Below are 144,179 nucleotides of genomic sequence, written 5' to 3'. Positions count from 1 at the left end.
CCACATGCCAAATTTGGTTCTATTTGCTTGATTAGTTCTCGAGTTTGAGGAAATTTGTATTTCATTTGTATAGGAGCCCCCCCTCCTAAAGTGGGGAGAGGTTCTTATTCATCATAGAAAAAATTCTTGCCTCCAAAAACACCTACATGCCAAATTTGGTTCCATTTGCTGGATTAGCTCTCGAGTTATAAGGAAATTTGTATTTCGTTTGTATAGGAGCCCCCCCACTTAAAGTGGGGAGGGGTCCCAATTCATCATAGAAAAAAATTTTGTCTCCAAAAACACACACATGCCAAATTTGGTTCCATTTGCTTGATTAGTTCTCGAGTTATGAGGAAATTGGTATTTCATTTGTACAGGAGCCCCCCCTCTTAAAGTGAGGAAGGGTCCTAATTCAACATAGAAAATTTTCTTGCCCTCGAAAACTTTCACATGCCAAATTTGGTTGCATTTGCTTGATTAGTTCTCGAGTTATGAGGAAATTTGTATGGAAACCCCCCCTCTTAAAGGGGAGAGGAGTTATAATTCCTCTTATAAAGAGGGGAGGGGTCTCAAATTACCCTAGAATAAATTCTTGTCACCGAAAACACCCACATGCCAAATTTGGTTCTATTTGCTTGATTAGTTCTCGAGTTATGCAGAAATTTGTGTTTCATTTGTATGGGAGCCCTCCCTCTTAGTGGGGGGAGGGGTCTCTAACCATCACTAAAACCTTTCCTGGCCCCAAAAACCTCTACATGCATATTTTCACGCCGATTGGTTCAGTAGTTTTTGATTCTATAAGGAACACAGGACAGACAGACAGACAGACAGACAGACAGACAGACAGACAGACAGACAGACAGACAGACAGACAGACAGACAGACAGACAGACAGACAGACAGACAGACAGACAGACAGACAGACAGACAGACAGACAGACAGACAGACAGACAGACAGACAGACAGACAGACAGACAGACAGACAGACAGACAGACAGACAGACAGACAGACAGACAGACAGACAGACAGACAGACAGACAGACAGACAGACAGACAGACAGACAGACAGACAGACAGACAGACAGACAGACAGACAGACAGACAGACAGACAGACAGACAGACAGACAGACAGACAGACAGACAGACAGACAGACAGACAGACAGACAGACAGACAGACAGACAGACAGACAGACAGACAGACAGACAGACAGACAGACAGACAGACAGACAGACAGACAGACAGACAGACAGACAGACAGACAGACAGACAGACAGACAGACAGACAGACAGACAGACAGACAGACAGACAGACAGACAGACAGACAGACAGACAGACAGACAGACAGACAGACAGACAGACAGACAGACAGACAGACAGACAGACAGACAGACAGACAGACAGACAGACAGACAGACAGACAGACAGACAGACAGACAGACAGACAGACAGACAGACAGACAGACAGACAGACAGACAGACAGACAGACAGACAGACAGACAGACAGACAGACAGACAGACAGACAGACAGACAGACAGACAGACAGACAGACAGACAGACAGACAGACAGACAGACAGACAGACAGACAGACAGACAGACAGACAGACAGACAGACAGACAGACAGACAGACAGACAGACAGACAGACAGACAGACAGACAGACAGACAGACAGACAGACAGACAGACAGACAGACAGACAGACAGACAGACAGACAGACAGACAGACAGACAGACAGACAGACAGACAGACAGACAGACAGACAGACAGACAGACAGACAGACAGACAGACAGACAGACAGACAGACAGACAGACAGACAGACAGACAGACAGACAGACAGACAGACAGACAGACAGACAGACAGACAGACAGACAGACAGACAGACAGACAGACAGACAGACAGACAGACAGACAGACAGACAGACAGACAGACAGACAGACAGACAGACAGACAGACAGACAGACAGACAGACAGACAGACAGACAGACAGACAGACAGACAGACAGACAGACAGACAGACAGACAGACAGACAGACAGACAGACAGACAGACAGACAGACAGACAGACAGACAGACAGACAGACAGACAGACAGACAGACAGACAGACAGACAGACAGACAGACAGACAGACAGACAGACAGACAGACAGACAGACAGACAGACAGACAGACAGACAGACAGACAGACAGACAGACAGACAGACAGACAGACAGACAGACAGACAGACAGACAGACAGACAGACAGACAGACAGACAGACAGACAGACAGACAGACAGACAGACAGACAGACAGACAGACAGACAGACAGACAGACAGACAGACAGACAGACAGACAGACAGACAGACAGACAGACAGACAGACAGACAGACAGACAGACAGACAGACAGACAGACAGACAGACAGACAGACAGACAGACAGACAGACAGACAGACAGACAGACAGACAGACAGACAGACAGACAGACAGACAGACAGACAGACAGACAGACAGACAGACAGACAGACAGACAGACAGACAGACAGACAGACAGACAGACAGACAGACAGACAGACAGACAGACAGACAGACAGACAGACAGACAGACAGACAGACAGACAGACAGACAGACAGACAGACAGACAGACAGACAGACAGACAGACAGACAGACAGACAGACAGACAGACAGACAGACAGACAGACAGACAGACAGACAGACAGACAGACAGACAGACAGACAGACAGACAGACAGACAGACAGACAGACAGACAGACAGACAGACAGACAGACAGACAGACAGACAGACAGACAGACAGACAGACAGACAGACAGACAGACAGACAGACAGACAGACAGACAGACAGACAGACAGACAGACAGACAGACAGACAGACAGACAGACAGACAGACAGACAGACAGACAGACAGACAGACAGACAGACAGACAGACAGACAGACAGACAGACAGACAGACAGACAGACAGACAGACAGACAGACAGACAGACAGACAGACAGACAGACAGACAGACAGACAGACAGACAGACAGACAGACAGACAGACAGACAGACAGACAGACAGACAGACAGACAGACAGACAGACAGACAGACAGACAGACAGACAGACAGACAGACAGACAGACAGACAGACAGACAGACAGACAGACAGACAGACAGACAGACAGACAGACAGACAGACAGACAGACAGACAGACAGACAGACAGACAGACAGACAGACAGACAGACAGACAGACAGACAGACAGACAGACAGACAGACAGACAGACAGACAGACAGACAGACAGACAGACAGACAGACAGACAGACAGACAGACAGACAGACAGACAGACAGACAGACAGACAGACAGACAGACAGACAGACAGACAGACAGACAGACAGACAGACAGACAGACAGACAGACAGACAGACAGACAGACAGACAGACAGACAGACAGACAGACAGACAGACAGACAGACAGACAGACAGACAGACAGACAGACAGACAGACAGACAGACAGACAGACAGACAGACAGACAGACAGACAGACAGACAGACAGACAGACAGACAGACAGACAGACAGACAGACAGACAGACAGACAGACAGACAGACAGACAGACAGACAGACAGACAGACAGACAGACAGACAGACAGACAGACAGACAGACAGACAGACAGACAGACAGACAGACAGACAGACAGACAGACAGACAGACAGACAGACAGACAGACAGACAGACAGACAGACAGACAGACAGACAGACAGACAGACAGACAGACAGACAGACAGACAGACAGACAGACAGACAGACAGACAGACAGACAGACAGACAGACAGACAGACAGACAGACAGACAGACAGACAGACAGACAGACAGACAGACAGACAGACAGACAGACAGACAGACAGACAGACAGACAGACAGACAGACAGACAGACAGACAGACAGACAGACAGACAGACAGACAGACAGACAGACAGACAGACAGACAGACAGACAGACAGACAGACAGACAGACAGACAGACAGACAGACAGACAGACAGACAGACAGACAGACAGACAGACAGACAGACAGACAGACAGACAGACAGACAGACAGACAGACAGACAGACAGACAGACAGACAGACAGACAGACAGACAGACAGACAGACAGACAGACAGACAGACAGACAGACAGACAGACAGACAGACAGACAGACAGACAGACAGACAGACAGACAGACAGACAGACAGACAGACAGACAGACAGACAGACAGACAGACAGACAGACAGACAGACAGACAGACAGACAGACAGACAGACAGACAGACAGACAGACAGACAGACAGACAGACAGACAGACAGACAGACAGACAGACAGACAGACAGACAGACAGACAGACAGACAGACAGACAGACAGACAGACAGACAGACAGACAGACAGACAGACAGACAGACAGACAGACAGACAGACAGACAGACAGACAGACAGACAGACAGACAGACAGACAGACAGACAGACAGACAGACAGACAGACAGACAGACAGACAGACAGACAGACAGACAGACAGACAGACAGACAGACAGACAGACAGACAGACAGACAGACAGACAGACAGACAGACAGACAGACAGACAGACAGACAGACAGACAGACAGACAGACAGACAGACAGACAGACAGACAGACAGACAGACAGACAGACAGACAGACAGACAGACAGACAGACAGACAGACAGACAGACAGACAGACAGACAGACAGACAGACAGACAGACAGACAGACAGACAGACAGACAGACAGACAGACAGACAGACAGACAGACAGACAGACAGACAGACAGACAGACAGACAGACAGACAGACAGACAGACAGACAGACAGACAGACAGACAGACAGACAGACAGACAGACAGACAGACAGACAGACAGACAGACAGACAGACAGACAGACAGACAGACAGACAGACAGACAGACAGACAGACAGACAGACAGACAGACAGACAGACAGACAGACAGACAGACAGACAGACAGACAGACAGACAGACAGACAGACAGACAGACAGACAGACAGACAGACAGACAGACAGACAGACAGACAGACAGACAGACAGACAGACAGACAGACAGACAGACAGACAGACAGACAGACAGACAGACAGACAGACAGACAGACAGACAGACAGACAGACAGACAGACAGACAGACAGACAGACAGACAGACAGACAGACAGACAGACAGACAGACAGACAGACAGACAGACAGACAGACAGACAGACAGACAGACAGACAGACAGACAGACAGACAGACAGACAGACAGACAGACAGACAGACAGACAGACAGACAGACAGACAGACAGACAGACAGACAGACAGACAGACAGACAGACAGACAGACAGACAGACAGACAGACAGACAGACAGACAGACAGACAGACAGACAGACAGACAGACAGACAGACAGACAGACAGACAGACAGACAGACAGACAGACAGACAGACAGACAGACAGACAGACAGACAGACAGACAGACAGACAGACAGACAGACAGACAGACAGACAGACAGACAGACAGACAGACAGACAGACAGACAGACAGACAGACAGACAGACAGACAGACAGACAGACAGACAGACAGACAGACAGACAGACAGACAGACAGACAGACAGACAGACAGACAGACAGACAGACAGACAGACAGACAGACAGACAGACAGACAGACAGACAGACAGACAGACAGACAGACAGACAGACAGACAGACAGACAGACAGACAGACAGACAGACAGACAGACAGACAGACAGACAGACAGACAGACAGACAGACAGACAGACAGACAGACAGACAGACAGACAGACAGACAGACAGACAGACAGACAGACAGACAGACAGACAGACAGACAGACAGACAGACAGACAGACAGACAGACAGACAGACAGACAGACAGACAGACAGACAGACAGACAGACAGACAGACAGACAGACAGACAGACAGACAGACAGACAGACAGACAGACAGACAGACAGACAGACAGACAGACAGACAGACAGACAGACAGACAGACAGACAGACAGACAGACAGACAGACAGACAGACAGACAGACAGACAGACAGACAGACAGACAGACAGACAGACAGACAGACAGACAGACAGACAGACAGACAGACAGACAGACAGACAGACAGACAGACAGACAGACAGACAGACAGACAGACAGACAGACAGACAGACAGACAGACAGACAGACAGACAGACAGACAGACAGACAGACAGACAGACAGACAGACAGACAGACAGACAGACAGACAGACAGACAGACAGACAGACAGACAGACAGACAGACAGACAGACAGACAGACAGACAGACAGACAGACAGACAGACAGACAGACAGACAGACAGACAGACAGACAGACAGACAGACAGACAGACAGACAGACAGACAGACAGACAGACAGACAGACAGACAGACAGACAGACAGACAGACAGACAGACAGACAGACAGACAGACAGACAGACAGACAGACAGACAGACAGACAGACAGACAGACAGACAGACAGACAGACAGACAGACAGACAGACAGACAGACAGACAGACAGACAGACAGACAGACAGACAGACAGACAGACAGACAGACAGACAGACAGACAGACAGACAGACAGACAGACAGACAGACAGACAGACAGACAGACAGACAGACAGACAGACAGACAGACAGACAGACAGACAGACAGACAGACAGACAGACAGACAGACAGACAGACAGACAGACAGACAGACAGACAGACAGACAGACAGACAGACAGACAGACAGACAGACAGACAGACAGACAGACAGACAGACAGACAGACAGACAGACAGACAGACAGACAGACAGACAGACAGACAGACAGACAGACAGACAGACAGACAGACAGACAGACAGACAGACAGACAGACAGACAGACAGACAGACAGACAGACAGACAGACAGACAGACAGACAGACAGACAGACAGACAGACAGACAGACAGACAGACAGACAGACAGACAGACAGACAGACAGACAGACAGACAGACAGACAGACAGACAGACAGACAGACAGACAGACAGACAGACAGACAGACAGACAGACAGACAGACAGACAGACAGACAGACAGACAGACAGACAGACAGACAGACAGACAGACAGACAGACAGACAGACAGACAGACAGACAGACAGACAGACAGACAGACAGACAGACAGACAGACAGACAGACAGACAGACAGACAGACAGACAGACAGACAGACAGACAGACAGACAGACAGACAGACAGACAGACAGACAGACAGACAGACAGACAGACAGACAGACAGACAGACAGACAGACAGACAGACAGACAGACAGACAGACAGACAGACAGACAGACAGACAGACAGACAGACAGACAGACAGACAGACAGACAGACAGACAGACAGACAGACAGACAGACAGACAGACAGACAGACAGACAGACAGACAGACAGACAGACAGACAGACAGACAGACAGACAGACAGACAGACAGACAGACAGACAGACAGACAGACAGACAGACAGACAGACAGACAGACAGACAGACAGACAGACAGACAGACAGACAGACAGACAGACAGACAGACAGACAGACAGACAGACAGACAGACAGACAGACAGACAGACAGACAGACAGACAGACAGACAGACAGACAGACAGACAGACAGACAGACAGACAGACAGACAGACAGACAGACAGACAGACAGACAGACAGACAGACAGACAGACAGACAGACAGACAGACAGACAGACAGACAGACAGACAGACAGACAGACAGACAGACAGACAGACAGACAGACAGACAGACAGACAGACAGACAGACAGACAGACAGACAGACAGACAGACAGACAGACAGACAGACAGACAGACAGACAGACAGACAGACAGACAGACAGACAGACAGACAGACAGACAGACAGACAGACAGACAGACAGACAGACAGACAGACAGACAGACAGACAGACAGACAGACAGACAGACAGACAGACAGACAGACAGACAGACAGACAGACAGACAGACAGACAGACAGACAGACAGACAGACAGACAGACAGACAGACAGACAGACAGACAGACAGACAGACAGACAGACAGACAGACAGACAGACAGACAGACAGACAGACAGACAGACAGACAGACAGACAGACAGACAGACAGACAGACAGACAGACAGACAGACAGACAGACAGACAGACAGACAGACAGACAGACAGACAGACAGACAGACAGACAGACAGACAGACAGACAGACAGACAGACAGACAGACAGACAGACAGACAGACAGACAGACAGACAGACAGACAGACAGACAGACAGACAGACAGACAGACAGACAGACAGACAGACAGACAGACAGACAGACAGACAGACAGACAGACAGACAGACAGACAGACAGACAGACAGACAGACAGACAGACAGACAGACAGACAGACAGACAGACAGACAGACAGACAGACAGACAGACAGACAGACAGACAGACAGACAGACAGACAGACAGACAGACAGACAGACAGACAGACAGACAGACAGACAGACAGACAGACAGACAGACAGACAGACAGACAGACAGACAGACAGACAGACAGACAGACAGACAGACAGACAGACAGACAGACAGACAGACAGACAGACAGACAGACAGACAGACAGACAGACAGACAGACAGACAGACAGACAGACAGACAGACAGACAGACAGACAGACAGACAGACAGACAGACAGACAGACAGACAGACAGACAGACAGACAGACAGACAGACAGACAGACAGACAGACAGACAGACAGACAGACAGACAGACAGACAGACAGACAGACAGACAGACAGACAGACAGACAGACAGACAGACAGACAGACAGACAGACAGACAGACAGACAGACAGACAGACAGACAGACAGACAGACAGACAGACAGACAGACAGACAGACAGACAGACAGACAGACAGACAGACAGACAGACAGACAGACAGACAGACAGACAGACAGACAGACAGACAGACAGACAGACAGACAGACAGACAGACAGACAGACAGACAGACAGACAGACAGACAGACAGACAGACAGACAGACAGACAGACAGACAGACAGACAGACAGACAGACAGACAGACAGACAGACAGACAGACAGACAGACAGACAGACAGACAGACAGACAGACAGACAGACAGACAGACAGACAGACAGACAGACAGACAGACAGACAGACAGACAGACAGACAGACAGACAGACAGACAGACAGACAGACAGACAGACAGACAGACAGACAGACAGACAGACAGACAGACAGACAGACAGACAGACAGACAGACAGACAGACAGACAGACAGACAGACAGACAGACAGACAGACAGACAGACAGACAGACAGACAGACAGACAGACAGACAGACAGACAGACAGACAGACAGACAGACAGACAGACAGACAGACAGACAGACAGACAGACAGACAGACAGACAGACAGACAGACAGACAGACAGACAGACAGACAGACAGACAGACAGACAGACAGACAGACAGACAGACAGACAGACAGACAGACAGACAGACAGACAGACAGACAGACAGACAGACAGACAGACAGACAGACAGACAGACAGACAGACAGACAGACAGACAGACAGACAGACAGACAGACAGACAGACAGACAGACAGACAGACAGACAGACAGACAGACAGACAGACAGACAGACAGACAGACAGACAGACAGACAGACAGACAGACAGACAGACAGACAGACAGACAGACAGACAGACAGACAGACAGACAGACAGACAGACAGACAGACAGACAGACAGACAGACAGACAGACAGACAGACAGACAGACAGACAGACAGACAGACAGACAGACAGACAGACAGACAGACAGACAGACAGACAGACAGACAGACAGACAGACAGACAGACAGACAGACAGACAGACAGACAGACAGACAGACAGACAGACAGACAGACAGACAGACAGACAGACAGACAGACAGACAGACAGACAGACAGACAGACAGACAGACAGACAGACAGACAGACAGACAGACAGACAGACAGACAGACAGACAGACAGACAGACAGACAGACAGACAGACAGACAGACAGACAGACAGACAGACAGACAGACAGACAGACAGACAGACAGACAGACAGACAGACAGACAGACAGACAGACAGACAGACAGACAGACAGACAGACAGACAGACAGACAGACAGACAGACAGACAGACAGACAGACAGACAGACAGACAGACAGACAGACAGACAGACAGACAGACAGACAGACAGACAGACAGACAGACAGACAGACAGACAGACAGACAGACAGACAGACAGACAGACAGACAGACAGACAGACAGACAGACAGACAGACAGACAGACAGACAGACAGACAGACAGACAGACAGACAGACAGACAGACAGACAGACAGACAGACAGACAGACAGACAGACAGACAGACAGACAGACAGACAGACAGACAGACAGACAGACAGACAGACAGACAGACAGACAGACAGACAGACAGACAGACAGACAGACAGACAGACAGACAGACAGACAGACAGACAGACAGACAGACAGACAGACAGACAGACAGACAGACAGACAGACAGACAGACAGACAGACAGACAGACAGACAGACAGACAGACAGACAGACAGACAGACAGACAGACAGACAGACAGACAGACAGACAGACAGACAGACAGACAGACAGACAGACAGACAGACAGACAGACAGACAGACAGACAGACAGACAGACAGACAGACAGACAGACAGACAGACAGACAGACAGACAGACAGACAGACAGACAGACAGACAGACAGACAGACAGACAGACAGACAGACAGACAGACAGACAGACAGACAGACAGACAGACAGACAGACAGACAGACAGACAGACAGACAGACAGACAGACAGACAGACAGACAGACAGACAGACAGACAGACAGACAGACAGACAGACAGACAGACAGACAGACAGACAGACAGACAGACAGACAGACAGACAGACAGACAGACAGACAGACAGACAGACAGACAGACAGACAGACAGACAGACAGACAGACAGACAGACAGACAGACAGACAGACAGACAGACAGACAGACAGACAGACAGACAGACAGACAGACAGACAGACAGACAGACAGACAGACAGACAGACAGACAGACAGACAGACAGACAGACAGACAGACAGACAGACAGACAGACAGACAGACAGACAGACAGACAGACAGACAGACAGACAGACAGACAGACAGACAGACAGACAGACAGACAGACAGACAGACAGACAGACAGACAGACAGACAGACAGACAGACAGACAGACAGACAGACAGACAGACAGACAGACAGACAGACAGACAGACAGACAGACAGACAGACAGACAGACAGACAGACAGACAGACAGACAGACAGACAGACAGACAGACAGACAGACAGACAGACAGACAGACAGACAGACAGACAGACAGACAGACAGACAGACAGACAGACAGACAGACAGACAGACAGACAGACAGACAGACAGACAGACAGACAGACAGACAGACAGACAGACAGACAGACAGACAGACAGACAGACAGACAGACAGACAGACAGACAGACAGACAGACAGACAGACAGACAGACAGACAGACAGACAGACAGACAGACAGACAGACAGACAGACAGACAGACAGACAGACAGACAGACAGACAGACAGACAGACAGACAGACAGACAGACAGACAGACAGACAGACAGACAGACAGACAGACAGACAGACAGACAGACAGACAGACAGACAGACAGACAGACAGACAGACAGACAGACAGACAGACAGACAGACAGACAGACAGACAGACAGACAGACAGACAGACAGACAGACAGACAGACAGACAGACAGACAGACAGACAGACAGACAGACAGACAGACAGACAGACAGACAGACAGACAGACAGACAGACAGACAGACAGACAGACAGACAGACAGACAGACAGACAGACAGACAGACAGACAGACAGACAGACAGACAGACAGACAGACAGACAGACAGACAGACAGACAGACAGACAGACAGACAGACAGACAGACAGACAGACAGACAGACAGACAGACAGACAGACAGACAGACAGACAGACAGACAGACAGACAGACAGACAGACAGACAGACAGACAGACAGACAGACAGACAGACAGACAGACAGACAGACAGACAGACAGACAGACAGACAGACAGACAGACAGACAGACAGACAGACAGACAGACAGACAGACAGACAGACAGACAGACAGACAGACAGACAGACAGACAGACAGACAGACAGACAGACAGACAGACAGACAGACAGACAGACAGACAGACAGACAGACAGACAGACAGACAGACAGACAGACAGACAGACAGACAGACAGACAGACAGACAGACAGACAGACAGACAGACAGACAGACAGACAGACAGACAGACAGACAGACAGACAGACAGACAGACAGACAGACAGACAGACAGACAGACAGACAGACAGACAGACAGACAGACAGACAGACAGACAGACAGACAGACAGACAGACAGACAGACAGACAGACAGACAGACAGACAGACAGACAGACAGACAGACAGACAGACAGACAGACAGACAGACAGACAGACAGACAGACAGACAGACAGACAGACAGACAGACAGACAGACAGACAGACAGACAGACAGACAGACAGACAGACAGACAGACAGACAGACAGACAGACAGACAGACAGACAGACAGACAGACAGACAGACAGACAGACAGACAGACAGACAGACAGACAGACAGACAGACAGACAGACAGACAGACAGACAGACAGACAGACAGACAGACAGACAGACAGACAGACAGACAGACAGACAGACAGACAGACAGACAGACAGACAGACAGACAGACAGACAGACAGAAATCCTTCTTTATAGGTATAGATATTCGCTGTGTTCAGATTGGCAAGAAGAATGCAGTATATACATTTTTATTAGCACAATCCCGCTTTTGGGCCGAAAAGCTGCTTCCGAAATTGGGCTTTCCGACGAAAAGTCAATGACTGCTAGTTTCCCGTGAATACGCATGCCTACCGTTTCAGTAGAAGTGTATTGAAAAGATGTGCTGTTGATAAAATAGGATTGAATTGGTAAAATCCCTTCAACGCGGGAACCGTGGGTAATGAAAACAATCTTTAATTTCAGTAAGGTAGCAGGAAAGTAATAGTTTGTGTTCTTGATTTTGTTAAATTGTTTTCAAATGCACAATCTTTTGAGAATTGAACGTATGCAATGTTACTACTTTGATAAATGTTACATACAACGCATGTAGCATGTATATATGTTGCGTATAGCATGTATACATGAAGAATCGAATGATTACAAGCATGAATACATGTCACTATCACTACAAAGAGACTTACGTAGTCCTGCGTCACCTATATATGCGGTCGTGTCTTATACACAACCCCTCTGATTTTTATATATTTTTTATGCAGCGCCTCCAAGCGGGCGATAGCTTGTCAAAAACGCCTATACGTTGTGTGTCTCAGAAAAAGGTACATAAAGCTTGAAAATCTTGTTTTTACAGGGGCGGTGTTTCACTCCGTCGAAGTGGTTCCACGTGAGTTCCACGCCGCTCTGGAATGCTATTTTTTGGGCATATTTTTTTGATTTTTGAAAGCTTTTTATGAATTATTCGAAAGAAAAGCTTCAGGGAAAGGTTCCTCAAATGCGTTTTTGTTGTATGAGCATTGTGAAATGCGAAATCTCCAATTTTAATCGTTGGTTCTTAAAAGAATTAGCAATAAATTCACACCAGCAGCATAACTACAGTTCACCATCTGTAGTATTGTCAATTGCAAGGAAAACTGTACCATCCAAATGCGATATCGCTCACAAAAGTGCTATTTTGCATTAAATCGTTTCGGTATCTTCGGCGCACTTTTTCCTTATCTTCCAAGCAATAAGTGCGCCGAAGAGACCGAAACGATTTAAGCTAAAATAGCACTTTTATGAGCGATTGCGCACTTATTGATTAGACAATTTTCCTTGCAATTGACAATAAAATGATCAAGAAATTATATATCTAGATTCTATGAAGATAATTTGAAGATAGAATTAACAAAAGGGCGAATGTCGCAAGCGTAAACAAACCGAGTGAGGGTTGACTTTCCTATGCTGGTCCAGCAAAAAATAACTCACCCGTTTTGTTTACATTTGCGATGTTCGCCCTCTTGTTAATTCTATCTAGATTTATTCCAAATGTCTGTAATTCACAGAATAATTTGTGCATGTGGCAACACTGATATATACGCAACTACCTTGTTGCTAGATTATTTCTTTCAGTTGGCGACTCTCTAATTGTGACTACCTGCTACCAAAAACTGGGTCATTCTCTGTGACTAACAACGCAATTTTAATTTTTTTCCGCGTATCTCTATCCACCTTTTCACGTGGTTAATGGCGGCTAGTGGGTACAACTTTCGGAAAACAGATGCATAGCTTTGGCGACTTTATTCACGTCAGGTTGATATTTCCAGCCTTGTTGTAGAACTTTCAAGCGTACGCGAGCGGAGTTCCCAAAATCAAATAAACATTGTCGAAAAGTGTACCCAGTAGCCGCCATTACCCACGTGAAAAGGTGGATAGAGATACGCGGAAGCGGCTATCTTGGGAGCCAGCGCTACGAAAAAAATGATCGGAGCCGGATTCGATCAGAATTCTCGCTTCGATCAGAATACAACGTATGGACATAACAGGACCAATAATTTTTGTTCGTAGTATTTGTAAATAATTAAATATGTATAACTATCTCGTATAGAGATTGATGATAGTTATCGTATACGATAGTTTGCCTCGCATATGAAAAGATTTGTTGTTGCTGCTGTTGGTATTTCATGGTGATGTTGCAAGGCTTTGCCAACTGAGGGCAAACAACCCATCGACACAACCGTAAATTAGCAAGCTCTATAAAGTGCTCTTTATTAAAAATAAATTCATTAAAGCCAAAAAGATGAATACGGTCAACATTTTCACCTCCTTTAAATTACTTATTACAATATAAGTCTTACAAATACAAATAGAGAAGATTTAACATCGGAATTGGTAAAAATTTACAGACGAACAAACATTCAGAAGTAGTACTCTATTGCAGCTTATTTTTTGCCAGCTCGGCCCTTTCGTTCTACGTCACTGTCGTAAGCTTGTTTTGATGCTGTTGATGTAATTGTACTACTTGGAAGACGAGCAGTCGATGAGGAACCCGCACCTCCAGCTTTCAACATTCTATACCGATTGATGACGCTGGCAGCAGTGGTATGTGCTATGCAAAAGAAAATAGTGGTACGGTCAAAACAATATAATTTTTCTATGATCCTAAATACTCACTTCGGCTTGTTGTCCGCATCAGTGGCCTCGGACTTTTTCCTACACGTTTAGGACTAATCTTACGATTTTCTTTGTTCAGCGTTAAAGTGACCTTAGAAATGACGTTCCCTTTTGTTGATGCTCTGCGGAGTACTGTAGGGAAAAATATTCACATTAATTTGAGAAATATGAAGCATTAACACAACACACCTTTGTTCAGAACTTTTGGGTCCAATTTGCTTTCAACCAGTACGTTTGAGAACAGAGAGCTTGCGGTATGTGTGGGTGAATCGATGCGGAACGTACTGTTTACATTTTCACTATTTTCATCGGGGCCGTCAGAGTAATCACTGGCATCATTTGATGAGGTTGATGAACTGGAAAAATTTGGTCGTTTTTTCGCACTAGATGGCTTTGATGGACCACTCAAGACTAGTTTTGGGACTTTAAATTGCGTAACGGTAGTTGTTTTCTGCGCTTTTGTGGGTGTTTTTCGTGTAACGGTTGTCTTTACGCTTAAGCTTTGCGTTTTGAAATTCAAGGGGCGAAGAGGTCTAGGCTTTTTAAATTCAACCAAGTTAGCCTCATTTTTTAGGTTTTTGGCGTCCTTTTCAGCATCCTCGGTTTTTAACCGTTTCACTCCCAGGTCTCGTTCTAAATCATCACCTTTACAATCTCCATTGTCTCCTTTTTCGGCATAATCGCAGAGATCTGTTATATCATCCATGCTCGTATCGTTCACGTTAGCTTCTTTGATCAGATCATCGTTGTCGTTATCATCAGGGAATTTAACACCTCGTTGACAGTGATTCAAGCGCATCAATTTTTTCATTTTTTCCAGAGTAGCGTTGTCCAAGCGGTCCATGTTCCTCAGCAATAAATAATTTTGTTGTATAATATCTGCACTAAGGCGAGAAATTTTTTCCCACTGCTGATTTTCATCGACATAGATCTGATGGATTTTCACAACGTGGATCATTTTAAGGTGCGATTTGTCTACTGCTAGTTCTTGTTCTTTTGCCTTAAAGTAAGAATTGAGAGTGCTGGCTTGCTCAGAGGATTCCACTTCCGCGCGAAGTGTTTTGAGACTTTTGTACGCATCTTTATAACGTTTAGTCCATCGATCCAGTTCCACCTTCTGTTGTGCAATTTGTTTATTAAAGCTATCAATCGAAGCTTCTAGTCGTGTGATGTCCTGATGAAAGGAAATAAACACTTCAGAAAAGTGGCTGCTTTTGAAAATCATCAATAAATGCACAGCATTGATTTAAGTATTACTTAGGTATAAAATGGGGGGTAACTAACAAAAAGCGTCTATCATAGGTCTGGACGTCCCAAGCTCCTAACTAACACCTCCACGTGTTCGTACCTGGTAATACAGCAATTTAAAATTTAGTAGCCGAGCGTATAATCACACAATATATCGCCAGTACGAAATTGGACTTCCGAAAAAAACGGCAAACGATTTTTCTTCTCTACCGTACATTAAACCTAACCAGATAATGCATTTGCGTCTAAGAAATTATGGCACAATTCTGAATTTAGTTTTCAAATAGTCGCTCAAGTCATGCAAAAGGATTGTTTATGCGATCTGTTTAAAACTCTAGCCAGAATTTACTGATTTGAGTAAAAAACGAATAAATTTGAGGGCATATAGTCATAGAAACTGGCCGAAAACACACCAGAATGATACATAGACTTCTGCGACAGAAGAAAAAAAAAGAATAAATTTGAGGTTTATTCTTTTTGGGTATTCATACTCTTGAGTCATCTTTACTCCGTTTACTCATTAACGCTTCGAAATCTTTTGGCAATTTCTGGTTTAGCGTGTAGAACACTCTGAAGTAAGATTATGTAATATGTCACGTCATGTCAAACCGGTGTTATTTTTTATTGATGTTGACATATTAATAGGAGAGCATCGCAAATTTCTCGATAAAATGATCCGGAACAAACTGTACGTGCTTAGCAATATAATTTGTTCAAGATCCTCTTTTGCCGCAGAGGTTACACAATCAAAAATATGTATAAGTGCTCGAAAAAACCTGCCAGTATCATTTCAGTATAATCAGGTCCGAAATTATGCAAAAAGCAAAGACAAGAAAAAAGAGAAAAAGGGCCCTACTGCAAAAGTTCATATAAACGAAGAACAGTTAGCAGAAGTGATCAATGTGAATGCTTTGCGTACTCTTATGGACAAAACCGTATCTAGTATGAAAGAAGAGTACATAAAAAATCTATCGCTTCGTTCAGCAACTGGAGCTATCGAAACTTTGAAAGTAAGTTTCGAAGGAAAAGATTATCAATTGCAGGAGCTTGGCCAAGTTATACGCAAGAATCCTAAAACAGTGGTGCTAAATCTGGTATCATTTCCACAAACTATACCAGCGGTATTGCAAGCGCTACAGAAAAGTGGCATGAATTTAAACCCCCAACAAGATGGAACTACACTGTACATCCCCGTACCGAAAGTGACTCGGGAACATCGGGAGAACCTTGCAAAGAATGCTAAAACATTGTTTATCAAGTGTCGTGATGCGATAAAAGATGCACAGAATCAAAATATTAAAAAGGTTAAAAAGCAGACTGATATATCCGAGGATCTAAACTATCAGATTCAAACTCAAATAACAACGATAGCTAACGAATACATTAAAGAAGCAGAAAGAATGATGGAAGTGAAACAAATGGAACTGTTAGGAGATAAGTCATAATTGCAAATTCTAATCTTGTTATAAAGTAAATAAAAATCTTGCAACATTTACCTCATTAAGGTGTTTTCCATCCAGCGTGAATATTTTCTTTATGTTTTCCGCTTGTTCTTTCAGTTTGGCGCGTAGATTCAGCAGTTTTTCCTTACTCTGCAGATTGAAGCAATGTTCCTGTGTTTTCTTAACGATTGAGAAACAATTGTCGATTCGGGAACGCCATGTGTTTAGTAGTATCTCGTCGAACTGTACAACGTTAACGGGCACTGGAGCTGCTGCTGCCGCTTTTTGATCTTCCAATTCTTTGAGCTTAGCCTTCAATCGTTCTATCTCTGCCGCTTGTTCATTTACCTTTTTAATTAGGAACTCTTTAGGTACGTTGGATGGCACTATGTTTTGTTTCAGAGTTGTTCGAATCTTTTTGGCTCTCGAGGCGTACTTTAAAGTATTGTACGTATCTTCATAGGTCAGTGACGATGGGGACACATTCGCGATCATTAAAGTTTGGCAGTTTCCTCCAAGGCTGTCTTTAAGAATGCGAGTCAAATTTGAATCTCTATAAGGAATATGTTTCAAACCATCGGCCAATTTATTTATGCAATTGCCCAAAGCCAGTAAACTTTTGTTGATATTGGCACCTTCTTTGAACCTTATGCCAATTCCTTTTGTACTAGCAGCACGCTCGCTTCCAGCTAAATCGATCATTGATAATTTTACGGTTTTCTTTTGTCCTGTGGTTTTATCTACCATTCGAATGTGCACTTGAAAGATAGCATGGCTGCGGCTGCTCTCCGCATTGGCATCGGTTGGGTGTTGCGTTCGGTTTAGGTTTCCTAAAGCTAGCAGTTCAAGAAGTTCTTCCGCATTGTGTATTTGTTTTAACACTAAACCACTCACCACGACTCCATTGCTATCTTCGCGTAGTTTAAGCGGACCTGATTTTGTTAGCAAATTCATGACCAGTTCATTGTACACCTCTAAATAGGAGATTCCTATGTCAAACTTCCGTGAACTGCTTAAAATCTCTATCTGCCGAAATAAGTCTTTCATAGTAAGGAATGTTATACCGGGACAGTCTTCCGCACCAAGCATTGTAAATGTCTTTCCCGCTCCAGTTGCACCATACACAAACACTGAACAGTTGTAACCATTCATGACAGACTGCACCAGCGGTTTGGTGCAATGCTGAAAGATGTCCTCGTTGGTGGCTTCGGCATCGAAAACTTCATCGTATTCCATAGCTAGCTTCTTTTTTAATCTTTTTGTTATATCCCTGTGAGTTTGTTTCGTTCCATGGAAGAAGAATTCGTCCTCATCTTCATCCGGATCGAACATTAAAGTTGTGCGGTCCAAAACCTTGAATGGAGTAAAAGAGTTTAATGTAGAGGAAAGAATAATTCTTATAATTGTGTATTGCGGAAATGTACCTAGTACGATGCAACAACTGAAGCAAAAGCTTTTTTGGTACAAACAAGATAATCACTAGGTACCGATTCTTTAAGTATATCACAAAATAAAACGGAAAAAAACGAGCGAAACCCCTTTTTTGATATGCTACATGTTTTGAAGACGGCTGCTCTAACGGTTTATTTATCAGTCACTCACCTTAATAATATTTCGCTGATTTTGCTCCAGCTCTCTTTTGTTAAAGGGTCGTACACGAACCGCAACACGAATGTTTGTACTGCTATCCATTATTTCTTAGTTTTCCGGAAATTTTCGCTCTTTGACGAGTTTTCTTCAAACACAGCTTCCTTCGTTTTCGTTGTTTAGGTACTAGAACCAGCCGTTGGTAAGCACAGAAATAACACCGCCTATTTAGACTATTTAGAGCCCTATATCTAACTAATCCAATTCAACTAAGTTGTGTTTAAACCTTTAAGCCCTTTGCCTTTAAACTGTTCAAAAACTTGAAATCTTTTGGGACAAGTGGATAAATCGTGATTGTTCTCGTTCGGCAGTTGCACTTTTTTGACCGTTTCAAGCAATAAGCCGTTTGTTGTTTTTGTCAATGTCCTTGACCGATGCGCGCAGTGTCTGGTATAAAATTACGGAAGAGCGAAAGAGAAAGGAAAATACTAAAATGGCGCACACGTTCGGTTTGAAAGTTTCGTTCAGTTTTGATTTGTACTTCTTTATCGACAGTCGCTGTACGTTTCGCAGAGATGCCAGATCGTTTCTTTTTATTCGTTTTACAGTTTTTGATGGTCTTTTTATAGAGCGAATTTGTTTATTCTATCCGGGTTGGAACTGGATGAGTTTTATCTGCCATCAGACAGGAGCAAATGAACACAAAAAAATCATCCGGTTCCAACCCGGATTGAGTAAACAAATTCGCTAATAGTTTTCGTGGAAATGAACATAAACGTGAACGTAACGTGAACCCTAATTTGAAATGAAGTAATTTACAGCTTCGTCACAGCCCAAGTAACAATCTTGTTGTATAATGGCTTATTAAACTATTGTACAGCTGATTTCCGTGGTACAAGTGCTTGATAAGCTGTTATACAACAAAAATGTTACTTGGGAGACGAGAATGACATCAGCTGGGACTCGTTTTTGTAGGAGCGAGAGGGGAGCGAAGAGTGAAGGAGAGGATCCGGGAGTTTGGAATTTGATGTTGTTGATATTATTCCTACTGCAAACAGCTTCAGCGAGGGCCACAGCTAATGCCAAAAAATCTTTATATATGTGCGAGGTGGAATACTTCACGGCAAAAAGATTGCTGACATTTACCGCACGCCCGCTTCGCCGCTTATACGTATACGCGGTTTGTTTGCATCTGCAATTTTTTTTTCGAAGCGAAAATTTTTTCTTTATGCACGCGTGGCCGTAATGCAAACGTCAGCAAGTTCATTAATTGTCCAGGAAACAGGTTCTTATGTATTATTTTATTTTCTCGGTTAGAAACACTTTGTATGTTTATCTATTCTGAAAATAAAAATTATTGTTAGGTTTTACGTGGTTTTACTATTTTTCATATTTTATTGTTACAATAATTTTTATCTTCGTGTTATGGTTAAATTGTTTTTTTCGGATAAAAGTGCGAAAACCCCTGTCTGTTTACTGAGATTTTTTAAAGGAACTTTCTAACCTGAGGTGCGACGCGAATACTGGCGCGGTAACCATAGCATGGCGGTAGAGGAAATGCTTCGTCAAACACGAGCGGCTGTTCACCAAGGAGGTGCGGCTCAAACAGCGTCTGTTCTCCATGTTAGGGGCGGCTGATTATTATACTCGTCCTTATGCCAGCAGGGACTCTAAACAGTGCTGTGCACGATGGTCCTCCGGCGAGACAGGGGGTTAGGGGCAGGCCCAACAAGCCGCCCTGGAAAACTAAAAGTTACCAACAACGAAGAAGAAAATAGGGATCGGAACAATCGGCGTCGACCCACGCGACGAAATAAGGACTACGATTGGAAACTCGGGACATGGAATTGCAAATCGCTCGGCTTCCCGGGTTGCGATAGGATAATATATGATGAATTACATCCCCGAAACTTCGAAGTCGTAGCACTGCAGGAACTTTGCTGGACAGGACAGAAGGTATGGAAAAGCGGGCATCGAGCGGCTACTTTCTACCAGAGCTGTGGCACCACCAACGAGCTGGGAACCGGCTTTATAGTACTGGGAAAGATGCGCCAGCGTGTGATTGGTTGGCAACCGATCAACGCAAGGATGTGCAAGTTGAGGATTAAGGGCCGTTTCTTCAATTACAGTATCATCAATGTGCATTGCCCACACGAAGGGAGACCCGATGACGAGAAGGAGGCGTTCTACGCGCAGCTGGAGCAGGTGTATGATGGCTGTCCGCGACGGGACATGAAAATCGTCATCGGTGACATGAACGCGCAGGTAGGACGGGAAGCTATATATAGACCGGTAATCGGGCCAAACAGCCTGCATGCCGCAACGAACGACAACGGCCAACGATGCGTAAATTTTGCAGCTTCCCGCGGAATGGTAGTCCGAAGTACCTTCTTCCCCCGCAAAGATATCCACAAGGCCACCTGGAGATCACCAGACCAACGAATAGAAAACCAAATTGACCATATTCTAATCGACGGTAAATTCTTCTCTGATGTTATAAACGTTCGCACCTACCGCAGTGCGAATATAGATTCGGATCATTTCCTAGTTGCAGTTTGCATGCGCTCAAAACTCTCGACGGTGCATAACACGCGTCGAAGTCGTACGCCGCGACCCAACATCGAGCAGCTACGAGTCACCGGAGTTGCCCAGGAATACGCGCGGCAGCTGGAAGCAGCGCTACCAACGGAAGAGCAACTTGGCGCAGCAACTCTTGAAGATGGTTGGAAAGGCATTAAGACCGCCATCGGTAGCACTGCACTAGCGGCACTAGGTACAATGAATCCGAACCGAAGAAACGATTGGTTCGACGGCGAATGCGAGCAATTAGTGCAGGAGAAGAATGCAGCACGTGCGAGGATGCTGCAATACCGTACGAGGGCGAATGTGGATCGATATAAACAAGCACGGAACAGGCAAAACTCGGTCTTCCGGAGGAAAAAGCGCCAACAGGAAGATCGGGATCGCGAGGCGATGGAAGAACTGTACCGTGCTAACGATAAACGGAGGTTCTACGAGAAGTTAAACCGCTCGCGCAAAGGCCATGTGCCGCAGGCCGATATGTGTCGAGACTCAGACGGTAATCTTCTCACGAACGAACGTGAGGTGATCGAGAGGTGGAAGCAGTATTATGACGAGCACCTTAACAGCGATGTAGCTGAACATGGAGGTGACGATATGGCAATAGATCTTGGAGCACGTGCAGAAGACGACAGAATACCAGCCCCTGACCTCCAGGAGGTAGCAGAAGAGATCGGTCGGCTGAAGAACAATAAAGCGGCTGGGGCTGATCAGCTACCCGGCGAGCTGCTGAAATACGGTGGTGACGCACTGGCTAGAGCGCTGCACTGGGTCATTGTCAAGATTTGGGAGGATGAGCTACTACCGGAGGAGTGGACGGAAGGCATCGTGTGTCCGATCTACAAAAAGGGCGACAAGTTGGATTGTTGCAATTACCGCGCAATCACACTGTTGAACGCCGCCTACAAGGTACTCTCCCAACTTTTATGTCGTCGACTATCACCATTTGCAAAGGAGTTCGTGGGGCAATATCAAGCGGGATTCATGGGTGCCCGTGCCACCACGGACCAGATTTTCGCGCTTCGGCAAGTGTTGCAGAAATGTCGCGAATACAACGTGCCCACGCATCATTTATTCATCGACTTCAAATCGGCGTACGACACGATCGATCGAGATCAGCTATGGCAGATTATGCACTACTACGGATTTCCGGATAAACTAACGCGATTGGTCAAGGCGACGATGGATCGAGTAATGTGTGTTGTTCGAGTATCAGGGGCAGTCTCGAGTCCCTTTGGATCTCGAAGAGGGTTACGGCAAGGTGATGGGCTTTCATGTTTGCTGTTTAACATCGCTTTGGAGGGTGTGATAAGAAGAGCGGGTATAGACACGAGTGGCACGATATTCACGAAGTCCGTCCAGCTTCTTGGTTTCGCTGACGACGTTGACATCATTACACGTACCTTTGAGAGGATGGCGGAAACGTACATCGGACTGAAAGCTGAAGCCAAACGGATAGGACTTGTCATTAATGTATCGAAAACAAAATACATGAAAGGAAGAGGTTCTAAAGAAGTGAATGCTGACCTCCCTCCCCGGATTCATTTAGACGGTGATGAAATCGAGGTGGTAGAAGAGTTCGTGTATCTGGGCTCACTGGTTACCGCAGACAACGACACCAGCAGAGAAATACAAAGACGCATTATGGCAGGAAATCGTGCCTACTTTGGACTCCGTAGGACGCTGCGATCGAACAAAATTCGCCACCGCACGAAGTTAACAATCTACAAGACGCTGATTAGACCGGTAGTCCTTTACGGCCATGAGACATGGACTATGCTCATGGAGGACCAACGCGCCCTTAGTGTTTTCGAACGGAAGGTGTTGCGCACCATCTACGGCGGAGTGCAGATGGAAGACGGAACGTGGAGGAGGCGAATGAACCATGAATTGCATCAGCTGCTTAGGGAACCACCCATCGCTGCCACCGCAAAAATCGGTCGCCTGCGATGGGCTGGGCATGTCGTGAGGATGTCGGACGACTGCCCGGTTAAAAAAGTTCTCAATAACGATCCGACTGGAACGAGACGGCGGGGCGCGCAGCGAGCAAGATGGATCGATCAAGTGGAAGGCGACCTGCGGACCCTACGTAGACTACGTGGCTGGCGAATTGCGGCCATGGACCGAGTAGAATGGAGACGACTTCTTCGTACAGCAGAGGAAACCACGGCCTGGAGCTGATTAAGTAAGTAGTTCTAACCTGAAAGATGAATTATAAAAATATACCATCTTTATTTTTGCCTCTCCGCCCGTTTCGTTGGATTTTTTTCCAATTTATTCTTATGAATTTATGAATATTATTTATTTATTTAATTCTAAACATTATTATTCAACGGACTTCAGACTATAAAAAAAAAAATATATATGGCAGCATTGTCATGTACGAAGTGTGCTTGATCTGCTTGATGTAGAGTGACTATATACAGAGTGGCGACAAGTCATCCCAAATGTATATATGCACACTTAACAAAAAGCACAGAATTCGGTAAAATTTTACCGAATTCTAAACAGCTGAACGTTCGGTAAAAATTTCGATGGTGCCAATCGACGTTTACAGATCATTAGTAATGTTTGGTGTAATAAAAAATTTTACCGAACGTTCAGCTGTTTACACTCTTAAATGATTCTACCTGTAAATTGGTCGGATTTAGTTAAAGCTAGGTTGAAACTACTCAAAATGCCCTTAAAGTGTACAAACTCAGATTTTGAGGTTTTTTAACCAAAAAATTGGTAGTAGGAACTTACAAGTGCGTTATTTGTCATAGAGAATAATTCAATTATCGGTAGCAAGTAGCCAAAATTGGTTGAAATTTTTACCCAAAGTTTGAGTTTGTACACTTTAAGGGCATTTTGAGTAGTTTCAACCTAGCTTTAACTAAATCTGACCTATTTACAGGTAGAATCATTTAAGAGTGTAGATTTCGGTAAATTTTACCGAATCGTTTAAGTGTGTGCAATGCGGTTTATCCACCCCATCGACATCTCTATAACGAGCTGCAGTGAATGTCAGCGACAGGATGTCCTGGGCTCAAAATTTGACAGCGGGCCCAAATCAGACTGCTGGCAGTTGAGTGAAACGCAGTGCTGACATGCTATCTCATTTTCGCACACACGAGATGTTAACGGCGAAAACATGGTTGCCTGCCGATGGCGTGGGTTTATCCTAGGTTTTTCTTTCTCTTTCCTGCATACGCGTTGGTTAGGTTGTCTGCTCGATTGGAATGACACTGACAGATAATTATCATTCCAATTTTGACATTGTCGCCACTCTGTATATAGTCACTCTAGCTTGATGGTTGATAATAATGAAGATAGAATTAACAAAAGGGCAAATGTCGCATGCGTAAACAAACCGAGTGAGAGTTGATTTTCCTATGCTGGTCCAGCAAAAAATAACTCTCACTCGTTTGGTTTACATTTGCGACATTCGCCCTTTTGTTAATTCTATCTAGTAAATACTTGATTTGACGGATTTGACGTATTCAATATTCATTACTAAGACCTTACCATGTTACTAGAACAATAAATAATATTATTTGATTATTTTTAGTATTGTAAATCAGTTACGAAAGATAAAATGGCTCTGATTACTAAAATTGCTGGCAGAAATTCAATTCACTTTTCGATTCGAGTGATAGGAAGCCGATTTCAAAGTACTCGGCATGAGCACGATACCGAAAATCACAACGATGATGAACGTAAGTCTGGCTAAGTTGAAATATTTATGTTCTACCGAAAATGAAATTTTGTAACTTTTGTAGCATTTCCTGTTTTGAACTTTAAACAAGTTAGATCACAACGGGTAGCGCGGCAAAAAACCTTTAGACCGGAAGTTCCTCCCCCTAGGTATGAAATCTAAAAATTGCTCGATTTTGGCTTAACAAAATGTGTTTTGCCTGTGACAGGTCACAACAGATGGCAACCGATCAGGACTGGGGCGCTGTTTGGCCAGGACCAAAGTCTTTTAATCCGTCAGCGGTTCCACTACCGTTGAGGCAGGGCTATGTTGATAAAAAATATAAAATACCGCCAGGTAAGTTCGCCAACGCTGAACTGATGAAGATACCCAACTTTCTACATCTAACGCCCCCGGTAATCAAAAAGCAATGTGAAGCTTTGAAACAATTCTGTACCGCGTGGCCGGTGGGATTGGAAACGGAAGCAAAAATGAAACAACACTTTCCGGTTGATTTCATCTCATCCGATTATTGCCATGCATTACCAACGATTAGGAATCCTTTATCACGTATCGTTACGATTCAGTTGAAATTAGAGACACTTAGGTTGAATCAACACGCAAAAGATAAGATATTAAGGTTAGTTGGGGAACGATACAATCCGGAGAGTGATGTTTTGACCCTAGTTACGGACAGATGTCCGCTGAAGAAACAAAACTACGATTATGCGATGTATCTCCTGACGGCACTGTATCACGAATCGAATGTGGTAGAACCGTGGGAAGAAACTAAATCGGAAGCTGATATGGAATATTACGCTTTCCATCGCAATCGATCAAAGAAAAATTCGGAAAGTATTCTGAATTGGGGAAAGTCAGACGGTGAAACGTTTTCAGAAGCTCCGGCAGAATACGCAAGCTCGGTGGAACAACTTTTCAATGAGGGTGAGAATGAGTACAACATCCAGAAGTATAAGGAGCAAACGTTGATGCTTCTGGGAATTGCCAAATAGTTGTTCACGTCATTTACGCTTTAGTAAATTATAAGAAATAAAAACAATACTAATTTGGTATTGGGTATTGAAATGTTTAATTTCAAGTGAATTGAAAGAACTTCAGTAATTTTAAGCGTCATGGGCAAGATATTTACTTACTTAACGAAAAAAGCGTACTCCGAAGCATTAGTAAAACCAAACTTAATATAACTTTGATTTATTGAAAAATGTCTGATATATTCATTTATTCGTATGTTAATCTCAGCTAATCTAGATGGTATCAGAACTCCTTAGTCTGACTATATAAAAAATCTAGGTATTGGTTGATTCAAACTTCAAACATAGCTGGTTTCTGCATGATTCGAAAAAATATCATTTTCAGCTAGGTAAATAATATAATATAAAATATAAATGTTTATTGAAATATTAACGAATTGTTGGAAAGCCTTAAATACTTAAAATACTTAAAGTTTGTTGAACGCTCCGTCTCCTTTCGACATAAATGCGATGAAACTGTGCAGCGATTCCAGAAATTCTTCATCAATAGAACGAGCATGTTTCGAATTTTTCAATACCGGCTCGTCACGTGCTCTAACAACTGGAAGCTTTAGTTTATCAACAACCCCCAGTACTGCATTGATTAAACTGATGATAAAGGATAATGTTGCTACTAGAATCAACGGGTGTAACAAATGCAGTCCTGCTACGCCCGTGTATGAATGTCCATTGGCTACCGAAACGTGATTACTATCGTGGTCGGTATTGTATCCTCCGTTTGCAAAATAACCACCTGGCCATGATCCACCTGCATTACTTCCATGATCGCCACTGTCGCCGTGATGCCAATCTCCATAGCTGTCGTAAAGATGTCCTGAACGATGATCATCCATGCCGCCACCCAGTAATCCTAATCTACTATCTTGGAAGGGTTTCTTCAGATCGCTTCTTGAACCTTCTTCTAACGGAACCAAATGATCTTTCTCTTCATAAGTAGTAATCGTTTTTCTAGGATTAAAACCGTGGTTTGTTTTGAGTTTTTTATTCTTATCCAAAATATTTTTTATCCAAAACCGATTACTGGAAATGGCTTTCGGAAGGCTGAAGTTCGGCTGAAAACGTGACACACCTACTAACTGATAGTTGTTTCTTGTTGATCCGTCATCGTGTTGTGTCCGAATATCATTACTAAATAGTTCGTCCTGATGATGATCAAACAATGTGGATTCGATCTGATATTCGTTATCAGACAAAATACGGGGTTCCATCGAATCATGTTCACTTTTATTTCGCCGATAATTGGTGGAAAGATTTACTATAACGCTTGGTAGGAATCCTAAAATCAGAAGAAACACTCGGAAATTGTTGAAGACACGAAACATTCTACGTCTGATTGGAACTACAGGTTTGCACTGACTATTGCCTGGTTTGGTACATTATGTGTTATTATATGAAGGATTTGTTTGGGAACAAGTAGCGACGACCGCCAAGTTCAAGGGCTGATGCACATGCCTATCACAAGAGGAACCAACCGAATCAACTGTTCCTTTTTCTTTTGCTTGTCCGTCAAGTGCATTTATTTCAAATTTTAGTTTTCACTTTCATTACTCGATTCTTTGTTCAATTTCTTTTACCTGTAAGAAATATCAAATTCATTGCATTATATCAATTGAAATGAGTTTATTCTTGTCCACTCCTTTGTTGAACTTTTAATAAGTGATGTGTTGTGTAATTGTATGAAAAGAAAGTTATCATGATATAAAATATCGTGATATCTTCATTTCACCAAACACTTACATTTATTTATATTTATTACTGACTGACCCGACAAACTTCGTATTGCCACAACTGAACTGTGTTCTACATAAATCATGAATCTCGGATGATTTTTGTCTTAATATCGAGTTTTGCAAGTTTCTGTGGAATTCAACCTTAGATGATTCTTTTTGGCAGTTACGTAACTATGAAAGCAAGCCAATAAGCATTTAAGTCGCCTTAAATGCTACTTAAAAGATATTTTGGCAAAATATACAGTTACTTTACTGCTAACCTTCTTATAGTGCTGACAATGCTAATTTGCTGCTAATTACCGACACGTAGAATTTGAATAGAATTTTGCATGCCAATTTACAACACTGCATGCTGCATAGTCAAAAAGCTAATATACAACAACGTGCAGTATAAAATGCCAGATATGCTGATTATAGTTACTAGGGTAGATGCTCCAGTAATGGAGGGATTATGTCGGGGGATACTGTTTAAAGACAATTTGAACGCTCAATTTATCAGTTTCCAATTGAACTACATGATAATATGGTGCACCATAATGTTGGCTTTAAATACATACCAAACTTATACTATTCTGCTGGTTTATATATCTAAAATATTGTTTTTCCTGACATTAGTCTGTGCTCCTAAAGTAGTGGTAATGTTCCTATAATAGTGGAAAATTTGCCTATAATAGTGGAATTTTGTTTACCGCCCTTAGTAACGCTTGCAGTGAGCATGGCAGCAGGTGGATAACAGCGTAGGCTTGTTAAAATGTTATGGATTGTTACGAATTTCTTAAGCAATTACACTTTATTGGTCTGTTCAAAGGAATTTGTAATTTTTGCACCAACATCTTTAATTTTAACTGTGTATCTTAGATAAAACTGTTAACAAATATATATTGAACAATATAAAATTGAAATTATCTAGAAATTCGCCAAAATTATGATATATTTCGCGTTTCCACCACTACTGGTACTACCACAACTACTGGAGCATCTACCCTATATATATAGTTCGGCGGATAGAAAATCGGGAGCCAAATAAACGTCAAAAGCGGAGCCAAAAGCTTTTCAAAATCGAAAATGCAGGAGTAATGTTAAAAAACACTTTTTATTTTCATAGAACTAGTCATTTTCAACACCCGCCAGTGATTATTTTTCGTAAAAACCGGCACATTTCACCATAATTTCAAATTTAATCAGGCTTCATTCTCGGTTTTTTGCTCAGTAGATGCTCAATTGACTATAGCGCTTCAACTAAACGGAATTCGAAAAAGTGGTGTAAAGGGCGATTGTAGAGCTTATTATTATCTACATTATTGTTGAAGAAAGTATGGTTTTATCTTTTGTATTTACGGCGCTATGGGGCTGCTACCCCGTTGGTAGCAAAAAGAGCACTCATTTGGCTACCAACGGGGTAGCAATCGCATAGCGCCGTAAATACAAAAGATAAAGCCATACTTTCTTCAACAATAATGTAGATAATAATAAACTCTACAATCGCCCTTTACACTACTTTTTCGAATTCTGTTTAGTTGAAGTGCTACAGTCAATTGAGCATCTACTGAGCAAAAATCCGAGAATGAAGCCTGAATTTAATTTCATAAATCAGGGATGCCAATTCGCCTGGTTTTCTATCCGCCGAACTATATATATAGTAACTATAATGCTGATTTGCTGCTTATGTTAATGCTTATTGGTTAGCTGGGATGGGTAGTTTAATATATAAATTGGCAATTTTTCCGCACAGTAAAGTAGAAAACAACTTCCCTCATTGCTTAGCTAGAAAGCGGATAGCAATATTCGCCGTGATTGTACAACATTTCGCCGAATAACATTTCGAGAAAATCCTTATGCGGAATGTACCATTTCACGGAAAACTTTTTCGTGGAAAGTACCATTTCGCAGGGGATGATCCGCTCCTTACTCGCTGTCGCTCGTTCGGACCCACTTGAAGTAAAGTAATAGAGATCAGTAGACCTAGGAAAACAAAACCTAGCAGAGGTGATTTCTGCGAGGGGGTTGCCCCCCCTCCCCTCCAGTGACCGGCGCTTCCAACGGGGGGTCGCCGGCAACACTCGCGGCCCTTTCGCCCTGAATGATGTAGTGTTACTATAGATAGTTTTTGTGGTCTTGTTATTGACTAATGTTTTATGGAAGAGTCGCGAATTTAAAATTTCTGTTTTATTTGTTTTATTTTTTTATACGACAGACTTCGCAGTCAGCTGTAGGAGTACACGACAATAGCGGGGCTAGTACTACGGTCCTATTGACTCTAACAGTCTCTCCTAGCCGAGATTCGAGCATACGACGACTGACTTATAAGACCAGCGTATCCGCATCTTTGTATGCTTGGTATATTTCATGATTTATGCGCCTAATGCCTTCGTCTAATATGCCGCCAAAAATTGATCGCAGGGTCTTACGCTCAAAAACGCCAAGAGCCCGTTGGTCGCTCTCTTTCAACGTCCACATTTCGTGATCGTACCGGGAGAATTAGCGTCTTATAGAGAGCGAGTTTTGTATGGAGTTGCAGGCTACGGGACCCCAGCTGGCTACGTAATTCGTACACACTTAAATTTTTTTTACCGAACTCTAAGCAGCCGAACGTTCGGTAAAATTCGATGGCGCCAATCGACGTTTACGGATCATTAGTAATGTTTGGCATCATAAAAATTTTTTACCGAACGTTCTGCTGCTCAGAGTTCGGTAAAATTTACGATAATTTACCGAACTCGGTACTTTTTTTTAAGTGTGTATAAGGCCCTGTTGGTGACTGCTTTCGGCCTTTTTACTTCACGGCTCACATCGTTGTCTATCGTACCAAGGTAAACAAATTCGTCGACCACTCCAAAAGTATCGACATGTATCATCATCGCAGTTCCATATACTATACTATCTATATACCAGCCACCATATACTTTGGCAACTACCAGACACCATATACTTTGTTTTGGTAGAATATATGGTAAACCCTATTCTCGTAGATTCCTCTTTAAGATGCGTATACGCTTCTTTCATACGTCTACGGTTAACACCGATGATCGATTTAAACCGCAAACCCTAGGAGCATATGAGATACGAAATGCGTATCTGTGAAGAATAAATATACATAGTAGAATTAAATTGGATAAGTTTTCTTTTTATTTAATTCCAGATTTTGAATTCTACTAAGACGCTCCAAAAACTTCAGTGGAAAACCATGTTCGAGATCCATACCACAGCTCATTTCGTTTAACTAAATCGTACGCCATCTTGAAGTCTACAAACAAATGGTGAGAGGGGTTCGTTCACTTTGACTCAATTTTGATTCATTTGACAGTACCGTCTCAGCCGAGCAAAATTTGACAAAGTTGTGTATGGAACATTTGTAGAACTAGTTAGCATCTTTAATTTTGCTGAATAAAGTTTTCCTGTATCTGTTGTAGTTACGATGCTATAATGCTAGTACGTCATTAGTAACTAAATGAACGTTCATTTAATCACTAATAAGGTACTAGCATTGTAGCACTGTAAATACAAAAGATACAGTAAAACTTTATTCCGCAAAATTGTAGATAACAACTGGTTTTACAAATGTCCCATACATATAATTTTGTCAAATTTTGCTCGGTTGAGACGGTGCTCTCAAATGAATCAAAATTGAGTCAAAGTGAACGAACCAGTCCTAAAAAAGTTCGATGGTTCGCTTCTGAGAGCCAATGAGATATGCACAGGTGAGGAAGAGAACTTCGATGTGTTTCACTAATTTTTCGTTGGTTTTTTGCCAATTAAGGGATGTTTATGGTATAATGAATTTGTTTACTCAACCCAGGTTTTAATGAAATAAATTTTATCTATCAAATAGGAGCAAATGAACACCAAAAACTCATCCAGTTTTAACCCGGACTGAATAAACAAATCCGCTATTACAGAAACATATCTTCATCCTCACCTTGTATGCTCTCATTGAGCAAAGCATTTTGAACTGATTTTAACCACTCGAGAAATAATCATCGAACTGTGAAATTTTAACCAAAAAGTTTAAATTTTCGCGAAATGGTTCACAGCCTAAGTATTTTATGTAATCCCAAAAAAGAAAACAATCAGAAAATGCACAGTTTTCGAAACTGAGTCGAATTGAGTCGTTTGGCTCGCTAAGATTCCATTCGAATGAATGAATTAAGGTCATTAATTTCTTTATGTTCTATATCGTAATACCTAGTCTTATCATTTTGTTAACATATTCCACATTTATGAGGGTTATTTTATTATAATCTTTGTATGTGTAGTTTTTGTTGAATCGGTACTTGATGGTTCCTTTTTACTAAAGTCCTTAAACCTAGAAATCCAACTGAGGAATAAAATGGACATTATCTATATATTGGCTTTTAATTTATGATTTTTTTGTGTGAGGTTACTGTCACTAATTTGCAATAAAAATCAATATACTATCGACAACACTTTGGCTGCGGCGATAAGAATCTAATACTTAGCAGTTAGAAATTCTTTCCATCATGTACAGTATGGTATGGTATGAATAGTAGAATCAATATATATAGAATGCCAGTGTCGCTGTTTTACTACGGGACTCATTGTGGTAAACATGATGCTAACAATCTGTATCAAGTCTGTGAATCGGGAACTTCATTGTCAAAGTTGCTCATTGTTATTTATCTGTGCGCTCGTTGGTGCTGTCATCAGTGCGCTCATCGCTGTGTTTTCATGCCAGTGAAATGTTTTTAAACGTTCTTTTTCTTTTCGTCCGGATGAATTGAATCCCACAACTGCGCCCTTTTGCACCGATTTTTTCAGAAATTTGCAGCAAGCGAAGTTTCCAATCACATTACTTGGCAGCCATATTTGAAATTTTAAGCTGGTTGTCAAAGTTTGACAATGAGATTCCTTTTTGATGAATCTCAGGCACACACACATATGCATATATACTGTAAATACATTATCTGAACAAGTGTGATGTTTACCACGCGCACTGCAGCGACACTGGCATTCTATATATATTGATTATACTGTATGAATGCTTCATTGTTCATTTTAAAAAACATGTTCGCGGAGCTGATTAAAAAATTGAACGTATTTTTGTAACGTTACAAATAAAGAAAAATAAATACGCAAGTTTCGAGGCGTGGTTAATAAAAAAAATAAAAAATGGCATCTGTTCTAAGCAGCTTACTCCTTGGAGGCGCTTTCGTTGCTTTCGGTCGATTTACGTTCCTCCCTGCCATTGGGACTATTGGTCGAACCATCCCTTTTCCCGTTGCTACTGTTAGCCGAAGCCATGTCGAATGATTGGATTTGGGCTTCATGCAGCAGCTGCATAACTTTCAGCGATGTCAGCGAACCAAGTCGTTCAGGCAGCTTTCGCAGAATTTCGCCGACGTATAACCCGAAAGCACCGTGCTCGTCGAGACTGACGGCATGATCCAGATTGTTTTGGTACTTGACTGTTCGGTTAAGATTGAAGTTAGTAACTGACGCTGCTTCGTCCACGTCAAAGTTAAGCCGTTGGCGCTTTGATGGTACGTTGTAGGACACTTCGACATTGGAAGCAGGTATGGGTGACTCGACCGGGGTAGGCTGCGAGAGTCCGGCACGGTAGGCATGTGCTGCTGCCATTGGGTTGGGTCCCAACTGACCGGAATGGTGACTATCTCGACTCCCGTGAAGGTTTGCGCCATGTGACTGCTGGCCGGATGGATGAGGTGACTGTAGGTGATGCAGACCCATATCTTGGCCGGGATGGAACCCTGGCGGTCCTTGGTGTTGTGCGTGAGGATACTGTTGCTGTAGTTTCGCGTGCTGCGCTTGGTAGTGCAGCTGAGCCTGCGAGTTTTGGGCAGCTGCTGCCGCCACTTGCTGCAGGTCCAGGTACGCATGGAGGTCATCCTTGGCGTCTTCGAGCTGACGCTTGCGGAGCACGTTTAATGGATTGGACTCATCGTCTCTGAAAGCAAAGTTGGTGTAGAATATATTTTTAATATACATGCTGTGATATTCGGAATGACATGTCGTTACTGTGCTTATCTATTCTACTCTAGATCATTTGGGTTATGTACGCCAAGTATGTAGGTACGAAGATATTTAAAAAAACTCTACTCTAAAGAGTATACTAGAGTGTAGGAAGAGTAATCGAGAATAAATTTAAACTAAATTTTTTTTTAATCCGAATTAAATAAATATAAGTAGATAGATGTAAAACCTCTTTTCAAACACTTATACTGAAGCTTTAATTTGTATTTACCCTAAGTTGTAAAGTTGAAGTTTGATGACCGAAAGCCGATTCGATTAAAATTGTTCAATCGAATCATTGTCACTACTTTCTCCTGTGAATTTTTTTAGTCTTATTAATTTCTCTTAATTCTTTAAAAATAATAGCACAAATCAGATGCGTTTTAACGTTTCAAAAAAGCGTAACAAATAAAAAATCATTAAATGTCTGACTACAAATATATGAGATACATAGGTTGATGGGCTCATATATCATCACTTTTATCTTTTACTAGAAACAAAATCAAAGCTTTGCAGGTTCAGCTATTTGATAGCATGTGAATAATGCTATTCTGACATTTCTTATACAGATTCAATCATCATATTCATACTAAACATTGTGTATCCAAATTTAATTACTTTGAAAAAATATTTACTGTTAACCCTCTCTGTCCCATGGTAGCACAGGTGCTCCATGACTTCCGATACTAAAATTGGCCGATAAAATTTTTGAGGCATTCAAATATGGATATTTTGATTTCGTAACGTAGTAAAAACATTGTTTTACAAGCTATATAATTGCGTTTGACGAATTGCTAATTAATAGCTTTTTTACATGATCAAAAACTGTAAACCACCGAAACACCCCTGGGACAGAGAGGGTTAAAAAGACCAATCAATTCTCTATATTCTTGTTAAATTTAGTTATTTAATAAACTTTGGTTCATTGCTGCGGAAAACGCATCAAAAACGAAAAAATATTTACTGTTTGATACTTGTTTTGTTAGCGGGTGGTTGTATCGAGTAAGATTCATGCATAAAGTAATTTAATTTTTTCAATCTCCGAGTAAAGCGACAGCATTTTAGTGAACGACGTAAAGAATGTGCTAAGTCCATTCATAAATTAAAAAAATATTAACACTTAGAGGTCTCTGCACTAAAGTCTTTTTTTAACACGGGTTGTTTTTTTCGATTACTCAAGAACGGTGCACCTTAGGTACCATTTACAAACTACGTGACACATGTTGGACCACTTGCAAATGCATTGAATATTTAGAGAATGGCCCCTAGGTTGCCCTGTTTTTAATAATCGAAAAAAAAACAAATCGTGTTAAAAAGTACCTGAGTGTATCAATTTCAGCAGCGGAATATTCTCAAAAATAGACGTTACTTTTTTATCTATTTTTATCAATGTTTTATCACTAAAATTTGAAATTGGTTTAAAACATGTTGTTTCCAACAAATTATCGACTGTGGTCATACCAGTTACTTTGCTGTGATCACATGCTATGCTACGCGTCATCCGGATCCGGAAGGACACTAGGAATCCAAAACCGGCTCCCATAAAGAAACCTTTCAATATCAATAATATATCAAAAATACCAGTGCTCGGGAAAATAGCCATTGAAGATCGCCTCATGTCTCTCGCTAGGTTCCAGGCTCCCGCCAAGTTTCCTTTCTGATCCAACAACGGAACGGATTTCGAAAGAACTTGTCCAGGATCTGGAATCAGCCATTTGACCTCTGAGAAACACGAAATGAAAATAGAAAAGATTTTTGGGAAATTCCCTAATTTGGAAAAAATATACTGAAAGATAAAAAAGTTACGTTCATTTGTGTGAATTTTGCGGTGTTAATCATGTAGACCTTAGAGGGGATAAGAACCTTGAATAACACCTTGAAGAGATTTTCTATTGATCATCATCAAATTAAATTTTATGCTAAATGAAAGCTACGCATAGCTTTTCATACGAGAAATAGCTATTAATACAAGTAATCGTTATATTTGTTTATATTATAAACGGCTATGGTCCTCGAGCCAATTTGCCTTTAAGTGTATGTTACAGAAATAAATTTCCAAAAAACTATATTATTCAGTCATCTTAGCCACGATAACGTTTACTTAAATATTAAGGATAGCATACACACAAAACCGCGTCTTGATATTTTTAGTGATACGACAACTTTCGGAGATCAGTAAGTTATAAATTTCGAAAAGCGCAAAGAGCGCTCGTGGTGCACCACCCGGTGTGAACTGGGAGTGCGCCGTAAATACTTAAGATAGAGCAATACTTAGTTTAGCAATGTTATGGATAATAATTAGCTCTATTAGGTATAAATGCCCCATACATATTTTCGTATTTTGCTTGGTTAAGGTAATCGATGCACTAAATTCAGGACAACCATGATGAGGTCGACTGCACTGAAGTCGCTTTTTACGCGGTTTTTTTTTTGTTAGATTATAGCCACTTTAACAGTTTAGGTCATTCGTGACTTTTGCTGGGTTGGGATTTGAACCCGGGTCCTCGGCGTGAATGCTAACCACTACACCGGGACTAACTCCTTTTACGCGGTTTGTTTTTTACGTGAATTTCGGAATTTACGCGGTTTTTTTATGCGAATTCCGGAATTTGCGCGGTTTTTTACGCGGTTTTCGGAATTTACGCAGATGTGCTCAATTAATCTATTTTTGTGTGTTGAAATTCACAGTTTTTTTACGCGAATTTTGGAACGTATCCTTCGCGTAAAAAGATTTGAGTAAAAATTTTGGAATTTTTTCGCGGCCCTTATGCTCAACATCAAACGAGCTCAGAGAGAAATGAGAGTATGTATGTGTTAGCTCTTTCTCTCCTCTTTTAGTTAATATTTTTTGTTTTGTTTATGCTTGCCCAGTTTTGTTGAAAATGGCGTCGAAACAAGAAGCATTTCGGGAGCGCGTTGTACATTTCTACGAACTGCAACAGAAATCTCGGCAAAAAGTATACGGTACAATATTTAAAAAGCAAATATGTTGCGGCTTCGACTGTTTACCATATCCTCAGATGCCCAACAACTATTCGCAAGCAAGGTAGTGGAACACCAGCCAAAATTATGGACGCAGGACATCGTTCTCTTTGTCGTTTCTTCAACAACAAGCCCTCTGGTTTGGCTATCAATTAAGATGCACCAGACGAATGTTTGAAGAAAATTTTGATCCCATTTCTATAAAAACATCATGCAGATGGACAATACGTGTTTTGGCCGGATTGAGCATCATCGCATTACGCCAAAAAAACACAATCGTTCCTGAATACCCATTCGACCCCTTTTTTACCCAAAAACCACGACCCGAAAAATCTGTCTCAGTGCGCCCGATCGGAGATTCCTTCGGGATTTTGAGTTCTTTGGTGTACAAAAATAACTGGAGAGCCACGAATTGCAAACAGTTGATTGGTAGAATCAAGAGATGCATTCGCAAAGTTGACATGACGGCCGTACAACGCTCCTGTTTCGACGTCAATCGAAAGCTTCGCCGAACAGCCGGTTACGGACCGTTTTCAAATGCACACTAATTTTTTTTCAACAATGGATAATGTATTTCGGTAAATCAGATCTTCTTCATATATCTTTGTCTTTTTTAGACAGCTTGAGAAAAAAATTCCAAAATTTTAGTTGCCACCCGTTATTTTCATTTTCCTTCATTCCTAACATCTATCTGGATATAAATTAATGTATGACTCTAATCTACAAAAAGCTGTATTGCATCATCCCATCGATAGGACATATTTCCCGAATTGGTCGGTTTAAAAGGTAGACTTTCCGTCTTGTAAGAAATATAAGTGTAGATTTGTCGGTTCTTGCATCAGTAATTAACAGAATTTGTAGTTTATTTGTCAGTGAATTAATATTTAGAGTAGACATACTAGTAATAGTGGAAGTAAGCACTAAACTTGCGCTATTCATTTTTTTTTCAATTTCGGGCACACTAAAAAACTTTCATAGGAGAGTACTATATTTTGTCTACAAAAAACACAAACTTCCACCAAAAGCACTCCACAGGAAACCCGGTGAAAAATCAATTGAAAATTGTGTTACTTTTTGATAGGGTATTTTATAACTCATTTAATATGCACTCTATCGACAAATAGTCTTCAGTGGACATTTGAAAGCACTAAAAAATCGTATGCAAAGTTATTGATCATAATCGACCATAAAGTGCTTATTTCAAACAAATACAAATCTGTAAGGTACCCCGGGGCAAGTGGGAATACGGTGAAAGTGGGAACGACGCTCATAACTCTCTCCAACCTAATTTTCTTCAACTGAACCTTTCTAGAAATATAAGACACAAAAAAACCTGACGGGTGTTGTGGTTGTGGGTTCAAATCGGGTTATAATCTCTGATTATAGCTTGGGTCGACCCATGCACCTTCCAGCATTGGACAAAAGGTAGGAGTCACAACGATAACTTGTTAAGCGTAGCTACCTATTACCCCTTCCCCCTTTCCTTTCCACTCTTTCCCCTCCATTCCCAAAAAATTTCATTACTTTCCCCTACCGTCCCTTCATCAATTGTAGAACCATCGTTTCAAAAAAATATTAATATTAATGTCTAACCGCATTTCAAGGTCAATCTTATCTTATCTTATCTTATTAATACCATCACAGCCACAATTAAGGATTCCTGGAAATAATTTTAATTATTTCTATTGATAGAAATATTTCAAATTATTTTCTTGTCTGCATTAACATTTGCATAATATCAGTGATATATTGCAAATGTTTAATCGGCCAGGCCAACTGTGAAGTATTGCCGCAAAGACAATTTACGAAATGAATCTTGTGTGAATGAGTTATTCATACATAGATGCATTTCAAAATCAACAGGGGAAGAAGAAATGGGGACGTCTCGTACCAACCGTTTCTGATTAATTGTAACATTGTTTCGTTGGGAGTATCTTTGCTAATAAAGGTTAATTGATACTCCGGACCCTCGGGGATGAACTTATGGTTTTTAGACCAAAAGCCAGGCCAAGGTTAAAGCGCCTTATTTCGCTCTTTGAAAATAGACTAAACTCACCAACTACCAAAACAAATCAATTTCAGAAAATAGTATGTGTGCAGACAAAATTAGTCACAGTTACTTAAAACTTTTCTATAAGAAATAGTTAAAATAAAATATATTGAAAACGATCTCACCAAGATCAGCTCTCTTTCTCTTCTCATTTATTGCCTTTGATCATCTTCTGCGTTAGAAAATGCTGACTTTTGCTGACTTTTTTACCAATTCGTGAAACGAAACGTCGAAGTTCCAAGAGAAAAGCGCATCCAATTTCCTTTTTCAATTTCGGTTGGGTCATAAAGCAGAATCCGCGACTTCACTTATTTATCGACCAATATTCCCATCAATTAAAATGCTTCTGTAAAAAAGTTCTGTACTGCTGAGTCTTCATCGCGCTATAGCACTTTTTGATTTAAATCCACAAATTCACTAAACTATCACTCGTGACATCAAAAATATGTAATTTTCAAATAGTTTTTAGCCTTTTAAAACAAAAATCAAAAAAGAAAATTTCCGCGAAAAAAATTGACGTCTATCACGCTGGCAGTCACAACCTGCTCCCCTAACCGCATTTCAAGGTCAAAGACTAAAAACACGAGTTTGGTCAATAAGATACAACTCCAACGCATTCCGGGGAAAGTGGGACCTAATATAAATAAAGTGTTTCAGAACAAAACTTCCTCTTAACTTCTTAATACATTTTTTAGATGTACTACCGAACATTTAAAGTTCATATACATAATATTTATATCGGTAAAGCTTTAAAATAAAACCGAAAAGGACTAAGTCAAGAGGATCCAAAAAGAAAGTCCATTAATATGGCTTATGAGGAAGCAAAAAGTTTTGTCGCGTTCTGAATATTCATAAACGATAAACGACTCTGGGAAGGCAGAATAGATATAATTAAGCAAATCTTCAACTAGATGTAAAACAATAAAGCGTTATGGTCGTTATAACGTAAATATTTCTCATGATAGTTTCACTAGTAAGGGTAAGCGGGGCAAGACCGCCCGCCTAAGCAAAACCACCTGCATAAAAAAAAGTTGTAGCTCAATTTCTAATTTATCTGCTTTAAATGAACAATTGATCTATTACCTACATATAAAAAATAAAAACATAAATATCTGTTATGATTTTCTATTTTTTATTGCGATTTGGAAACACGTCCAAAAAATAGAGTATTTTTTCCATGCGGGGTGAAACACGCCCACTAACGGGGTAAAACCGCCATAGCATATAACTTTAACAATATTCAACCGATTTGAATGAAACTGGTGGCATTGGATTCATGAATTTATCTAATTTAAACAAATTGAATCAGTTTGCTATCAAACAATACATAGTTCCCCGAGATTCGCAAGTTCGAAAGAGTGTCCGGCAACCACTCGTATTGGAAGAATATCAGTAATATAGGTACCGACAGTCTTGAAATTGATACCGTGTAGTTTCCTTAGACAACAAGATGGATCGGGTTAGGCATCCTGGAGTCAATCTTTAAGGACTAGAGAGGATCTAAGATAAAATATAACAATATGGGTATTAAAGTTCCAGCAATTGATCCGGTAGGTCATTTTTTGACATTTCAAATTGTTCTGATTGATAAAGCAGATACATATTACTTTTCCATTGCTAAGATAATTTGCTATATTTTCATAAAAAATATGTTTATTTTATGTTATTTGTCCCAAGAGGGAGGAATTATTAAAAAAAGCTATATCCGAGAAAACAAGAAAATGTCTATAGCGCCCGCAGGGAAAATTGGCGATTTAGATTTTTCCAAACAGTCCACCAGCTATAAACTAAGCACATTTATATTGTTTTATGTAAATCTGAGATCCTTTGGTCCAAACTATGCAATTATTTTAAAAATCTCCTTATCGCACTAGCATTATACACGACGGTCTTGCGCCGTTCGTTGTGGGCGGTTTTACCCCCAAATGACCGATTTACACATTTCACTATTTATTTCAACAAAACTGCATGAACAGTTACCTAATTTAGGTACTGTCGGATGAAGACAGGATCAGAGAAGCGATGTGGGTTGGATTTACTGAAAGTTTTAACGTTTTGAATAAAATAAACCCTAAGTTCTGCGGGAACAAAGTTATAAAAAACGAAACGATTATAACGAAAAATCTATTTTTATTTATTTCTCCGATAGTTTATACGATATTGCTGTACAAGGTATTGTAAAATATTGCGTACGCATTCAGTAATATGACTGTCATCAACATTTAACACCAATTTGAGCAAGGCCCTGTAAAACCATGGTGGGCGGTTTTACCCCGGCGGGCGTTGTTACCCCGTTTACCCCTAGCTCTATCGTATTAGGCGTGGTACGAACAAACTGATCATGATCGTATTTTTGAGCTTTTAAAGAATGGTTAAACATAAATTACGCCTCGCAAGCATTGGATACAGCTACATGTTCAACTACATAGCGTTACAACTTACAATACTGCATTACTGCGTCATTGCTCACGAGTTGTGGTTCATATTAATTATAAAGTCGTCCGTTTTGCTTTTATAGTGATCTAATTTTGTCACGGCAGTTTTGGATGAACCATTAGTTGCTTTCTGGTTCCTTTTTTCAATGCCTACACGTTGCTATATAATAACATGCACAATTTTCTGTTATATTAGGCTTTTTAATCAAATTTGAATATAGGTCCCATTTGTTCCGGCAAATGGGGCAAGTGGGACCTATCGTCATGATTTTGAAAAATTCTCCTCAGATTCATTTTATGTAAATCGATAGTTCTAGAATTTTAAAATTATCATAGGTGTAGATTATACAGTCGAATAAACTCTAACTATGCAATTTTTAGGTCCCACTTGCCCCGGGGTACCTTATATTTCGTCAACAGTAAGAGGTAGAGAAAGATATTGCGTTCAACAAAGTTGCTCATTTCAGTGTGTTCAACCTTTGTGAAGACATTTATTTTTTTTGGGCACTAAAAATAAATATTTGTATCACCCTAATAGGGTGATAAACACGTTACTGCTAGGCAGCCATGTTTATGCAGTCAACATTTAACCATTTGCGTAAATGAGACAGCATGACACCACTATACGTTCTGTCCGTTTCACTTTGCAAAGCCATTATGCTGGCAGACGGGTATTATTTTCAAATCTTAGCCAGATTTTTGCATAATACCCACGCCGGCACTAGATGTTGGCTACTGTCAAACACATTGAGTAGGGATAGGGTTGCCAGTCCCTTGGTGATAAACGATCACCTTTGTGATGTAAAAAGATGGGCAATGTTTCATTAATAAACTTCTATAAAGATGATATCCATGAAAAATTGGGCATTTATACGCTATGAAAAATATTTTGATTTTGATTGCTTCGTTCCACTTATTATCAGGGTGAATTTTTATTTTTGCGAGGGCGTCCGGGTACGAAAAGTTGTAAAAGACATTAAAATAAGCAACTTTTTTTTTAAATATAGCAATCCTCTATCTCTTTCTCTTAGCGAGCTACATATAATTTTATCAAAAATAATACACTTTTCAATTGATTATTTCCGAGGTTCCTGTGCAGTGCTGTTGGTGAAAGTTTTTGTTTTTTGTTAATAAAATATAGTACTTTCCTAGCCGCCCAGTTGGCTTCGAGGTACGAAGCTGGTCTAACAAACCAGTCATCGTATGTTCGAATCTCGGCTAGGCGGTGCTGCTAGGTAGAGTCAGTGGGATTGTTGCACTAGCCCCGTAACTGTCCTGTACTCTAACAGCCGGCTGCGAAGTCTGTCGATAAAGAAGGGTAATGTCTAAAGACGGTTTATGCCTAAGGCTTTGCTTTTTAGTGCTTTCCTATGAAAGTTGTTTGGTTTGCCCGAAATTGAAAAAAAATTGGATAGTGCGAATGTTTTTTCTTAAATATATCATAACTCATATAATGTGCATGTAAGCGACAAAAGTCTTTAGAGAAAATGTGTATTTTGATATACTAAATAACTTTGTAGAACGTTAAAAAATCGTCTGCAAAGTTTTTGAGCAGAATTGAGTTTAACGTAGCATCTTTGAACAAATTTATTTATCATTATAAATATTATTTATTTTAAAAACATGATACATGACTTCTGTCTTTTACAGTGTCATTAACGAATAAATAAATCGTACAAAATAACTAGCAAGCTTTTCTTCCTATTTTTCATATAAAATTTCTAAACTTTAGCATCTATAGGTTGAAAAAAACAGTAAGAGATAGATAGTTACCTACTATATTCACCAAAGATGCTTTTAAAAAATGTTACCTTTTGAAACATTTTTTAATTATAAACTTTTAATTTTTCTTGTACATATTGACGGCATTATTTTATTGTCATAAAGTATGTATTTATGCGAAAACTGTTGTTATATCTATTTTTGAAAATGAAATATTTCCAAAGTCGGTCCTTGCCAAAATTGAGATCCCGCTGTATTGGTTTACGAAAATGTAAGCTATTTAAGAAATATATCTAGAAAAAAAATTCTACCTTGGCGAAAAACTTAAAAAAAATTGGAAAACAATGTTTGAATTCTGGAAAACTCCATAATTTATACCTAAAACCTATATTTTTTTCTATTTCACAATAGAATTATTTATTTTTCTTGAGTTATGACAGGAATACTAACGTTTAACGATGGCACTAAACAGGAATAGAAATTTTATTATCCGAATTTTAAATGATGAAAAATAAAAAAAAATGTAAATGGATTTTCAAAAAAGTATGAAGATCTGCGACTAGAGTACAGAGACTATAGGTTACAGAGGGCGACTTGGCACTCAAAAACCGCTAAATTTTGAATCAAAACGGAGAGTTACCTTTATTTATGATGGTACTCTTCGTTTTGATTCAAAATTTGGCGGTTTTTGAGTGCCAAGTCGCCTCTGAATCTAAATGAAAAATTTTTTGAAATGGAGGGGAAAGAGTAGAAAGGTGAGGGGCGGGGGGGGGGGGGGGGTTATTGGTAGCTACGCTTAACAAGTGAGCCTTTCTCCGAAAACCCGCAATGAGAACCGCAGCTAACACGTTGACAGACGAACAGCGTCACACGCAGTACCTTGTAAGTCGCAAGGGCCTGCATAGTGTCGTCGTCCCGCCAGTAAACACAAAGTTAGATCAAATTTGGTCGGTGGTTCTGCAGTAGATGGAGGAAGAGGCACGATCTGTGTCTAAAAAAACCCCAACCCATGTCGCTACCTTAATAAGGGGGGTTGCGCAGAATCCTTTTGTCCAGCGCCTCTATGGCTCAAAGGTACAAGTAACAGCGAGCCACATGCCCTGGCGGGTGTTGTGGGTTCGAATCCGGTTATAATCTCAGATTAGGGGAACTGTGGGTAAAATGAACAGGTAGCCAAATTCCCAGTAAACCGATTAAAATCTGTTCCAGTTCAATAGGTATCTTCTCCTAGAAGTATTTCAAGCTGTTTAGAACAATAGGGTTTATAATTTGAAAAAAATTGAAAAAGTAAAAAATATTTGCTGAAATCTGACGCCGATGGTAATTTCTACTATTAAATAAGCTATTTTGGCGAAACAAATGAAATTTCGACTATTAGTATCATTTAATGTTGTTCTCTTATCACTATCCTACGAATCTGTCGAAAATTCCAAATATTTTTATCAACTGTTTGTTTATAATAAACACTTGAAAACAATTGGTGTTTTGGGGGTAAAATGAACTCTTCACTATGGGGGCAAAATGAACAGTGTGTATAATGATGTTTTATTTATCTACATTTATCTACAGCCACGACCTAATTACAATTCAAGGAATAAAAATGATCGAGTCTCTCGAAAAATGACGGAAAATGACCGATGAAGCGAGTTGAAAGTCAATCATTGTATGAACGTGGCGAAGATACATTATGCTAACTTTGTGAGTCCCATGTTAGTTCCAACAGCCCTACATCTACAATTCCTACAGCTTATGTAGAACAATGATAATGTAAAAAAATGTTTAATTTATCCAAACTGCATGTTAACTCTAGTGTTCTATGACAGTGAGGGCAAACTGCATGTTCATTTTACCCACACGAAAAAAATCAGGCTCGAATGTGACGCTTTCGAAAATAAGGAATTTCTCATGACAAATCGTCCTTTTTCAAACATCTTTATATTTTGCTACGTGGAAAATGAATCCAACTTTCAATTCATGTAGCGCGTTCAGCATTTGATTGGTTCCTCTTCCTGGGGGCGTAAATGGCGAAATTGCTAAGGGTGTTCATTTTACCCCCAGTGGTTCGACCCCCCCCCCTCACCTTTCCACTCTTTCGAAACCCATTTCAAAAAACTTTTCATTACTTTCCCTTACCGTCCCTTCATCAGTTGTAGAACCACATCAATATATATTTGACCGCATTCCAAGGTTAAGACTAAAAACACGAGGTTTGGTCTATGGATAAAATCGTTGCTGATAAATTTTTCGTTAAAGATATCAAATTCGTCTAGATTCAATGATCAAAAAGTAGAGGTAATGTTATATATTTTACTAAATTATTTACGTTATTGATTTACAGCATTCAAATATTCTGAAATCGCATTTTTTCTTTGTATACACTAATAGTTTGAAACAAGGTATGTGTTAAAAGAGAATAATCGTGTAACATTTTGCCATATGAGACTCGAATTGAAATTATTTATTTTCTCTGATATTCGTAAGCGAATGTACAGTTGTAAAGGCCCCACTTAAAATGACAAGTGACTTATAATAAATTATTTTATATCAACATCTCACAGGCATGTTTGAATGAATATGAAAGTACAGTACATTCAAAGAAATACTTACGTATCGGGCTCCACGTCGCCGTTTGGTGCTCTCGGTCTCCGAATCTTGATGTGTTTATTGAGGAACTTGAGCTTATCCAGCAGAGGCCATTCGCTGCAATTAACGCCGTTTTTCATGATTCGGCGTTCAACAGTGAATCTGCAGCGGAAGTAAGTCATGCGTTTTTTGCATTGATCGACGTTCATGTCGCACAGGCGGCCTAGTTCTCGCCAGGCCTTCTCCTTTTTCGACTGGAATTTGTAGTGCGGATGGCTCTTGTCGTACAGCACCGGCATTCGGCGGTAATATTCGCATAGTTTTTCATCTTTCTAAAGATCAGAGAAAATAAAATAAAAAAAAAATGCGGGAAATGTTAATCCTCAGTCGTTCACTGTGAGCGGAATAAATAATGTTTAGCAATTCAAATAACCTCTAAAACATCAATGTAAGAAAAACTCTCTTTCGGTGGTTTAACGAACTCAGCCAAATTGGCTAGAAGCTGCTGCTCCGTAAAGGCAACGGGATATTCCATTGTGTATTGGATGTTTTCTCATAGACGTTTTTAAGTGCCTCAACTAGTGAATGTAATAAACGCAATAATATGTCAATAACACGTCCAAACAGTCGACCACGTTGTGTAGCACACACTACAGTAAAATAAATTATACGTCTTGGATGGTGAACAGTTTATTACTAAAATATGGTACGCAAAAGCTTCAGTTCGTAGGTAGTACCATTCGGTGCGCGCACACATCACACAACAAAGTAAAGAAACGAAAAAGCAAACAAATGGAAATTATTCGTTGGTTGGTTCAATTAAATAAGAGAAGCCAAAAAGAAAAACATTAGCATTTGCGTTTGTAGGTTAGTTTGTTTAAAAGTAATGCTTGCGAGTTGTGCTTGGATCGGCGCGGGCATAAAGACTCTTTTTATAGCAATTTTAAACAATCAACGCGCGCGGTGTCAACAATCCATAATAACCGCATGGCATTGCCGAATAGCAGTTTCGCTGTGCTGTTGGTCTTCGTACAGGCAGCATGGTACCCTTCCCTAACTGTTACAAGCTGCAACATCGATAGCACAAAGTTCACTCAAATTGTGTAATTCTACGAGACTATTTCAATTTCGCTCGTTTCTAATCTTGATCTAACTTCGGAATCGAAAATAAGCGTACTAAATTGTACGCTTTCTTTCGAATCCTATTATAGCTCAAAGAGAGCTGTACAATATAGCGCTACGTGTAAACATATATAACAAACAACTAGGTAGATAGAAATGTGTGCGACTTCTCTATCTATACACTCTTGTACCACGATTTTATTTTTCCGATCGATAATATTATTTCAGTTAGCAACTTCTCCCATATTTGTTCGACACTTTTCTAAGACTAGATGTTGCAGACTGAGAGGTTATACGTCTCGTTTGCCTGAACCCTGCCTGGCCGTACCAATTCCGACCGGCTTGGTCGGTTCGGCGTACGATTCCATCTGTGCGAGCACTCTTCAAGTTACGTCTATTCGTGTAGGTATAATATTATAATAATAAAAGAGTTTCTCTACACTCCTCTATACAGTGTACTTCTACTTGCATGTTTCTCGCTCACACAGTCTTTTGAATTTTATTGTTTGTTTAATCTTTTCCTTCTTCTATTTCTGTTCGTTTGTTATTATACTTTGCTTGTACTTTTACAACCCTCTGATTGCCTGAATGCTACAGTGTGACCTGATAAAGCCACAAATAGCTGACATGTGCACGTATGCGTTTTTAAACACTGTATGGATTATGAGAACTTTGTGTCCCCTTTTATTTTTGGAGAATAGATATTTAAAGCAAAATTTCAATTATTCATGTACATGAATTCAATCTAGAAACATTTCTAGCCGAGTAGGTCTTTTAGCTAACGTGCGGCAGTGTAGTGGCCATTATATGTTTCATTTAATTATTTTTACGATTCATTATTGCACTATAGCTCGCTCGTAATACTGGTGCGCAATATTTCATTTCATTTTAAAATTTGTTATCTTTCCCGCCTTTATGATGGTTGCTTTCTTGTTTCTTGTATAATATAAGGTTTAATGAAGGGGAAGGAGACCGCATCTGAAATCTTCTGGCACCTCTTTTGAAAGCGGGCTGCTGGCGGTTGGTTACGGTGAAATCTACTTCTCCAGTAGAAATCTCTGCACGCTTCTTCCCCGGGGTTGTACGGGTTGCACACTGCGACTGCGCAGAATTTTTATTAATTTATAAATTTATTTCTATTTTATTGCTATTATATTCAACGTTATACATTATACTACAAGACCGTGCTGCACTCGGGTGTTATAATACGTACAGCTCGGCAAAGACTTTCAGCGATTATAATGTAAAAACTCCTTACACTGTGTTGAGGCGGCACAGTAAAAGTAGAAAATGTTTATATATGCGTATTGACTAGGATACTGGCGCAGGTTGGCCGCATGGAAATGCAGAAAGAGAAAACAAGAGTATAAGAGAGGATAGCTTGAACTGAATCGCATTACCGATGCATATATTAATGTATTAGAATCCAACAAGATAAAATAGCTCAGCTAAAGATATACAAATTGTTTTAACAGTGAAAATAAAATAGCAGCTTTACTGCGGCTCGGCTTGGTATGACCGTGCTATTTATAAATAACCATCAACTCGACTGGTTTTCTCCATAGACGTAAAGTAAAAGTAATAAATTCAAAAGTTTTTATTAAGGTCAGAGAATTCGATGGAATTGTTTAGGGACCTCCCGTTTATGTAGCACGACAAATTATGCACACCAAAATAGATTGATCGAAAAAAGTAAGTAAATTAGGTAAAGTAAGTTTTCCAGAGACAGTGGACTTTTCTACAAGGAACGATTTGCAAGTTATTTTGAAAGTTTTTGTCATGCCCCGCTTTGAAATTGGCTTCAAAAATCGGAGGGCAAAAACAATTTGTTAGACATGAGAAATTTTGTAGCCGAAAAATGAGTGTACGAAGAGTTAGGCACGAAACAGAAGTGGAAGATAAAAAATATCAAGTTGAGAAAAACGAAAAAGAAGAAAAAAGAAACTAATGGAAAGGGAGTATTATTTACGCTTGAGAGCGAATGTGGACAACAAAGTTGTTAACTGCAAGAAAAAATAAACGTTAGCTAGAAAATATATTCATATATGAGTTGAAATTATTGCCCTTGTACTTTAATGGTTGAATCAGCAAGATTGTTAAGGCATATCGCAACTTAGGGACGACAAACTGCTAGATTCCATCAATTAATATCGGCATCCGACGCGCGAATCGATTATTTTAATAGATTGCATTGTTTCCGATACGTATATTGATCGATAAAAGCTAACTGCACACAGCAGTCACTCTCTTAGTAGTTGATCACATCTACGACAATTACGTTTCGCTTGGTAATTTTCGCTTGAAATAAAGTATCAGTTCAAACTACTAGTTGTAAATACTGTTCCGCAAATAATCCGAAAGACTTGATCTGCGGCGTCAAAGGTTTATCGAACAAATTACTTAAATTTTCTCTAATTTTTTTTAACTAACTAACTGATTATCCGATCTTATTCGGGGCCCCTTTGCTCCTGTCACTTGAATCTACATCTGTCATTATAACGAAAATTCTCATAATGCAAAAAATAAAAAACCTTTTTTCATTTTAATGTGTCTACTCTCTTTGCCAGTTTTTCTCAAGTTGTCCCCCAGCTACTTGTAAATCTGACTTCTTCCCGGTAATCCCTATAAATCGACAAAAAACCGTTTTGAACTTTCCCTTTGTTAACGGCCACCCTATCCCCCTTTTCAGAAATCCAGCAACTTATACAATTGCTATCGTTTCAATTGCAGATGAAAAGTTTACCCTTTACCCATTTGAACCTTTCTCTCCCCTTGTGAGACCATCTCCCTCTTTTGTCAACCCCCCTGCGCTGATTCTTTTATGCCAAAGTACATGTGTTTGGCAAACGACGTTTAATGAAGAACAGTCCACATGTTCCGGAGTTATGGCGAAACATACATTCATACTCACATTCTTCGTCCCCCTACTTGTCGATTCTTTCCCAGCCAGCTCCCTCTTCTGTCACGTAGCTAACTAGGCTTTGGTTTGCTCTATGGAAATCACTATAATGGAAAATAAACAAAGGTCTTTTTTACCATATATTCTTCTTCGGTGGAACCCCCTCTTTTTTCTCAAAATTATTTGCACAACTGCAATCGGTTTAAATGCAAGAGAAACGCATCCCCTTTTACTTAGCCCCTTGTTAGGGTCCCCCTTTTGGCAACCTCTCAGTGCTGATTTCCTTATGTCAAGTGTGTAAAGTTTGATGAAGTACCATCCAGGTATTTCGGAGTTATGGCCTCCCCCACTGTTATGAACCTCCTCCCCCTTTTGTCAACGCCCTAGGTTCTGAATCCTTTATGTCAAGGAACATATGTGCCAAGTTTGATGAAAAAGCGTCCAGGCGTTTCAGAGTTAAGACCTCTCCCCCTGTTACGAACCCCCCTGTTGTCAACCCCTTCAATTCTGATTCCCTTATGTCAAGGAACATGCTCTCCCCTGTTACATCCCCCCCTTTTGTCAACCGCTTTAGTACTGATTCCCTTATGTCAAGGAACATATATGTCAAGTTTGGTGAAGAACTGTCCAGGCATTTTGGAGTTATGGCCTCCCTCCCTGTTACGAGCCTCCTCCCTCGTCACCTCTCTTACCACCCCCTCCCCCCAGTGCTGATTCCCTTATATTAAGGAATATGTGTGCCAAGTTTGGTGGAGATTGGTCAAGGCGTTCTGTAGTTATGGTGGAACATACAAACATACAAACAAACTCACGCTCACTTTTATACATATACTAGCTGAGGCACGATCTTAGTCGGGCCTTTGTCTCACAGCTACTTGTACATCAGTTATTCTAACCGAAATACTTATAATGCAAAAATATAATGATTGTTCCTCTTTTGGACGTTCCTCCCCATTTGTCAGCTCCCCCTCTTTTGTCTACCCGGTCATTTACACATCTGTTTTCTTTACGGAAATCCCTATAAACTCTATAAAGAAAGAGAAACAAGGACATTTATCCTATTTGCACCTTCCGCTAACAATGGTCACCCCACCCATAGGTAATGAATAGTTTTTTTATTGTACTTTTTAAAAAGGTAGAAGGTGCAACAGTGTTTCTTCCTTGGATACAAAAAACCTGTCATTCCTTTCATCTCACATCAAGACAAAACTTGTTTGTAAACAATGTTTTTAGTTTCACCACCAGGAGCAAGTATGTACAAATTATTGGCCGAGGCCACTCTGGAGCATGCCACATAAAATTGACCACGGGAAAAACATGGTGTTCTCAGATCAACTCCACACTGTTTGAATGATTGCCCCTGTGACTCAAATAGAGTCGGCCAGCAACACTTAGCACTAATGGTCGAACACTTTTTATACGGGTCACTTTGATTCGGCGCATAATTACACTGGACAAATCTATAGCTGCGGGCATTGCAGTTTAATAGTGTTTCGTATTTTGTTTTGACTTTTCTTTCACTCAACTTTCGTATTCTGCTAAGACGCTCAAAAACAAACTTTTGTTATATTATATAGTGTTTATGTGCTTCCACAACAGCGCAGTGTTGCTTTAGATTAAAACAGATTAATTTTGCTTTTTTTGTTATTTGCTTATTGCTAGGAAGTTTCATTTTATTTACAGTTTTACATGAGAAATTGGGTATTATTTGTTTCAAAACGCTATATCTCGAGAACGGAACGGAACACCTCGTGGTTTTGAGTGATTCTTATGTAAAAAAGTCTGAAGAACATGGTGGTGTTGAAATTTTTGAGATCAAATTGTACTCATTGAGAGAAAAATACAAATTTAGTTTTCAAATCGAAAATAAAAGTATTTGGCAGCACTACCGCAAAAAACTAATATTTTTTTCAGATTCCTCAGGTGATTTCCCATGTAAATGTAAAAAAGAGCTTTTTCTAAATTGAATATTTACGAAGATATAAGTAAAAGAAAATAAACGAATTTGACGAAAATGATGCTTTTTCTAATAAAAGGAGGGGTTCCCAAAAATCGAGGGAAAGTCCAATCGGCACCAAACTTGGGATTTTTGCTTCTTGACCCAAAACGAACAATCTGGCCGAGTTTGGTGAAAATCCGAGAAGGTTGATTACAGGTGACTCGGACACTTGACGTGGAATGACCCATAGGGTTTCGTCGTAATTGCCTATTCCCATCCTATCCAACACAAATTATTAAAAAAATTTATGACACACAATGCAAAACTAGTTATTTCCTAATATTTTAGTTTATTGTCTATCATACGCGATCAATCAAAGTGAGCTGAGATCTATTTAAATGCTTTTTATCATTAAAGAAGTTCTACCGTCCAATTTTCCTACGTTTTTTCGTGCGACGAAGAAGAAAATGTCGACTAATCGTTTTAATTTCCGTCATTCATAAATGAAAATAACTCACGCAAGGCACTGTCTTTATTCTACAGCCAGGAAAACTTGCCTGGCCTGTAGAAATTTTGCAGAATAACATTTGTCATGCCGTCCTACACAAATCCATGGGCGTTAGCTTCGTAAACATTGTCGTGATTTTTAGTTCGGACGATGATAAATTTTGATGGACGGATTTTAAAACGGTACGACGAATTTAAGAGTCAGTTAATAAATTTAATAAAGTCAGTTGCGTAATTTCAATAATATGCTTTAATAATTGCTTTTTAGTCTTTTTAGGCTTTTTTAGTTTTATTTCAAAGTTCACGGATCGGAAGGTAAGTGTGTTTTAGTCAAATCAGCACAAGAACTTTTGGAGTATTCATTAAATCCATTCAACAAATGATGAAAATTAGAATGGCTTTACATATTACGACGGGAATTAGAAATAAACCCTACCAAACCTAATTTTCAATATTCTCGACGAAAAACACTATTTTGCCGTGATAATCTAGATAACGGAGATAACCGGAATGTATGACCAAAACGCCTAAATGTACCTCTAACGCTATGTGATTCTACGAGATGGGGATCATTCAATAATGACGTCCATTGCTTATGGGGGGGAGGGGGTGTTAATTTTGTGACTAGTTGTGACAAAGGGGGAGAGGGGGTCTAGGCAAATGTGACATCCGTCGAGAAAAATTGCATTTTCATCAAAAGGCAGCAAAAATATGTTTCATCACTCATCGATTTATTTCGATCTTCGAACTTATTGTTCCAGCTGACGGCGCTTGAAAGTCAGGCACAATTTGTGATTGTTAACTAGATAGACCACGCGTTACATTGAAGGATATATGTAAATCAATTTCAGTTTATTTGCAATCAAAGTTTCTAGCTTTTTACTAAATATTGGAAAGAAAAGTACAATGAACTCTAAAAGCTATCATCACAATGTAGTGAAACCTGCTTCGCCGACGCAGATTGAAGCTTGTTTTGAAGCAGAGCCGTGCTACTTCAATTGAAACCAAAGCTTCATTTCTTCATTGTTTTGTAACAATTTGCAATTGGATGTTGTTCCCTTGAGCCCTTGTTCGCAGTTATTATTTGTTATAAATTGTTATTCTCTATATTTTTTATAATCATACACTAACTCTTAAAAGGTTACGATATTTTTAAACCACTTTTTACTTTCAACACGCTTTTCATTTTTATTTTGAGTTTGTGTGACGTCCAAAGGGGGGGGGGGTTGAGTTTTGTGACATAATCGGACAGAGGGGGGAGGGAGGGTCTAAAAAAGTAGAAATTTGGTGGACGTCATATTTGAATAGTCCCATGCTTCTAAGTTACTGATGCTTGTCTTGACTTCAATCTTCTTAGTCTTGTTAGTCTTCGCCTACATTTATATACTAATTTGCTACTGTCAACTGTGGTGTTGGGATTTTACCCATAACACTGACATCTGTATATCGTTTTATCACGAATATTGTTATGTTTGTAACATCAATTTTATTTTCGGGCCCACAGTAAATCCTGCCACGGATAGTCGTAAGATGCTCGCACCAGCTGTAGTTTTGGTGCGCTTGTATTAGCTTCAGCTTTCTGTAAAACATTTGGGCAGCGCGATGCAATTCTTGACATAAAAACATTATTATCTCGGGTCTGTTTTTCGTTACAGGCATTATAAGGCGCTCCTAGTATCAGCCCAACATTCTTTCGATGGCTGCTACAGCGAAACAGATTAGAAAGCACTGTAGCCACAAAATGCGCAATTTCTGGTATTCACGTAAATTCTGAAAATCGAATAAAAAACACGTGAATTCCGAAATTCGCATAAAAACAACACGTAAAAAGCGACTCCAATGTATTTATATATTCAGTGCATTATTTAATTATTCATCATTGATTTATTGACTTGTTTAACGGTTTTTATTGATTTATTAAAGTCAGTTACCGAAAACTGTCATTGTTTTCCTCCAGAGTCACTAAACTTTCAAACAGTAAACACTACGATATCACTTTCGTTCGGATAACTTCATGAGGGAAATGTGACACAATAATGCGAAGAAATGAAACAATCAACTGAGACTAAAAAGTTAAACCATTTGAAAAAAACGAAATACGGTTTATTTGCAGGAAAATCCAAAAAAACACCAGAAAAGTGCCACTGCAAGGAGCCACTGATAAATCGGTAAAAACTTTTGGAAATTGAATATGAGGTCGGTTTGAGCAATTACGTCAATTTTGGAACCATAAAATGATCGATTGCAGACTAATGAGGCCACTTGAACTGGAATGGAATTAGTAAGACAATGTAAAGAGTGAACACGAAATTATTGCAGCAATTACAACTAGCTATATTTTTTAGGTAAAATAATTAACCAAATTCAGCACAGTTTCTCTTAAAAATGAATTGTTTATGTCCTGTAGATTTCGTAGTTGTGCATTTAGCTTCGACCAAGATGGAAGCGAGTCAAACAGAAACGTGTGAAAAAAATTTGTACGCCCATTTGGAAAATTCGAAGCTATCCAATCGTGCTTTGGAGCAAAAAGTTGAAGAGCTCTAATTCAACCGTTTTAAAAGTGTTTAAATTTTAAACACGTTTTAAATTTCAAGGATCATTTGACGCAAACCAGGAGCTGGAAGGAAACCAGGAGCAGAAGCATGTCGAAATATCTCATTTGACAAGCTATCAGCACGTGAAGTGAAATATTCTTCACAAAAGGTACCAAAATACTGTAATTTACTAGACTGAGTTTCTTCAAACACGTGGAGCAGCGCAATGAAAAACCACTATTTTGGTCGTATTTGACTTCGTGTAACTATTCAAAAGCGTGTTGAATGGGTATGAGGTTGATTCGGTGCATTTTGTGATATGAACAATGATATCAATGATATGAACCCACCGAACTAGCCTGAACTACGTCCGATTGAAACCTATTGCGGCATAATGAAGGCGGTAGAGAAAGATTAGGAAGAAAGTAAAAAATACAGAAGACATGTTAAGGAAGTGGAAAAAAAGGGTAAAAGGTACCAGATACGATTGTACAATCTCCTATAGAGGGCATTAAGCGAAAGTGTCGAGTATTTTACTAAAAAATGTCTAATAACTTATTTAATTTATATAAATTGAACTTAATACATGTATAAAACTGCTTACAAATTTGGTTTCGATCCGATAAATACAAGAGAATTGGTAAATTTACTGTGTTGCAATAATTTTGTATTTGCCGTTTATACACAGCTCTGTGATACCAGATGTAGGGTTGTTTTTACAAAAAAATAAAATTAGTTTACTCATTTTTGATTAATTAATAATCAGGACAAGCCAAACATAAAAATTAAAAATAGCTCGGTTTCTGAGAAAAATAAAAAATCGATGTAAAGACGTAATGTAAATCGAGTACATCATAATAATATGCCTTTCTGTCGATCTATAGAAATATTTCTTTGTTGAAAATCTGTTGTAAACGTGTCTCCTGAGAGGAAAAAAATTAAATATTACTTCTATTCGACATAAAAAAATATGGCAGTAAAGATATGAAGTTAAATCGTAGAAATAGTTGAAAACAAAATATCCTAAGGTATTATAAAAAAACATTTTAGATTTATGGTAAGATATCAACGAGAGGTATGTAACTGAAATGATTTGACTATTTTTCCGGAGGTTTAGATAAACTCCATGCAAGCTACATATCGCATGTACACATGCACATACCTACTTTACATCTAAAACATTATTTCCTGTTAATCGCACACTAAATCAGTAGAATATAATACCAGTGTGTATGATTAATGACTTTTCAGGCCAACTAATCTTCGAATCACTTCAACCAATAACACAAACTATACGCTGATATGAGAGAGACATGATGTAAGTTCTTTTCCTCACATGAGCGAGCAGTGCTTTTACGCTCCGGGCGAGGTGTGGGAACAGCAGGAGAACAGCAAATTAAATGAACGCCATTCATCGCATATTATGCTGCTCGGTAATAATGCTCTGTAAAATGAGATCAATGTTTGAAATGGGGCACTTAAAGGAAACTTTATGATAAGAGGTGTCTTTTTATTTGCAAGTATACATATCTTCTGTTATTCAGTTGTCGTTTATGTATCGCTAGGGTGATTGCACTAGTTATGTTGGTTTGAGCTGCTTATGCTTAGAGGTACATTATATAATGTGAAACAAAAAAATTGCCTGTTTTCAGATTGTAAGATTTCCACAATATTATTTTCTGCTTGACTACGTTTAAAATAGATCACATTTTTATCGAAGCAAAAATAATAATAAAAAAACACATGCAAGTAACATCAGCTATCGCCACCCTAGTTAGTATAGGATAGCCATTCGTGTTTCTATACCTTTAGTATCTGTGTGTGCTTTTAACGTTTATATTATTATTGTTATGAACATATAAAATCAATATTTACCATACGACTGAATTCCATTATTATTCGTGAGTGCGCGTTCCAGTTCTGTTGCTCGCGTTTGACGATCATCAATGCACTTCTTTGGTTAATTTTGTTTCTGCCCCTTACGTTTTTTGCTCACTTTCTTACTCTATCTTTGATAATCTCAGTTTTAACTAATAAGCCTACTGGTTTGGTAAGCAATTAAAAAAACTCTTGAAAGTCAAAAACTGTCTCAGTTCGTACATTTGGTTGTAAAACGGCCAACCATTTTCTCGCTGAAATTTAAAAGTTGAAACTAGAGCGCCAGTCTAATTTAATTATTATACTTCATTGTAAGCACTTCGAACGAACAAATTAACACCACACTGATACAATGTTGGCAGCCGAGTACTTCGAGCACAATAAAGCTTCAATCAATCATTAAAGCGTATTGTATAAGCAATTGCATTTTTTATTCTTTCTGGCAAGAAGCAATAATTTACAGTCTTAATGAACAGCAAGACGTTTATCCCGTGTGCGCAGACGTCGGAATTTTACCGGTTGCGTTTTTTTATCAGTTCTCCAAATTGGCGCTATTTTCCTTCATTCCGTAGAGACAAGGGCGGCTAATACGTATCAGCTTCCGCGGCTGGGCGGCTGAAAGATCCGTCCGCGCTACTAACCACCACGTTGGGCGGCTGCGATTGAGCCCGCGATATCAACAACAAACACCTGCAGCACCGACAGGACACAACTACTATCGCCACCGGCACGGCCTACCTACAAAGAACCACCACAGCAACGTGCTCGACGGGACAGTACATCGAAAACGCGTCCGGATTCAACACTGGCATGATTGGAACTAATCACAATCGTGTATGACATGCAGAGGCACACCACGACGAACTGATGTATAACAACATCATCTGGCCAGCCATCAGCAAAGGCAACAACAACGCGCTGTTGTGAGCGGTTCTCGGGTGAATATCTGTGTGCTTCGTTTGCTTGTGTTTCTCTGTTTTTATTTTTATGTTTCTCGAATTGCATTAGCCAGAGCATAAGACTTCCAACAGTCAGCGATGTTATTTTCGTCATCATGAATAAAATATTTCTTTTTGTGCTATTGATTATAAATAGATTCTTTTCAATGCGTTTATAGAGGCAGTTTAATGTTGACTAAAAGCTGTTTAAAAGCCCATATGGAATTTATACTCTATACACAATATACCTTCATTCATACTATCTGCTATTATTGTACTATTGACTACATTACTTAAAAGTTATTCCGAGGTTCATTTAAACCAATTTCATCAAATTCGTCTTTGAATTTGAACTTTATAGAACCGAAAAATTCAATAGAATTACAGATGTTGAGTTAGATTTAAAAGTCCAATTTTTTCTTGTTTAAAAGATGTTGCTTACAGCATCATGCTGAAAACTTAACTTAAATTAGCTATTCGATAAAGAATTAGCAGTTGGTGTTTTTTATAGGAAGACGAACTGATCTTTACAAACTATTTAATATTGAACCTTAAAGTAACACTGAAATGTTATTTTAATGAGGTACGATAAAACTCCTCGGCGTTATTTGTGTGACATAAAAAAGCAAAGCATAGCTAGGTGCTACATTCCGTTATCGAAACTTGACCTTCTGTTTTTTATACGACAGACTTCACAGCCAGCTGTTAGAGTACAGGACAATTGCAGAGTCAGTTGCTATGGTCCTATTCACTCTAACAGCCTCTCCCAGCCGAGATTCGAACATACGACGACTGGCTTATTAGACCAGCATCATACCTCGAGGCCTACTGGGAGGCTTGTGAGGGATTTGTGTGACATGAATAATGTTGTTCTTCAGTCTTCACTTCTTTGCTGTAAAAATAACTGTAAAATCGTCCAAATAAGTTATGTTATTTTAGTGAAAGGTATATATTAGTAACACCTCTAAAGTTGGATGCATTTCAATAACAAATCAGCAGTGTCTCCCCTTTCCATTGGCCCTGATGTATGACACTGGTCGAACAAGCCTGTTGTCGTATGTTTGAATCTTGACTGTGAGATGAGAGATTATTAGGGTTAAAAGGACCATAGCACTTAGCCCCACAATCGCTCTGACACACTGAAAGTGACTGAAAAAAATCGTTTGTCAAGCAAAGAAAAATCAGAAAGTTCAGTGCTTTGCGTTTTGCTTTCTTAGAATCACATTTATTATCAGAATAAGTTCATTGGTGCACAATATGGTGTTAACGTAACGAAAAGCTCCTCAAATTCATTCCAAAGTGGTGATTCAATTTAGACGTAACCCGAGATATCGAGACACGGGATGAAAATTGCAGCAGCTTACGCAAAATTCCAGTCGTCCCTAGCACCCGCTGTTCTAGCATCCTCGTTAACAGCGCTCATCTAGCGGGTTCGCGGACTGCCTTGAGGTCAACGACCTCTATCGGGTTCTCTGCTGAATATTGTTTTCGTATTGGTCTCTCATCCGGTATCCTTGCTACGTGGCCAGCCCACTGTAGCCTGCCGTGTTTTATTCGCTTCACAAAATCCACACTACTAACTACGTGGTATGATGCTGGTCTAACAAATCAGTCGTCGTATGTTCGAAACTCGGCTGGACGGTACCGCTAGATAGTCAGAAGGATTGTTGCACTAGCCTCGCAATTGTCTTGTATGTTACAGCCGGCTGCGAAGTTTATCGATAAAGAAGGATCAAGTCTTTCAAAGACATTTAAGTTCAAGGCTTTGATATACTTATACCGTTTTTGTTTTTGCTTAGGTCCAACCTAGGTTCGCTCTAGTTGAAGTTGAACTTAGTTTCGCTCTGGGTTGCACTTTTTAGACGACGGGTCGCACTGAGTTTTTTCACAGTTTGAACCATGCAATAAGCAATACACTGACAACCCGAAAACGTTTGTTTATGCTCGCGAAAATGTTTGTTTATTCAGTGGTCGGTTGGAATAAATCCAGGTTAAAAAACAAAAACGCTATTAGTTTTAGCAGCGTCTATGACAAGCCCTATCCTCGTGGCTTCCCCCTTGATGCGTGTACGTCTTTTTCACAGCTCTCCGATTAACACCTCTTTCATAGCTCTACTGTTAACACCGATGATATCAATGTGATCCGCAAACCCTAGGAGCATATGAAATTGCGTGATGATGGTGACCTGCATTTCGAATAGCACCTTCCAATGCAAGGATGAATAGCGATAGCCCGTTACCTTGCTTCAAACCATCCAACGTCACGAACGAGTCCGATGTCTCGCACGTTATTCTGACGCTTGATTTGGATCCATCAAGGTTATCAGGCCTAGTCAGTTTTGTTCGAAAACCGTGTGCAAGCATAATCCGCTACAGCTCATTTCATTTAACTGAATCTCACGCCGACTTGAAGTCCATAAACAAGTTGAATTATCGGAATTGATCGAGGATTTGTCGCAAGGTGAATATTTGGTCCGTCATGAAGCGTCTCTCTAGAAAACCGCACTGGTATTCGCCAATAAAGGCTTCCTGCAAAGGCCTCGGTCTATCAAACAGGACGCGGGAGAAAATTTTGTATGCAGAATTGAGGAGAGTAATGCCCTGATAATTACTGCATTTGAGCCGGTGGCCCTTTGTGAAATAGAGCATATGAGACCTTCCAACCAGTTTGTAGGAAGTTTCTTCTCAGTCCATACCTTTAGTATAACCTGATGGATTGCACAAACAGTCGTTCGATCCAGACTTTCAAAAGTTCGTCTAGGATGCCGTCCTTTCCAGCTGCTTTGCCATTGTACAGCTCTCAAGCTGCTTTTTCAACCTCGTCCAAAGTTCACAGCTTGTTCATTATCCTCAATTACCAGTTTCTGTTGACAACTCCATCTTGTTCAACAGTACATCGAAATGTTGTTTCCAACGCCTGGCTAACTCCGATCTTTCGGTAATCAGGTTCGCTTCCTTGTTATTGGTTCCCTTAACAGGAGTATGCACGGTTAGGTTTTTGATTCCGTTGATCGTTTTCGAAAGAAGCTTCTATTATCGTGCTTCTTGAAGCAATACTCCGCGTCCGCAAGAACGCGGTCCCAGTGCTGGCGTTTCTTACGACAGGGAAATCTCATTTCGGCATCTCTAGCATCTCGGTATCTCTCTCTGCTCTGGCGTGTCGCAGTTGCAGCCAATATCTCTGGTTCTTGTTCGATTCTTCTCGTCAATCATCCGTTAGCATTTTGGGTCAAACCGCTCGCTAGAAGTGGCTGCTGCAGTAGTACCGAATACTTCTCGCTCTGTAGTACTGATGCATCGTGGATGTGCTTCCACTGCTCGTTCAGGCTCTCTTCAACTTTTTCACCGATCCGCTCATCAGTTTTCCGCGAGTACTTGGCAGCAACTCCTTCCGCTGATAACCGCGCGCCAAACTTGCTATCTACGAGATAGTAGTCCGAGTCGACGTCTGGTCTCCGGAAGGACCGCACAGCTGTGATATTAGATAAGTTAGCGACTGATGGGACTCTAAAAGAAAAGTGGGTTTGATTCCGGTTATACTTGACTCCCATTCTAGCCTGGTTCAACCCGCGGATCCCCTAGCATGGCAAAATGTAGCGTACTACGAACCTCGTAATTGCCTCTTCTTGTCCCGTTTTAGGGATTCTTTTTTCTACCACCTTTTCGTCAATTGGAAAAGCTTGCCAGGCAATAAACTGAGACCGTGGATATTTTTATTATTTTGCAACGACGTCTGTTATGTTATACCATCAAATCGATTTTTAATTTATGCTGAGGATCTAAAGTCCTACCATGTACGCTGATTTTTTTAAACTACAGCGACATCTGGATGAATTCAGTGATTGGTGTGCTCGAAATTTTCATTTAAACCAACTATTTTTATTTGTTTGATACGTGAGAATCAATATTTTGCATATTTTTTTGGTGAGGTTACACATACGTATATTTTAAAACAGTAGTAACAGTACATTGTTTGTTTACCGACCAAGTCAAGTTTGGATCAGCTTTTGCTCGCTTAACTCGAATTATTTTAGCGAACGTTTCATTTGATCATAACTGCATCATTCCTATTGCACAACCGGGTTTCAAAGAAAATCGTTAAGTTTCTAATTGTACAACTTGTCTAGCGCACATCTTATATCTTAACACTCGCTTCATTTTAATTGAAATCAAGTCAACCCATGCTGCAGAAATGGCTGGGTCATAAAAATAACTGCATGCGGAGCGCATCCAGAAACGCAACCATTACGGTAGCAACATTGTCGTCTCCAAGCTATTCTCAACATAGATAGTAAACGTGTGGGGGAACATATTCTAGTAAAAATGTAACTCATTCGGATCAGGTTCTATACAACAGTAAATGAAGTTGTATGTATGGTATGTGAATAGCAACTACGTACGAGTGCGATTCGGGTTCATGCAGCATTGTCGTAAAATTGTGGTAACTAGCAGAGGTTTAGTTCAATAATTTGTATTTATGGTTAGTATCACACAGTGGATCAGCATACAAAGTTTTATTATGTTACCGCTGCTTGGGATTATTAACATGCGGTCGGTCGGATGGTTCCCGAGCCCTATCTCTAAAGATGGAATGTTTCATAAAGGGTAAAGAATAAACTAAATTGATAGATGGTGTAGTTCGATGAATAATGTATAATGGCATTCGTTGGTTCTGTTAGGTTTCTGTACGACTATTGTCCTTTCGTATTCTGGGAGTGGTTTCGTACTGAAAAAGTTTTTACGTAATAGCGCTCTAACTTTGTTACAGTAGCTGCTACACAATGTATTGTGAAATCTTGCTTGATTCGTTATTGTATATGATACTTTTTTCTTTCGCTACGTTAGAGACTTTATTGTTCGTGTTGCTACGCTATCAGAGGGCGCTCGGTCGTCGACGGGCAGTAAATATGACTTGAGTGTACGATAAAAATGAAATCAAATTCATAACGACGCACACTTGGAGACATTATTTGTTCACTAAAATAAATTATTTTGATTCGTTTTCGTTTATATTTCCGTTTATGTGCTTCATACACAATGTTTGTGAGGAAATATGACTGCGTTTTATCTCCGCTGCCCGATGGTGCTTATTTGTAACTTGCACGATAACGACTCAGAGCTCAATTATTAATTGTGCAACCGTACTCTACGAAGCACAGCAATATTGAACAGCAGACTTCAAAGAACTGTACAAGTATAGCAGAGTAGCGAATACAAAGAAGAAATGAAACGAAGGGCGGTTGGCTATTAGCAAGTCTATTATTGAAAATATGGAGACAACAACTAACGTACCGATAATTTATTCTATGGCAATTTGGAGAGGTTATACACTTTATATGAAGGCCTATGTGTTTGAATTGTATGCCGATTGTGTAATCAAAATAGAGAGACTCTAATATACATAAATACGACTAAATTTCATTTAAACTGCGACATGTTAGGTGCAAATCTGGTGCTAGGTAAATGAATTGCAGAATTCATATTTTGAGTAGGTAAGGATAAAATAATTAACGGCGAATGACTCTCTAACATTTGATTACACTATCGCAATTAATTTACATTATATCAATCATGCATGTGGATATGAACCCATGATTATTTCAAACTCAATCAACTTAGGCCCCAAAGGAGTGATTGTCATATTCGCAGAATATTATATGTGTATGCTATACATATGGAATATGCTGTACTAGTTTTTTCCATGTCCACAAATACTTGTAGTACAAACTAACTATAAATATCACAACTAAATGTTTGGGAAAATTCGTATTAGATTTTTGATGTTAAGCTTTCAGAACTAGATGCTTTTTATTCCCTGTATTATCGTTATTTTATTGACGTAGGACTACGTCTTTGTTTACTATATTGGGACTGGGTAGCACTTTGTGAAAACGAAAATAAAAGTGTAACGTTTGAATGAAAGATTTCAAATGCTAATAACAACTAAACTACTGAACGAAACTGAACAATCTAAACGTTGTTGGATAGATAAGATGACTAGCAATTTGATGGAGGGGGTAAGAGCGGGGGCTCCCATACAAATGAAATACAAATTTCCTCATAACTCTAGATCTAATCAAGCAAATGGAACCAAATTTAACATTTGGAGTTTTCCGAAGGCAAGAATTTTTTCTATGGTGAATTGAGACCCCTCCCCTCTTTAGGAAGGCTCCCACACAAATAATATACAAATTTCCTCATAATTCGAAGACTAATCAAGCAGAAGGAACCATATTTGGGGGTTTTTGGAGGTAAGAATTTTTTCTATGGTGTACTGAGACCCCTTCCCCTTCTAAGAGGGGGAGGGCGCGGGGGGGGGGTGCTCCCATACAAATGAAATATAAATTTCCTCATAACTCTAGAACTAATCAAGCAAATGGAACCAAATTCGGCATGTGTGGGTTTTAGAAGGCAGGATTTTTTTCTTTGGTGAATTACCCTAGCAACAATTTGGGTTTTATTATACTCCTATGATGGCTTTTATGACCAAAATTGATCATGAAAACCACCCTAAGAGTGTAATAAAACTCCAATTGTTACTTGGGTAGGACCTTTGCCTTCTTTAAGAAGGGGGATCCCATACAAATTTGGCATGTGGGGGTTTTTGGAGGCACGAATTTATTTAATGGTGGTTTAAGACTCCTCACCCCTGTAGTAAGAGGATAAGGACTCTCATACAAATAAAATAAAATTTTTTGCGTATGTGCCATATTTTCTGCTATGTAACAAGCGGTAATCTGATATAGTCCTACGTCACCCTTTCGTATAACCTTTAGGGCTGTATACCTTGCAATGACCGGTATGTTAGCTTAGCATTGTACCTCGAGAGCATCTTGGACGAATGTTTTTGAATCTTTTATTGAACAACAATCTATTGTTGATTAGTTTAAAGTGTTGTGGTATTTTTTTATACGCAGAAGGACCATAAGAGGGTATTCGAGTATGACCAGGGATACTGAGGGCTCGAGATCTTCTCAAGTTGTTTGCATACCTTGTGTTGTGGTCATGGGTTCTGGCCGGCAGAATAATGTTATGATGCATGTTTGAATTTTTCTGAACATCGTAGATAAATAAACAGGATTGCAACTCGCGCAACCCTAGTATTGGTAAGGCGTTATGCATGAAGTTCTTGTATAAGTCGAGCGTTGAGTAAAACTGTGGTAATGCATACGTTATTTTAAGACATCTGTTCTGTAAAACTTGCAGTTTCTTAAGTTTAGATTTGTATTTGCTTGGCCCCAAACAACGACTAGATACTGCAGGTGAGAATGAATGCACCCAAAATAAAATTTAATCAATGAATGCCGCAGAACAAACGGTCTGACTCGATACAATAGCTCACAAAGAGATGATAGTCTTCTGTGAATATGATCTATATGGCTTCCCCAAGAAAGCGTAGGGTCTAAAACCAAGCCGAAATATTTGAAAGTTTGTACTTCGTCAATAGCTATCTGACCAACAGACGGATTTATGTGTGCGGAATTTTTTTTCCTCGGCGAGCGGAACAACGTGTATTTAGTTTTTCCTAAATTCAAAGATAGAAGATTAGAATCGAAAAACTGTATAAGGATTTTCAAATCATCATTTATATCAGAAGTAATAGTGGAAGCATTACTATTTGGATAGAACATTGCTGTGTCATCCACGAATAGTCTTGGTATTCCTTTAAGGGGACATAAACGACTAAAACTTTTAAAAATTTCATTATTTTTTTGTTTCAGATTTTGATTCTGCAGTCTTTTCCGCTTATTTTGATACTAATTTTGTAATGATCCAACCACGGGAAATGGCCTAAAAACGATCATACACATAAGCATTTCAGTGCGGCGTGGAACAACCTCGACGAAATAAAACGCCGCTTCTGAAAAACCACGATTTTCAAACTGTATGTACCTTTTTCTCAGAAACTACACAACGTATTGGAACAAACTTTTTCTTTGTTTTGTTGGTAGTAGCTTGACCAAGATTTTTATAACTTTTGAGCTATGTAAACGAAACACAACAAGAGAAAAAAGAAAAAGAAGACAAAATTTTATTTTTTCAGCCATCTTTTCGTCTTCCACGTTCTCCACGCCGCACTGAAATGCTTATGTGTATGATCGTTTTTCGGCCACTTCCCGTGGTAGGATCATCACAAAATTAGTATCAAAATAAGCGGAAAAGACTGCAGAATCAAAATCTGAAATAAAAAAAATAATGAAATTTTTAAAAGTTTTAGTCGTTTATGTCCCCTTAAGAGACAGGTTTCCGAGGTCGATCATGTAGATGAGGAATAAGAGTGGCCCGATATTACTACCTTGTGAGACACCAATATTAAATGTTTGCAGAGAACTTCGCGAGTCCTCAACGGCTACATATTGTCGTCTATTCTTCGGGTAGCTTCAAATAATGTCATTTGCAAGACCCCGTATCACATAAAATTCTAACTTTTAAAGCGTGATTTAGATATCGTGATCCAATGTATCGAACGTTTTCTTTAGATCGATAAATAGCCCACCAATAATACATTTATTATCAATCTTATCTAACAAAATTTCAACTAGTTCCTCTATGGCTGTCCATATTGAAATTTATATAATATATTAAACTGATTCAAAAAGTTTACTAATCTGTCGACCAGCAGCTTTTCGAAGATTTTACTAAAAACGGAAAGAGTCGAAATTGGTCGAAAATTACTCGGATCTGTGGTATCGCCTGATTTAAACACAGATGTAACCCTCGCAATTTTGAGGCAATCAAGATATATACCTTGCTCTACTATTTTATTAAAGAAATAAGCGAGAATATTAGAAAATTTCGAAGCATTGCTTTTTATTATACTTACTGGAAAATTAACTGCACTGTAGCTTTTTTTCGTGTTCAATTCGTTTATTATCTCGGTTACTTCAATCACATAGTTTGATAGTTTGATTTATCCGATTGACATATGTCCGATTGTCACAGGTTTAGAGCGTCCCATGATTTTATTTAAATTTGTCCTTGCTTTGCATGACAAGTAGTCTAAAGTAAGTTTTTATAACAATCATTTTTACATTTTCTTTTAGCATCATCAGCTCTTTTGGAAACATCTTTTAACATATCTTTCAATTGAGCATTGAGAGAATCATTGTTCAATTTTTTATGGTATTTACGTTTAAGTTTTATCCACTGCCATACGCAATGACTCATCCATGGACAATTTAAGTTCAACGTTGGGAAAAATTTTGTGTCTAATTTCAAGTAAAATTTAATGTTTAAATTTTCAAGTCCAGCTTTAAATGAAATTTCAATTTTTAAATTTTTAATCCGATTTTATATCTAATTCAAGTTCAATTTCAACCTCGATTTTAAAGTCAATTTTAAGTGCGATTTCTAATCCAATTAAAATCCTATTTCATTTACTTCAGTGTTACTCAATTGGCTACTCCTACTCAATAGATTTCAATTGGAGTTTCAAGTACAAATTCAGGCAAATTGAGGCAAGGCTTCAAACCTAAACCGACACGAATTTAAGTCCAAGTCCGACTCTACGATTAAATTTAAATGTGAATTGTGATATACTAATGCCAAGTCGAATTTTATGTCTAATTTCAAATTCAGTTTCAGGTCCGGGGTCAGTCCCGGTGTAGTGGTTAGCATCCCAATTCCGCAGAAGTCACGAATGACCCTGGCTGTTAAAGTGACTATAATCAAAAAAAAAAGTTTCAGGTCCACTGAGGTGACCAGATTGGGGCACGTGTCTCGTATTTTTTTGAAATTTAATGTAAATATCTTCATGGAGTAACCCGGCAGCCCGCAGTTTTTAATCTAATCGGCTGGTATGTTTGCAATAAGTAAATTAATAAGCAAATTGCATAAAACTGAATCCGCGATCCTATGATAAGTTGCTTCCGAAAGGACGGTACTTCACTTTCTGTTTGTGGCTGGGCACGCCAGTGACTATGTTTATGCCTAAATCCAATTGAATTATAGTTCCTTAGTTGCTGAAGAAAACTTCAAATAAAAGTCGGAGAAGCTATCTTTCACTTCATGGATGATTTACAAAAGATCATTCTCTTATTCAACAATTTTTATCCCTTGTTGGGTAATATTTTATGATAGCATTAATTTTTACTCCTGAGTTATGGCCCAAAAACAAATGATTAACGATGGAACACGATCGGTTATTAGTTTTCCGCTCGTAACTCGAGAAAGAAAAATAATACGACATAGGCGATATCAAAAAGACCAGTTATGATAACTAACGGATGTCCACTTCCGTGGGTCAAACGTCGATTCTGGGGTGACATTGCGCATCTCGTTTCGAGTGATTTTCGTTCGTTTCGACCACGTTAAACAAATGGGCGTCTCGAACGAAAATCACTCGAAACGAGATGCGCAATGTCACCCCTGATCACTAGTTCGAAGCATTTAAGATTTGTGCCCGGCGGCGCAATGTATTTAAATCAACACCAACGAGGAAGATATAGTTGAATAGCCAGCGGTTATCAGCGTAAGGAGTTGTTGCACAGTACTTATGGAAAGTTGATAAGCGGAGCGATAAACAGATTGGAGCCAACCTGAACGAGCAGTAGATGTACATCCATCGATACGATCTGTACGATAGTGCAAGAAATATTGGAAACTTTTGCTGTGGGAATGGCCGTCTTTTGACACAGAGACACAGAGAACCAAATAAGAGTCCACAGGTTGAGTATTACCGCGACACGTCAGAGTTCAATCGCTACTACGCTACAGAAATGCTAGAACAGGATTGAGATTAAGGATGATGGACCGGCAGTGAATCCGCTAACTTTAGACTAGATCACGAAAGCGGCGAGAGCTGAACTTGGCATACGAAATTCGCTTCCACATCTTGTTCCGTTGGAAGTTGCAAGAGTCTCCACAACAGACACCTTACGAGAGATTCAACTAGCAGAAAGATGGTCTATTTTATAGACTTCAAGGTAGAGTACGATTCAATCAAACGAACTGACTTTTGATGGTTTGATGATAACTATCAAGACGGTGGATGAAATGTCGGACTCGTTTGTGACGTTTGACTGCTTAGCACTGCTAAAACGCGTTACATTGCGGAATGCAGCGAGTATGGTAGCTCCTTAACTTAACTTACCTTTACGCGTAGTGAACTGCGCACTATCACGGGACTCCTCACCGGACATTATCCCTCTCTTTGCCATTTAAAAAGAATTGGCAAGGTCTTAACTGACATTTGCCGCTTTTGCAACGTAGAAGTAGAAAGTTCAGTGCACTTGCTCTGCTCCTGTGTATCTTCCAGGTACTCCAACCTTGGAAACTCCATCCCAAGTAGGTTTAGGTTTAGGTAGGTGGGTAATTTTTAAGTAGTTGACGAATTTGATTTTCTTGGCTATACTAGTGGCATGTAACAATTGTTACCCGCGAACTAAAGAGGCTGCTAGCTGCTGCAAATAGGGCCTTTTTCGCATTACATAGTCAGGCAAAGCCCAGCACTCTGAAAGTTCGTATAAAACTCGCAAACTACAAGACGCTGTTTTTCCCTGTAACATTCGACGGACACGAAATGTAGACACTGAAGAAAAGCAACTGACGACCTCTTCGTGCCTTTGAGCGCAAATCAGGAGATCATTTCTTGGCGGTAAACTAGAGGATAGAATTAGCGAGAAACCCGATAAACGACCAGTGACGATCATTTTCAGCAGTGAACCCGACAGAGACCGACGACCTCGTGACAAAATGTACGCTGTCGACGAGGATGCTCGAGGAGCGGGAATTCCGAACGTTTGGAGAATGTCAGGGCATGGCCGAGTGAAGTGGAAGTGACTTCTTGATTCGGCATAGGAAGGACCATAGAAGTAAAAAGTGAATTTAATGTTGTTTTCTTGAGGATGTTCATAGCATAAGTAAATTGAGAAACTGTCGTAACCCCGTAACTTACTGTACTCTAATAGCCGGCTGTGAAGTCTGTCGATGAAGAAAGGTCAAGTCTTAGAAAAGACGTTTAAACCCAAGGCTTTGCTTCGATCATAAAAAAAAATATCTAAGAGAATAAATTGGATGGTAAATGGTTGAATAATGCGCTCCAGAACCACCATGAGGTTCGATAGCCTCTTATTCAGCAACTCCTATCTCGGCCTCCACGTGGTACCATCCGGGATACATTCCTTAGTGGTAATCGGACAACCGGTGGAAACTAGGGTCGTATGCGGACAGAGAAGGGGGCACTCATGCGAAGGCTGAAGTGTAAACTCTTCGCCTGCGGGACGGTTCTCTTGACTTCCAGGAACCAAAGCAGAGGGTCCAAAGCCCCTAAAGGAGATGGTTGTAATAGCTGTTATCCATGGCTATTATGTAAAAACTTGAATGGATAAACCCCTAATCCAAGGTGTGACGCGACCCGTGCCGAGGGATGAAAGGTAGAGGGGGTTCTATAAATTCTCTCGCCGCAACGGAGCCTGTGGAGTACCAGGGCGCCCTCCACAGCAATTTGCCCTTGCTGCATCAAGCCGGCCACTGATGCAGTGGACGATTTCTTACCGTGCAAGCTCTCTCTGCCGAAAAACAAAGAAACGAATGAGGTGGAGAGGAGAGTAGGGGAGGAGCAGGTCTTAAACGATGCGCTAGCACTGGTTCAGTCCTGATCCTCGTCTAACCTCAACACGCCGACTCGTTGTGAGTCGACAAACGAAGATGTGGCTCCAAAACTTTCTACTCACGGGTTAAGATTTACTCTGCCTGATCTCTGACTGTGTGCTGGAGGGTGGGCTGAAACAAAAGGAGAGCTAACAGTTATGGCCAGTAGGATGGCTGTACAATCGCTCAAACAATCAAACAATATAACGTCGAGTATCCACCCCTAGGTTACTCAAAAGTTGCTGAGTCTCAATAAGACTAGAGAGATCTCAGCAAGCTTACCGGTCTTGCGACAGGATATTGTCCGAGTAAATATCATCTTCGGAATCTCAGTTTCGTAACCCTCGGAACCCTTGCTCTGCAATCGTGGAGCACAAATAGTAGGCAGACTGCAATATATCAGAAAGGGAAGATCTGGTTGGCGTCGCCGATCAGGGTACTAGGTTCATACACCTAGTCATCCCTGATTGGCACATGTCTCGCTCCAGCTACCAGCCTGTCACTTCCTCAATAAGTGATTAGTAAGCTTGAAGCGTATAGTAAAACAATAAAACGGGGCATTCCACAATAGTTCAAAGTAATGGACGCAGTGGTAAGAGTACCCAACAGAGGAGAAGAAGAGAATAAATATTAAATTTTTAGTAGTGGCCTTTTAACCCAATGCCCTTCTGGCGTACAAAAAAAATTTAGCAGTTTCCGTAGTTATGCAACATACGCGCATTAAATTTTATAGGGCATATTGGAATGGTAGATGGGTAAAATCAACGCGTCATCGAAATTTGGCAATTTGGCAAATATTTTCAGTGTTGAACTCTGGTATTCTTCATAATAGCAGCAATAAATCTATTTGGTCAAGATTACCATAGGCATATCACTATAAAACAAACAGATTTATTGTGACAAGCAGCCACGATAAGATCTATTTTGTATTGGTACACCATCGAGTTGTTACGCCTTTTCGTAAAGTAATTTTATAAGAAATGTGGTAGTCAATTAGTTTTATTGTGGTAATGTAGATAACCACAATAAACTTGCTTTATCAACAGTTTTATAATGGGTTTAAGTAATGATTAACCTATTTCTAGCATATGAAATTTAATACGTGGTTTCAATGAAATGAATTGAAAAATTCAAATTGGTTCTATATTAGAGAAAAAATAACTTGCAGATAGTAACGTTCAAGCAAACAAAGCTTGAAAATTTAGTTTATGATGATGGTTATTTATGCTACGACTTTCTAAGAAAACCATTAAAATTTATCTTTTCAAATAAAAAGGTTTTTGTGACGACGTAATGGAATCTGTTGCAAAGTTGGTCTCGTTAAAAGTTGAAATAACAATTGGTATCACAAAATCTTTTTAGGCGTTTCATGAATATATAAATCTATGATATAATTTCCCTCAGCTCATTCCTTATTCAGTAATATAAACCGACGAAAACATATAAAAATATAAATTGAAATTGCAATTCCCAACATTTTCGCTTTATAACACGCTATATATTGTATGCCAGAATATAAAACGGTAAACGAATTAAAATCCTTTGCTTGGATGAAACTTTACTTTTATTTCCTTCGACAGTGAAGTAACGCCAGCGAACGAGCAGACAAGCTCAGCAATTGACTTGCGGAGTATAAAATCGATACTGGTTCGGACGACTTCTGCATGCGTTTATCCCCGTCCCTCATTGTTTTTTATCTTGACCTGCTTTAACATGCATCTTGCAACCTCGCCTTCCGTCTTTAAGCGTCTAGCAGAAGAGGTGGAAGGTAATGCCACTTTAGAGAAACATCAATCGCCCGGAGAAAGTTGTTTAAAACTAACACTTGCCTGCGTTAAACATAGGTACCTTTTATTTCAGTTTTTAGCCTATAATCCAACAACTTCTGCACTACGATCCAGCACACTGCCCATATTGTACCGGTGCTATGAGCATGAGGAGCTGAGCTGTTGGTCCTTATCAGTGCAAAGTTGAGCTACTGCCCTGTGGTAGTAACGGGCTGTTTTAATTAAAAATCGATAGTGTAAATTAAACGCATCAATTCAGTCTATGTCTCTCCCAGAATGGTTGTTTGCAAAAGTTTAGTGTCCCTTTACAATTATGTACCACCCTAAATAACAGCAAAATAGAATGATTTGAAAGCCAAATACATATAACCATTTGCAGATTTCTGCTGATGTAGAATGTAATAAAATTCCCCGCCCGTGGGCGATATACCTACATAAAATTTTAAATTTATGTTAAATATAATCATAAATTCGTGTTGACGCCATTCAATGGTAAGGTACAGTTTAAGTGAAGGGGGACAGGGCACTCTATACAGTCCACCGTTTTATACACTTGTATAATGTACGAATAGAATTTTATTATTCTCTTTCAACTATATAATGAAATGGATGGAGTAATGACATCGTTAATTTTAATAGACAATGTATGCATATAGCAATCTGCTAGATGGTTGATTCCGTTTCGGTTTTCATTCAGCTTACATTGTTTGATGACTGAAGGGTTACAGTTTCGAAATTTAGGTTTAGATTTTAATTTTGATTAGAATGTACCTATTTAAAAAACAGACTGAAATAAAAAAAGTTTATTTTTAAACAGAATTTAAATTATTAGTTTTAATGCGTTACAAGACACACGACTTGTATTATCAATAATCAAAACAGCTAAGCAATTGGGCATCTCTGATACTTTTGATCACTGAAAGGTAAGGTGACTTTCAATTAAAGGTGTCAACCACCCCATTGACCTATACTATCGCAAAACGACTCGTGGACGAGAACATAAAAATGCAGAAAAGCAAAGATAAAATTTGCTCGTACAGCTCGACTAACACTGCAGCACAGGGATGCCAAAAAAGCAGAAAAATAATCGCCTAAAAAGGTTGATACATACCGGAAGATCTACTGAAATCTACTTTGACCACTTATACATTTTTACTGGTGCCTGGCGACGTGGAGCGCCGCATGTTTGATATAGGACTACGTTAGGCAGGTTTCGATGTACAGCCAACATGGTATAAAAAAATCAGAAGGGTTTAAGTGCTGATGAGTATTAGATTAGATAGATTTTTGCGACGGGACTTGGACTTGGATTTAGACTGAATGTTCCATTCTTACACAAATGTCACTTTAAAATTGTCCTATATCGTTGTTAGCTGTTTTATAATCGCCTATTTGTTATAATTGCCTTAAAGTTGGGGAATCGTGGTGCATGGAGAATTTGCAATTTCTTGCTTACGATTGATGTTTCACTGCTTACGATTGATGCAAAAATCTTGTTAATTCATTAAGAAATAAAAGAGTTATGCTGGACGATGGACGCATAATTGTCCTACGTCACATTTTGTCATTTCCGATGTTTTGATATCTAACGTTATAATTTGATAGGTATTTTTTAAATATTAAACCAAAACATGATGTTTATGCTAGAAAAATCCGAAAAAAATTGATGACGATTTGTCCAAATGGAAAAATGGAAGCATATTTGTCCCTCGGACACCGCATATTTTAGTTATCTTAAAAAGTTATCAAATTGTATCAAGATTGATTTTAGTTTTTCAGTAGAGGAACAAATAATAACAACGAAATCCATCCTCTTCTCCGCAGTAGACCAATCTTGTGTGAGGCCTTGGCCTTTAATGAGGTCAGACATTTAATTAATATTTTTATAACGGTAGTTTTTACAATCGACGAAGAGGACGATAGAAGAAAAGTTATAGTAAGTTATCAGGGGAGGCAAGCCGTGAAGAGAAAAAAGCCGCAAATCAGGTAAAGGTTGGTCATTGGAGCAACGCTTATTAAGAAGTGTACCGTTCCTGCTTATTAATATCTCGAGGAAATTCGGCGGAAATCAAACGGAGGCAAGCGAAAGACCAACAGAGCCACCGGAATGGACTGGCAGAATTCTACAAAAAATATAAGGAACCACAGACAATGGTATTGGTCTGGACAGTTTTTAAGATTTGGGAGTAGACAAAAACTATCGGAGCCCTTTGATAAATAGTCCCGTCTATCAACAAAGGCGATCGGCTCCTTGCAGTAATTACCGCAGCATTATCGCTGAGCAACACCGCCTACAAGATGGTCTCTCAGATTTTGTTACGTTGTCTATCCCCAACAGCAAGGTTTTATGGGGCTCGTGCTAACACGTATCAAATTTTCATACTCTGACAGTTCTGCCAGAGTTTTCCGATTTTTACGAACATTTTCCAGAAAAAATCTAGCAATTTTTTGGGAAACACCTTTTTTTGTTTGGCAAGACATCAAAGTTTGAAAGATCTAGACAAATCTAGAAGGTTGGTAACGCTGGTAGAACAAGGATGGTGCATCGTGTTGTCGTGAAATGGCAAGAATGGTTTTCTAGATAAACTGACGCGGCTGATCAGTAGAACGGATGCTCTCGCGCCAATTTGAAATTATTCAGAGGGTTGCGTCACGGTGATGGACTATCCCGTATGTTATTTGACATCGCAAAAAGTAGCCAACTCTTGGCCTTCGCAGACGGATTACCTACGAATGGAAAAAAAAAACACGAATGGCCAACCTGTACAAATGTTGGTTATATGCTGTCCTTACATGCTGTCGCTTGATTGGACTCAACTAAGCGGTAATCCCTGCCCCCGTAGTGGCCGGCGCTTTCGATGCTGTGTCACCGGCAAACACTCGCGGCCGGCAGCCGTCTTGCCCTGTATCATCTAGGAAACATTTGCTTTTGACACGGTAAATAGGTCTCACACCTTATCCCTTTAAGTTCTAGCCCACACAATTGTGTAGCTGAAAGCTTCTGGTAAAAAGGCTATCTAAAATCGGTCGCTAGACCTAAAAAGGACAAAAGTTGGACAACGTTAGCTGAACAGTTACACTTTATATTCCAATAGTTAAATTCGTTCTACAAAAAGTAGTTTTCCCCTAGTAGTAATTTTCCGGAACATTGCGGAAAACGAGCCGTCCTTAGAGGGTTAAAAGGGTTCTTCAGGGGAAGGATAGTTGTAATCCTGTGCCCCCATTCGGCACTACATGGCCAATGGACGTTTAGGGATTTATGTTCTATACTTGATATGGAGTAAGACGGAAACTTCCGAAAAAGTTGTGCCTTGATAATGCAAGAGTCCTGCAATTGCAGAGCACATGCGATAAACTTTCAGGTTCAGAGTTTTTATTGAGTAATATTAATGTCATAGAATTGCTGAGCCGTCGGAATAGAAGAAATCACGCACACCAACAATCTTACGGAGGTATAAAAGGCGGCACGAAGACGCAAACGAGGTCTGTTCTTGTCTATACAAATCGGTCCGTGGAGTGAGGTCTAGTGGCAGCGTTAGTCGATTAGTCAGTGTCGATCCGCGTTTTAACAATTCCAAACTAGTGGGATCTTCTGATCCGAAGCACGATCCGTCAGAACACTACACGAACGTTATTTCCTGGCCGGATCAGTCGATTGGGGTAAAGTGTAGTGAAAGTGTAAACGTTAAGAAAGCCCAGTCCAAAAAAACTGTACAGTGTACCGCGAGTGCGACAAAATGTCGGTGGCAACCATTTTGGACGCTAACTTTGAACAATAGTGGGGACTGGTGCTTTAATAATCGCCCCGACACCTAAAACGTTAAATCCCTTTCGACTGTGCAAAGTCGCTCGTGAAGTTATGTGCACGATTCCACTCCCGGACCCGAAACGCAAGGCCATACGTTACACGGCCGAGTTGCCATCCTCGATACGGCTTGCAAGTGCCGTCAGTGCCTGTGCCCGCTATCAGTGCCAGTGCCCGTCGTCAGACCCGTTTAGTCATCAGTTCCTGCCGTTGAAGTTCCTATGTCGACCACCGTTCGTCCCGTCCGCAACGAGAACGTAAAAGTTATTGAAATATACAAAATTAAACCAAGTAAGCGAGTATGCATACAAATCCCACCGTTAAAAGTAATAAAATAAAAATGTATGGTCTGCCTAATTTAGCTGTTTTGTGTGTCATCAAAATTACATGAAAGTCCTTTAGCTTAGTTTGTTCACTAGTTAACGTTTGAAAGTTTGCTTCGCACACGCTCAGAGACCAGACGCGTAAAAAGGGTTGAAAGATAGCCCTTGTTATCGAAAGCGCCTTCAATATCAAGAAAAGCACAAAGTGCCATCTCTGGATATTTGAGTGATTTCTCAGTTAACGTCACTAAGCAGTGCAGTCCGGTTTCCCTAGATTTACCGTGTAGGTATGTATGTTGATTTACATGTAACGGAGAGTTTTTTAACCGTTATGTGTGCGATAAAAAAACACCTTTAGCAGGGCGACAAGAGTATCCGGGTAACCAAAATTGATTTTCATGAACTATTGTGAACTATTTCATATAATGAGATGAGTCACGTTGGCCATTCCGAAGTAGGTTCCTGCGGGGTCTTGGGTGACTAGTTTAGGGTGACTAGCTAGGTAAAATCTAGCAGGTATTAAGGTTCTTGGAATTGGTTCGATAGGTGATTTTTTTAACATGTTAAGTGTTTTGACTGGTTATTTCGAAAGTGACTTCTACAATATCACAGATGATAGCTTATGATTAAAGATAATGCTTAGCATTATCAAAACGGCCCTATCAAAGCTAAGGCAAAGATGCTCGAGTCAAAGATGTTGATACCTGATCAAAACGGTTCCAAAAGTATAATCATCCGTTATACATTTAGAATCAGTTCAGAAATGATCAATCAGAACTAAACTGGCCGAATCAATTCGAAATGTCTAAAAAGATCCGCTAAACCAATTCTATAATTGGCTTAGGCACACAACTGACAATCTGTGACCCCACGGAACCCAATTCTGGAATGGCCAATCCGATTTAAAGTGACTAATTTACATCATTATGTGAAAAAAGGTCCACATTGTCAAGTTCAAGGCCACTGATAACCATACAGCTGATATTCTTTCAACACAAGCCCACCGTTTACCCGACACTGTTCCGGAATTACAGATTCCCGGAAACTATTTGTTATTTGAATGCCAAGTGCTTTATTTTATCAAAACTAGGGTATTTACTGCTTCGTCGTAATTGCCTATTTTCGTCCAATCCAATACAAATTATTAAAAAATATCGGTGTTTTTATGACACACAACGCAAAATTTGTTATTCCCCAATATATTAGTTTGTTGACTATCATACGCGATTAATCAAAGTGAGCTGAGATCTATTTAAATGCTTTTTTTCATTAAACAATTACTAGCAGCCAAATTTCCCAAGTTTTTTCGTGCGACGAAGAAGAAAATGTCGACTAATTGTTTCAATTTCCGCCACTCGTAAAATAGCGTTCTCATGCTACGCCTTGTCGTTATTCTGTAGCCGGGAAACTTGCATGACCAGCAGAAATTTTTGCAGAATAATATTGGTCATACCGTCCTACACAAATACATGCCCGCTAATTTCGTAAACGTTGTTGTGATTTTTAGTTCGGACGATGAAAATGTTGATGGACGGATTTTAAAACGGTACGACGAATTTAAGAACTAAAGTCAGTTGCGTAATTTCAATAAAATGCTTTAATAATCGCTTTTTAGTGAATTCAAAGTGTACGGATCGAAAGGTTAGTGTGTTTGAGTCAAATCAACGCAAGAACTTTTGGAGTATTCATTATATCCATCCAAGAAGTGATGAAAATTAGAGTGGCTTTACCTTCTACGACGGGAATTAGAAAAAACCCTAGATAAATGTACGAATCAAATGCCACTGGTTTCATCCAAATCGGTTCAAAATAGCCAATGTTATGAACATAGCAAATAATGCGTACTCTTATCGCCCTCTTACGTAATAAAAAAAATCAAGTGCCTCTCATTACTAATCTCCTTAATGGATATGCACCGAATTACCTCAATTACTTAAGATCAACTAGTTTAACGATGTCACAAAATTATCTTTCAAATTTAATGAGTTATAACTATTTTAAAAGGTGCTGCACACATAACGGTCTCATTGCGGATAGTTTTTTTGATTAAAGACGTTTTAATGTGCGGATTTAGTTATCCATGATTTTCTCCATCAGCTTAAGAAGCGTTGAAGTCAGACTTATCGATCTGAACGCCTTAGGCATGGTTTTGTCTTTTTTGTCCTTTTAAATATAAAATGATTACAGCCATGGAAATATCGTTGACTAATGATATTTAGTCGATTTCTAACGCATTTATAGCTATTTTTTCATATCATAAAAGGGTCGCTGTTTTGGCAACATAGTAAAGCAAAGCCTTGGGTATAACCGTCTTTAGGCTTTACCCTTCGTTATCGATAAAGTTCGCAGTCGGTTATTAAAATACAGGACAAGGGCTAGTGTAACGATCCTACTGCCTCCAGCAGCACAACCCCGTCGTACATACGACGACTGTTAGAGAGGAATCGAACCTCGAAGCCATATGGGTGGTAGGTCGAAATCCTACTGTATATTGTTAATAACAGCCTTAACATTTTAACACTCTATTGACTTTTGTTAGGTAAAGCTCGTAAGGTGCTAATCCCTTTTAACTTTAACCTTTATTAGCAAAAATACTTTCAACGTCTGTAAGTAAATCATTATCTATGTATATGGGAAGCATTTGGTACGGGAGGTCCACGCTTTCTTCCTTCCCCTTGATTTCAATATTCACTGGAGAGTGGAGACACAACTTTTGTAAGAAAATGGTGTTGATTATTTTTAGGACCAGCCTAACTCACTGGGGGAAAATACACTCTAAGCGCAAAATAAAAAATACGCATCTAAAATTTTCAGAAAGGGAACGAGTACAGTTTGAACAATATCTAAGCACTTTTCTAAGCATCGGGGTATTAGATTTTGACAATTCAACCATTTAATTTGCTTAAATTCGTCTGGAGCCTGGACGATCTGGAGCCTCTATACATTATTTCAAAAGGAACACATTGAAATCGGAGCATAAAATATAAAAAGGGTACAGATTGGTTGATCAATTGAGGGTTAATGGACACAGTATAAAATCGAAAAACGGTAGAATAAAACAAAAAACAAAAATTAAATATGTTGGAAAATTATAATGTAAATTTTGAGCTTGATTGGAAAAGGAAGAGCAGTACATTTATAAACAAAAAATATTTTTACGTTTTTATTATAGTGTGCCCGGAAAAATATATAATATAAAAAAATATTCTTTCGTATGTTGTCCAAAAAAAATCTTAAGAATAACCACAAATTTTCATTTAACTCTTCTCCAGTCCGAGATGTAGCCGTGATCTACAACAGCAGCCGAGTAATAACAATAAAAATAAATATAAATGAAAAACAGAAAATAACGAAAACCGAGAGAGTAAAGAACTATATAATTATTGCTGGCACCGCACTTATTATAACAGCAGCTAGGCGTCACCAGCAGCTTTGATGGCACAGGAAAAAAAATTAAGCTTAAAGTAAAACCAGAAATAATAACAATAACCATAATCGGGCGAGGTTTTGTTCAGCCTGCATGTATTTGAGTATGTGTGCGCGGTAGAAACCGTAGACGAAAAGATCTACGTAGTGGCGTAACCGGGGAGGGTCGAATTTTACAGTAAATGAATGAAAAGAAACAGATTATTATGACGAAAAGACGAATAAGGAATGATCGAATAAATAAAAAAACTAGCCAAAGGAAATATGTATGCCATGTAACAGTGCTAGAATAATAGAAACAGTGTTAGGTAGGGGAAACATCCGATGCTGCTGAGAAAAGTGCGTAAATGAATTAATATAGCCTGAGAAAAATATTTTAGGGCTTGTGAATTTTCATGGGATGGATGAGTCAAAAAAATAATAAATCGTAAAAGCAGAATGTCTTAAACGACTACTGATTTTTGCAATATAGGTAGTGAAATTTTGTTTTGACTCTTGAAACTCTTTTTTCAATATTATTTATAAAAACTATGATTAACATGAATAACGATAATATTACCTAAGATTCATAATTAAATACAGTCGCAATGAATCACTGATTATTATTATACGTTTGCCTGTTGTTTCAAATTTTTTAGCATCTAAATAAAATAAACTTTTTCAATGGTCTGCAGTAGAAAATTAGGTAAAATTGATTTATTTTTTATAGTTAGTTTTTATACAAATGTAGTAGAAATTAGGCACACTTCCACTCATTCAATTCAATAATTCTAATATTTTAACTCGATTCAACCGCTATATAAAATGCTAAAATATTCTAAACTTCCGTAACTTAGAGCGTTAATTGTCAATAACCAAGAAAAGTTTTAAGATAGCCCAAACTTAGTTTTAAATTTGTAAATTTGTTTGGCAGTCATGTAAACTTATAAAAGTGCTATTAAAGGTCAAAGACACTTGACCGAAACGTCACTAAAACTTATTTCCAGAATTTCCTCCTGTGAAATGTATAACATTAACAATGATCGACGTGATCGCTGTCGGTTCGATTCAATAACATTGTGCGGTTGTAGTAGTGAAAGTTGCCACTAATTCACTACTATAATATTATGGGTGGCGTGTAAAGTTTCTGGAAAATGTGGTTTGGATTCACCTTTGACCGAAGAGGGCGGTAAATTCAACACTTTGACTCTGGAAGGAAACTCCATTCTTGGGACACGCTGTTTTCGTTGGTGGTAGGATGAATGTGTAATGTAAATAAAAACCGCCCAGCTTACCCCGTTCCCACCCGAAAAGCTCAAGCATTTACAAGTTTGTATGAGTGAAACAGTCATCACCCAAGCTCTGCTGGGAGCATGCGTATGAGATAGACAGGGAAGGATAATTAATTTTATTTTAGATGCCAGATTTTCTTCCTTGCATTCAATAGTTGATATTTAAGAAAAATCAAGCTATAATAAACTTCACGACGCGTTGCAATATCTCCCAATCACATTTGAAAAAATCGCCACATACCTTGTATTGCTGCAAGGTCAATGACTCCGCTTCGGCAAAGTCGTTATCATCAGAATCAATCGTTTCTATAATATCCAGTGGTTCGTTATCCACTGGATCGTTAGATATTTGCTGTTGTTGAGGTTGTTGCGGCTGCTGCTGAATCCCAACCGGATGATTTCCATTTCTCATTTGCTGCGACTGTTGAGGCTGCTGCAGTTGTTGCTGATGTTGATTTGGAATCGGTGGCTGTGGGGGAAGATGCTGCTGCTGCTGTAGCTGTTGATTGTAATGCATTTGCTGTTGCTGCTGAAGAGCATATTGGCGATTATCTGGCTCGGCCAGCAGCAAATCATTCCAGTCTGGTTCTGATTTAATCGACACAGGTTGCTGCATGGTGATACGGAGAGCACTTTCACGAAATGAATATAAAAGTTAGCGTAATTTGTACACTTGCACTGCACTTTTCCACGCGATTTGAATGGATTAAGACAATTCTACTAATTAATTAGTTGGGAAGGAGTAAATTTTTAGTCTGACACAAAAAGAGCACCTCCTACCGCGCTGACGTTCCGGACAGAAGTAAACATGGTAAACAAAATGGAAAAATGTCGAGCCAAAGAATGAGAGAACGTCAAATATTTGACAACCGTTTTCGTTCAAAAATCAGAGCTGTGCATTAATATGCGATCGCTTTCAGTTTTCATAACTAGGCGAACAAAAGTGACGACAAGTTCGACAAGTAGTTGGCGCCGCGGTTAAAATGTTGATATTTTTACTTCATGCTGTCAAAACATATCCAGCTTTCCACGAGCGATAATGGCGGATATTGAGTACAAGTGAGCACAATCTTTTGACATTCATTGGAGGAGCGTCGTGTTCGCCCTGACGGAGTTACTATGGAAACATCCATGATTGTTTGTTGTTCGAGTGTAACAATGTAAACATTGTTTAATTTTGCAGATCGCAAGGTCGCATGTATCCTACGAGGTGTTTTATTTGCAAGGTAAGGTTTTGTTCGTCAGGCTCAAAAAGATATAATAATTTGGACTACACTTTCAGAACCTTGTCCAGACTACGTGAAGGGAACAGTGGAAACGGTAATGAAAATCCATCGTAGTGAGAAACCGGGAGACATTCTTGCGTTCCTGACGGGGCAGGAAGAAGTGTTAAAAGCACTCGATCTTTTGCGTGAGCATAAGGAGGCTAGTGGGAAGGATGACTTGACAATATTTCCCATGTACGGAACGCTATCCAACACGGATCAGTTGATAGTTTTTTTCAACGCCCCTAAGGGAGTTCGGAAAGTTATTTTAGCTACAAACATAGCGGAGACATCAGTGACAATTCCAGGAATTGCTTATGGTAAGCCGGCTTGTAACTTAACTGCTTGCTTGAAACTGTTAAGAAATTCTAATGTCAACTACTTTCAGTTATTGGTAGTGGATTTGTAAAGTTGAACTGGTATTCAGCCGAGAGCACCACTAACAGTTTGGTAATAGTACCGACTAGCAAAGCAGCCGCGGAACAGCGAGCAGGCCGAGCCGGAAGGATTCGCAGCGGAAAAGTCTACCGTCTCTATACCGAAGAAGAGTGGGACAAACTACCCGATTATACTCCACCGGAAATGCGCCGAACCGATCTCTGCAGCACGGTTTTATTTCTTAAAGCATTGGGAATTGATAACATCTTGCGGTTCACGTTTCCTTCACCACCACCGGCTAAGAATCTGCTGGCTTCACTGGAGACTTTGTTCGCTCTGGATGCACTCGACTCCGATGGAAACTTAACGTCCCCGATTGGTTATTTCCTAGCAGAAATGCCTATAAATCCGATGTTGGCTAAAATGCTGTACAACGCCGGCGAGATGGGATGCTCAGAGGAAATTCTTATTATAATAGCCATGCTGCAAGTTCAATCAGTTTTCTCAAAACCAGTGAGCGGCCAGGCGTCCATACGAGCCCCTATTGCGAAGCGTAATTTTGAAGTTTCTGAGGGAGATCTGATCACACTTTTGAATGTGTACACAGCCTTTGTTGCAAATGATCGCACGAAAGAATTCTGTGGACGAAATTTTTTGATTTATCGTAATTTGAAACGCGCACATGAAATCAAAACACAACTTTGCAGCATACCACTGCTTTCTTGTGGTGACAATGTGGAAACTATATGCCGCTGCATTGTGTCGGGATTTTTTCCATACGCTGCTTATTTGCATCATTCTGGGGTTTACAAAACGGTACGAGGTGACACAGAGCTTTCGATTCATCCACTTTCGGCATTGTATACCGTAGAACAGCCACAATGGGTTGTATTTTGTGAACTTTTGCATACTACCAAATTGTTTATAAAGGTACCGTTATTAAACAAGAGTGGCTCACAGAACTGGCACCTCACTATTACCATAAAGTTACGGTCGTAAGAGATATTTTCTAAGCCTTAATATACTTGGAGTTGCCAAATAATTTCTTGTATTTTAATTTGATGACCAGTTTGGATCGTGGAAGTTTCGAACGTAAAAATTTATTTCAAATTAAGCTTAAGTTTTATTGCTTTTCCACTGTTAAAACCTTAACAATATCTCTCAGCACTTGTGACGTGGTACAATCTGGTAGTTCATTCACACATGCCTTTCCCGTACACCCCAATCCACCAACACGTGGATCGATCGGTAACGTCCCCAAGTGGGGCACTTTTGCCAGTTCTGCCAACGCTAATCCACCTCCCGAAGAGAATATATTCGTACATTCGGCACAATTGGGACACAAAGCCGCTCATATTCTCTACAATCCCAATGATCGGTATCCCAGTTTCTTACAGAAAGTTACTTCCTTTCGGACGTCTTCCAAGGCCATTTCCTGAGGCGTTGTCACAATCTGCGTTTACTCCCTTCAAGTTTTCCATGACGGTGATGTGTTCGTCCGAAAACCCCGGAGGAGTATCGATAATGAGATAATCCAGCTCATCCCAAGCGACGTCCTCTAAAAACTGTTTGATCATTGCAGTCTTCTTAGGTCCTCGCCAAACAACAGCTTCGGTTCGGCTCTTCAATAGAAAATCAATCGACATAACGGCCAGTTTCTTTTCGGCACTGGTATAAACTGGTACCCATCCTTCTTCGCATTGGTGAACATCGTGATCCTCTAGTCCTAGCAAGAATGGAACGCTGGGACCGCACAGATCAATGTCTAATAAGCCAACCAAAACGAAAGTGTTGATTAAAAAACATGATTATATTTTGCCAATTCAAATGACTCACCTTTTAACCGGATTCCGATAAGGTTAACGCGATCTGCAAAATTAAACAATGTTTACATTGTTACACTCGAACAACAAACAATCATGCATGTATCCATAGTAACTCCGTCAGGGCGAACTCGACGCTCCTCCAATGAATGTCAAAAGATTGTGCCCACTTGTGCTCAATATCCGCCATTATCGCTCGTGGAAAGCTGGATAGGCGAATTCGAGCAAAACTAAGAGCAACCGTTCACTACCTGGTTGTGATTATTGGAACTACAAAAAAAGTGCAATTCCCAAAATGCTTGCTGGCACCTATATGGAGCTCAAGTTTAAAAGTAATATTTTACTGAATTAACAACAGTGGGAATGATGAAAATGGATAATAAAGGTAAGAAAATGCATTTCCTTTCATTTGATATATATTGTTTCTGATTCGGGAGATTATTAGAGCTTCGCAAGTGTATTTATGTTTACGAACTGATAGGTTATATGTTTGGCTCTTGGCGCAGGTGATGCTAATCACGAAAATAAATCCGTTAGCATTTGAAAACACATTGGAATGCACTGAAGACTGAAAATAATTGGTGTTTTTCTGTCCAGGATATGTAAACTTTACAGCAGATTCTATGAACTTTTGTTTCATCCGGAGCGAAATCCAACATTAACATTTTTCTGCCATAAAGTTAATTAATTCGAATATTTTCACTTACTTTAACGTAGATAAACAAATTTCTTCCAATATTTCGTAATCTAAAATCCTGACAATTGAAACGGTTAATCAAAAACTGCATTTTATTTCAGTTTTTTTCAAAAATGTATGGAGTTTGACAGCAATTTTACTTTTCATCACTTTTTTTATGCAGCGCCTCCAAGCGGGCGATAGCTTGTCAAAAACGCCTATAGAAAACTGAAATCATCCGAAGTGAATTTAAAATTGTTTTTCAAATACGCGCTTTAGAATCTATCAAATGTTATAGTTGAGTGAGAAAATAACATATACATACTATATTGTTATTTGTCGACCAACATTTGAAAGGGGCGGATAAACTAACTGTCAAACAGAACGGGTGAGAGTTAATTTTTGCTGGAGCAGCATATGAACTCTCACTCGTTCTGTTTGACAGTTGGCTTATCCGCCCCTTTCTAATAATGTTAGTCGACATTTGCCTGCATTTTATTGCTGATTGCAAGGAAAATTGTGCCATCCAAAGTGCGAAATCGCTCATTAAACTGCGATCCAGCATTAAATCGTTTTGGTATCTTCGGCGCACTTTTTCGTTACATTCCAAGCAATAAGTGCGCTGTCGACTCTTTTGGTAATAACACTCCGCGTAATAACATAGCGGGTCGACTCTTTTGGTAATAACATACCAAACGAGTTGAAAGTCCGAATGTATCACCGTGGACCCCCGTTCGTTTGACCGTTTGTAATATAAACACTTTTTAGTTTGAACCCCGCTGGTTTGCACCACGTGCAAATTAAAAATGGTTCAAATGTCATTCTCAATATGACATCATTTGCCCATAAACATGCACATAAACACGATTTGTTTGTACTGATCTAGAGTGATCTAGTGAACTAGATCTAATTCTAGTTTAATCAGTTTCACAATGCGTTTCCCAACGATTACGATAGAAATCCGATAGGAGAATAACATATTCGCTGCTTGCAACTACCAACTAAACGAGACTAAGTCAAACCACCAAAACAATAACAAAGAGCAGGGCGGCCAGTTCATACAAGTTTCAGCACATTTAGGGTTGCTAGTTGTTCAAATTAAAAACGAACTCCGTTAGTTTGCAAGAGGAATCGTTCAAACGAACGGGGGCCCCCTGTAGTATAATCCATATGATTCTAGTATTACCTTCTGGCGGGGCTTGCTGACTAGAAAATGATTCCGGAATGCGCTGCAAGTACTCAGTCATTCTTAATGGGTCTTTGGATAGTCAGTAGAGCTAATACCATCTATAACCCGAAACTAAGATAATTGCATAGACTAACCATCAATGCAGTTAACTTTTTTTCATATCACTGCCGGACAGTGGTAGATAGGTTACACACACACATACATACATACACACACACACACACACACACACACACACACACACACACACACACACACACACACACACACACACACACACACACACACACACACACACACACACACACACACACACACACACACACACACACACACACACACACACACACACACACACACACACACACACACACACACACACACACACACACACACACACACACACACACACACACACACACACACACACACACACACACACACACACACACACACACACACACACACACACACACACACACACACACACACACACACACACACACACACACACACACACACACACACACACACACACACACACACACACACACACACACACACACACACACACACACACACACACACACACACACACACACACACACACACACACACACACACACACACACACACACACACACACACACACACACACACACACACACACACACACACACACACACACACACACACACACACACACACACACACACACACACACACACACACACACACACTCAACAATTATTGGACTAACATTCTTTCCCGTCTCACCAGGACCCGCATTCGGACGTGACCGGCGTCGGAATTGATCAGCATGCAGGCACCTGATAAGGTTGCACAATGAGAAACAGTGTGTTGTTCCAAGCATGCTTTTTACAGCCATCATTTTGCAATTTTCATCGGTCCTGGTCAAAAACGATGTAGCAGCACACGGGCGGTATCCTATGCTTAAGCGGGGTACGCTGCTGAAAAGTAATGGGTAAAAAGATAGGACAAGAAATGCTCAAGAAATCGATTTCGTTTACGATTTCTTAAGCAGTACGCACTTCATAAGAAATATTATTTCACGTTCAGATGGCGCAGTTTTACATGCAGGTGAATTAAAACGTCACTTTTCCGTACGGAATAATATCCGGCGCAATTATTACCACAAGAAAAAATGACAGGTGGTTGCTTGCATTGGAGTTGTCAAAATTTCTTCGGTAAATAGCAAGATTTTTTCTTGAGCTGTTTTCTTTTCAGCAGCGTACCCCGCTTTATGCTTGAACGCATTCATACCAACGGGGTTCATATTAATAATGTTAAGATTAAGGAAGGTCATTCCAGCGGGGGTACATGGAAAAAGTATCAAAATTCCACGGGAATGACACTTCCTATACCAACCTGTACAAAAAAAACGTAGCCAACATAGAGCGGGCCCAAGCTGACAGCATCATAGATGGCCTCAAGCTGACCACCGAGTAGGATACAATAGGTTAAATTTTGTTAAATAGTTTTAGTTTGATTTTAGCCAAAGTTTAGCATCACATAGCATATGCCGGGTAGGCAATTGATGCGAAATACATGAAAATGGTTAGTTAATTTTTTTTGTGAAATCGTTTTGCGTTTGCCGCCTTTTTCATGTGAGCAACGAAAATATGACGTCATATCAGCCCCCTGCAAAATTAGCTTCCCTTCAACTAAATTCTTTTTTTTTTTGCGTAGGACTACGTCTTACCGCAGGGTGTCATTCCAAAATTTAGATTGGGACCAGCGTCACTAAAGAGTGAAAGATTTTGAACGCTAATAGCTCTTCTAATACAAAACGGATTTTGAAGATAAGCATATTGTGCGCGTATTCCCTTACTGGACACGACGGTTGAAACAGTCGTGTTTTTGAACGGTCGTAAAAAGGGTCGTTTTTAGCTTTTGACAGATAAAATGTCGAATTGTGTCATCATCGCTGTTTCATTATTGGAACCAATCGAGCAAAGTAAACAAACCTAGGAATTACCGTTCTATCAGAAGAAACGGAATGAAATTCAGCATGAAATGAATTTGTATTTTCAACGCCGGTTTGCCGAAATTTTATTGTGAATAAAGCGTAGTTTATCCTTCATTATCCAAACAAGCAATAACAAAGCAATAACGTTCGTATTCGAAAACAATTTGTTTAAGGCTTTTGTATGATTAACACGAAGTCACGATTAAGGTTGCGACAGAAACGCAATGAGCCTGTGTTGCCAGTTATGGCGATAAAACATTACGAACTGTGTTGCCATTTTAGTCTTTTTTTTACCTTTGGAACGTTTGAAACAGTACCTGAACTCCCCTCGGAATCCATCGATCAAGTAAATGCACAATACCATTCGATTCACAAAAGATGCAGCAATTGTCTGGTTTTAATAGTAATTATCGTTTTTCAATTGTTATATGACAAAAATTAACCAAAGCTTTTGAGGTAAAATTTTCCCATACATTTTCCATGCGATCGTTTTACTCCCCAGGCACGGACGACATACACCTACAATACGCTAAAAGCCAACTGTAAAAATATTCAGGAGCGACAAGTAAAAGAACAACAACGCATCGCAACACCCATTAAAACTGCCAAGTGAGATGACTAAAACAGAAGCGAAATGGTATAAATACCATTACAAGGCTGAAAGCAGCTTCTTTTTTACTCAACCTTTAGCGGGCCATACCACCCGGGAGCAGCGGCAGCAGAAAGCAACTTTAGAGCGGTAAATAACTTTCGGCGGGAACACACCACCCGGGAGCGGCAGCAGCAACGATAGCAGCGAGTGAATTTAGCGGCATGGAGAAACAGGCGTCAGCAAACTTTGCAACCATGACTGGCAAGAAGCAATCGAACAACCAAACGCTGGTTTTCACCATCTCACATGGTTTTTCTTATCTGCTGATAGCAAAAAACTGTTTTTAAAGTCTATCCGTAATATTAAGATTAAGATAAAGATGGATTTTTCTATCCTACATACGCGAATATTCGTCTGCCGAGTGAATCTCCCAGAACAGAAGGGAAACCATCACAAGAGACAGAAGCAGCTTCTATTCAACTCAACGTGAATATTTATTTTGCGTAGTCCTACGCTAACCCTGCGTTCGTGCCTCTAGGCACAGATCCTTCTACTTTTTTTTGATTATAGTCATACAAGTCAGTTCAATTTTAGTTTTTCAAGTCGTCAAATTTCAAGTTTTTTCATAAGTTGTCTGTCACAATTCCGCAACATAAAATCAGTATGCATCGCTGGCACCCCATCGACATCTCTATATCGAGCTGCAGTAAACGTCAGCGACAGCATGTCCGGGGCTCAAAATTTGACAGCGGGCCCAAATCAGACTGCTGGCAGTTGAGTGAAACGCAGTGCTGAATTGCTATCTCATTTTCGCACACACGAGATGTTGGCGGCGAGAACCTGGTTGTCTGCCATGGGCTTGATCGCTGGGCCTTTATGCATTCGCCAGACTATACACAAGTGACTATATAACATCTTCGTTAAAAATCAGGTTTGTGCGATATTCATAAACGTCAACCATTATTTTGTTTACACTGTTTTTTTAATTGATATTTTTGACCCAGGCCGGCGGAGAGATTAGACCAAAATTTGTGTAATTTCCTGTTCAATGCTTGTAATCTCACTGAAATGTCTATATCCACTGGTGTACGTTATTTTGCACAGAATCTCTTCAGCAACTGGCATTGTATGCTGATAGCTCGAAATGTTCAACTGGCTCGCAGTAAGTTGATTAATGAATTAATAAAATTTAATATACACAACAGTAATTTTTTTTGATTCATTCAGTTCTTCGACACGGAGAGTACGAATGGCAGGATCCCAAAAGCGAAGATGAAGTGTGGGTATAACTATGACATTGCAATTTCTTTTTGTAACTTTGTTTGGTTTCATGCAGCGTAAACATTACGTACATTGACAAAGACGGCAAAAGAGTACCGGTACGGGGTAAGGTAGGTGATAATGCTCTTTATCTTGCCCATCGATACGGTGTCGATATGGAGGGTGCCTGCGAGGCTTCGCTGGCATGCACAACCTGTCACGTGTATGTGCTGAACGACTATGGCAACCGGTTGCCACCGTCGGAAGAGAAAGAGGACGACCTGCTAGATATGGCACCTTTCCTAAAGGAGAACTCCCGTCTAGGCTGTCAGATTGTGTTAACCAAGCAGCTGGAAGGAATGGAACTGCAACTACCGAAAGCTACGAGGAACTTCTACGTAGATGGACACAAACCAAAGCCGCACTAGTTTGGGAAGAAACAATGGAATTAGACTGATATCTAGTTTTTCGAAAGTAAATTGTTTGTTATTAGAGACAAGAGTTATTAAAACATTTATTTTAATGTTTGAATATAGAGAATAGATTTTTGTTTGAAAAGATTCAAATCATATAGAGAAAGTTCAAAACCTTATATTTTTTCGGACTTTTCCAAAGCATTCGGATGTAACAATATTCCTATTACTACATATCTGTTTATTTTTCTAAAAATCAAATTCAAGAAATAGTTTTGGTAGGTAGTTATGGATTTTTACTGTTTGAAGATTTCATTTGACAGAGCATGCGTAATTCGTCAGATGTATTGTTTTTAAAAACTTGTTACCAAGTTATTTTTCTGTGGCATAATTTTTACGTGATTTAAATTATACCAGTTATTTACTGTTCTGTCCGAGCATGCCTAAAAATTGCGATAGTCATAATATAAGATAGAGGCCACAACCTTGCCTTTTAGAAAAGGAAAAAAACAGAAGAGATGATAAGCATCAGCAAAAGTTACTACATCATCGCAGCATATCCGCCCGGTGGCTCTACGATACCCATCAAAGGCCAATGTCAACGATAGCCAGCACCTCCTCTGTAGTAATCATTTCGTGTTCTTGACATTGTCGACCGGTCACGAGTACGGGTGTCTGGAGCAGTATACTTTTCTTGATAATAGTACTGATCTCTGTTGTAATCAATGTTATAATCAATGATAATTTAGTTTAATGGGGCAAAGACGTGACTTACCCGTTTCCATATCGTCGAGCCTCCCGTTCCCATCTTTCGCGTTCACGGGCTTCGATTTCACATGCCCGACAGTGATAGTACCCTCCGGTGCTTGCCATAGTAGCACCCATGTTACCTCCGGCAACGGGAGCTGGTGGCGCGAACGATTGTCGGCCGCCACTCTTCGGGTAGCTCACTTTCCCGTAGTAAACTCCGGGTGTTGGGTCGTGCGGCTTTTCCGTAGCCGAAAAGTCAATCCTTATTCGGCGGTCACCGATTTCGATCCCGTCTGCTTGTGCGTGAGCCACCTTGGCGTCTTCGATGCTATCAAAGTAAACGAAACCGAAACCACGCGAGCGCCCGGTCTGCGAAAGGATAAAGTACAGAATTTATTAAAGCTAAAACTGACAGAAATTGAATGAGTATTGGACGTAAATTGAACAAAAGGTAGCATATGATACTAGACGTGGTCAGCATTTAAATTTTTTGGATCAGCGTCTTCGATCTCGTCTGACATTTTAATAAGCAATCCAAATCTTGTCTCTGACATACAAGTTGGCCACGAAATGTGATACTGGTCTTAAAATTGTACGAGTCTCCACTAGGAAAAAATATTGTTCAGTTGCGTCGTCGCATTAGCTCAGCATATTTATCATATTAAGGAGTAATTTATCTTGATTAAATCCATTATAACTCCTGTTTGTTCTAAGCCTTGGCGGGTCAGGTTCCTCGTATTGAAGTTCAGGTCCGACAGACGTAATCTCGAGGCCAATTCTTGCTCGACCAAAGGGGTACATCGAAACATTACGGCCAATATCTGGACTGCTTGACCTCCAGCATTCTTTCAGATCAGATTCGTGATGCACGACCTTTCCATTCCGACCTTTCTGGATTTGCTGACAGCTGTACGGATCGGGATGCCATACTGCAGTTGCAAAACGCATGGTGTTGAAGAATTGGTTGTTCTTTCTTGATTAGCAAAATCGCCGTATTGATCCAAGTGTAATTTTTAACAGAAGTAAGTTTTACAATCGACGGGGGATGGTAAAAGAAAGTAATGAAACAAAAGTGTTGATAGCGTCTCGGGGGAGACAGGCGTGAAGGGAAAGAGCTGAAAATTATGTAGAGGAGGGTCATTGAACCAACGCTTATTAAGTTTGTATAACGTTCCTCTTCATAAACTCGACTTAAAATTATATCCAAGTCGAATGCTAATGGGCGATTTAAAGGAAATGAAACGTCTTTTGAATTTTCTAGTTTTTCAGCCGAAAATTTAGACACAAATTAAAATTTCTCGCATAAGAAATAACTTGAAGCTCCTCAAATGTAATTTTTAAACATGGTTGTAGAAAACAAACATCGGGTATAAGCTCTCTAGGATTCAGCTCAATTTTTGGGAGTTGTAGTAACTAGTACTTATTTGTTTTTCGAAAAACTGGTACGAACGAGCCAAAATTTTCAAATTGCTTGAAAATACCTTTAAAGCCAGCTTTCCTTGACAAAAAACGAGCAACCTTTATTTAGTAACTAAGGCATTTTTCGAGAATTAGGAATGAAATTGCTCAATTTACCCCGGTGTATAGCTGAAAAATGACTATTTTCTTATCCCAGTTTTTTTTTCGTATAACGTATAATAGAACAACTATTTAAAAACGAGTAGATATTGTTTCATTGATCGAGAAACGATACTACACGTATTCATGTATTATTTATAGTAGTAAATATTCTCATTACTCATAACGATCAAAAAGTTTTTTCCCATAAAATAGAGCGTTGAATGTAACACAAAGTAATAGTTTCAAAATGGTTTTTTCTTCCATAACTCCAATAAAAAACTCAAAAAGTAATATCGTTATGTCTTCAATTTCACCTAAAACGATTCACACCTAGAACAGGAAAAAATGTGCCAACCTACGAAAATTCGAGCGGAGTGTAAATGTTCCTATTATGGGCATAGAATAATGGAATACAAAGTTAAGGTTGGAGCACTGTAGACCAGTTGATACTTGTCAATTTGATTTTGCACAGCGCTTACCTCTGTTTCACCTTGGATGCAAACACAGCATCTGGAAGCTCATGCTTTGCAGCAGTGACCAACATTGAACTAATGTATTATTCCATCTTCTTTTGTTCTTCGTTCGAGAGTATCACTAATGCAAGCATTTCTTTGATCTTCGCTAGAATTTCTTCATTTTTCATAATATTTATTTTCTACACACCATCATAGAAATTTCTTCGATTTTCTTCATTAGTCTTCTTCCGCTCTTCGTGACCATTGATAATCTTCTGGCCGCATGTTTTGGACAAGTGAATCAAACTCTTCCAACATCTTCATAATAAATCTTCTTCGAAACACTTCATCTGATCTTCTGGTTTTCTGTAGGCAACCTTTCGCCATCGGCAAAAAATCTTCTCTTCATCGCAAAATTTGTCCTCTTCAAAAGGACATGTTTAGCTGTTCTGAAGTAAAACTTAGCACACGATGAATACATTTTCTTATGTGTGAGTTACAATTCTTCATTTCCAAATTCAAATTCACATATCAAAATCAAATAAGGACATTAGAAACAAATAGAGAAATTCGAAACACAACAGAGACTGAAATGAAGTTGAGCTGTTTAGCGTTAATCACATTCGTTTTGCAAGTTGTTCAAAACGTCGTATAGTTATTATAGATTCTCAATTAAGCACTATACGTTGTTCTGCTCTATTAGAGATTTCAACTTATTTAAGCCCAATAATTTCAAATAGAAGAATAACGATTTTGCTAGCCCAACCCCTAGAGTCACGATATCAAATGTTTGGAAAAGCCTTTGACGAAATGCCACAATTCTGCACACATTTCACCCATAAATCTTCCAAAACGGTCACGTTTTGCTATATCCAAGGCCAGCAGGCGCTTGTTTTCGAAGGTTTCGCGAAAACGCACCACCGTTTGGTCGTGTACTTGGAATCATCACGGATTTTCTTCTTCAAAGATGGGAACAATTACACTGGCCTAGCCTACCTTGGCATCGAGCACTACGGTCGCCTTCTTCAGTGGACCAAATTTGGAAAAAACGTCGTACAGTTCCGCTTCGGTAGTATAGATGCTGAGGTTGAACACTGCCAGGACGAGGCTGGGAGGCATGGTCGCCGGCTCAGGCGCTTTATGGCTGCTTGTATACGAAGCATGACGAGGAGGTCGACGTTCGTAGCGCGCAGAGCTACCACCGGTGTATTCGGTGTAATTTCCGTACGATGAATCATATCTGAAAAATAATGTTATGGTTGAGGATTTATTACTATTCTTTAAGGTATAAGGTTCACCGACCTTTCACCCTCTTCACGATATTCTCGACGATACTTTCTGTCCCGACTGCGAGAACGGGAAGGTTGCTGAAACAAAACAAGTAGGTATCTTCAAACTGATCAAACTAAGTTGGGTTTGCCATTTAAACCTCATAATATTGATGGCCCCTAGAGTAGCTCATTTTATGATGGATTATATAGGTTCTTTAATGGATGATTTTTTTTAAACAATTCACAAATTCACCAAATTTAATTTTTTCCACTGAAATACCACTGCATTTTCTTGATACTATGTTCAGAATCAAGTAATATAAAGGCTTTAACACCTAATCCGGCAAATGATTTGATTTTTCACTGCTTTTATCAAGCGAAAAAGTTTTATTTGCAGAGGACCGAAAATCCGCATCAGCCACATTCACAGCAGAATAACGTTTCTAACGCAAACGCTAACGCATAGATGTGCGTGCAGTAATTTGACGAATTTGGCCTGTCACGTCAATGTACTCTGTCGCAGGTAACTTATAATAGATTCATAAATTCGGCTCCAGCTTTTCGAAAGGGCGTAACAATAAAATATATTTATTCAAACCGAGATTTTCTTGTTGTAAAATGTATTTTTGTTAAAATTATCGGCCTGCTGGTGCTACTGGCTTTGTTGTTGAGTAACAGTGGTGCTGAAATTGCGGAATTTTTGATTCCCATACTATAATATAGAGGACTTTAAGCTTAACCAGGATGAAGCCTCGGTTAATTTATAACATTTAGGTGAATGTGTTGAAAGTATCAAAAATATCACCAATATATTGTACACTCTTAAATGAATTTAGCCGTAAATTGGTTGAATTTAGCTAAAACTTGGTTAAAACTTGGATTTCGAGTAGTTTTTCTACCAAAAAATTGATAGTAGGAACTTAAAAGTGCGTTATTTGACACAGAGAATAATTCAATTATCGGTTGCAAGTAGCTAAAATTGGTTGAATTTTTTACCCACAATTTGGGTTTTTACGCTTTAAGGGCATTTTGAGTAGTTTCTACCAAGTTTTAGCTATATCCGACCTATTTATAGGTAGAATCATTTAAGAGTGTATGGAAATTGGTGGTGGTGGGTGGCTTCACAATTCGAACTATTTCGAGGAAATCTTTCGTTTGTTTTGTCCTCTGCCTTTCTTTACCAAATATATCTAGGATCTTTAATTGCTCAACCGACATACCGGGTTTCCGTATAAAGAGTGATCTGGTTTGAGTGCCAAATGTTTCGCAGACCTGCAAATGCACCCCTGGTCTTCCTCATCCGTGTGGCTATATTAGTCTTGGTACCATCATCAGGCGTTGTCTTGTTACCAAGATATTGAAAGGTGTCCACCTGCTCTTCTTGTTGTATTGTTACTGTGAAGTTAGTAGACTTAGTTTTAGCACAGACTAACAGACGTAACACTTCGAACAAATTTTCTAACAAAACATCGTTTCAGTGACACCCCTAAAACTTGGAAAAAACTACAAGGTATACAGCCCTAAGGGTTGTACGAAAGGGTGACGTAGGACTATATCAGATCATCAGATCAAAGACTAATGTAAACTGCATTTCTGGCATATGTATGTTTATAAGAATCTGTGAGTGCTATTGTTTAAGTGAATGTTCAAAAGAGAAGAACGAAATATTCACATTCAATTGTTCATTGAATGCAATGGTGGCTATGGAAATACGTGGACGAGGTTTCATAAGTACAACGCCTGCAACCTTTCAGGCATAGAGATTTCTTTTAAAAATCACTTGGGTGCATCATACAGGTTGAATGGTAATGAATGACAAGCCCACAGATTATTGTATTGAATATGATTATGCGTAGCCTGATTTGTTTCAATAATCTTACTTTAACTCGCCTTTAAAAGGGCCCTTGGTTACAAATAACATTAAAGCCAAAGCACGTTCATTGCAAATATGATATGAAAATTCCTGCCTTCAAAAACCAAAAATTTTGGTTCCATTTGCTTAATTAGTCTTCGAGTTATGGGGAAATTTATGTTTCATTTGTATGGGAGCCCCCCCTCTTAGAATAAGGAGTTTCAGTACACCATAGAAAAACATCTTTCCTCCAAAAACCCTCACATGTCAAATTTGGTTCCATTTGCTTGATTAGTACTCGAGTTATGAGGAAATTTTTATATTACTTGTGAGGAAGCCCTCCCCTCCTAAAGAAGGGAGGGGTCTCAATTTACCATAGAAAAAAATCTTGCCTTCTGAAACCCCCACATTCCAAATTTGGTTCCATTTGCTTGATTAGTTCTAGAGTTTTGAGGAAATTTGTGTTTCATTTGTATAGGAGCCCCCCCCCCCCTCTTACGCTATCCTCAAAATTGTTCTCTTACCGCCCTATAAAATTGCTGGTCATTTTATCTGTCCAACGACATATAAATTGTTCAGTTTCGTTCAGTAGTTTAGTAGTTACAAGCATTTGAAATCTTTCATTCAAACGTTACACTTCTATTTTCATTTTCATAAAGTGCTACCCAGTCACAGTATAGTAAACAAAGACGTAGTCCTACGTCAAAACATTAGCATCACCTGGTGCAGTCTTCGCGCTACGCGAAACAGTTTGCTATAAATTTAGCAATGCTATAAATTTACTTGTATATTATCTGACAACAGCGCTAGCGCAACCGAGCGACTTTCTCGCACAGCGACTGTTGTTTGAGTCTTAGCTTAGGTGAACATTTGAAATGATAGTTTTTATTGGCGTTGGAATGAGGCTTCAGTGTTACATCTGTTAGTCTGTGGTTTTAGTTACGTTGACTATGAGACCTGGTGCCTGGGAGCTTTCGGAGAGGTCATCTAACTTGCACTGCATATCGTTTCGGCGTTGTGCGGGCAAGACAATGTCGTCGGCTAGGTCAAGGTCATTTAGCTGCTCCATCGTTAGAGGAACCCAGGGCCTAAATTTGGTCTACTGTTAATTGCTCTAACTAATACCCAAGTAACAACGATAGCTGAATTGCAAGAGCAATTGCTGTTTACTGGCTGCTTTAAGGCGATCAAAGCTGCATAAAGTAAGCACTTAAATGGTGGTTGGACAAGCAATGTTTCAACTACTTTAAGTTCTTCAAGCCAGCTTTCTCTCTCAAAGGCTGATAAACAGGCTTAATAGCGGATTTTTCTGCTAAACAATCGCTTCTAAACAGCCAGAAACATCAAACCGTTTTACGGCTGCTTAAAGGTGTTAAAGTGTTGAGTAGAGGCTTTCACAGGGCTCACAGCTTTCAAACTACCCAGATAACACAAAATCGTAATAGAAAGTTCACATTAAATCGTTTTCATGTCAATTTCACATTAGAATTGTATAATGATTAGAGTTTATCAAACCGAAGTGAACAATACGTTGTTTTGCAGTCATGCGTGTCTTCATATACAATTCATGACTGTGAATTATAAAGCAGTATAGACGAGTGCAATATTTGATTATATCTTAATCATATATTCAGGAGTATTTAGTTGCGTGTTCTAAAAACTACGCAAAATAGAATTACAAATAGTTGTCAAAATTTTCGCACGTATATCGCCTCCACTTTGGTACATATATGTTCTTATATGGCGTGAAATATAACTTTTTCGTTCAGATATGATGTCGTATTTCTCAGTTGCAATCGAGGTATACAAACCAAATGGTTTACTGGGTACTTTAAGGCTGTTTAAAGGTGTTAAAGTGGCTTTACAAACTACCTTACAAACTTTACAAACTTTACTTTCATTCGGCTCACAGCACACATACTGTCAGATACTGATAGAATTTCGCAATTCGGCTGACAGCAAAAGTTTGTCAGTTATCGACATTATCGACTGCTTTCAGGTGTAAAGATATTCCCACTGTCTGTTCTGCAGATGCAGATCGGGCGGATCATACGGTGAGTGCTTTTGGACCGGAAGGTGGCGGTTTCAATTTCCGAAAAAACACCTGCATTTTTAATTAGCTGTCTTATACGAATTAAAGTTATCCAAAATTAAAAATATCGCGTTCGACAATGCTTACGGCAAAATAAAAATATCGCGTTCGATTTTTTTTAAATTTAAAAATAGATTTTTTTGCTACATAAAGGTTGATGAGACGTTGATTAAGCGACTGGAAAAGCATGTTGCATAACTATTTCTCGTTCTAAAAATAGAATTGACAGCATTGTGCAAACTGGCTGTTTAAAAGTGCGCTAAATCCTCCATTAAGCTTCATCGCAGCTTTAAAAGCAGCTATTAACAAGCTCGAATCTTGATAAAATCACCAGATTTAGATGTTTAAGAGCTGAAAAAAGGTTTTTACTTCTCAACCTAAACCATAGTTCAGCCACAGGTTGAATAAAATCAGCTATAAAAGCGTTTCATCAGCCTGAAATTGTTACTTGGGTAACTCATCCATAATGATGTGAAACAGACGCGCTGAGAGAATGTAGCCATGTCTCACACCAGCAGCACTGACGAACTGACAAAGTGACAAGACACATAGAAGAAAATGCTTTAAAAACTATCGTCCTACACATTTGCACATGCACACTAGCACCCTCTGTTATGCATGTTGCGGAGTAGCTTGCATTTGCAGGGTTTTATGCTGTAGGGTTTATAATTTGAATGGTTTCATACTGAAAACTCGAAGCAACACCCGCGCGTCGCTGTGTGGCCATGTTGCGAAACATGATTTTTCGAAAAATGAGTGGTTTTTGATTGGACGATGGAACTTACTCGAGTGTCTCGTCTGTTTGTCTGTGCCAGCAGTATGCTTTATAGTGCCGGACAAAACGCCACGCCATTGTACAAAACCTTACACGAAATGGCGCCTCAGGGTTGACGCGAGTAATGCAACGTAGAGTGACTACGGGCAAGATTTGCCCGGATGATATCTTGTGTTCGCCAGTACCCCACCGGCGAATTGAAGGTCCCTATCCTGCTGACGGATCGGGCATCTCAGTGTGAAAAGGACGGGAGCCACTGCGCCTCCTACCCTGTTTGCGTACGACAAACGGGGCTACCTCGCCAGCACCACGCGGTGGTAGGGATAGGAGTTAGTGAACAGAGGTTATGGAATGCGCACGTTCACCCTTTGCCAGGCCTACAGTTATATTGCTAGACAAAAATGATGATCGTGATGACCTCTCCAACTCTATAGATAAATAAATCAAACATTTTGTTCTGCAAGTGTTTTAGAGGCTTCAGATTACTGATGGCCATCTGTGCGGCTTTTAAAACTGGTTTGTGCAATCCGCGGACTGATTTTCTTTGGATTTGGAGAGTGCCCCAGATCCACGCATGTAGCACATCCCGCTCCAGGGTAACTTCGATCAGTCGGGCCAGTTTGCCTGGAAAACCGTTCTCATGCATTATTTGTCAAAGCTGTTGGCGCTCGACTGTATCGTTTGAGGCCTTGAAATCCACGAAAATATGATGCGTGGATACAGTGCATTCCCAACATTTCTGGATTTGTTGAGGAGTAAAAAATTGATTCGTAGTAGCACGGGTCCTCTAAAACCCTCCTCGTACTGCCCTATGAAATCTCCAACCTTTGGGGTGCTTTGGGGATAGATGACGTTAAAAAATCTTGGATAGCACTGCAGATAGCGTTGGATCGCAGCCGATCGTCCGTTTTGTAGATGGAACAAATCACACCTTCCATACACTCCTCTGGTACTTTCTCTTCCTCCCAAATCCTGCAAATTATCCAATAGAGTGCTAATGTTTTTTTAACCACTTTAGAGAGCGAAACCTCAGACTCCACAGTGGAAGGTAGAACCTCACAGTAGCAGGAGCGCGTAGTTCTGGGCAGTTTTCAGATGGTCTGATGCAACTACCCAACGATCCTAGTCGATATCTACACCCTGTGGGGGAACGTATTCGAACGTGTTCGATAAAACCCGGCCATCGAAGAGAATGTGGACGATTTGGTTCGTTGATTAAATGATTTCCAGGTTGGCCTTGTGGATATTTGTAATATAAGAAGAGAATTTAAGAAATTTAAGTGAGTGTGAATGTTGTGAATGTTTGAGAATGTAAGTGCTTTCAACCACTATCGGGCTCGGGAAGCCGCAAAGTTGATGTATTGGTGGCCGTTATCATTCGAGTCGTTGTCCAGACTGGAGCACCCTCCTTGCCTGCAGTTGCATGTTGAGTGTTTCGTTCTCGTTACCTGGTCCATTATCGTCTGCTTTACGACATTGAATATGTTAAATCTGATATCAAAATATTTATGCAGAAGAATAGAGTGACTGACTATATCATACGAAATCAGGACTTTTAAAACATTTGTGTTTCAAATCCTTCAATAAAACAGGATTACATTAACCGACTAGCAAGCTTTATGGTACAATGCTGGTATAACTAACAAGCCAGTCGTTGTATATTCAAATCTCCTTTGGGCGGTGCTAGAGTCAATAGAATCATTGCACTAGCCCCGTAATTGTCTTTGTAGGATCTTAATAGACTCTAGAAATAGGTTTCCTTGATTCCATATATACTTACTATACTTACTATAAATAAAATTTTCATTCAAATCTGAACTACGAACCAGTGAAAACTGATTTTCACTTCAACAGTCAGGAGTTTTATTGTACACTTATGGCGGTTTTCGTGACCAATTTTGGTCTTAAATGTCATCATAAGAGTGTAATAAAACCCAAATTGTTACTTGGGAGGTCTGTCGAACACAGACATTGATGAAGTCTGTAAGCCGTAGGTGAAATACGCAATCTTCTCGCGGCACGTGATAATTATCTGGACCCTGAATATTTCACAGGAGAATATCCCGTTTTGATGCAATCGTGTGTGAGTGTTCTGTCACCTCTGTAGTTTATAGTCTCTGTACTCATACTCGTTCAAAGAATGGCCGTCTAACTACAAGTTTGAAAAGTGTTTTAGTATAAAATTAACTGAAAATGACAAAAATATTCCTAGACCAGCTTTTTGTATTGACTTATTAATGAAGTCAGACATTTGAATATTTTTTTTAAAGAGACGAAGAAAATGGTAGAAGAAAGTGATGAAACAGAGGTGTTGTATCTCCAGGGTGAGACAAGACGTGAAGAAGAAAGATCGAAAAATTAGATAAGGGGAGGGGAGGGGCTACGTAGCCGCAAGGTTACCGAGTCTGCTTTGACAAGCGAGTGGTCGTGGGTTCGAATCCTAGTAGAATCAAGCCATTTGATGTTAAGTGACTTTAGCATGGGTTTATTCTTGGCCCCTCATTTACCCTTACTTTATGCTGAATTCTATCTACATTTACCCACTGAAGCCTGTTGGCAGTGCAAAAGTCCCTCCGAAGGAACGAAGGAGTTCTCGCCAGGGACGGCTATAATAAGGGATAATGCTGGCAGCGAGGAATAAGTGGGTGAAGTAGTTCAAGGTTCGAAGTAAGGGTAAACTCCAATACACACAAGCACGCATAAAATTTTAATAAGCATATCGCTCACTCATAGCGATTATAGCAAAAACAAATACAGTGCAGGTCATACAGCAAACACCCGGGTGATATCACAATAGATCAACTATACTGGTCGCAGTGATGAGTCCACACATGAAAAAAAAAAGATAACGGGAGAGTCATTGAAGCAACACTTATAGGTTCGTAGTTCTTTTCTTTCTACCAAATTGGGAGATGCACGGATTTCACCGATGGGAGCCAATTACAACCGGGTTCGAAGCCAACTTTTCTCCCAGGCCCCGTGATACGCCGATATTACGTAACCCTTGAACCACAGTTGATTGGACTGAAAAAAAACTGTCTTTTTTCTGAAATTACCCTTACCCTTACCCCCACATTACCCATTGCATTACCCTAAACCGTAGGTATATGTAGTAGTGACATTGCTGCGTGCCAGCACGTGGCTAGAGTGACTATATACAGAGTGGCGACAAGTCATCCCAAATGTATGCAATGCGGTTTTTCCAAGGTTTTTCTTTCTCTTTCCTGCATACGCGTTGGATAGGTCGTCTGCTCGATTGGAATGACACTGACAGATAATTATCATTCCAATTTTGACATTGTCGCCACTCTGTATACAGTCACTCTACACGTGGCACGCTGCAGAGTACACTCTTAAATGATTCTACCTGTAAATTGGTCGGATTTAGTTAAAGTTAGGTTGAAACTACTCAAAATGCCCTTAAAGTGTACAAACTCAGATTTTGAGTAGTTTTTCAACCAAAAAATTGGTAGAAGGAACTTAAAATTGCGTTATTTGTCATAGAGAATAATTCAATTATCGGTAGCAAGTAGCCAAAATTGGTTGAAATTTTTACCCAAAGTTTGAGTTTGTACACTTTAAGGGCATTTTGAGTAGTTTCAACCTAGCTTTAACTAAATCCGACCTATTTACAGGTAGAATCATTTAAGAGTGTAGCTCGCGGTGTGATGACGAAAGGCCGATCAACACAGATATTGGGTAAAAGCAGAAGAGGTTTCTGGGTAATATGAAGCGAATTAAAGTAGACTCGAATAATCAATAAAAATGTTTTTATTTTCATCTGAATTTTGTATAGACTTTTTCACAGTTTCCCATTTGTTGTTCTTTGATTAAAATGGTAATAAAAATTAAAGTTCATAACCTATTATAGCAAATATGATACAATCGGTTGCCTGCTTTTATTCTATAACCTGTCGTTAAAATGACAGAATGCAGTCACATAGGCTTAGCTGATTCCGCTTTTTTTTTGTTTTCTCGATTAATGGATAGTGGAGACGAATTGAAATTATTCGCTCAATCAACAACTCATCATCTGTTATTTATTTTGAAAACTTAGCATTTTCTAATACGATTTTGCACGTTACAAAGCACATGATCTTATTACTTGCTCACTATTAAACGAAAAACATCAATATTTCTTTTAATATTTTACATTTGGCGGGAGTGATGACGCGAATCTTACATTTGCCACTTGGATTACTCTAAACGGGTGGGAAAAAAGGATTGTGAACAAAATTGATCTTGCCAATTTCGTTCAACTGACAAACATTAAAAAAACGATTTACGTTGATGGAATTATAGGTAATGTGCTTCGATTCTTTTACACTATTTGCTCAAAAACTGGCGGAAATGTGAGTTTTACTAATTTTTTGTTTGCAACATTCAATTTGAAAACTAGAAGTTTTTCGCATCCTGCCTATGCTTGAACACTGTTCGTGTTAGTTTGATAAAATTTCACACTCTTTCTTCCGATCATGATATAACAAATTTTCGCTAAACAATACGATTCACCTGCATCTGCATCTTCAACGCGGTTGTATGAAGTTTTTTCCGATTCATTTTTTAGTGGATAATTTTTGGAATTATCTGATATCTTTGCACATGTAAAAATATAGTTCAATTAATAGACAACAATTCATAACGAAACAGGTGTTCTTATTGTTACTAGATTACAGTATCAGTATTTTTAGCCCCTGTCGATTGTAATGCATTGACTTCGGTTCAATGATTTTTAAGAAGTTTATTTTTTTTTCTAACGAAACAAAATTCGATGAAGACGAGTTTTGTGTCATCATTGGGATCAATTTGGAATGAATAACATTTGCCTAAACGTTTATAGTTTTGATTTTTACATGCCTTATTTTATTTTCTAGATCACTGAATGCTCGAATTTCATAATTTTTCAAATGGTTTTTTCTATAGTATTTGTTTACTTGCCGAAAATTTGTATGCATTAATTTAATTCTATGGTTTTCTGTTAATTTTCGGAAATTAGGACGTTACCAAACCGCGCTCGTTTTTGTTTTGCATTCTGTTCATTTGTTCCTAACGTTATTTTTATTGTGTTATCTTCTGACTGAGTCGTTATAAGAAGAAAAAAAACGAAGAGTAAATTTAATGAAAATCGAGAGGTTCTGTGCGGGTATGTCTAGGTGAATATATTATAATTACCATGGATTCTCGAAGTTTCTGTTGATAAATCACTAGAGTTTAATTTATTTGAGTAGTTTGAAAAAGTTAAAACAACAGTCTAATTTTTAAATCAACCGTTCTAGAATTGCAACGCTCTTTATAACGAAAACCTACAAAATATTTCGATGATAGTATGTTATTTGGCAATGAAACTTCCTAATTCTCGCTAGGCGAATGGTTTGGTCTTTTTCGGTTTTAAGAATATTTCTAAGTTATTATACTTTACAAATACTGGAAACACATTATGATTTGCTTTTTCAGTGCCCAAAGGTGCTACTCGCAATCTAGAAATGAAAAAATGCATGCTTTCACAAGCTTAAAAAGAGATATGGGGTCAAAAATATACTTAGGAAGTTTTTGAAGAGGGCCCTCTGTAGCCACAAAATTACCGCGTTGGAGCAGAAACAAGCGAGTGGCTGTGCATGGGTTGGGTTTATTCTCAGGCTTATCCAAACTCTCTTTTTTGTGCTGATCTCTACTTTACCGATGATGAAGCGTTTTGTCGAGGCTAGTTATAAGAATGGTACTGGTTCGAAGAGTGTAATGAAACCTCTGCGGAGCTCAGTTTGTGTCAGATTAATTCAAAATCCAAAACAGTCATTGCTTGTCTCACTCTTAACTAACATAACTAAGTGTTTTGAATGTCGTCGATCTGGTTTGAGTTTCTGGTCATTCAGGTATAACCGGAAATGAATGGGCTGATGAACTTGCAAGCTTTAGTGCGGAAAAATCAGTTTTCGGTTCAGAACCTACTTAACAAATGGCGGCATGTTGGATAAAACCGAGGATAAAACAAAAGATTCGATCTTGATTTTTATCTCAATATGAACTTTATTGAAAAAAAAAATCTTAAGACATGTCAAACAAAAAGTTTCTGAATCTATTCATTGAGATTTGTGCGAATGTGAAAGCGATTTTTGTATCTTGTATCTATATGGATCAGAATTCAGAAAACTGAAATTAAGAAGCATTTTGATGGTTCTTACTGAAAGTGGTACAGGGTTATAGAGTTCTTATTCATCATGCGTACACCTCTTAGCGGGTGTACTATTATTAATAAGTTATGTGAAAAATATTGCAGCCTTCTTGGTGACACAATAATCACCATCAATAATCGGTATATATCTATGTGTTTGTGTTGTCAAACTGCTTTATTTATCCTTTCCTATTCCATCTGTATTCCTTCCAATCATCATCAAAAAAATCAGACAAGGTACAAATATTATACAGAATTGTGAGAAATTTGCTGCTGGACTACCAATGTGGATTGGCTGAAACACAAATGGCTGTAACACAAATGACCGAAACACAAATGGCCGAAATAATAAATGGCTTAATAGATCTGGGGTCAGTCCCGGTGTGGTAGTGAGCATTCACGCCTCTCTCGCCGAGGACCCGGGTTCACGAATGACCCAAGCTGTGACTATAATCTAGAAAAAAATAGATCTAATGGCCGAATATCATATTCGACAGAAAATATTCGCGGCCATTAACACAAATGTGCACCTCACTTCCGTTCGTTCGGACTGAATTAAGGGATATTTCCTATTAGGTAGTAAATTTAGAAAAATGCCTGCACCTTAGTAGAAGCGGTTGTTTTTTAGTTTTGTTGTAAATAGTTGTGCTGCTTATTTTAAATTTTGTTCGTTATAAAGTTATTTGTTAGCTGCTTTCCAATTCATGTTTTTTTATTGGACATTCCGAGAAAAAACGTCTTTTCATGTTGTGCCTTTTGATACTTAGCCAAATAGGAGTTCGGCCTGTCGTGATTCGGTCAAATACAATTTCGGCCTTCTGTACAGTTGTGGAAATTCGGTCATTTGGATTTCGGCTATTTGTTATTCGGTCGTTTGTGTTTCCGCCATTCGGTACCAACCCCAAAGAACGAAGTGCGGAATACAGAAAAACACAAAATAATAGCACAAAAGATTAATATATTGGTCGCAATGCTAATATTCATACAGAAAAAAGGAGTACTTTGATTTGAAATAACTTGAAGAATGTGATAACTTTATTTATATGTGCTAATTTGTACAGAAAAATGCTTCAAAAGTTCTTTTACTAGAACTTTTTTTTTGATTTTTGTTCTTTCGCAAAAAAACTTTCCATTATTTTTTCTCTTCTTTAGTTTCATAATTTGAGAAGAAATTAAGTGAAATGTACGCTAGAAACAAAGTTTGCAGTTTTGTTTCTAATTTTTTGATTTGGTAGGGTTTTCAGTGAAAACTGTTCACATTCACCTGACCTAATCAGGCAAGCTGCAGAAAAATGTGCGTGTGTGTTAAACAATGTGACCTTTTTCGACTGCACTTTAATAATTATTGATTCTAAATTAGTATAATTGAAAACGTTATTGATCGCTGTTATGTGCTGAAAGTGTGTTATCGTAATTCAAATTTTTATTTTTCTCTACAAGTTTAGATAGCGTAAATTAAATTTTCTCAAAAGCTAGACCAAACCATGTACCTAGGATACATACTTTCATCGTGTGTTTTCAAAAAATTGAAACTGTAGAATTGCTATTGTAACGAACTGTGGAATTCTTTCAACATAGATATGACTTTCCGATGGCACTAGAATGATATAAATCTTAAACATATTTATTTCTAGCGATTCCAAACATCACATAAGCCACAATGAAACTTCGCCTATGCATTTCATCAACATGGTACTACCTAACTTAGATTACATTCTATATCATTAACGAGTTACTGCCATCACAAAATACATGCAAATTACAAATCGCCCACGAATAAGAAAATGTCTTTCATTGAACAATTCATAGCGAAGTTACAATTGAAAACAATCTGACTAGATTAGAGAACATATTTCTGCATAAAACCGAAAACCATGCAAATTAATACATCGGAGCCTTTGCTATGTATTTAGAAAGAAAGACTTTCACTTATTGCTAAGCCTATCGATAGGTGGAATTGGTACTTAAGTTCAATTGCTAAGTGTGAAAAACAAACTAGATCAATAAAACAAGAGATCTGAATAATTGATAACTGTCGGTCGAATCATGAATAATTTATATATTACTTTTACTAATTAACCCTGCGCATGGGTTACTTATCTATGCTTAGTGTCTAAAGCATTTAGTTGCATATGTATTTGTAGATTTAGCGGTTTCTTTACACATTTATATATAATTATAATAGTTCTTCATTTCTCATTATTTGGTTTCTGTTTCCTGGCATGTTACGATCCAAAGTTATCGGTTGTTTGTAATTTACTCCTGTTTACGTTATTTTTAGTTTTACTTTTATTTTGTATATATAATGTCTTCGTATCGAAAATATTTAAAAAGCACATTTTCATATTTTTAAATGTTAACGTAGTTTAAAATTTACCTTTTTTTTTCAATATACATTGTTATAGTAACATTCTCAACTTTTACTCTTTTGTTTAATTAAATCACAGATATAAGCATCATTTTTAATATTCTTATTTTTATCCTTTTATTTCACTTTCTGAGAATTTTGTTGTTGTTTTCACTGCGAACGATATTTTTTTGTTGTTGTTGTAGTTTCGCCATGAAAAAGAAACATTCGTACACTTGAATCATGTTATCGTTATACAACCGCGTTGTTTTCGTTAAAAGTACTCTGCGTTTTCATCGCTTGCGTGCCTGCTTATTTAGGTATTTGTTCTCGTTTTCGTGCAGCTGGCAGCACATTCAATTTAAATAAGTATTGAAAATTGTTCACCCTATAATTCGTGATAGATTTAGTGCAGCTGTCTGCCCTAGTGACACAGACTTCAATGATCAATCTATTGTTTGTATCGTGTAATCATTTCGTATCGTAAGCTGACTGAAAGTGCTCTCTATAGTAATTTCGTTTTTCTTTCTATAGTTCATTTTGTGTTTGTCACGAAACAAGATATTAGTAATATTAAAGATTGTGTATTGCTTTCGATTGATCCATTTCTCTTCCGCATTGTTTATTTTTTACTTTCCACTACGACATTTGTACGCGTTATAGAAAAAATTAAAATGGATTGGTGCAATGCTCAGCGAAGATCAACGAGCGTTAGACTGATTGTGTTTTGAATTAATAATTTCTTATTGAATTTTAACATCTATAAATGGGTCAGAAAGAGTTAAGTGTGAAATTCGGTTGTTTTTCTGTATCGTCTTGTTTTAAGCTGTATTATTAGAATCAGCATTCTACATTGTTTGCGCGGGGATTATACTGCAGGAAACGATTGATTGTCCGAAATTTTAACTATGCATGGAGATAGAGGCAAAGGAAGATAATTTAGTTTTGTTGAGTAATAAAGTTTGCAGAAATTGCTTATCGATGGTAGATTGGAGTAAATTTATATTCATTTGTTAATCCATTTTTACTGTCACCCGCGTCTCATCGAGTAAGCATTATGAAAACAAAAAAAAATCCATAAAGGAAGTATACACGCTTGAAAAGCTTCAATAATACTCTTTTCAAGTGTTGCAAACTTAACAGACTTTCTTGGTTGACAAAACCACACGATTTTAGCTGGTATATCTTGGCAGGTGGAGCGCAATTCATTTAATTACAAAAAATGGTGAATACTTTCGCTTAGTTTTAAATTAATATTTACCATCAGAATAAAAAAACTAATAGTTTTAATACTGCAGTTTGTCAGTATGAGTAATTTTTACCTCTGTCCTACTCCTTGCTCTGAGTGGGTTCATTTTTCACAGCGAGTTCCTTTTTTTCGTATAAAATATGCAATTAAAATCGATTATTTCTTAGGAAAAGAATATCACTTACTGTTGTCACACCTCAACCTAATAACTTTCACGTGCTTTTTCTTTGGTTTATTGTTTTTTTCTATGTCTAAAACATATTATTTAAAACCAAATTCGAGTCTTTTTCAAATTTTCGTTCATTGATTCATCTTAAACTGTTTGACAAATGTTTACTAAAGATTGTGGGTTTTAGTTTATCTCACTTTTCCAATCTAATTATCCTCACGTGCCGAATAACCTAAACTCTTTGATGCGTATGAATTGAATCATGCCTTCGACCGGCTTTGGTTTTCTTTGGTGGGTCTAGTTGTAGAGATGGGCTGTCACCTTTCTTAGTGACGGAATCGGTTACTGACGCAGTGGTACGAAGCTAACAGAAGCACATATCAACAATCTAGACTTTGAAGATGGCGATCGTGGTTTCCGGCTGGCTGCACTGTCACAGTGAAGCAGACGGAATCGTTCGTTTTTTCCCTAATTATTTAGCTTAAATCAGCAGGCATTAGTCTAGTTTAGTGCGAGTGGCGATTTTTATCGATGCATTTGACGGTCAGTGCGTGTAGTGGCGACTAATATCATGTTGTTTTCCTACATTTGTAAACATTCATATTCTGTCGTATTCTTAATTATATAATGATCGATTTGCTTCGTTTTTTGCTGCATAACTTATTTTATTGTGAAATAAACAAATGTCTTTAGAAGGTCTTACTACATCTTGCGTCTAAACTTTGTATTTACTTTTGATTATATATTAACATTGTGATTCTTTTTTTTCTGGTATCTGTTTTTGTCGGCACATTTTTGAATTGTTGATTGCATTTTGAGAGATTTTTCCGGAATTTTGCTTTTATTACTTTCATGCGTAGAATGCAGAGAGGCGTACTTAGAGATTAGTTACATTAGCTAATTTCAGTATTTTTCGTTGAGGTGTGGATTGATGGCGTCCTGAAAACAAAGAAAAGCTTTAGTACAATACTCAAAGTCGTTACAGCAAAACGCATGAAATATGAATAATATCCAAATGTGCTAAACTTTAGTATCCAAAATCATCTTAAATCCTCTATAAAATGCATATTTTATTTAGATGGTCCTAGAAACATTTCTTTGCAAGGTATGGAAAGATATACAATTTTTGAATAGAACAGTAAAATTGATGGTAAAATTGAAGCATGGAGGATAAATTATCAGAGTTAAAACTCCGGATTTCAAGGTGACACCATGATCATTTTTACATTAAATTTCATAGAGAAGACGGGACACGTGCCACAGCTTGGGCACCCTATTGTACTTGAAACTAGATTTGAAATTAGACATTAAATTTCACTTGACATTTCACTTGACTTGAGGTTAAAATTTCGATATAAATTTGAACTTCGATTCGGACTTGTACTTGGACTGGAAATTGGGATTGGAATTGAAATTGGACTCAAAATTGAACTTGAATTTGCACTTTAAGTTGATTTGAAACAGAAGGCCAATTTAGATTTGAATCCTAACCTCAAATCAAACTTGCATTTAGACAAGTGCTTGAGAGACAAGATGGTGGGGAGAGGTCAACCGCGGAGGGATATATGGAAAACAGGTTTTGTTTTTCTTTCGTTAGAGGGATTTCCAGAGAGCAAACAGATGCATAATATTCTACGCGATAGAATGGGGAGACTGAGAGAATGCCAACAGGAGGGGGAACAAGAAACGTGAATATCAATGTATGTTTCGCCTGGACGGTGCTTAATCAAACTTGGCACACATCCTCCTTGACACAAAAGAATCAGCCCAGGGAAGTTGGCCAAAGGAATGTAGTCTCTAACAAGGTGGGGAGACTGATCTATTTAAGTCACCTCCCCAAGGTTCCCAGTTAGGGCCACTTATTTTCATTTTATACGTAAATGACATTTCCTTTAAACTTAGCCACTCAAAAGTACTTGTATATGCAGACGATATGAAAATATATATGAAAATAAAAATGCCAATGAGGTCGCAGTATTTCAGAATGAAGTCAATGTATTCAACAGATGGTGCAACAAAACTTTACTAAACGTGAATGTAAAAAAATGTAACTCAATAGCATTCAACAGGAAAATTCAGACTCCCTCTATTGACATATACTTAAGAGCCAATATTGTACCAAAATGTAAAATTGTAAGGGACCTAGGAATAATCTTAGACTCAAAACAAACATTTATAGAACATTACAATACCATTATTAACAAAGCAAATAATATTGTTTGTTTGCTTGTCTTTTATTGTCTAGTAGCGTAAGGTTTACCCTTTTAAAAAATGCTACTTCCGTTTTGTCGATAAGTATAATAAAGTCTTACATTTCTACATAATTATTTAAACTAAAACTTTTACTCTAACTACGATTCCAAAAGTCGATGCAGCCTCTCTTAAAAACAACTTCGGAATTTGCACGCTTTACTATACAGTTCCAATTTATTACACCCCGGACGAACAAAGAGTTGGCGTAATTCATGGTGTTATTTGCCGGTATAACTAAATTTTGCAAACGTTGACCGCGGGCATGTACCAATTTTCGGTACAGTGTGGCTTGAGCTTGTGCACACAGCAATTTAGAGCTACTCGAAGGCGATCGAAGCAGGCTGTACTGAGGCGAACGTGAAAGACATCTCCGAAAAGAAAATGCGGTAGGATTAGCGATTTGAACATTTTTAGTCTGGTTTCAACCGGTGCCGCAGACATACACACATATAACGTCCGCAAACCAGCGTAGATCTTTCCGCACTGCTGCGTTATTAGGCCGTCCCTTTGAAGATCGCTTTGGAATATAAATCCCAGATTACTAACCTTTTCTGAGCACTGAATATGATCATGATGTCGGGTATCGATGACATTGACCTGTCAGTTCTTTGACGTCTGCTTGTAACTAACAGTGCCAACCAAACCATTTCGCTGGGACCAATGAGTGATCATTTCTGCTGATTATATCGCGCATACTCGGGCGGAGTCGTCCAATGGAGAGTTGAACATCATCAGCATACATTTGGATAGAGCAATACCTGAGAACCGTTGGAAGGTCATTTATATGGCAACAGAACAACAAAAGGCCAAGTACTGAGCCTTGGGGTACACCAGACGTTACTTCTACCATATTCGAGAAGCGGCCATTGCAGAACACCGTTTGTTTTCTTCCTTGGAGATACGACTGGAGCAAGTTCACAGCTGCAGAAGAGAAGTTGAATTATGCTCCCAATTTATCCAATAGTTCCCGATGAGGAATGGTGTCAAAAGCTTTCGAAAAATCCAATAAAAGCAGAATGCCTACGCCTTTTTATCGACTTTTCCCGCTAAGTCATCGTGAACCCTCAGCACGGCGGTTTCGATGCTTTGACTTACACGAAAACCAGCTTGGAATTCACTTAGTAGGTTGTTTCTGTCAATATATGAAGTCATTTGCTTTTTGAGAAGTTTCTCGAATATTTTTGACAATCCGCATAATATGCTTATAGGACGTAAATTTGTGATGACGTTTAGATGAGGTTTCTTTTTTAGTGGTAAAACCTTTGCTTGTTCCAAAAACTCGGAAACGTAGAGGACGTAACGAGATGGTAATATAAGTGAGTTATTTGTTGGATAACCAACGGTAAGATGACCTTAATAAAGCCGATAGGTAAACCATCCAGTCCTACAGAATTTGACTTGATTCCCCAGATAGTATTAGTAATTTCCCACCAATGCACTTGGCGAAAAGTGAAAGCGTACGGCGATGGTGATGTTGCGCTTGAAAAAACTCTTTCTATGGTATCACTGGTGGTATAGTTCGACAGAAAAACACTGTTTACTTCGTCAGGATCAAATTCGCTGAGCCGCGCTGTCTGATCTTTTCCAATACCCACCCGGATAGAAATGCATAACAAATATTAATGTAAAAACATTACGATTATTATGAATTTTACTGTTTACAACACTTTATGCTGTAACTTCACTTTTCATATTAATGTAAAAACTTTACAATTACAATGAATTTTACTGTTTACTACACTTTATGCTGTAACTTTACTGTACCGTTCTTGGAAAAATTTTCATATAATTCGGCAACAATGCAAATTGTTCAGAAGCAGGAAATAATCTCTATCTAAGGTCCAATCCTTGGCAGGTTAAGTTATTTGTAGACACAAATTGTGTCTCTTTCTCCGTCTACTGTAGAAACTGTCGATCGAGAAGTTTAATCTAATTCGTTTTACTGACGGGACGACGACACTATGCAGGCGCTTGCGACTTACTTGTTCGTCTGTCAACATATTAGCCGCGATTCTTAACGCGTGTGTTCGGGGAAAGTCTCCGTTCCTATGAAATAGACCAACCTCGTTGTTTCTACGTCTTGACATCGAATGAGGTGTCAGGCATATAATTAAGTTTTTATAACGGTAGATTTTACAATTGACAGAGGGAACGATAGAAGACAGTAATAAAACAAAGAGTCGATAGGATCTAACAGATTGAGATAAGGTGTGAATGGGAAAGAGCGGAATTTGTTTATGTAGGTGTACTGACCTCTAATACTTTCCTAATATGAGCGATGAATGCGGCTCGAAAATCATAATAGTTGGAAGTCTATCAAACTCATTGTCATCATATCTTTTCAAAAACATGAAATACGGTAATTAATCAGCCGGTTTTATTTTGTCCTAATAATCCGAAAGCCTACAATTTTTTTTGCAGAACTCACCTTAAATTTCATTGTAACTTCGTTGTAAAACAGTGTAAAACTTATAGTGAATGTATCACAAATTTTACAGTTTTTGGTTTTTATTTGTATGGGGAAAAGCCGAAAAATTTAGTGTTACATCACTTAATCACCCCCTTATTCGCTGTAAAATTGGCGGTTTCCATTAAAATTTACTGTGAAAACAGCGGTATTCATGGTAAGTTCAGTGTAACTTTTACAAAGATTTTCACTGTTTCAATGTGGTTTTTCGAAGTTTTTCAATGTTTGTAACAGTGAAATTTAATGTTTTTTTGCTATACATTTTTATTCGGGCAGGCTCTTCACACACTGCCACAAAACTTTTGAAGACATCCTGCTATCCAGGTACCTCTCAAGGTACAACTTTTTGGCTCGTAAAATTTCCGCATTCGCACGATTCCGTAGCCTCTTGTAATGCTGTCGTTTGAAACCCTTGAACTGCGGTGTAGCTGTTAATCAATCTCTGTATGCAAGGTCACGTTCGAGTTATAGTTACTATATATATAGTTCGGCGGACAGAAAACCAGGCGAATTGGCATCCCTGATTTATGAAATTAAATTTGAAATTATGGTGAAATGTGCAGGTTTTTACGAAAAATAATCACTGGCGGGTGTTGAAAATGACTAGTTCTATGAAAATAAAGTGTGTTTTTTTAACATTACTCCTGCATTTTGGATTTTGAAAAGCTTTTGGCTCCGCTTTTGACGTTTATTTGGCTCCCGATTTTCTATCCGCCGAACTATATATATAGTAACTATAGTTCGAGTAGGCAACGTCGAACACTGTCATTAAACCACGCGTTGGATTTCCGCCGGCTGGTCCTGGTTCGTAGAGGTATGCAGCCATCGTGTACTTCTTTGATAAGGAAATTGAAGGTTTCCAAGGATTCATCAGCATTTTCAATTTCATAGAATCTATTCCAAGGAATCGCGAGTATTGCATTTTCCAAAGCATGCGGGTCAAAGATGACATAGGCAAAGTTGACAATTGCTAGGTTTTATCAAACGCTTCAATCATAATTTCAAAGATCCGTACAAAGAGGCGAACCAGTCGCAGGCTGAAAACCTCTCCAATATAGAATAAAAAAAAGATCCGTACACAATAAAACTTTTATACATTACATATGTAAACCCTACTCTGGAATATACAGCGTTACACGAAGGACGCATTGAATCTGTTCAGAAACAATTTCTTGAAATTGGAATTGAACTACAAGTTCTGCTGTCTAGTTTCATAAAAGAGCACAACGGTACGTACGTTCAGAGATGGACATACCATCTACCAGAGCTGCGGCAACACACACGAGCTGGGTACAGCTTTCATAGTGATGGGCGAGATGCGGAAACGGGTGATTGGGTGGTGGCCAATCAATCCTCGAATGTGCAGGTTGAGAATCAAGGGCCGATTCTTCAACATAAGCATCATCAACGTGCACAGCCCTCACCTCAGAAGTACCGATGACGACAAGGATGAATTCTACGCGCAGTTGGAGAGTGAATACGACCGCTGCCCAAAACATGATATCAAGATCGTCATCGGGGATTTCAATGCTCAGGTCGGCCAGGAGGAGGAATACAAACCGGTGATTGGAAGGTTCAGTGCACACCAGCGAACCAATGAAATGGGCCTAAGACTTATCGACTTTGCCGCCTCTAAGAATATGGCCGTACGTAGTACCTTTTTCCAGCACAGAATCCACCATAAGTACACCTGGAGGTCACCAAATCAGACAGAATCACAGATCGACCACGTTTTGATCGACAGTCGGCACTTCTGAGACATTATCGACGTCAGATCCTATCGAAGCGCTAACGTTGACTCGGACCACTACCTAGTGATGGTTAAGATGCGCCCAAGACTCTCCGTTGTGAACAACATTCGGTACCGACGCCAGCCTCGGTTAGATCTCGCGCGGCTGAAGCAGCCAGACGTCGCCGTAAACTACGCGCATTCACTTGAAGCTGCACTGCCGGAAGAGGACGAGCTGGACGAAGCCCCTCTCGAGGACTGTTGGAACACTATCAAAACAGCCATCAGCAGTGTAGCGGAGAGCTCCATCGGGCATGTGGCCCGGAATCAGCGGAACGATTGGTTTGACGATGAATGTAGGAGGGTGATGGATGAGGAGAACGCTGCGCGGGCGGCCAAGATGCGCAGTGCCACACGTCAGAACGTGGAAAGACACAAACAGAAGAAGATGCAGCGAAACCAAATCTTTCGGGAGAAAAAGCGCAACCTGGAAGAGCAGGAATATGCGGAGTTGGAGCGGCTGCATCGTTCTCAGGAAACGCGGAAGTTCTACCAGAAACTGAACGGATCCCGCAAAGGCTTTGTGCCGCGAGCCGAAATGTGTCGGGATAAGACTGGCAGTATTCTGACGGACGATCGTGAGGTGACGGATAGGTGGAAGCAGCACTTCGACGAACACCTGAATGGCGCCCAGGCGGAAAACCATGGCGGCGGGGGAAAGCGATTTCGACGGTGCAGCAAACGGGGAAGAGGTGCCAGCCCCAACGATAGGCGAAGTTAAGGAGGCCATCATGCAGCTAAAGAACAACAAGTCAGCTGGAAAAGATGGCATCGGAGCGGAGCTTATTAAAATGGGACCAGAAAAGCTGGCCGTTTGTCTACACCGACTAATTGTTAGAATTTGGCATACGGAACAGCTACCGGAGGAGTGGAAAGATGGGGTTATCTGCCCGATCTACAAAAAGGGCGACAAGTTGGACTGTGAGAACTATCGAGCGATCACCGTTCTCAATGCCGCTTATAAAGTGCTGTCCCAAATCATTTTCCGCCGTCTATCACCAATTGCGAATAGATTTGTGGGAACTTATCAAGCCGGCTTCGTCGAAGGTCGGTCTACAACGGATCAAATATTTACACTGCGGCAAATCCTCCAAAAGGGCCGTGAATACAGAGTTCCCACGCATCATTTATTCGTTGACTTCAAAGCCGCATATGATACCATCGACCGGAAAGAGCTAATCATGGACGAGAACAGCTTCCCCAGGAAGCTCATCAAACTGATTAAATCTACGATGGATGGTACGCAGTGCTGTGTTCGGATTTCGGGTGGATTGTCAAGTTCATTCGAATCACACAGAGGGCTTCGTCAAGGTGATGGTCTTTCATGCCTGCTGTTCAACATAGCGCTACAAGGTGTTATGAACCGAGCGGATATCAACACGCGGGGCACGATATTCAACAAATCTAGTCAATTCGTCTGCTTTGCCGATGACATGGATATTATCGGCAGAACATCTGTGGCGGTGGCTGAACAGTACACCAGACTAAAGCGCGAAGCAGAAAAGATTGGGTTAAAGGTAAATACGTCTAAAACAAAGTACATGCTGGCCAGCGGAACCGAGGCCGAACGACACCGCTTGGGCAGTAGTATATTGATCGACGGCGATGAGTTTGAGGTAGTCGATGAATTTGTCTACCTTGGCTCACTGGTAACGGCGGACAATGATACCAGCCGTGAGATTCGGAGGCGTATTATCAGCGGAAGTCGTGCTTACTATGGGCTCCACAAGCAATTGCGGTCGAGCAGACTAAGTCCCCGTACAAAGTGCACCCTGTACAAGACGCTTATTAGACCGGTTGTTCTCTACGGGCATGAAACATGGACAATGCTCGAGGAGGACCTGCGAGTGCTCGGAGTTTTCGAACGACGAGTGCTAAGAACGATCTTCGGCGGCGTACAGGAGAACGGAGTATGGAGGCGGAGGATGAACCATGAACTCGCACAGCTCTATGGCGAACCCAGTATCCAGAAGGTGACTAAAGCTGGACGGATGCGATGGGCAGGGCATGTTGCAAGAATGCCGGACAACTACCCTGCAAAGATGGTGTTCGCCTCGAATCCGGTAGGAACAAGACGACCAGGAGCGCAGCGAGCAAGATGGTTAGACCAGGTGGAGCGAGATCTGGCGGAGAGTACTCGGTGTCCGAGGAATTGGAGAGCGGTAGCCCTCAACCGAGTTACATGGAGAAATTTTGTTCAACAGGCTTTGTCTTAGGACGGCAAGCCACCTAAGAAGAAGAAGAAGTTTCATAAAAACGAAAATTGAAATTTTACTTGAAGTTGCACTTAAAATTTGATTTGAGACTGGATCTATTTCAGGAATTGAAATGATCAAACTCAACCATGAAAACTACGATTCCTGGAAGTTTGAAGTCGAATTCCTTTTTTTAATAAAGTGGAAGAGCGTTTAGTGAGAAATGGTAGACTGCATAAAACTTGGAAATTTCGATATTGGGCCGATCAATGGCAGGTGGGACTTCAACCCACACTCTCTCGGTTGGTACTCGAGTGTTTTGGCAATTAAACTACAGCCGCATCCTTCTATTAGATAGTCTCAATGAGACACTCATTAGGATACCAACAGAGAGAGTGCGGGTTGGAGACCTACCTGTCATTGAATGACCCAATTCTTCTCACCAGATGCTCCCCCACTTTACGAAAAAAGTTTACTTTGGAGCCGCCCAGTTTGCTTCGAGGTACGACGCTGGTCTAACAAGCCAGTCGTCTTATGTTCGAATCTCGGCTAGGCGGTGCTTGCTAGTTAGAGTCAGTAGGATTGTTGCACTGGCCCCGTAATTTTCCTGTACTCTAACAGCCGGCTGCGAAGTCTGTCGATAAAGAAGGGTAATGTCTACCCATGGTTTTGCTTTGCTTTTTGGACCGCGACAGAGTCAGAGAGAAGTAAAACAGGAAAAAACTCGAGTTCCTGCCTAGTAAGAAAAAGCTTGTGGAAGTTCAATGCGCCGGGCGTGAGACCTGAAGCAGTTATTGTCGGATTGATAGCTGAATGCTTGGTACGAAGGCGATCTGAATGAGACCATCAGGCTGCTGCTCAATCGGACTCAGTGGTTCATCCTTCTCCTCCACAAGGCCCAGACACAATGCATACGGATTTTACTACGTTCCGGAAATTTGACAGAAAACCCATGGAAAAACTGTCAAATTGCCGCAACGTAGTAAAATCCGTATGCATTGTGTCTGGGCCTATACACCGTTCTCACATACACCGCCAAAGATGGTCCTAAGCAAACGACGTTCAAAAACGGCCAGTGTTTTCAAGTCCCCGTCGAGCATTTTCCGCGTTTCGTGCTCGCAGAGGACTACCAGTCTAATTAGCGTTTTATATATGGTACATTCGGTACGCGGGTGAAGCTTACCAGACTTTGGGGCCTTGTGTCGTTCGTAGTAAGCACGACTTTCTGTAAGAATACGTCTGCGTATTTCTCTGTTGCCTGTCTCGGTTTCTCTGTTATCCGACGTCATCAACGACCCGAGGTATACAAATTCCTCCACCACCTCGAACTCGTTCCCGTCGACTACCACAGTCCACAGTATTAGACTAATCTCATGTTTTTAGTCTTGACCTTGAAATGCGGTCATACATACATATTAATATTTTTTGAAACGGTGGTTCTGCAATTGATGAAGGAACGGTATGGGAAAGAAATGAAAATTTTTTGGTAAATGAGGGGAGAGAGTGGAATGGTGAGGAGAGGGGGGAGGGGGGTGGTGGTATTGGTAGCTACACTTAACAAGTAGTCGTTTTGACTCCTACCTTTTTGTCCAATTTCATTTCTTGCCCCTACCGCCCCTTCATCAATTGTAGAACTACCGTTTCAAAAAAATATTAATACCACACTATTGACTATGCGGGCTTGATCGCGCACGGTTCCTCCAGCTAACAATACTTGGTTTTGAACTTATTCACCACTAATTCAACCTTTACTGCTTCACGTTTCAATTTGGTATATTGCTCAGCAACCGCCTGGAACGTCCTTCCGACAATGTCCACGCCGTCAGCGAAACAGATAAATAAGCTAGATTTGTTAAAGATCGTGCCCTGCAAGTTAAAACCCACACGTTTCATAACACCTTCTAGCGCAATGTTGAACAGGAGACAGGAAATACCATCGCTTTGTGGGGACTTCATGTTTCAAGCGGCCTTGATAACGCGTCCGAAACCCTCACACAGCACCGAACATCATCCATCGTGGCCTTAATCAGTCTTGTTAGCTTCCCGGGAAAGCCGTTTACGTCCATAATTTTCCAGAGCTCTTCACGGTCGGTAGTATCGTAGGCGGTCTTGAAATCTATGAATAGGTGGTGCGTAAGGACTTGATATTCGCGACACTTTTGGAGGATCTGTCGCAGCACAAAGATTTTGTGCGTTGTCGATTGCCCGTCTACAAATCCGGCTTGGTAACTTCCCACGAATCTACTTACTAGCGGCGATAGACGCCTAAAGAAGATATGAGAAAGCACTTTATAGGTGGCGTTATGAATGGTGATCACTAGGAGACTACGATCGGACGTCACAAGGGTAATGGACGACATGTACAGTGTAATCCGTTCTCTTCAAGAACAAGAATTGTACAGTAATTGGTTATTGGTATAGAATTGGACTGTACGTTGCTCGCAGGTTACGATAAGGATGTTTTTTTGCATGGCCAACGAAATACCAATTCACAAATTCTAATTCTCTAATGACACTTACTTGCTACGATGACGATGCTCCGTAGCCGCTGCTTCCGCCGTGGTTTTCCACTGAATTCCCCCTGCTAGTGGTGGTTTTACTTTCGTCACTAGAGGTCAGACTACTTCCAGCGAACGATGCTTTGTCCTTATTGCTATTATTATTAGCTGCAAGATATGTTGAAAACGCGGTTTCCGATTCTTTTGTTTTTCAGTTTGATTGTTGGGTGAATGGTGCATATGAAAGAGTAGTTTTTTTTAGAGATTAAAAATATTAGGTTTATCAATCTACTAACCTGTGCTACTTTCACGAGTTCCCTTGTCGAGCCGGCGATCACCTGTCAAATGATCAACGTAGGTTCCAATTCCAATGCCCCTGGTTAGCTGCGGTTTACTTTGGCGAGCAACTTCTTCTTGCGAGTAGCGAGGTTGTTGAAATTTGGTCGGTGTTTTACTGCCCAACGACGCCGGAGTGGACCGTTGGTGGACCAAACGATGCCTCTGTGCAATCGGTGTAATTGAAGTGGCGATCATGGTGCATCCAGAGTAGTCAGTATTTGAGTCGCTCCCCTGGTGCGAATATTATGAAGTGAAGGTAACAACAGTAAGTTAGTCTGTGGTCGGAAAAATCTCACACCCGCTCAGCACTATAGCTTCTTTTTGCTAGCAATTAACAAGATTGTAATTATTGTTTTATTAAGATGATTGGAAAAGATTATTCATTGACTGGAAGATTTCAAACAAACAGTAGCCATGCAATGTAAACAAGAGATTAAACGGACAGATGTAACACACGAAAATACATTACAGGTAATAGTATTTGGGCTAAGCTTAATTGGAAATTAAATCTCCAGAAACATTATCGTAAATGGAACAGTAAGGTAAAAGATACTCAACATTCAAAAATATATTATAAGCTACGAACACTAATACATATATTGGGGCTTAGGTTATTGAGGGCATCAAAAGAATAAACCGTTAGCTATACAGCTTATAGATCAAAACATTATTTCCTAAAGTTTATTTCTAAACTATCAAAATTGTTGGACGGGATGTTGTCTATACAAGGTGTACGGAAGATAGGTTTTACTCATTTAAACGACAATCAAAAAACAAATTTACCATCGTGGCACCGTTATCCGACATTCCGGACCCAGACATATTGTCTGCCAACAGTCTTTCGCTCTCTGGATCGGACAAAAGTCTGCACGCTTCTGTTTTATTTTTCAGAATAGATTTCGACCGCCGGTGCGTTTCTAATTGGGGTGACGTTTCTATCGAATCTATGGACAATGATAATTTTTTAGTATCTTCTTTACCTGGCGATGATCATGGGATGATGGTTTTGAGTATAGGAGAATAGAGTTGTTGTATTTTTTATTGGATGGAAGATGGATTTCAGGTAACCAGCCGTGGCGGTCGATTTCAAAACGAAAATTTATTTTCGGTTGATGAATTTGGCAGATTTTGGCGGAATGCAAAAAAGAGAAAAAAGTAAAAAGAGAGACAACATAGATTCATATCATTAGGTCGGTTGTTCAACATTGGTCTTATAGGGCGTTCAGTTTACATCGGCTATAACCTACTTCGTGGACATAAACTATGTTTTTCAGTTATGTTGCATTTTAGTGTACGTTGGTTTAGGTGGAAACGTGTTACTAGGAGTATAAAAAAAACTGAGGAAAGTGAATGTTACAACTAGAATTTCTGTACAAGATATCTTTTGTTAGTGTATTTTTCATTTTATCAAAGCATTTATGAATGATTCTATCAAGGTTGCCAAATCAAATTAGCCAGGTGTGTTTAAAATTCTAATTTTGAATACTCAAAATAAAGTTTTTCCACAGAAACCAAATTCTATATGTTAAACATGTTTGGTGCCCATTAAAAGTCTATGAATCGTTAAGTTTTGAAATCCTGGTACAGGTTCGTCACTTTTTAATGATTACAAATCAACGACAAACAACCGTTGATGCTGTGTGATACATTCTGCTACCGACTCTTTCTCGAGTGTACAGCCTCGTGCCGTTGTTCTATACAGCTCGCTCACGAAACCAACAGCCCGCGAGTGTGAGTAGGATATATGGTTGCAAATTTTGCTTGACCACTTATTATTTTCTTTATCTCACGCCCTCGCTTCACATGCGGATGAAAGTGTGAACCCTCGTGAGTGTTCGGTATCAACTGTTTGGGTTACAATGACGAGCGAGAGCGACGAACATGGCTGATAACTAAACAGACACTCGCAAAAACTCGTCGCAGGGCATAAAAAATAAGAAAACGAGTCCAAAAGAGGTGCTTTTGTCAGTGTTCATTAGAACGAGAACGCGTATATGAGAAAATTACACCACGCGAGTGCGGGCTTCATAAACATTTTTGTTTGCTCAAGGAACATTTTTGTTGTATAGCAGCTTATTAACTACTTGTTCCCGTGGTTTCAGCTATATAATAATTGAATGAACAAACATGTTTGTTGGGTGCTCTCCTTAATCAATGTTAGCACCCCTTCAATTAAAATGAACGTTTTCGTCAAATCTTCTATTCTGGAAATATTTTGTTAATGTTTCTTTATATTTTCAAAGTAAATGATCAGTGCTGCGAAGTATTGTTATTCTCGATTTGAAAACTAAATTCGCATTTTTCTCTCAATGAGTGCAATTTTATCTCAAATATTCAAGTAAAACTTAACCTAGATAAAATTAAGAGCAAAATTACAGCTTCTTGAAACACTGAGTCTCCATTGCATTGGGCTTTGCTTCCAGCTAAACAGTATATAAAAGCTTTTTCTTTAACAGTGTAGCCAACTTTTCAGTTTAGCAACAATCAACAAGGCAGAAAAGAACTCCGGAAAGTGGATAAAGGATGTCCCACATCAAACTGCATCACGGAAAAAACACTGCAGAAAATTACCCATTGGGTTCGCTTGAAAATTTGGGTAGAAGTAGTTTAGGGTGTATTGTTTACATTGTATTTTTATGGCTGCGCAAGCATTTGGAAAATCCAAAAGGACACGGAAAAACAACTCGGAAACGTGCACTCAACTGTGAGTCGTGTGGTTAAACGTTACTACGAAACTCTGAGTATCGAGCGGAAGGAGAATTGTGGTCAGAATGGATGTTCTATTAGTGATCAGTATCACAAGCGTGTCGTGGGAGCGTTTAAGCGGAATCCAAATGCTGGTCACAAAGTTGAATCTGTCCAAGTCTTTCGTTCAGAGAGCCAAGGACCGGGATGGGCTGCATACGTACAAAGTGTAGAAGGATCCAAATCGTGACAAACGCAAAATACGATGGGAAAGTCACGGGTCCAGAAACTGTACACCTAGATACTGACGAAGCCTTATTGTCTCATCATAAATGATGAGACTTACATCAAGGCGGACTTCCGGCAGCTTCCGGGGCTACTCTTCTTCTATTGATTTGGCAACCGAGCTCATGTGGCAAACGGAGTGCGCCGTTCGTGCCTACCGGAACTGTAAACGGCCAGATCTACCTCAAGGAATGTTTACAGAAGCGTCTGCTTCCTCTATTGAAGCAACACGAGAGCCCTACGATCTTCTGACCGGGTCTAGGTTCGTGCCACTGTTCAAAAGATGTCCTGAAGGGGTACGAAACCAACGGGGTTACTTACGTGCTCAAGGACATGAATCGTCGATCGGTGAGCACATACCGTCTGTGTTGTTTGCCAGATACAGAATAGAGCTACACTCACTTTTGTGTTCAGTACCTCATGCTTAAAGACCTTTGGTTTTGTCGGGGGAATATGTTGCGACAGATAATTGTTTTAAACAAAGTCGAAGTATTGGCAAACAAATACTAGTTTTTTATTCTATGCCAAATGGCCAGACAAAGTAATATTGTTGCGAAATTTATAAAAAAGATGATTAATAATATTTTAGAGTTTATCCGCATCCTGGCGGTTGGTTGCAACGGTATTCAGCAATCACTCGTCTGCCTTTTGTACACTTTGTATCAAAATTTCGTTTAGTAGCTGCTATGGACAGAGTTGCCATTTTTGTTTCTGATTTAAAAATCTGTGATACTATCGAAGAAATGGTCTGTGGTTTTTTAAAAATATCTATCATCGGAAATCACAGATTTTGTGATTTGCTGTGAAGTGATGAAAAAATCTGTGATTGCACAGAAAAATCCGTGAAAGTGGCAACTCTGGCTATGAGCCCTGGCGATGATTTCAAAGATGTTCATCCATAACGGTGATCATGATTGGACAATTTATAATCGTGATCTTCCCACTATCACACTTCACAATAAAAAAATCACATTGAAATAGTTAGAGTACTCGAAATAACAAAACCGAAACTTTAATCAAAATAAAGAATTTTTGGTTGACGTGTACAGTGAGAAAAAAAGAAAAAAAGACAAAAAACAATAAATTCGCATCCAGCGTACACGCAAGTTTACATCAAACAGAACATGTGGTGTGTTAGTGTTGTTCAACAAGAACTATGGTGTCTGTATGTGAGTTTGCATAGATAGTAACAATTGTGTAGCAACACTAGTAGGTATGCGACTAGAGTGGAGTGGAGTTTGACAGTTAAAACATATCCTAGCATGTATGTGTAGCCTTTGCGCAACGATTGTACGGCTAAAGCTTGTGGGTGTAAGTGTTGTGTGGTCCAACGCGTGAGATTGTGTGGATTGTAACACTAGCTCAGTATGCTTTGTTGTGTGTCGGTGTGTAATGTGAAACAGAGATATTAGCGTGTGAACTGATGATGACCAATTTTATGTTTTCTACAGTAGTACTTACCTCTAGGCGATGGATTTTGAATACCAAACAGATGCTGGTTTATGAGTTTGGTCGCCGATGCTATGCTTTTGGCTGGCATGAAGGAAGATCTGCGTGTTTTTTTGTTCGTACTGCTACTGCTGGCAGTCGCACCTGCTGCAGTTCCAGATTCTTCGAGACTTTCGATAGACGATTTGAGGTTTTCAAATCGTGTTTTGGGCCTGGAAGCAGCGGCCAGCGCTGCAGAAGCGGCACCCTGTTGAAAGCGTGTTTTGCGATGTTTGGGTACCGGGGTCTCGTTTAGGCTGACACGGCTACCCCGATCGGCTGTCTCGAAAGATGTCTGGAACTGTTTGTACTCATCGTCCATTGGGCTGGCCCCAAGGCTCCTCAGGCCGGTGTCTCCGGATATACTTTTCTTCACCTGGCCTCTACCTACGGAACGCTGCTGCTGAGTATCTTTTTCCAGCGGATTTATGTACAGATTGTTCGTATCTAGGGTATCTAAGTCGAAAGACATGTCTATAATATCAGATGTTAGATCACCTTGTGACAGGAATGGATGCGTTTGACAACTAGCGTAGGTATCGGAGCTATCAACACTAGCTAAATCACCGTTGTTGCTATTACTATTGTTATTACTAACGCTAGCGTTATTGTTGTTACTGGTACCGTTGACTTTATTATTAACATTACTATTATTACAGTTATTAGAATGTTTGATTGGTGTATCCACATACGGATATGGATATGATATTGTACTTGGACCAAATTGTGCTGGTGGGGCGATACAGTTATTGTTCATGCTGTTCTTTAGCATACGCATCTCTAAACAGACCGTTGTGTGGAAATCGGAAGTGGGAAGTGGCATTAAACCTTCTGCATCGATAAAGTCTTTGTACTCCTGTTGCAGTAGGGCGTCCGAAATGATCGACATGATGAGGTTTGGAATAGCAAAGAGATGGATATTAGTAATAAATCTGTTTCAAATTTTCTTTACCAATAATGTGTAATAGTTCAACCAACAAAAGATGCTAAATAAAACATCGACTTATAACTGCGATAAAAAAAACACAAATAAATTTATTAGAAAAATGCTATATTTACAATATACTAAATGACTATATTAAAAGTTCTTATTCACGTGGAACTAAGTTCACGTTTGTTTCCTTAGTGGTTTACTGAACTGAAATTTCTATGAATATTTGCAGTAAATTATGCAGTAGTCTAAGAAGAGGTATAAATGATGAAAAAAATGAAGATTTCTTTTACACTTGCAAAAGAAGGAAAAATGTTTATAGCATATAGCATATATGTATATATGTTTATAAGCAATGATGAAGGAGTGATTAAATACTAGGAATTATTTATAGTCACTTTACTAAGGTTCAGGTGAAGAAACACATGATAAATGCATTGTAAACAAACATTAATCAAAAAGTTGCATTGGAAAACTTGTAGCATTTGGGACATAACAAAAAGTTGCAGTTAAATCGGTTACAGAATCAAAGACATATCATTAGCATATTAATGCGAAAGGTACAGCAGTTTGATTTCTTTTATATAGAAGATTAAATATCGCCTTTTTCGATGGCCAGCCTCGTCAGCTGGTTGTTTCATTACTTTCGTATATTTAAAGAATATAATACACTTGAATGACAGCTAGAAGTCAGTTTGAAAGCAATGAGAAACTTCACTTTATTGTATATCGTTAAAGATTTTGGAAAGAGTTTGAAAACGCGCTTGAGTCCGATTTGTTCTCGTTTAATTGTATCGAAATATTTATTTTCAACGTACTTGTTTGCAAGAAGAATAAATAAAAATGATTCTTAAATTTTCGGTACAATTTCAAGGATGTACGAGTAAGTGTAGTTTTCATCCAACATAATCTATCGAACTTAGAAATCGATTTTAATTTATATGTTATGTACATGTTTACATGGTTTTATACTAGTTAGGAGAAAATTGAGTTATAATGTAGACCTCTATAACAAGAAGACTGGCAGCTCCGCCAATATGCGGGGGACACTGATGGTAGCTCGCTCTACCGGCCAAGGTGGTACCTGGATGCATCTGTGTGAGTGGGTGCTTGTATTCATACAGCCATGCCAACATAGCCGAACAAAAACCAATACAGAATTTTGGAGAGCTTACTAACACTAATGCAAAATTTACCACCTTCGCTAAAAGAAGCGCCGCTGATAGTGAAGCTTGACGTTTATATGAAAAAATAACAGAGAGGCCAGTCTTTTTAGTAACGGGGTCTTCGGTTATAATCACATTGTTGGAGATATGATTATATACCGATACCAACAGGAACCCACTACCCGAAGAATAATCTCGAAGTACAAACTATTAATCAATTGAAAATAAAGCTACGGCATTATATATCAGGGTACGTACACATAAAATGGTCGTAGTAATAGGCAAAGTGAACTACGACGCACAGATGCTAGAGGAGCTAAACAAAAAAAGATCTCTTTTGTTGTTGCAGCCCTGTTTCCCAGCATCCTAAGTATCCCAGATGATAATTTATTGAAAGAACATGAAGATACGGCAAAGAAAAAAATTGGAGGAGTTACGAAACTGACCTTCTGGAGAAGACGCTGTCCGACAGCTGGTGAGCGGGATGAAACCCCTCTTGAGGACTGTTGGAGTGCCGTGAAAACAGCCATTAACAGCATAGCGGACAACGTCTTAGGCCGTGTGGCACTGAATCTTAGTAACGAATGGTTTGACGAGGAGTGCCAATAGATATTAGACGAGAAAAATGCGGCGCGGGTACAAAGGCTGCGTAGAGCCACCCGTCAGAATGCATCAGAAGCACTTCAATGAACACCTGAACGGAGATGTGCCACTCACATCGGTAAGTGAAGTTAAAGAAGCCATCCAGCGGCTGCAGAACAACAAAGTAGCAGGAAAGGATGCTTTGGAGCGGAACTTATCAAAATAGGCCTGGACAAGTTGGTCAGCTATTTCAATTAATTGATTGTCAAGATAAGGGAGGATTGTCGGAGAAATGGAAAGACGGGGTTATTTGCTACAATTTTATTTTTACGGGGATATTTATACAAGAAAGGCGATTAGCTAGATTGTGAGAACAACCGAGCGATCACTATCCTGAATACCGCCGTGCTTTTCCGAGCTACCTTCCATCCATTGCCGCCAAGGGCCAATAGAATCGTGGGAAGTTATAAGGTCGGCTACAACGGACCCTGTGCCAGATACTCCAAAAGTGCTGCGAATTTCGAGTCCCCACACTTCCCCTGTTGATTGTTTTCAAAGCCGTATATGATAGTGTAAACCGACAAGAGCTATGAAAAATTCTGAACGAGAACTGCTTTCCGGGGGAGGCTTACTAGATTTATCATGGCCAGGCATGGTCAAAAATCGTATCAAAATGTTGTCATCGATACTCAATCACCGATTCAACTCACACAACCATCACCTTTTATATGCTCACTCAGAGAGACCAAGCGTGTTCTCATAGCAGTTTGAATCATTTGTTGCATACGAAACAAATTGAATATGAGCCGAAACCCGAAGCCGGTTCATGAACCGAAATGATTTGAATCAGCTTTAATTTTGCTCCAATAAGTTATGTAACTTCTGAATAAGTTACAAAGTGATTGAATATTTGAAACATATGGAGAATAATGACAAAATATTTGAATAGCAGAAGTGTGAATACCATTGAGTTAAAACTGAACGATCAGTGAGGGTAAGTGAACCAAGTTCAAACCGATTCCCATCGCTTACGTTCGTCTTGCGATTGTGTCGGTTCTGATCCAATCAGTATTTTTTCATATCCCTTCTGAATCATTTCTCTTTCGAGACTGGTCCGTGCACATCTAACAGCGAGAGCGAATCAGTATAGTTCTGGATCACTGCTGAGCGTTAGCGGCAGTAATCTTTTTATATTTGACAACTTATGATCGTAAATCAGCGATGCTCATTTGAGTGAATGACTTTTTCCATCCTTGATCATGGCAACGATGGGAATCCAGGATTCGAATTTCGCGGCGGACTTCTTTCCTGCCTGCTATTCAACATTGCGCTTGAAGGTGTTATAAGATGAGGAAGGTCAAGGAAGTTCGGTGACAATATACTGACGAAGTACGATTACGATATTGGACCGCACTCCACGGAAATTTTCGGAGAAATTCCCGTAGAAGTAATTTTGGAAGACTACAATATAAAAATGAGGCGGAAGTACTCAAAAATGATTCTTGCTTGACAAACAATCTGTACCTGCGGACTGAAAAGCGCCACTATCGTAACTTTTGGAACCATGAACCAGCAAATGTTATAAAAAAATGTCTTCAGAACAAAATGCTACCCTTTGAGAGCCAACTTGGTTACGATTACAAATTGGAATCCGATCAAACAGTGGTACAATTAATATTTTTGAAACGATGGTTCTACAATTGATGAAGGACGGTAGGGGAAAGAAATGAAAATTTTTGGTGAAGGAGGGGAAGAGCGGAAAGGAAGGGGGGGGGTATTGATAGCTACGCTTGACAAGTAGTCATTTTGACTCCTACCTTTTGTCCAATGCTGGAAGGTGCATGAGTCGAACCAAGCTATAATCTGAGATTATAACCGGATTCGAACCCACAACACCCGCCATGGCATGTGGTTCGCTGGTACTTGTACTTGTACTTGTACTTTTGTCCAGCGCCTCTATGATTCAAAGGTACAAGTACCAGCGAACCACATGCCCTGGCGGGTGTTGTGGGTTCGAATCCGGTTATAATCTCAGATTATAGCTTGGTTCGACTCATGCACCTTCCAGCATTGGACAAAAGGTAGGAGTCAAAATGACTACTTGTCAAGCGTAGCTACCAATACCCCCCCCCTTCCTTTCCGCTCTTCCCCTCCTTCACCAAAAATTTTCATTTCCTTCCCCTACCGTCCCTTCATTAATTGTAGAACCATCGTTTCAAAAAATATTAATATATATGTATGACCGCATTTCAAGGTCAAGACTAAAAACTTGAGATTAGTCTAAGTGGTACAATGACAATGGCGTCACTGTGGTTCTCAGCGAAAGGAATCCGGTCAATATCTCGAAGTTAAGGCCGATTGAGGAACACTGGTCCTTTGTGAAAGGTAACTGAAGAAATATGGTGGAACTGCAAGCGACTAGAAGGAGTTCACACGTAAATGCGACTTGACTGCAAAATATTTGGAAAATAAGTGGTCTTGTTCTGGGAAAAGTTCGCGCTATGTGCTAGGATAGGAAGTGGGACTGCATTAATAGTCTTTTACAATAAGCATAAAATTCAGTAATGTATACCCTATAAAGATCTGCAAGATTTTCGTATTCATTTTTTTAATTTTTCATTTATAATGATTTAACTAGTATCAGATCACACCATTATGAGCGAAAAATACGGCCTTGAATGATATAGAATTTTAAAATGTAGACGTCTTTGATCAGAACTAATAATACTTATTTTCATACCATTAATCAAGCAAGAAAAAATTAATGACAGTTTGATAGCAATACTTAACCACTCCCCTTGAAAACTCATTTCTCGCAGTCATTGAAACCCCTGGTCGGGTGACATTGGATTTTATTTTTCCATTTCGTGGCTTGCACTTTTTCACAACAAGCTACAGCTATAAAGCAACGGGTAAGGAGAAGAAGCGCACCACATCACACTGTGCATTATATGTGTACGACTTTTGGGATGTTAGTTTTAAGCCATTATTTCATTGGTAAGAGAAAGTTTTTAATTGCACTGGTTCGAGCTTGTTTTCTAGTAGCATTAAATTTGGTCAACCACGAATCACACGATAGCACGGGTTGCGCATTATACAGAATCAGCACACTGACACACGGACACAAACAGTAGGGTCACACGGATAGCGGACAGATAATTTACAGAAGATGCAGTTTATTAGATACAAAATTGTGATATTTTTTCAGTTCAAATGTTGATACAATGTTGAGCCAATTTTCGTTGTGTGAAAAATGAGAAACAACCTGGCTACATGAATTTTCCGAGTAGGATAAATGGAAACTCTACGCCAGGACATATTTGACTCACCTGCGGATAGTGCAAGTCGCTGGTTGTCGCATCATGAAAAAGGAGTCATCTATATTGTACTCGAAAGTATGTAGTCAGAAAACGTGTGCCAACAGAAACAGAGAGCAATATTCGTATTGAATGCCATGTTGTGCATGGTTTATACAGTGTATATTTTTCTGTAATTGGAACATTTCGTCGCGGTGGCTTTTCGCCTTAATCCTAATGATATGTATATTTTAAAGCACGCCGGTTTTCCGCCGGAGCAGTCGCCTTAACGTCGATCTACAACTCTATAAATTCGCTCTCCTCGCAGTGAACTTTGTCTTCATTGGGGTCGGGGTGACTTTGGTCACGATCTGGTCCACCGACCTTTGGTTTAAGCCGTTTCAGCAAGTGTCATACGCTCTTGGAGCGCAACGGAATGCACTCATCGTTGGAGTCCTGCCGAATTGGAGTCTGGAAAGTGGAAATTGTGTTCGGCATGGGATTCGAGTATTGTATGTGTACTGCCGATCGGAATGGGCTGGAAAATTTGTTCTGTGGGCAAACGAGCACATTGTACGGTGTTTAAGTTCCATGTGCAGCGTGTAAGTTAGAGTGTGATGTGCGTGTCAATTGGTGATTTGGTGTTGTGTAAAAAATATAAAAAATCATGAATAAAAATGTGTTAACGGAAGCTACAAATAAGTGATGATACAAATCAATACACACGTGTACGGTGATGCTTAAAGCGTTCTAGGTGATGAGTTCATGTAGGTCCTTGGTAATTGAAGAGTAAATTCCGAATGAAATGCAAGTGACAAATGTGAACCAAGTTTTTTAGAATCCGAACGAAAAATTGCTGTTGAAATATCTGTTAATGAACGATGTATTTTGGTTTATTTGAAAGTGTATCTGCGACGATGAACATGGAATGCTTATGGGCAAAACATTGTCTGGTGAATTTTAAAGGTTTTCGCATGATTGGCTCTTGGCTCTGCACCTCTGGTCTCCGATTATTACGAAATTGATGAAATCAATACAGCGACCATACAGGTTTCGATGCTATTGAAAATGAATAGCCAAACACAAAAAATGTGCTGGCTGTTTGAGAATATTGGGTACAATATTCTCGAAATATTATACCGTTAATAAAGTGGAAACTTATGACCGTTTATGAATACCTTTATTGCAGAAAAATATAAATGAACTTGTTTTATTCTAAACTTTGAAAGTAAACGGTTTTTAGCCTAAAAACAGTTATATCTTATTAAGTAATGCAGAAAGAGCGAAACCGTCTTCAGCAAAAATATTCCTCTGTAATGTGCAAAATGTTGTCTAGAACATCAAATTGAGCTGTCTGTTGAAATAAACATGTTACAAAAAGAAATGTTATTTGAGGGGTCGTTTATAAACAAAGGTCTATTGCTGAAAATGGGTAAAAGGTAGAAGTTTGATATCTTCAGAAAAAATACTTGAAATTGGTTTATCTTTTATATTCTGAAACCAAAAAGGTGAAAAAAAATTTACTCAAAAAGTTATTACTCAAATTGTTGTTAAAGTAACACGTAAATATTGGAAGACCCCTTCAAAAGATGCATCATTTTTTCATTCAAAAAGTTGCCGAAGACTATATTGAGGTGAGACACGCCGTTTAACCGCAAATATATTTGTCCCGAAATTTAAATTTCTGGCCAGCTCAAGAACGGCTATACCTATTCCTCGTCTGTTCCGACAAGGAAACAGTAAAGTGGTAGGAAAAGATGATAGTTATCATGAAGCGCTGCTACGACCACATCTCATGAATCACCACCGCAGGGTCGCGTAATATTTTTTAAACTGCGTGCATATCTCGAACGAGACGATCCTCCGTCTGCTCTCGACAGCTTCTCTGTACATGCATGCATCAGCTCACCTCCAATAAGTTACGTGCAGCCCAAACCGAAAACTGGGACGATTCTGTTAACTAAAGAAAGAAAATTTTCAGCCCTTACAGAATACATACAACGAAATTTCGTTGCCGACAAACCGGTAGTGCCAACGACTACGGAGAATCAGGACCTGGTCGAGGCGTTCGCATACTTTCCAGGTGACAACGACGGCATACCGCCATTCAGGGTTGCTGCGCTCGTGGGGTACTGGAGGGCCATAAACGTGGATATTGCTGGCTGATTGGCTGCGATGCAAACGCTCACCACACTATGTGGGGCAGCACGGATGTAACTTATAAGGTTAAGTATCTACTTGAATAATTAACTTCAAACCATGTCTGTGTAATCAATATAGGGACGCTTTGGTTAACGCTATCAGAGATAGTATCTTTCTTCGGAAAGTTAGGCGTTTATTCAACAGGGCCATAATTACGGCCAATTGGGATGCCTACAGAACATCCTTCATCAAATACAACGCAGTGCTTTGCAAGGCCAAAAAGAAATTCATAGTCAAGTTCTGTGAGAACATCCAGTCTATGTCTGACTATGGCTAAGTGAAAAAAGAGGATGGGTGTCCAAGAAAACGTTGGAAGTTCTTATAAAAACGCCTTTCTTTGGTTCGGCAATAGCCACTGGACGCGACGTTCAGTGGAGATGAGTCATTACACAATGTGTCGAACGACTTGGTTTTGCCGGTACGCTGACAGTTTACGGAGGCTTCAAATGGGTACTCAGGTTTTTTGAACCAATCTCCAGGTTTGGACGACATCATACCCATCTTCTTACAAAAAGTGGACGAAATTGAATATCCGAGCTCAGCAACCTCTTTCGTACTAGCTTTACGGTGGGATGTATTCCCGTGAGTTGGCGATAACTCAGGGTAGAATTCAGACTCAAAGCTGGGCAAAAAAAAAATAAAATCATGCCTAAACCCTTCAGACCAATTAGTCTGAGATCGACGCTTCTCACGTTGATGGAAAAAATAACAGATAATCATATTCGTAATGAGTTCTCAAAGAACTCTCCTTTGCATATGGTAACCTAAAGGCTTACCAGTGCAGCACATGGTGTTGGGACAGACCATTTCTGATTTTTGAGTCAATGGAGAAAGATTCCATTACATATTTTGTGCGAATTTTGTAATTCGTTATTGCAATTAAGTTATCTTAATATACATTGAAAATATGTTATAAATTGGAAGCAAATTCAGAGGCCGAATTGGGCCGTGTCTAGGTTAACCCAATATTGCTAGTCGTGTTCAGGTTTCATGTTTACACAATGAAAATAAAGAACCTAATCGCTATTCGCAGCTTTTCTAAGATTGTAAAATTGCATTAAAAACACTAGGCTCATTCAAGTACAGATGTCACTTTCCCAGAGGTAGCTCTTATATCCGAACGCACTCCCGGTGCGGATTGTTCATAATGTTATGATCTACTGCTTCTCAGTCCTGAGCAAAGAGAATATTTTCTCTCTATTCATCTAATCCCAACATTGTAGCCAGAAAAAGCAAAACTTTAGGATTAAGGAGAAATGAGACGTCATTACACAGTGGTCCAATAGAGCGAAAAGTAGAACTTTTTTCTTAGTGTCGTATAAATACCCCCCATTAGCTGAAAAGGTCAAAAGTTAGTCATGGCTAACTATGATAAAAATAAAAAATAACTTCTTGGTGTTAGTAGTTAAAGCCATGGTTTCTTTAGCAAAGTTGTAGAAAATGTAAAAAACAAGCAAATTTGCTGAAGAAATACCATTTCCATCTCTATTCGGTGCAGAACCATAGAGTATTTTCTTAGAAAGCACATTAAAAATTACTTTTTCATACTTAACTTTTGTTGGTTGCATTGTTCTAGGCAAATATTAAAGCACTTAAAACACACGTTTTTGCAGAAGACATTTACTTGTTGTCACATATTTAAGCTTTATTTTAGCATATGTTTGGTGTGTTTTGTGAACGCCATTAGCTTAATGCACGCACTGTTAAACCATTTTATGAAATACAAAAAAATGGGCCTCAACGTCTTTCTAACAGTTGACGCTTCTTTGCCCCATTTTACCCAATATGCTCGTAAAGTTAAAGAAAAATGAAGCTAACAAGCAATAACTTTGTAAATAAAGATGCAGGAGATTTACGGCCTTCTACAGAAACACGCGTTTTGAGTGCTTCGATAATTTCCTAAGACAATATGTTCTTATAAAACACAACCAACAAAAGCCATGCATGAAAAACTAATTTTTAAAGAACTTCCAAAGAAAATGCTTTGTATAGCTACACTCGACGGCGATAGAAATGTAATTTCTTCCACAAATTTGTTTGCCGTTCTATTTTCTACAACTTCGCTGAAGAAACTATGTCTGTGTTTGCCAACACAAAAAAGTTAATTTGTTTATTTTGGCTTTGTAAGCCATGAATAACTTTTGACACTTTCAGATTATGGGAGATATTCCTACGAACAAAAGTAGTAAAATGAAAACAAAAGACGGTAGGAAAAAGTTACACTTTTCACCCTTTTGGAACACTGTGCTTTGATTCTGTAAATTTCAATTCCGGTTTTTGTGTTTTTTTCCTTGTTGAGGACCTTGGACCACTGCGACCAGTTCTTTGATCTATTGTGGTTTTTGTTTGAAACTAGGATTCTTTTCATGAAAATGTATTCTTTATGTTCGAATTACATTTACACGATTACATTACACGGTGAATACATTTATAAAGGCCCCGTTTTGAGCCCAAAAACTGCTTCCGAAATTGGACTCTCCGACGAAAAGTCGGAGCTCATTTCCCCTTACACGTCTTTCAAAGACTTGATCCTGCTTTATCGACATACTTCACAATCGGCTGTTAGAGTACAGGACAATTGTCGACCAACATTTGAAAGGGGCGGATAAGCCAACTGTCAAACAGACCGAGCGAGAGTTATTTTTTGCTGGAGCAGCATAGGAAAATAAACTCTCACTCGTTCTGTTTGACAGTTGGCTTATCCGCCCCTTTCAAATGTTGGTCGACAATTATGGGGCTAGTGCAATGATCCTGCTAACCGAGATCCTGCGACTTGGGTTGTCAGACCAGCATCGTACCTCGTGGTCAACTGGGAGTCTCAGCCAAGCAAAATCTTAAAAAGTTATACAGGGTGTTTAATAAATTAGAATACAATTTTTCATCGTTGTGTAACTGCGCATCACGTGCATTCTGTGTATTGGTATTGGTGTCAGATTTAGCCTTATATATAGGCTAACCGACGCGCAAGGTGTCGACTTGATGTCATTTGTTATTTGTTTGCCGCGCGCGATGAAGGAGTACCGCAACGTCGTAGTAAAGTTGTTTGTGAGAGGTGAGCGACCCGGCGACATATTTCGGCGGTTGAAATCCCACGGGGTGAAGTGGAATTGCATCTAGAACACCATCCGTCGGTACCGGGAGACGGGCTCGGTCAAGGACCGTGCAAGATCCGGGCGGCCGCTTTCGGCGAGGACGCCAGCAGCCATCAATGTGGTGAGGAAGCGGATTCGTCGAAAAATGAACCGCTCGATCCGGAAGACCGCTGTTGGCCTGGATATGTCGATCGGGACTGCTCACACCATCATGGAGAAGGACCTGGGACACAAGGCGTACAAGAACCGCAAGTTTCACGGGTTAACGGAGGCTACAACGAAGAAGAGGCTGGACAGAGCAAAACTGGTACTTTCGCGGCACGCTAGTCAGAAGTTCTTGTTTTCTGATGAATAACTCTTCATATTGCAACAGCTGCACAATGTCCAAAATGTTTAACTGTGGGCAGAGGATCTTAATCCTCTGGACTTTTATGTATGGTCGTACAGGCTGGCCATGCAGAGCGAACATAAAATGAGCACTATGGACCAATTTAAGAAGCTCATTTCCAAGATCTGGGACGGGATGCCCATGGACCAGGTACGTGTCGCGAGTGATTCTTTTGAGAAACTTCTCTTAAGACATAAAGCACAAATGGCGGGTGTTTCCACCTAATATATCGTAAAGGTTCTCAATAAACACAGCTTCAATAAAAATTGACTCAGAAAAGAATATCTTGTATTTTCATTTTTCAAACACATTTTTAAAGTGTATTCGTACTTATTGAACACCCTGTATGTGGGATATTTGTACCTACAATTAGTTAATAGCTACAGTATTGTTGAATAAAGTTTTACTGTATCTGTTGTATTTATTGAACGGCGGTTGTTTGTGTCGGATTTCCCGCAAAATTTTCGCAATTTTATACACGTTTATCGCTAGTTCTAGTATTTATAGTTTGTGCAAAGTGTAAACTAAAGCTTTATTCGGCGTTTCATAGTCGTAACAACGCTATTGGAATCTAATTGAAGTGATTCTCTGTGATCTGCAGCTACATAGTTTTGTTCGATTTGTCTGTTTACATTCTGTATAGCAGTATTGGGCGATACCCCACCGTTAGATCGTTATTCGCTATATCGATACTCGCGCACGGCCTGAGTTACTAAGAGCATACTTATCGGTGTTCACTTAACGGGATTTAATTTTACCTTTAAAATGACCGACTGTACCGCTTGCGATCGATGTGCAAAAATGATAAAAAAGGAGGAGGATCTCTTAAAATGCATGGGTTTTTGTGACCAAGTTTGTCACATTAAGTGCGCTGGATTGAATGCTAATTTTATGAAATTCGTCCGGTCAAATAACAATTTGTTCTGGATGTGTGACGAGTGCGTCAGGATGATGAAATTCGCACGTTTTAAAAGCACCGTTTCGTCCTTGGGAAACGTGATATCGTCCGTCGTTGAAGGGCAAATGAACGGAATCTCGGAGCTGAAAGACGAAATCGTGCGGAACAACAACGAGGTAGCCAAACTCGCCGATAAGGTCAATGCGGCAACCCCGATGCGAATACCAGCTCGCGATCGTCCCGCTAAACGTCGTCGCGGTGACGTGGAAACCCCGAATAAACCGACTACCGGTACCAGACTCGTTGAGAACCCCGAAAAGCTTGTGGTCAGCTCCCCACCCAAGTTATTCTGGGTGTATCTCTCACGATTCCACCCCACCGTAACCTCCGAGGTCGTCGAGCGACTTGTTCGAGATGGCCTACAAAACCAGGATCCAATTCGTGTTGTTTCACTGGTGAAAAAAGGGGCCGACCTTCAATCGCTCAACTTCATTTCCTTCAAAGTAGGCATTCCTCTGGCGTACAAAAATGCGGCCTTGAACCCTGATACTTGGCCACAGGGAATTGTATTCAGGGAATTTGATGATGCTCGAGCGAATTCAGCGCACAGTGGGGCGACTCCATACAAATGCTGGCCAAGCAAAAAAATCTCTTTAAATCAAGGATAATATGTGGTTCTTAAGTAATTTTGGGGTGCTGAGCCCGAATTTCAAGTTTATTTTGCATTAGAGCGTATATTTTTTATGTTAGGGAGAATTTTCAACTATTTTTCAAGTATTTTTTAAGTATAAAGACGTATAAGAAATGAGGGTCATTTGGAAAACTATTGCAGATGGATTTTTACAGGATAAAACATTATATAAAACAATACCAAGCAAGTATGAGCTTTAATAATCAACACAAAATCCATATAAGTTAATATTAAAATCAAATCAAAAATCAAAACTTTTCCCCTTATTAGGTTTCTTAATCTTCTTTATCTCCATCTTCTTTTTCTTCTTCTTCTTCTTTTTCTCCTTCTGCAGAATCATTCACCTCACGTTTCGTCTTCAATAGTAATATAGCGTTCTCAGAAATATTTTTCTAATTACATTTTTCCGCTTCGAAGAAGCTATAAGCTTTATCCGGAGAAATAAGAAGACGAACAATTCTATCACGATTTGTATTTTCACATTCATTTTTGCATGTAAAATATTGTCTTGTATTTTTATCACTAACCAATAATAACCTTATTTTCGTGAGGGTCAATACCGGTGTAGTGGCTAGCATTCACGCCTCTCACACCGAGGACCGTGGTTCAATTCCCAACCCCGCAGAAGTCACGAATGACCCGAGTTGTTAAAGTGACTATAATTAAACAAAAAAAAACTTATTTTTGTGCTTCTTCTATCATTCGTCCTGTCAGCAATATAGTAGTCTAGATTCATTTATGACCGCGAATTCAAATTCTTTGCATTGCAGTGGACGTATTATATGAGGACTATACCCTGACATAAAGGTTTTTGGTATACAAACAATAAGTTTCGAATTTTTCTGAAATAATGTGTTCAAGAGCTTGCTATAAGAAAATTTCTCAACCTTTTAATTAATTTCATTTCTATACCCGTGATTTCAGAACTAATACCAAGATTGGCATAAGATCTTTGAGCTGTATTTCCGTCATTACTATCGCTGTATCCTCCAGATTTCCTCCAACCTCTAAAATCTAGTCAATATGCAATATGGACCATACATTCGAAGCAGTTTATCCAACCATGTAAAGGAGATATCCCATTATTAAGATATCCTACGTTTACTTTGAGTGTATGCATTTTGTCTATATTGTTGAATTCTGATATAGTAGCCTTACAAGCGTAATATCTGTGCTCTGCGCTACTCTGCGCTAAATGAGACTATATCCATTTGAAAGCTCATATTTTACGCCAACTTTTACCGGTAGTGTCAATAGTGGCGAACCTTGGCTTCAAAACTTTTAAGCGTGTTTTACGCGAAAATATGGCACTTTTTTAATGAAAATTAAAATTGTGGCATACTATGATAAAATTACAGCATACTCAATCAATGGGCTTTATTCAGCACTATTTTTTGAAGAACTTTTCCTTAGACACCGTTGAAATCCGAGCTACCATTAGACCTCTAGAATGTTTTGAAATATTGGGTTATTTTTCAAAAAAACGCTAAAACATGCTGAGATAGCATACTTTCAAGATTCATAGAAAATTCAAATTTTGTCCTATTGATCTAAAATTTTGGATTTGAACACTTCAATAGTATAGAATCACAGGAAAAATACAACGGAGAGTCGAAATGAACTTTCATTTTTTGGCTGCTGGCCAGCGATTCCCCACTGTGCAGCGGTATGGCTGCCCCCTATCGCCCCCGCTCCTTCCGCTACTCCACTAGTTGGACTCTACGATGACTCCGGTGCTGGTTCATCATCTGTCACTCCAATGGCGCTAACTCCAGTCCCTTTAGGACTCCCTTCGACTGCAGATCTACCGCAGACTCCTGCAGTAGACGGACCATAGTTTCCGTCACACCGACGATATTAAACTGCACCAAGTTCCCAGCCGACTTTTGTCAATTCGACGCTACTGCCATCCAAGATCGGCGCTTCAGACGACCGCTTATTTCATCAAATAGCATGACACTGGGACGCTCCGTTGTTGGTATCATGGATGCCCCCGACCCCCCCACCGTAGTCGCGCTACTGCCGCCAGCGCTCATCAGTCGTCCCGGTCCTACGTGTGAGCGTGGGGAAAGGGGCTTCCAAAACTCTCTTCACGGCAAGTACACATTTGTAAATACCCTTGCGTCCACTGACCCGTACCGTGTTTCCAGTACCACACACTTGCATGATCCGTTAGCGGTAATTACTGAACGAAACTTTGCTGACGACACTCCGACTGCTGGACTTCGGATATTCCATCGAAACGACCATGACTTCAGCTTATCACCCGGTCCGGGACGCCTACCACAACGCGATATGGAAACCCCTGATCCGCCTAGCTCAGTCGAGCCCGCCGTAGACACCGAATTACAATCGCAATCGACTCGTTCCTGCCACCCAAGTCGTCCCGGCCATGAGTCTAGTGCTGGTGAAGGGGTTTTCCAAGCCGCCTTCCATGGCAAGTATCCTATCAGTAACGGTATCCATCGCTCTGACGCATCCTCAATTCCCAGGACATCAACCGTAACAAGTATTGCTGCATCTGCCACCACGAATGTCCTGGTATACTATCAAAACGTTGGAGGAATGAACAGCTCTCTCGCTGAGTACCAGTTAGCCTTCAGTGATTGCTGTTATGACGTATACGCCCTCACCGAAACCTGGCTGAATCAAAATACGACGACAAGCCAGCTGTTTAACGATTCCTACTCCGTTTACCGACAGGATCGGTCGCGTTCAAATAGTTGTAAAAGTACTGGAGGTGGCGTTTTGTTAGCTGTGCGCTCAGGATTCAAGTCCTGCGCAGTTAATCCTCCCAATAGTTCGGCAGTTGAACAATTATGGGTCGCGATTACCACTGTTGACGGAATACTCTATCTCTGCGTAGTTTACATCCCTCCCGATCGAGTCAACGACGAAAACTTGATGGGCAACCATCTTGAAGCTATCAATTGGGTTGTGTCGCAATTAAAGCCTAGAGATAAAATTGTTATTTTGGGTGATTTTAACTTAAGCGCGATCTCTTGGCAGCGTAATTCCCACGGTTCTCTATTCCCGATCGCCTCTCGATCGTCCATAGGCACAGCCCCGCGAAAACTGCTTGATACATATAGCACCGCTGGACTTAAACAGATGAATGGGATTGAAAACGAGAATCATCGGACCCTTGATCTGTGCTTCGTTAGTGACGAGCTGTGCGTAGACTGTACGGTTACAGAAGCTCCGGTACCACTCGTAAAGATCTGCAGGCATCATCCTCCTTTACTAACGCAATTAAAGATCAGGCCACAGCAACGCTTCCGGGATACTTCCGAAAGCCTTTCATATGAGTTTAGTAAAACCAATTTCAACGGTATGAACGACTTTCTGGGCCACGTTGATTGGGAGGAGGTTCTCCGCGATCATGACGCTAGTCTCGCTGCATCAACCATTTCTAGCATACTGGCATATGCTATCGACCAGTTCGTGCCCGTCAAGTCAAAGCGCGTACCGCCTAAACCAGCCTGGGCGAACGCTGATCTCAAGCGCCTTAAAACGATTAAACGTGCAGCCCTTAGACGACACAGCAAGTATCGCACTGATGCCACGAGAATAAGATACGTAGAAATAAATACTACCTATAAACAACTCAATGATCACCTGTATAACGCCCATCAGAACAATCTGCAACGCCGTCTCAAGGCAAATCCAAAAAGTTTTTGGCGCTACGTGAATGAGCAACGTAAAGAATCGGGATTACCCTCTACGATGTCCAATGGTCTGCTCGAAGCCGACTCCGCCGCTGACATTGCCGACTTGTTCCGTTCTCATTTCAATAACGTTTTCACCAATGAACATCTCGAACCGCAGGATGTAGCCGTCGCCATCGAAAATGTTCCTCGACTTTCTGTACCTTTGTCGCAGTTTGTTATCTCCCTGGACATGGTTACGTCAGCTGGAAAAAGACTAAAATCATCCACGGGATATGGCCCTGACGGTATCCCGTCAATCATTTTGAAACGCTGTATGGAGACGCTAGCGGCACCGCTTGCAGCGGTATTCAACCTATCCTTGGCTACAGGCATTTTTCCAAACTGCTGGAAACAGTCATATGTTTTTCCTGTCTTTAAAAAAGGTTGTAAGCGAGTAGTCTCGAACTACCGGGGTATAGCTGCATTAAGTGCCACTTCTAAACTGTTTGAGTTGATTATTCTCCAGGAGCTTGCCCAGAGATATAATCACTGCATCTCGTCGGATCAGCACGGATTTATGCCTAAACGATCTACAACAACCAACTTGACTTCCTTCACTTCGTTTGTAACACGCCAAATTGAGGATGGTCATCAAGTGGACGCGATATACACAGACTTATCTGCAGCATTTGATAAAATGAATCATCAAATTGCAATTGCCAAATTGCGAAAAAATTTAAGGACATCTACTGCCTGAAAACACTCTATTGTTCAATTGTGCGACCTGTACTGGAATACGCGTCTCCCGTCTGGTCTCCTTATTACCAGAACGAAATTCAACGCATCGAAGCTATTCAGCGAAAGTTCATCCGCTTCGCTTTACATCATCTTAGATGGACGGATCCACGGAACTTACCCAGCTATAAAAACCGTTGCATGCTGATCGGCCTGGAATTACTAGAGGAAAGACGCAATGTGGCAAAAGTATGCTTTATTGGCGATCTCCTGCAAGGTAACGTTGATTGTTCAATACTCCTCAGCATGCTGGATATCAATATACGACGCCGCAATCTACGATATCACTCGTTCCTCAGTATTACTCCAGCTAGGACGAATTACGGTCTACATGAACCAGTGCGCAGTATGTCTCGTCTATTCAATCAATGTTACCATGTATTTGACTTTAATGTGTCTCGAGAAACAAACAAGTATAATTTTAGACGTGTTTTATGTTAATAATCTAAACAGACGAGTATTGTAAATACGTTACTTAGTTATTTCTGTCATTGGGGTGATATTTTACCTGTTGACGTTAATAAATATAAATATAAATATAAATATAAATATAAATTTATGGTGCTACAATGCTGCTTCCCCGTTAATAGGTAACTCAATGCTCATTTGGTTATCAGCGGATACCGTTTCATATTTTGCTTGACTGAGACGGTAATGTCAAATGATTCAAAGCGATCGCACCATTTCTGCCTGCA

At 39.9% G+C, this 144,179-nt stretch overlaps 7 protein-coding genes and 2 pseudogenes across 9 annotated transcripts in view; 4 read left to right on the top strand and 5 right to left on the bottom strand.

Moving 5' to 3' along the window:
- Positions 1-15,192: 15,192 nt before the first annotated feature.
- On the bottom strand, positions 15,193-19,806 carry LOC128736271 (kinesin-like protein KIF18A). Its single transcript, XM_053830746.1, has 5 exons — positions 19,717-19,806; positions 18,169-19,467; positions 15,614-16,598; positions 15,425-15,556; positions 15,193-15,359 (listed from the first exon to the last, which is right to left on the bottom strand). Exons 1-5 carry the CDS (start codon positions 19,804-19,806, stop codon positions 15,193-15,195), a joined length of 2,673 nt encoding a protein of 890 aa, XP_053686721.1.
- On the top strand, positions 17,330-18,156 carry LOC128736963 (ribosome-recycling factor, mitochondrial). Its single transcript, XM_053831484.1, has one exon. It carries the CDS (start codon positions 17,344-17,346, stop codon positions 18,115-18,117), a length of 774 nt encoding a protein of 257 aa, XP_053687459.1. The 5' UTR covers positions 17,330-17,343; the 3' UTR covers positions 18,118-18,156.
- A 5,994-nt stretch (positions 19,807-25,800) lies between the features above and the next one.
- Positions 25,801-27,029, top strand: LOC128737241 (28S ribosomal protein S35, mitochondrial). The gene is made up of 3 exons (XM_053831839.1): positions 25,801-25,979; positions 26,043-26,127; positions 26,187-27,029. The coding sequence occupies exons 1-3, from the start codon at positions 25,859-25,861 to the stop codon at positions 26,968-26,970; spliced, it is 990 nt and encodes a 329-aa protein (XP_053687814.1). The 5' UTR covers positions 25,801-25,858; the 3' UTR covers positions 26,971-27,029.
- A 5,920-nt stretch (positions 27,030-32,949) lies between these two features.
- LOC128734297 (putative mediator of RNA polymerase II transcription subunit 26) lies at positions 32,950-82,270 on the bottom strand. 3 transcript variants are annotated; one of them, XM_053828408.1, is made up of 4 exons: positions 47,813-47,867; positions 46,933-47,077; positions 46,524-46,831; positions 32,950-34,662 (listed from the first exon to the last, which is right to left on the bottom strand). In XM_053828408.1, exons 2-4 carry the CDS (start codon positions 47,032-47,034, stop codon positions 33,888-33,890), a joined length of 1,185 nt encoding a protein of 394 aa, XP_053684383.1. In that variant the 5' UTR covers positions 47,035-47,077; positions 47,813-47,867; the 3' UTR covers positions 32,950-33,887. The 3 variants fall into 3 exon arrangements, with proteins under 3 accessions (XP_053684383.1, XP_053684381.1, XP_053684382.1); XM_053828406.1 differs by lacking the exons at positions 46,933-47,077; positions 47,813-47,867 and adding an exon at positions 81,761-82,270; XM_053828407.1 differs by having other exon boundaries at positions 46,933-47,859.
- On the top strand, positions 82,162-84,175 carry LOC128736270 (probable ATP-dependent RNA helicase DHX35; annotated as a pseudogene).
- A 110-nt stretch (positions 84,176-84,285) lies between these two features.
- Positions 84,286-86,908, bottom strand: LOC128736269 (cytosolic Fe-S cluster assembly factor NUBP2 homolog; annotated as a pseudogene).
- A 3,547-nt stretch (positions 86,909-90,455) lies between these two features.
- On the top strand, positions 90,456-91,188 carry LOC128737396 (adrenodoxin-like protein 1, mitochondrial). Its single transcript, XM_053832023.1, has 3 exons — positions 90,456-90,594; positions 90,660-90,711; positions 90,769-91,188. Exons 1-3 carry the CDS (start codon positions 90,501-90,503, stop codon positions 91,118-91,120), a joined length of 498 nt encoding a protein of 165 aa, XP_053687998.1. The 5' UTR covers positions 90,456-90,500; the 3' UTR covers positions 91,121-91,188.
- Positions 91,189-91,345: 157 nt separating this feature from the next.
- On the bottom strand, positions 91,346-95,543 carry LOC128738690 (transformer-2 protein homolog alpha-like). Its single transcript, XM_053834009.1, has 5 exons — positions 95,300-95,543; positions 95,173-95,237; positions 94,867-95,110; positions 91,881-92,224; positions 91,346-91,818 (listed from the first exon to the last, which is right to left on the bottom strand). The coding sequence occupies exons 1-5, from the start codon at positions 95,330-95,332 to the stop codon at positions 91,704-91,706; spliced, it is 801 nt and encodes a 266-aa protein (XP_053689984.1). The 5' UTR covers positions 95,333-95,543; the 3' UTR covers positions 91,346-91,703.
- Positions 95,544-121,021: 25,478 nt separating this feature from the next.
- LOC128734695 (potassium voltage-gated channel protein Shab) overlaps positions 121,022-144,179 on the bottom strand; it is an 83,819-nt gene continuing 60,661 nt past the window's right edge. Inside the window, exons 9-12 of the mRNA XM_053829004.1 lie at positions 125,767-126,649; positions 122,119-122,315; positions 121,293-121,566; positions 121,022-121,197 (exon numbers count right to left, since the gene is read on the bottom strand). Of these exons, the coding sequence (XP_053684979.1) occupies positions 121,022-121,197; positions 121,293-121,566; positions 122,119-122,315; positions 125,767-126,649 (1,530 nt within the window). The remainder of the gene's footprint in view (positions 121,198-121,292; positions 121,567-122,118; positions 122,316-125,766; positions 126,650-144,179) is intronic.

The sequence above is a fragment of the Sabethes cyaneus genome, chromosome 2 (assembly GCF_943734655.1).
Source record: "Sabethes cyaneus chromosome 2, idSabCyanKW18_F2, whole genome shotgun sequence".
NCBI classification, from domain to species: domain Eukaryota; kingdom Metazoa; phylum Arthropoda; class Insecta; order Diptera; family Culicidae; genus Sabethes; species Sabethes cyaneus.
Note: the sequence above shows the minus strand (reverse complement) of the source record. Positions and strands in the feature narration are given on the sequence as shown.

Excerpts from the sequence above, each read along its gene's own strand:
- LOC128736963 (XM_053831484.1), top strand. The coding sequence starts at position 17,344 with ATGATCCGGAACAAACTGTACGTGCTTAGCAATATAATTTGTTCAAGA.
- LOC128737396 (XM_053832023.1), top strand. The coding sequence starts at position 90,501 with ATGTCTATATCCACTGGTGTACGTTATTTTGCACAGAATCTCTTCAGC. Across the intron at positions 90,595-90,659 it reads AAATGTTCAACTGGCTCGCA|TTCTTCGACACGGAGAGTAC; the intron begins GTAAGTTGATTA and ends TGATTCATTCAG. Across the intron at positions 90,712-90,768 it reads CCCAAAAGCGAAGATGAAGT|CGTAAACATTACGTACATTG; the intron begins GTGGGTATAACT and ends GGTTTCATGCAG.
- LOC128736271 (XM_053830746.1), bottom strand. The coding sequence starts at position 19,806 with ATGGATAGCAGTACAAACATTCGTGTTGCGGTTCGTGTACGACCCTTT. Across the intron at positions 15,557-15,613 it reads CCCAAAAGTTCTGAACAAAG|TACTCCGCAGAGCATCAACA; the intron begins GTGTGTTGTGTT and ends TTTTCCCTACAG. Across the intron at positions 15,360-15,424 it reads GATGCGGACAACAAGCCGAA|CACATACCACTGCTGCCAGC; the intron begins GTGAGTATTTAG and ends TCTTTTGCATAG.
- LOC128734297 (XM_053828406.1), bottom strand. The coding sequence starts at position 82,135 with ATGCAGCAACCTGTGTCGATTAAATCAGAACCAGACTGGAATGATTTG. Across the intron at positions 46,832-81,760 it reads TGACCTTGCAGCAATACAAG|AAAGATGAAAAACTATGCGA; the intron begins GTATGTGGCGAT and ends TCTGATCTTTAG. Across the intron at positions 34,663-46,523 it reads GGCGACGTGGAGCCCGATAC|AGACGATGAGTCCAATCCAT; the intron begins GTAAGTATTTCT and ends CTTTGCTTTCAG.
- LOC128737241 (XM_053831839.1), top strand. The coding sequence starts at position 25,859 with ATGGCTCTGATTACTAAAATTGCTGGCAGAAATTCAATTCACTTTTCG. Across the intron at positions 25,980-26,042 it reads AAATCACAACGATGATGAAC|CATTTCCTGTTTTGAACTTT; the intron begins GTAAGTCTGGCT and ends TAACTTTTGTAG. Across the intron at positions 26,128-26,186 it reads CCGGAAGTTCCTCCCCCTAG|GTCACAACAGATGGCAACCG; the intron begins GTATGAAATCTA and ends TGCCTGTGACAG.
- LOC128738690 (XM_053834009.1), bottom strand. The coding sequence starts at position 95,332 with ATGAGCTACTCTAGGGGCCATCAATATTATGAG. Across the intron at positions 95,238-95,299 it reads GGGGCCATCAATATTATGAG|CAACCTTCCCGTTCTCGCAG; the intron begins GTTTAAATGGCA and ends GTTTTGTTTCAG. Across the intron at positions 95,111-95,172 it reads TATCGTGAAGAGGGTGAAAG|ATATGATTCATCGTACGGAA; the intron begins GTCGGTGAACCT and ends ATTATTTTTCAG.